The 129569-nt window shown below is 42.9% G+C and overlaps 5 protein-coding genes across 14 annotated transcripts; 1 reads left to right on the top strand and 4 right to left on the bottom strand.

The window, feature by feature from the left end:
• Positions 1-11289: 11289 nt before the first annotated feature.
• KCNN4 (potassium calcium-activated channel subfamily N member 4) lies at positions 11290-26157 on the bottom strand. Of its 2 annotated transcripts, XM_032614194.1 has the most exons (9): positions 25830-26157; positions 22777-22872; positions 21099-21529; positions 18950-19085; positions 16265-16375; positions 13903-14021; positions 13535-13604; positions 12172-12339; positions 11290-11860 (listed from the first exon to the last, which is right to left on the bottom strand). In XM_032614194.1, the coding sequence occupies exons 1-8, from the start codon at positions 25986-25988 to the stop codon at positions 12175-12177; spliced, it is 1287 nt and encodes a 428-aa protein (XP_032470085.1). In that variant the 5' UTR covers positions 25989-26157; the 3' UTR covers positions 11290-11860; positions 12172-12174. The 2 variants fall into 2 exon arrangements, with proteins under 2 accessions (XP_032470085.1, XP_032470086.1); XM_032614195.1 differs by lacking the exon at positions 12172-12339.
• Positions 26158-36768: 10611 nt separating this feature from the next.
• On the bottom strand, positions 36769-38433 carry LYPD5 (LY6/PLAUR domain containing 5). The gene is given in 7 exon segments (XM_032614238.1): positions 36769-36855; positions 36857-36887; positions 36889-37009; positions 37257-37403; positions 37602-37652; positions 37655-37777; positions 38305-38433. Coding segments are annotated over 7 exon segments (624 nt in total). The 5' UTR covers positions 38369-38433.
• Positions 38434-57612: 19179 nt separating this feature from the next.
• On the bottom strand, positions 57613-58255 carry LOC116744451 (proteasome maturation protein-like). Its single transcript, XM_032614236.1, has 2 exons — positions 57910-58255; positions 57613-57692 (listed from the first exon to the last, which is right to left on the bottom strand). Exons 1-2 carry the CDS (start codon positions 58253-58255, stop codon positions 57613-57615), a joined length of 426 nt encoding a protein of 141 aa, XP_032470127.1.
• Positions 58256-60597: 2342 nt separating this feature from the next.
• Positions 60598-108010, top strand: ZNF283 (zinc finger protein 283). 8 transcript variants are annotated; one of them, XM_032614168.1, is made up of 8 exons: positions 60613-60673; positions 63980-64046; positions 64356-64443; positions 66597-66723; positions 77114-77548; positions 84729-84795; positions 86624-86679; positions 88676-88717. In XM_032614168.1, the coding sequence occupies exons 2-7, from the start codon at positions 64015-64017 to the stop codon at positions 86652-86654; spliced, it is 780 nt and encodes a 259-aa protein (XP_032470059.1). In that variant the 5' UTR covers positions 60613-60673; positions 63980-64014; the 3' UTR covers positions 86655-86679; positions 88676-88717. The 8 variants fall into 8 exon arrangements, 6 of the variants coding, with proteins under 6 accessions (XP_032470062.1, XP_032470059.1, XP_032470060.1 ...); XM_032614171.1 differs by lacking the exon at positions 77114-77548 and having other exon boundaries at positions 60598-62494; positions 88676-89081; XM_032614169.1 differs by lacking the exon at positions 77114-77548.
• ZNF404 (zinc finger protein 404) lies at positions 100321-122065 on the bottom strand. 2 transcript variants are annotated; one of them, XM_032614188.1, is made up of 5 exons: positions 122036-122065; positions 121095-121171; positions 107193-107252; positions 106120-106246; positions 100321-101948 (listed from the first exon to the last, which is right to left on the bottom strand). In XM_032614188.1, the coding sequence occupies exons 3-5, from the start codon at positions 107220-107222 to the stop codon at positions 100426-100428; spliced, it is 1680 nt and encodes a 559-aa protein (XP_032470079.1). In that variant the 5' UTR covers positions 107223-107252; positions 121095-121171; positions 122036-122065; the 3' UTR covers positions 100321-100425. The 2 variants fall into 2 exon arrangements, with proteins under 2 accessions (XP_032470079.1, XP_032470078.1); XM_032614187.1 differs by having other exon boundaries at positions 121856-122045.
• Positions 122066-129569: the final 7504 nt, after the last annotated feature.

Here is a 129569-nt window from a genome sequence, read left to right as displayed (position 1 = left end):
CCAACACCCCAGAAATTTCTCTTGGACCCTTTCCCTGTCAGCTCCCCCACTCCAGAAGCAGCCACTAATCTAATTCTGGTTACTATACGTGAGTTGTGCCTGCTGTTTTGAACTTGATATAAATGAAATCTTACAGCAGGTCTTCTGTGTTGTCTTCCTTCTTTAGCTCTTTGGTCTGTGAGAGTCTTTGCTGCTGTTGAATGTATCAGGAGTTTGTTCTATAAGAACTTACTTTTAAAGGATTTCCACATACAGGTTATTTTACAATGTGTAAAATAAAGACTCTGAATTTGAATTCCAGATGTTTTACAGTTTGGTGAATACATAGTGGAGGATGTAAAGTGCTTAAAGTCCCTGTGGGCCGTTTTTGAGATGGGAAGAACGACAGCATGTTTGTATGCTGCTGGGAGTGATAGGGAAACCATGCAACTCAAATTGGAACTTGAACCCACGTGCCAGGACTTGAACCGGGCCAAACCCAGACTGGGAATTGAACCCACGTCCTTTTATTTTTTTTTTATATTTTTGAATTTTATTTTCTTTATTTTTTATACAGCAGGTTCTTATTAGTTATCAATTTAATACATATTAGTGTATATATATCAGTCCCAATCTCCCAATTCATCCCACCACCACCACCACCACCCCGTTGGTGTCCATCTGTTTGTTCTCTACATCTGTGTCTCTATTTCTGCCCTGCAAAACGGTTCATCTCTACCATTTTTCTAGGTTCCACATATATGCGTTAATATACAATATTTGTTTTTCTCTTTCTAACTTACTTCACTCTGTATGACAGTCTCTAGGTCCATGCACGACTCTACAAATGACCCAATTTTGTTCCTTTTTATGGCTGAGTAATATTCCATTGTATATATGTACCACATCTTCTTTATCCATTCGTCTGTCAATGGGCATTTAGGTTGCTTCCATGTCCTGGCTATTGTAAATAGTGTTGCAATGAACATTGGGGTGCATGTGTCTTTTTGAATTATGGTTTTCTCTGGGTATATGCCAAGTAATGGGATTGCTGGGTCATATGGTAATTCTATTTTTAGTTTTTTAAGGAACCTCCATGCTGTTCTCCATAGTAGCTGTATCAATTTACATTCACACCAACAGTGCAAGAGGGTTCCCTTTTCTCCACACCCTCTCCAGCATTTGTTTGTAGATTTTCTGATGATGCCCATTTTAACTGGTGTGACACCTCATTGTAGCTTTGATTTGCATTTCTCTAATAATTAGTGATGTTGAGCAGCTTTTCATGTGCTTCTTGGCCACCTGTATGTCTTCTTTGGAGAAATGTCTATTTAGGTCTTCTGCCCATTTTTTTTGGGTTGTTTGTTTTTTTTAATGTTGAGCTGCATGAACTGTTTATATATTTTCGAGGTTAATCCTTTGTCCGTTGATTTGTTTGCAAATATTTTCTCCATTCTTAGGGTTTTCTTTTCATCTTGATTGTAGTTTCCTTTGCTTTGCAAAAGCTTTTAAGTTTCATTAGGTCCCATTTGTTTACTTTTGTTTTTATTTCCATTACTCTAGGAGGTGGATCAAAAAAGATCTTGCTGTGATTTATGTAAAAGAGTGTTCTTCCTGTGTTTTCCTCTAAGAGTTTTATAGTGTCCAGTCTTACATTTAGGTCTCTAATGCATTTTGAGTTTATTTTTGTTTATGGTGTTAGGGAGTATTCTAATTTCATTCTTTTACATTTAGCTGTCCAGTTTTCCCAGCACCACTTATTGAAGAGACTGTCTTTTCTCCATTGTGTATCCTTGCCTCCTTTGTCATAGATTAGTTGACCATGGGTGTGTGAGTTTATCTCTGGGCTTTCTATCCTGTCCCATTATTTCTGTTTTTATGCCAGTACCATATTGTCTTGATTACTGTAGCTTTGTAGTATAGTCTGAAGTCAGGGAGCCTGATTCCTTCAGCTCCATTTTTTTCCCTCAGGACTGCTTTGGCTATTCAGGGTCTTTTGTGTCTCCATAAAAATTTTAAGATTTTTTTGTTCTAGTTCTATAAAAAAAATGCCATTGGTAATTTGATAGGGATTGCATTGAATCTGTAGATTGTGTTGGGTAGTATAGTCATTTTCACAATATTGATTCTTCCAATCCAAGAACATGGTATATCTCTCCATCTGTTTGTATCATCTTTGATTTCTTTCATCAGTGTCTTATAGTTTTCTGAGTACAGGTCTTTTACCTTCTTAGGTAGGTTTATTCCTAGGTATTTTATTCTTTTTGTTGCAGTGGTGAATGGTATTTTTTCCTTAATTTCTCTTTCTGATCTTTCGTTGTTAGTGTATAGGAATGCAAGAGATTTCTGTGCATTAATTTTGTATCCTGCAACTTTACCAGATTCATTGATTAGCTCTAGTAGTTTTCTGGTGGCATATTTACGATTCTCTATGTATAGTATCATGTCATCTGCAAACAGTGACAGTTTTACTTCTTTTCCAATTTGTATACCTTTTCTTTTTCTTCTCTGATTGCAATGGCTAGGACTTCCAAAACTATGTTGAATAATAGTGGCGAGAGTGGACATCCTTGTCTTGTTCCTGATCTTAGAGGAAATGCTTTCAGTTTTTCACCATTGAGTATGATGTTTGCTATGGGTTTGTCGTATATGGCCTTTATTATATTGAGGTAGGTTCCCTCTGTGCCCACTTTCTGGAGAGTTTTTATCATAAATGGGTGTTGAATTTTGTGTAAAGCTTTTTCTGCATCTATTGAGATGATCATATGGTTTTTATTCTTCAATTTGTTAATATGGTGTATCACATTGATTGATTTGTGTATATTTAAGAATCCTTACATCCCTGGCATAAATCCCACTTGATCATGGTATATGATTCTTTTAATGTGTTGTTGGATTCTGTTTGCTAGTATTTTGTTGAGGATTTTTGCATCTATATTCATCAGTGATACTGGTCTGTAATTTTCTTTTTTTGTAGTGTCTTTGTCTGGTTTTGGTAACAGGGTGGTGGTGGCCTCATAGTATGAGTTTGGGAGTGTTCCTTCCTCTGCAATTTTTTGGAAGAGTTTGAGAAGGATGGGTGTTAGCTCTTCTCTAAATGTTTGATAGAATTCACCTGTGAAGCCATCTGGTCTTGGACTTTTTGTTTGTTGGAAGATTTTTAATCACAGTTTCAATTTCATTACTTGTGATTGGTCTATTCATATTTTTTAGTTCTTCCTGGTTCAGTCTTGGAAGGTTATACCTTTCTAAGAATTTGTCCATTTCTTCCAGGTTGTTCATTTTTTTGGGCATAGAGTTGCTTGTTGTAGTCTCTTATGATGCTTTGTATTTTTGCAGTGTCTGTTGTAACTTCTCCTTTTTCATTTCTAATTTTATTGATTTGAGTCCTCTCCCTCTTTTTCTTGATGCGTCTGGCTAAAGTTTTATCAATTTTGTTTATCTTCTCAAAGAACCAGCTTTTAGTTTTATTGATCTTTGCTATTGTTTTCTTTGTTTCTATTTCATTTATTTGTGCTCTGATCTTTATGATTTCTTTCCTTCTACTAACTTTGGGTTTTGCTTGTTCTTCTTTCTCTAGTTCCTTTAGGTGTAAGGTTAGATTGTTTATTTGAGATTTTTCTTGTTTCTTGAGGTAGGCTTGTATTGCTATAAACTTCCCTCTTAGAAATGCTTTTGCTGCATCCCATAGGTTTTGGATCATCATGTTTTCGTTGTAATTTGTCTCTAGGTATTTTTTGATTTCCTCTTTGATTTCTTCAGTGATCTCTTAGTTATTTAGTAACGTATTGTTTAGCCTCCATGTGTTTATGTTTTTAATGTTTTTTTGCCTGTAATTGATTTCTAATCTCATAATGTTGTGGTCGGAAAAGATGCTTGATATGATTTCAATTTTCTTAAATTTACCAAGGCTTTATTTGCGACCCAAGATGTGATCTATCCTGGAAAATGTTCCGTATGCACTTGAGAAGAAAGTGTAATCTGCTGTTTTTGGATGGAGTGTCCTATAAATATCAATTAAATCTATCTGGTCTATTATGTCATTTAAAGCTTGTGTTTCCTTATTAATTTTCTGTCTGGATGATCTGTCCATTGGTGTAAGTGAGGTGTTAAAGTCCCCACTGTTATTGTGTTACTGTCAATATCCTCTTTTATAGCTGTTAGCTATATGCCTTATGTATTGAGGTGCTCCTATGTTGGGTGCATATATATTTATAATTGTCATATCTTCTTCTTGGATTGACCCCTTGATCATTATTTAGTGTCCTTACTTGTCTCTGGTAACATTCTTTATTTTAAAGTCTATTTTATCTGATATGAGTATTGCTACTCCAGCTTTCTTTTGATTTCCATTTGTATGGAATATCTTTTTCCATCCCCTCACTTTTAGTCTGTATGTGTCCCTAGGTGGGTCTTCAGAGTGGGTCTCTTGTAGACAGCATATATATGGGTCTTGTTTTTGTTTTTTTTGTTTTTTGGGGGGTTTTATTTTGCAGTATGCAGGCCTCTCACTGTTGTGGCCTCTCCCGTTGCGGAGCACAGACTCCGGATGCGCAGGCTCAGCGGCCATGGCTCACGGGCCTAGCCGCTCCGCGGCATGTGAGATCTTCCTGGACTGGGACACGAACCCATGTCCCCTGCATCGGCAGGTGGACTCTCAATCACTGCGCCACCAAGGAAGCCCTGGGTCTTGTTTTTGTATACATTCAGCGAGCCTGTGTCTTTTGGTTGGAGCATTTAATCCATTCACGTTTAAGGTAATTATCGATATGTATGTTCCTGTTACCGTTTTCTTAATTGTTATGGGTTTGTTTCTGTGTGTCCTTTTCTTCTCTTGTGTTTCCCACTTAGAGAAGTTCCTTTAGCATTTGTTGTAGAGCTGGTTTGGTGGTGCAGAATTCTCTTAGCTTTTGCTTGTCTGTAAAGCTTTTGATTTCTCCGTCGAATCTAAATGAGATCCTTGCTGGGTAGAGTAATCTTGGTTGTAAGTTCTTCCCTTTCATCACTTCAGATATATTGTTCCACTCCCTTCTGGCTAGTAGAGTTTCTGCTGGGAAATCAGATGTTAACCTTACGGGAGTTCCCTTGTATGTTATTTGTTGTTTTTCCTTTGCTGCTTTCAATAATTTTTCTTTTTCTTTAATTTTTGTCAGTTTGATTACTATGTGTCTTGGCATATTTCTCCTTGGGTTTATCCTGCCTGGGACTCTCTGTGCTTCCTGGACTTGGGTAGCTATTTCCTTTCCCGTGTTAGGGAAGTTTTTGACCATAATCTCTTCAAATATTTTCTCAGGTCCTTCCTTTCTCTCTTCTCCTTCTGGGACCGCTATAATGAGAATGTTGGTATGTTTAATGTTGTCCCAGAGGTCTCTTAGGCTGTCTTCATTTCTTTTCATTCTTTTTTCTTTATTCTGTTCTGTGGCAGTGATTTCCACCATTCTGTCTTCCAGGTCACTTATCCGTTCTTCTGCCTCAGTTATTCTGCTTTTGATTCCTTCTAGTGTATTTTTCACTTCAGTTATTGTATTGTTCATCTCTGTTTGTTTTTTCTTTTTTTGTTTGTTTGTTCTTTAATTCTTCTAGATGTTTATTCTTTCATTCTTATAGGTCTTTGTTAAACATTTCTTGCATCTTCTCGATCTTTGCCTCCATTCTTTTCCCCAGGTCCTGGATCATCTTCACTATCATTATTCTGAATTCTTTTTCTGGAAGGTTGCCTATCTCCACTTCATTTAGTTGTTTTTCTAGGGTGTTATCTTGTTCCTTCATCTGGTACAAAGTCCTCTGCCTTTTCATCTTGTCTGTCTTTCTGTGAATGTGGTTTTCCTTCCACAGGCTGCAGAATTGTAGTTCCTCTTGCTTCTGCTGTCTGCCCTCTGGTAGATGAAGCTCTCAAAGAGGCTTGTGAAAGCTTCTTGATGGGAGCAACCGGTGGTGGGTAGAGCTGGGTGTTGCTGTGGTGGGCCTAACTTAGTAAAACTTTAATTGGCTTGTCTGCTGATGGGTGGGGCTGGGTTCCCTCCCTGTTGGTTGTTTGGCCTGAGGTGACCCAGCACTGGAGCCTACCCAGCTCTTTGGTGGGGATAATGGCGGACTCTGGGAGGGCTTGTGCCAAGGAGTACTTCTGAGAACTTGTGCTGCCAGTGTCCTTGTCCCCATGGTGAGCCACAGCCACCCCCCACCTCTGCAGGAGACCCTCCGACACCAGCAGGTAGGTCTGGTTCAGTCTCCTATGGGGTCACTGCTCCTTCCCCTGGGTCCTGATGCACACACTACTTTGTGTGTGCCCTCCAAGAGTGGAGTCTCTGTTTCCCCCAGTCCTGTCGAAGTCCTGCAATCAAATCCCACTAGCCTTCAGAGTCTGATTCTCTAGGAATTCCTCCTCCTGTTGCCGGACCCCCAGGTTGGGAAGCCTGACGTGGGGCTCAGAACCTTCACTCCAGCGAGTGTACTTCTGTGGTATAAGTGTTCTCCAGTTTGTGAGTCACCCACCCATCGGTTATGGGATTTGATTTTATTGGGATTGCGCCCCTTGTACCATCTCATTGCGGCTTCTCCTTTGTCTTTGGATGTGGGGTATCTTTTTTGGTGCGTTACAGTGTCTTCCTGTCGATGATTGTTCAGCAGTTAGTTGTGATTTCAGTGTTCTCACAACAGGGAGTGAGCTCACATCCTTCTACTCCGCCGTCTTCCCCATGGCCTTTTAATTGAGATGACACACCTGGTCTCAAGACTAAATGAAGCTCAGGTTCTTGATGTCTCCTTGCAGAAAAAATTCAGTGAGAGACAAAGTGTTATGTAAGAAGTGGATTTATTTAGAGAGAAACACACTCCACAGACAGAGCGTGGGCCATCTCAGAAGGCGAGAGGCCCTGAAATATGGGGTGGTTAATTTTTATGGACTCGGTAATTTCATAGGCTAATGAGTGGAAGGATTATGCCATCTATTTCAGGGGAATGGGCGTGGATTTCCAGGAATTGCACCACAGCACACTTTTTGACCTTTTATGCTTGTCCTCAGACCTGTCATGGCGCTGGTAGGTGTTTCATTTAACTAATGTATTACAATGAGCAGATAATGAGGCTCAAGTTCCACTGGAAGTTGAATCTTCCGCCATCTTGGACTTAGTTGTTTCTAACCAGTTTTTGTCATGTCCTTTGGCTATGTCATTCTTTTAAAGGTTGTGCCCTGCCCCTTGCCTCCTGTTTCAATGCAGGGAAAATGGATGAGGCAGGAGACTTAGGACCCAGGCCCTCAAGGAGGCGAGAGAGGGTGCAGCCTGGTTACAGGTGGAGACAGGGCTTGGACTTGAATTGAAGAAGGGCCAGCTCATCCTGGTAGAAGAAAGGAAAGTGTTACCATTTGACATTGCCTCCAAATAGTGAAAAGCACTCTCCTAGTTTTTATGTGTTAGCAGTAATCCCACACAGCAGAAAAGCTCAAAACAGGCCCTTGGACTGCAGTCTGGTGTTGATGTAGATGATACAGCTTCCTTTACCAACCATCATAAAGAACTGGACAGATACTGGCCATGTTTGTTCTACATGGATGGGGCAAAAGGGCCAGGAGAGTGATGGGCAATTACGACAGAGAATCTTTGGGAGGGAAGAGCCCTGTGGCTGGAGCAGCTGTGATACTGTGATTTATAATAAATATGTATTTGGTCTTTGTCCCCTGAGTCTGGAACAGAGCTCCTAAACCCTTTGGAACGGGGTAATAAGGGTGTGTTTTGTTATGTTAATGAGGTGGCTTTGGAAAGCACCTAGGTAACCTAAGGATAGGGGCTGGGTGCCAAGGGACCCAACTAGATGATTAGAGGGTCAGAAGTTCCAGGTCTCCAGGGAGGGGAGAGGGGTTGGAGGTTGAATTAGTCACGGAAGTTCAATGATTTAATCAGTCATGACTGTGCAGTGAAGCTTCCGTAGAAAACCTCAAAGGACAGGGTTTGGAGAGCTTCCAGGTTGGTGAACACATGGAGATTTGGGGAGAGTGGTGCCCAGAGAGGTCATGGAAGCTCCCTGCCCCTTCCCCATACCTTGCCCTATGCATCTCTTCCACGTGGCTATTCCTGAGTTATATCCTTTTATAAGAAACCAGTAATCTAGTAAATCAAGCATGTCTCTGAGTTCTGTGAGCCACTCATCGAACCCAAGGAAGGGGGTTGTTGGATCTGTAGCCAGTTGGTCAGAAGCATGGGTGACAGCCTGGACTTGAAACTGGCATCTGAAGGGGTGAGGGTAGGGGGCAGTCTTGTAGGACTGAACCCTTAACCTGTGGAATCTGACGCTGTCTCCAAGTAGACAGCGTCAGGATTGAGTCGACTCTGGTGTCTGAGAATTGCTTGGCATGGGGGAAAAAGACCCTCACACACTGGAATTGGGTGCAGAATCATTAGCAGCCATGACAGGGAGGGGATGGGGAGGCTAGAGGCAGGGGCAGGGGGGTGCAGAGCCTGAAGAGCCCCCCCAGGTGAGGCCTGTGCGTGTAGTAACACCATTGTGTAGTAAAAACGAATGTGCACCTGGCTGGTACCAAGAAGCAGGTACACACCGGGATGTGCAGCAGGGCTCCTTTCAGAGTTCAAAATTGGGCAAAAGGAATCAAGATGGGAAGGGCGTGAGAGTTTTTAGGGGCCCAGAAACTTCAAGCTTGAGCCGAGTGGTAGTTGCTCAGGTAAATTCTTTTGTAAAAAATCTATTGAGGGGCTTCCCTGGTGGCGCAGGGGTTGGGAGTCCGCCTGCCGATGCAGGGGACACGGGTTCGTGCCCCGGTCCGGGAGGATCCCACATGCTGTGGAGCAGCTGGGCGCGTGAGCCATGGCCGCTGAGCCTGCGCATCTGGAGCCTGTGCTCTGCAGCGGGAGAGGCCACAGTAGTGACAGACCCGCATAACGCAAAAAAAAAAAAAAAAAAATCTATTGAGGCCACATTTAAAATTTGTGGTGTTTATGTAAAATAAATCTCAATGAAAGAAAATTGAGTGGGGACTTCCTTGGCGGTCCAGTGGTTAAGACTCTGCGCTTCCATTGCAGGGGGTGCGGGTTCAATCCCTGGTCAGGGAGCTAAGATCCTGCAAGAAGAGAAAAAATGAGCTAGGACTAGGAGCCAGACTTTGAGAGAAGGGCAGGTGGGAACCATGGAAGGGTTTTGAGCAGAGGAAGGGCATGTCTGGGGCATGGTTGGGGTGGGGGATGGGGTGGCCCCAGCTCCTGACTGGATTTCTAACCCTGGTAAGCCCTCTAGCCCTCTCTGGACCCACTTTTCCCCACCCAGTCCTCTCGTGGGCATGGAGGCAAAACAGAAGTAGGAGGGGGAAGTTGCCAAAATCACCATGAGACTGAGCCCCTGGGGGCAGAGCCCTCTGCCTTATGCCTGCAGCCCTGCCCCTGGTGCAGGGCCTTCAGAAAGTGCTGATTGTGTGAGGGGGAGAGCAGAGACTGCTGGAGGGAGAGGTCAGGACCTGAGCTCCACAGTGGAGAGTGGGGGCAGGGTGGCGGGGGCAGATCTGAGATAGCTCAGAACAGGAGCGCTCTCATGTGTGCTCTTAGTTTCTTAGTCAAAAGCCCCTTAAAACCAGTTCGTCCCTTGTCCCAGAAGAAACCAACATGTGGTAGAGGGTGAGAAGCTTCCAGCCATCCCAGGTAGTGTGTTCATTCAGTGATATTCACTGAGGCCTGGTATATGCCAGGCCCTTGACATTGAAGACGCAACAGAGTAAAAATTAAAATAGGGTGTAGGGATCCCTGAGCGAATGAATGGGCTGGTTGGCTAAGTGCTGGGGCTCCAGAGCCTGGCCACCTGGGTCAAATCCCAGCTCCCCCATCTCTTTGCTGTGGCTTTGGGCAGGGTTCTTAATCTCTGTGCCTCAGTTTCCTCATCTGTAAAATGGGACCAGTAATACCACCTTGTCTCCTTTTGTAGAGATTTTGTGAGATCATTTATATAAAGGACTTAACTTGGGGCTTTGCCCAATAAATATTATTATCGTAATAGAGACAGGTTCGTGGGGCTATGGGAGCTTCAGAGAGGGCTTCCTGGAGGAGGGGGCATCTAAGCAGGGGCCCAAAGGAGGAGTAAGAAAGAGTTTGCCGGCTGAAGCCAAGTACAACTAGGAAAGGGTGGTCCTGGAGGAATGAGTTCGGCAGGGTATCTGGCGTCACTAAGGAGGGCTTACTGCAGGGGTAGGGTGTTGGAAATGTTCCTGTTTCCTCTTCCCCGCAGATGGGCTGGCGTCCAGAGGAAGGGCTGTCTGCGGCAGTGGGCGGTGCAAACCGCAGTTTAGCTCTTGGGGCTGAGGGGGAGGCTGGCTGTGGACTTGCAGGGATATCCAAAGATAGCTCAGCAGAGAAGTATGACTCGCAGCCTGGGCTTCCCCTCAAATCAAGGGAAGCGAGGATGAATCAGCCTCTGCAAGTGGAACGAAGCGGCTGTGGGAAACGAGACCTAGGTTCAGGGTCCAAGGCTGCTCTGTCTTTGGCTCACCTCAAGCAGGGCAGAGAGGGAGGGCTCTGCAGTGGGATGAGCTGGGTGTGAATCCAGGCCCGCTAGGCCCTGCTCCTCTTGAAACCTCAGTTTCTGTATCTGTACAATGGGGTGGAGTGGGGCGGGCAGTGGTGGCGGTGACTTACAAAACAGGAGCGCAGAGCTGGGCGTACAGGAGGACCTCTGTAAGTGCCAGCCCCCTTTCCTTTTTCTGTCTTAGTCCTAGCAGGTACGAAACAAGTACGTAGGATGGTTTGGAATTCCTGTTAGTCTCCTGATAGGTGAGTTTTCATCTAGGTTCTGGTGGAATATGAGTAGAGAGGGTTAAAGGGCAGTAGAAAAAAGAAAAAGGGCAGCCCCGTATTCATTGTGTCTGAAAATCAGTAGCACTAATAAAAATGATTAAGTTCTTGCCTGTATTTGTTCTTACTAAATACCTGACCCTCTGTGCAATGCCAGTTTTAATCTTCACAGCTGACCCATGGGAAGGTGGCCCTATCTTACAGGTGAAGTGAAATGTTCAGAGGTGAAGCCACTTGTCCAAAGTCACACAGCCAGTGGTTGGCAGAGCCAGGATTTGGACCCTGATCCAAATCTGAGGGAGGAGGGCTGGGGGCCTGGACTCCTCGGTCTGAGGGAGGAGGGGCTGGGGGGCTGGGCTCCTGGGCCTGAATTGAAAGCCCTTGCTCTTCACCGCAGATCTGGGCTGGGGCCAGGTGGGAGCTGAGGACTCCCCAGCCTACAGACCTGGGAGGATACTTCTTAGAGGCCTCTGTTTTATAGATGGGAAAACAGGTTCAGACAGGGCAAGGGCGTTCCACTGGCTGACCTGCCTGTTTGGAGTGTGGATATGTTTCGAAAGAAACAGCAACTCCTTCTGACTTTGTTTAACATTTATTACAAAGTATAAGAGCAGAGACTGGTGAGCTTCACCCTTCCCCCCAGGTCCCACCTTCTCCCCCACCAGATAATTCTCTGCAGCTCTGGAGAATTGGTGTCCTCCTCGATCTCCCGCCAGGGGGCTCTGCCTTCTGCCTCGGGCCTCGTTCCTTCATCTGTGCTGGTCAGCGGGTAACTGATGCAGTCCAGGATCTTGGACTCTGGGCCCCTGCTCCCCTCCTCCTCTGGGACTCAGGAGTCCCAGTCCCCAGGCACAGGGTATGTGGGACAGGGGTGACCATTTTCCCGTTTGGGGCCTCGGTGGGGATGGGCCACGGCCTCCCTCCTTCAGCTAGTGTCCCCGCCAGCAGCCATCAGGGAGTCAACCCACCCCAAGGTGTGGCCCCCCTCCGTCCTTACGCTTAACTGGCTTTATGCATGGGGCTGGGTTAGAAGTAGCAGAGAGAATGTCCTTGACCTCAATCCTGGGGAAAGTAGCCTGGTTCTTCCTGGCTGGGTCCTGGGGAGACAAACAGAGAGATGGATAGACAAGCAGGCCAGACACCAGAGGAAGAGACAGAGACAGAGACCAAGCAAAGAAAGAGAGAGCGGGTACTGAGAGTCTGTGAAGGGGGGATGGAACGTCTGTTTCCTTCGCTGCTGGTCCAGCCCCAAACTTGGAGTCCCTCCCTCCAGACAGAGCCAAAGCGGAAGAGAAAGGGTGGCCTCACCTCCAGGCCACCCATCCCCCACCCCCTTAGTCACATGGAGTGCTGGCCACAGGCACCCTTCCTCCAGGATGTTCTCCTGCCCAAGTCCCAGCTCCCTTACCAGCTACGTGGCCTCCTGGCTTGGTTCTGGAAGCTGCCGTGGACCCAGGGCAGCGCTAAGCAGCTCGGTCAGGGTGTCTAGCCTCCCTGCCAGCGCATCAATCTGCTTCTCCAGGGCCTGGTGTGAGGTGCTCAGACCCAGCTGCAGGTCACAGAGGATCATGTGCATCTGGGCAGAGAGAGGTCAGAGGGATCGGTGGCTGGGGGAGACTCTCCCTGCCCCGTGGAGTAAGGCAGCGGAACCAGCATTTACTAAGTCCTCACAGGCCTTGGAGGATTATCCTCAATAATATCAGGTACCTTATCAACCACCTGACACCGCCCAGCAACTTGGCCTGGTGCTTTTTATAGTTTAAAATCCTCCTAAAAGTGTGGGCAGTGGGAATCCTGTTTCTATTTTTAAGAGCTGAGGAAACAGGCCTGGAGCAGTTAAATGACACGCCCAAGGCAGCACCTGGATCAGGGAGGCCCTAGAACTTAGTAGGTGCTCACTTAAATCTTTGTGTAATTGATGACTGCCTGACTTCACAATCCACAGAGCCCTTTCTCTGCCTTGTCAAACTAGGATTCACAGCTTCGTCCTTGAGAGTGTGTGAGCTTTCTATGAGAACTCTTGACTTCCGTGTTTTGGGCTGGATGGATAATCTTGGAAATCATGACCTGCCAATTCCGGCAGATTTAGGCCACCACCATGCAGTTTAGGGGCCGGCATCTGTGGCTGTGTTTACCATGGTATTGGGGCCAAGGGCCACTGTTTGAATTGTCGTGGACTAATGAGAAAAAAGCAGAGGCTACCGGCTAAGCAAGAGGTGCTGTGAGCCAAGCCGGGGTACATGATGTCACCTACTCGAGCACTTCAGAATCAAGGGGACCCAGGAGGAGGGCAAGCTGAGTCACCCGTTGGCCAGGCAAGGCTGCCCAGTGCTCCTGGGCCCCCTCTTCACAATAGCAACACAGATTGATTTTCCACCTGTCCGTGTGTCAGTGCTGTTAGTTCGCCTTTTATTGCTTTGCCCTTTGTGTCTGAACTTGGTTTGTCAATTTGCTTTGGTTTTATTGTTGTATAAGAGTCATAGTTGAAAGGAATTTTATATCCGTCCACATGTAAGTAACTTGACAATGGAGATAATTTCACATCGAACACTGGAGTTCTTTGTACAAGTTATTTAAGTTTCAAAGGAAACCGCACCTTACATGAGAAACGCTATTGCATCATTCACTTATTCATTCATTTGTTCGTTCAGCCACAAACCTTTAGTGAGTGCCTGTGTGTGCCAGCGTTCCCTGTTCCAGGGCCAGATCTCCTTACCAGCTGCCCCCAACCTCCCTCTTCTCCCAGACCCCCTCTCATGGGATCCCAGTACCTTGGAGATGTCCACCATAGAGTTCACTTTTTCCCGGAGCTTTCTGTGTTTCAGCCGCACCTGGCGGAACCTGGGGGTAAAAAAATGCGGGGGTCAAAGTGGCCCTAGCTCAGAGGTGGGATGAGAAGGGGTGGCTGCACCCATGAGCCCGCCTCCCACGTAGAGACCCGGGCATCCAGGCCCACAGACACTCTGGGACATGTAAACGAAACCATCACGCGGTGGGCATCCGTTCAGTGAGACAACACATGGGCATCCTGACCTGGGCACGCGTTCATGCTTGGTCACACACACACACGCGCATGCGCGTGCACCCTGCAGAGAGGAAGAGACTTGGACATGGCGTGCGCACGCACAGCGGTCCTCACCTGTTGATGGCGGCCAGCAGCCTGCGCTGGTGCCTGCGGGCGGCTCCAGAGTCCTTCCTGCGTGTATGTTTGTAGAACATCCAGGACTCTTGCAGCACTCGGGCGGCCGACTCCTTCATCTGGGGGTGGGTTTCACAGTGTCAAGCGAGATAGTCCTCCTAGGGTTCTGGGAGGAGGGTCCCGGGGTCTGGATCCTGGGTCTGAGGGAGGAGGGGCCGGGGAACTGGATCCTGAGTCTGAGGGAGGAGGGGCCGGGGGCCTGGATCCTGGGTCTGAGGGGGGAGGGGCCGGGGGCCTGGATCCTGGGTCTGAGCCGGGAGGGGCCGGGGGCCTGGATCCTGGGTCTGAGGGGGGAGGGGCCGGGGGCCTGGATCCTGGGGCTGAGGGGGGAGGGCCCGGGGGTCTGGATCCTGGGTCTGAGCGGGGAGGGGCCGGGGGCCTGGATCCTGGGTCTGAGGGGGGAGGGGCCGGGGGCCTGGATCCTGGGGCTGAGGGGGGAGGGCCCGGGGGTCTGGATCCTGGGTCTGAGCGGGGAGGGGCCGGGGGCCTGGATCCTGGGTCTGAGGGGGGAGGGGCCGGGGGCCTGGATCCTGGGTCTGAGGGGGGAGGGGCCGGGGGCCTGGATCCTGGGGCTGAGGGGGGAGGGCCCGGGGGTCTGGATCCTGGGTCTGAGCGGGGAGGGGCCGGGGGCCTGGATCCTGGGTCTGAGGGGGGAGGGGCCGGGGGCCTGGATCCTGGGTCTGAGGGGGGAGGGGCCGGGGGCCTGGATCCTGGGGCTGAAGGGGGAGGGCCCGGGGGTCTGGATCCTGGGTCTGAGCGGGGAGGGGCCGGGGGCCTGGATCCTGGGTCTGAGGGGGGAGGGGCCGGGGGCCTGGATCCTGGGTCTGAGGGGGGAGGGGCCGGGGGCCTGGATCCTGGGTCTGAGGGGGGAGGGCCCGGGGGCCTGGATCCTGGGGCTGAGGGGGGAGGGCCCGGGGGTCTGGATCCTGGGTCTGAGCGGGGAGGGGCCGGGGGCCTGGATCCTGGGTCTGAGGGGGGAGGGGCCGGGGGCCTGGATCCTGGGTCTGAGGGGGGAGGGCCCGGGGGCCTGGATCCTGGGGCTGAGGGGGGAGGGCCCGGGGGTCTGGATCCTGGGTCTGAGCGGGGAGGGGCCGGGGGCCTGGATCCTGGGTCTGAGCCGGGAGGGGCCGGGGGCCTGGATCCTGGGTCTGAGGGGGGAGGGGCCGGGGGCCTGGATCCTGGGGCTGAGGGGGGAGGGCCCGGGGGTCTGGATCCTGGGTCTGAGCGGGGAGGGGCCGGGGGCCTGGATCCTGGGTCTGAGGGGGGAGGGGCCGGGGGCCTGGATCCTGGGGCTGAGGGGGGAGGGCCCGGGGGTCTGGATCCTGGGTCTGAGCGGGGAGGGGCCGGGGGCCTGGATCCTGGGTCTGAGGGGGGAGGGGCCGGGGGCCTGGATCCTGGGTCTGAGGGGGGAGGGGCCGGGGGCCTGGATCCTGGGGCTGAGGGGGGAGGGCCCGGGGGTCTGGATCCTGGGTCTGAGCGGGGAGGGGCCGGGGGCCTGGATCCTGGGTCTGAGGGGGGAGGGGCCGGGGGCCTGGATCCTGGGTCTGAGGGGGGAGGGGCCGGGGGCCTGGATCCTGGGGCTGAAGGGGGAGGGCCCGGGGGTCTGGATCCTGGGTCTGAGCGGGGAGGGGCCGGGGGCCTGGATCCTGGGTCTGAGGGGGGAGGGGCCGGGGGCCTGGATCCTGGGTCTGAGGGGGGAGGGGCCGGGGGCCTGGATCCTGGGTCTGAGGGGGGAGGGGCCGGGGGACTGGATCCTGGGGCTGAGGGGGGAGGGCCCGGGGGTCTGGATCCTGGGTCTGAGCGGGGAGGGGCCGGGGGCCTGGATCCTGGGTCTGAGGGGGGAGGGGCCGGGGGCCTGGATCCTGGGGCTGAGGGGGGAGGGGCCGGGGGCCTGGATCCTGGGTCTGAGGGGGGAGGGCCCGGGGGACTGGATCCTGGGTCTGAGCGGGGAGGGGCCGGGGGCCTGGATCCTGGGTCTGAGGGGGGAGGGGCCGGGGTCTGGATCCTGGGTCTGAGGGGGGAGGGGCCGGGGGCCTGGATCCTGGGTCTGAGGGGGGAGGGGCCGGGGTCTGGATCCTGGGTCTGAGGGGGGAGGGGCCGGGGGCCTGGATCCTGGGTCTGAGGGGGGAGGGGCCGGGGGCCTGGATCCTGGGTCTGAGGGGGGAGGGGCCGGGGTCTGGATCCTGGGTCTGAGGGGGGAGGGGCCGGGGGCCTGGATCCTGGGGCTGAGGGGGGAGGGGCCGGGGGCCTGGATCCTGGGGCTGTGGAAGGGGTGTGCTCTGGGTGCTGGAGGCCCCCTCACCTCTTTGGTATACTGAATATCCATCATGAAGTTGTGCACGTGCTTCTCTGCCTTATTAAACTCCAGCTTCCGGGCCACCACGGCCACCAGCAGGGCTGTGCAGCAGACCCCCTGTGGGCACAGCAGGCACTATGACACAAGGCCCGTGGGGATCTGAGGACCAGCCGTGTGCCACCAACTCTCTCTCTCCTTGAGCCCTCCCAACAGCCACAGACAGCAGGCAGCACCACCGCTAGTTGACAGACAAGCAAACCGGCCCAGAGAGAACCAGGGTCCCACAGCTCCCAGTGGTGGAGCTGGGATCATAAAATCATGCGTCCGAGTCCAACTCCTAGGTGCGGTATTTACACCATCACAATGTTCTCTCTCTTTTTTTAAAAAAATTAATTAATTTATTTTTGGCTGCATTGGGTCTTCGTCGCTGCACACGGGCTTTCTCTAGCTGTGGCGAGTGGGGACTACTCTGTCGTGGTGCGCGGGCTTCTCATTGCTGTGGCTTCTCTTGTTGCAGAGCACGGGCTCTAGGTGCGCGGACTTCAGTAGTTGTGGCGCATGGGCTCAGTAGTTGTGGCTCGGGGGCTCTAGAGCGCAGGCTCAGTAGTTGTGGCTCACGGGCTTAGTTGCTCTGTGGCATGTGGGATCTTCCCGGACCAGGGCTCGAACCCATGTTCCCTGCATTGGCAAGTGGATTCTTAACCACTGCGCCACCAGGGAAGCTCATGTTCTCTTTGGTTAAGTGTGATTGGAGATTGGGGAGAAGGGCTGGTTCTGGGCAAGGAGCAGACCTCGGGCTCCTGCGGGACCCTTTCCTCCCCACGGTCCAGTGGGCCGTCAGGTCAGCGAGGGTGTCCTCCCCCTCCTCCCCACCCCTACAGCCTCTGCCCAGCTCTGGCCACATCCTGCCCCTTCTGGACAGTCTCCAGCCTTTCCCTCACTCCAGCCTGACCCCAGGGAGATCAAACATCCAGTTATGTCCCTGATGCCCTCACCCTAATCTCCTTCTAGGCTCCCACTGCCCCAGACTTAGTGCAGCTCTCAAGGCCTTCCAAGGTCCAGGCCGCTCTTCTTCCTCTGCCCAGCTTCCGTCCCAGGCAACTCGGCCCTCACCTGCCTGAGCACCTTGGTCTCACTCTTCTCCCTTCCTTCTCGAGGCCTCTGATCCTTCAAGGCCCCAACAAATCCCAACTGCTCTGTAGCGCCTGGAGTTAGAATGAATCTCCTGAAGTCTTCCCCCACCCCATATGTTTCAGCTCTTGACCCTCAGAATAATTACTAGCTGTAAACCTTGGCTCTGGGACTGCTTGGGTTTCAAGCCCAGCTTCAGAGCAGGTTATCTAATCTCTTAGTGTCTGAGTTTCTTATCTGTAAAATGTGCACACCCTCACAGTATTACTCCGAGGATTCCATAAGTTGACACCTTTAGAGCAGAGACTGGCACAGAGTATGTGCCCAATAAAAGTTAGCTGTTATAATTTCATTGTACCTTGGAACCTCTCAGCTAGGAGTTGGCTGTGAGCTCGACTGCAAATCGCCTTATCTCTGTTTCTCCTTTTGTCAAATGAGGGAGGAGGTCCCAGGCAGCCCTGAGGGTCCCTGACCCTTTGGGAGTGTGTCCTTGGCTGAGTCCCTGCCCCTCTTTCCTAGTCACAAAGACTCACTGCTGGAGGGAAGGGGGCTGTCACATTTCCCCCCATGCATCACCTGTGGACCCAGGACTGGGGGATTCACCATGTCCTTCCTGGGACAAATCAGGGCTGGGGGCTTGAATTCCTGCGGGTAAAGGGAGCCAGATCTCACAGGGAGGTGAAGGCCAAGGCATTGGGTGCTGGGTCTATGAGGGGAAGGGGGCAGATGTCTAGATTTAGGAGGAGGCCGACTCTGGGGAGGAGGCTGGAGTCTGGCGCTTGGGGAGCCTCTGTCTCATCCTTGAGGGCACAAGAGCTGGGGTAGGGGCAGCCGGACGCCTGGAACCAGTTACAACAACAGCTTCCACATCGCCACCCCCTGACCCAGTTACTGAACATTTTCTGTGTTTGAGACCCTTTACGTGGTTTAATTCATTTCGTCTTCTCAGGAACCCCGTGAGGAGTACACTGGTATCAGCATCCCCATTTTATAGATGAGGAAATTGAGACCCAGAAAGATTGTGTGGCTGACTCCCAGCTAGGAAGTGGGCAGAAGCAGGATTTGAACCCAGGCAGCCTGAGTCCACAGGCATGCTCTTGATGTCTAAACGCAATAAATAACTTCAATGGAGGCTGGGAGGCTGGATTCCTGGGTCCTGGAAGAGCCTAGAGCTGGGAAACCAGGTACCTGAGTCCTGGATGATTGAGAGGGTAAAGCGGGGGAGAGGGCAAGATACCTGAGTCTTGGTGGGGCTTGGGACTGGACTCCTGGAATCTGGGAGGAAATGGGGCTGGGAGGTCAGGGGCCTGTGTTCCCGAGGAGGATGAGGGCTGGGTCCTAGGTTCTGGAGAGAGCGAGGACTCAGGGCATGGATTCCTGGATTTTCAAAGGAAATGAGGCTAGTGTTTGTGTCCTAGACAGGCAATGGGGCTGTGGGGGACCAGACACCCGAGTTTCTTGGGGGTGTCCCTGAGTGCCTTAGTTGGCTCTGTGGTTTCCTGGGGCCCAGGGGATGAGCACTGTGGGATAAAGGCAGGGTCCCTGAGTGGGTGTACTCACCATGACCCCGGTGCAGAGGCAGACAATCTTGCCCCATGTGGTACCCGGCACCACGTCCCCGTAGCCGATGGTCAGGAATGTGATGGGGATGAGCCACAGTGTGTCTGAAAGGTGCCCGGTGGCATTAACGGTCTGTCTGTGGGGAAGAGTGGGTTAATTCTGGGGTTCCTGTGATGTTTGATACCCTCTTTCTTAACATACACCCACAGTTGCAAGAAGGACTCAGAAAAAGCCAGTTAAGTTCTGGGCTTTGGAGAGCCTGCCTGGCCTCCTCCTTGCTGTGTGACCTGGGCAAGATGCTTAACCACTCTGGGCTGTGGCATTTGAACCTGGATCCGACCAATTCCAAAGCCTTTTTGGTTTCAGCTAGGCTACCAGGGCTGCTACATTCAGAGCGTGTGGTTGAGGGGTTGAGAGGGGGGCAGACACCCAGCCTGAAGTCCACTTGTCAGACCCGGCAGGGGGCTGCATCCACTCAAAGGAAGGGGCACCTTTTTCTAATTTCCGCAAAGATGCTCTATGGCCTAGAGGTGGCCCTATCAGGACTAAAAAGGTGGGACTCTAAAAAGGCTTGACGGGGGACTTCCCTGGTGGTCCGGTGGTAAGGAACCCACCTTACAGTGCAGGGGACACCAATCCCTGGTCAGGGAGCTAAGATCCCACAGGCCGCAGGGCAACTAAGCCTGCACACCACAACTACTGAGCTTGCGCACCTCAACCAGAGCCTGCGTGCCGCAAACCACAGAGCCCACGCGCCCAGGAGCCTGCATGCCACAAATAGAGAGAAGCCCACGCGCTGCAACAAAATATCCCGCGTGCCGCAACCAAGACCCGACACAGCCAAAAGTAAATAAAATAAAATAGATAATAAATCTTTAAAATAAGGAAATAAATGCACTTTAAAAAAATAAATAAAAAGGCTTGGCAGACTCTGCCTCTTTCCCCCTCACTTCATAGGAGGGGACATTTAGGTCCAGCAATGGAAAGGATGGATAGTCAGGATTTGTCTAACTTTGACCCACAGTTAGGCCAAAGCAGGGAAAGCATCACTCACCAGGGCCCCAGACGCCTCAAACCCACTCAATTAGCGTCTGGAGGTGGCGACTGAATCTGCCCTGTTAAGCTCCAACCCCTTCATCCCAAAATACATTCAAGTTTGAGGACTTCGGCCTCAAACAGATTTAGAAATTTGGCTCCCTGCCCATCCTCCCATTTTTCAGGTGAGAAAATCGGTGGGAGGATCATTTACTGATCCTGACCAATTTCCCAACTGAGAAAACTGAGATCCTGTGAGATGAATGAGTTTAAAATCATGAAAGGTTAGAATTGCCAGGGAGACCTTAAAGGTGGTGGATCGTGATACCCATTTTATAGGTGCGGAAACAGAGGCTCAGAGAGGAGAGATCTAAGGCCAGTTCTTCCCATTCTCCATCTCCCCTCAAGAATCCTTTGCCAGATGTACGAAACCAGAGGTTCTCAAATTTGAGCCAGCATCAGCGTGAACTGTTAAAAAAGACTGCTGGGCCCAACCCACCAGAGTTTTGGATTCCACAGATCCGGGTGGGGCCTGCGAGTTTGGATTTGCAACCAGTTCCCAGGAGATGCTGCTGGTCCAGAACCACACTTTGAGAACCACTGGCTAAGATTACCCCCAATTTGTTTATCTGTAAGGTAAGTGGAGGCCCAGAGGGGTACAGTTCCAGCATCAGGTCAAAGTCCAGCAGGGGGTCTCGAATTCCCGTACCAATTCTCTGCACGGAATTCCCTTCTGGCGCAGCCCCGGGGTCACTGGGAGCACCTACAGTGCATCTGTGCTAATTTGGAAAAGACGTCCCCTTCCTCCAAAGCAGGTGCAACCCTTGGCCAGGGCCCGGAGCCTGCGTGTTGAGACTGAACAGATGCCTGGAAACCTGAGGCAGGAGAGATTTGGAAGCAGGAAGGGCAGGGCTTCCTGTGGTGTGTGTGTGTGTCTGGGGAGACTGGAGACTGCAGGTGGAGGAAAGGCTTTGGGGCGATAGGCTTTCTCCACTTCTTGGTCCCAGGGAGTCCCAACCTGCACCACGGTACAGAGCGATGGTGGTTGTAAGCGGCTCCTCCAGAGGCTCCAGGTACCGTCCCTTCCCGCCCTCCCCTCCCCCCGCACCCTCACCTCTCGGCCACCGACAGCACCCAGGCGGTGGTGAGCCAGAGGCCAAGCGTGAGGCAGAGCAGCAGGCGGCCGGGGTGCGTGTTCATGTACAGCTTGGCCACGAACCAGTGGCGGAAGCGGACCTGGTTGAGCGCGCCGATGCTGCGGTAGGAGGCGTTGAGCAGGACGCCGCTGCGCAGGAGCAGGGCGCGGGGCACCAGGTATAGGCGCAGCAGCATGGCCAGCGACAGCAGCGCCTCCGCCTGGCCCAGGAAGCTCGGCCAGGACTGCGTGACCGCCGTCTGCGGGGACCCCGAGATCTGCGCGCATGGCGGGCGCCACACCGGCGCCGGGTGCAGCGCGCACACAGCCAGCTCCAGCACGATCTGCGCCGCCTGCCGCCCGGTCAGCGCCACGCGCCAGTCCCGGAGCCCGTTGTCCGTCATGAACAGCTGCAGGGAGGGGAACGGATGGAGAAGGAGGGGGGTCACACGAAGGTCAGGCGCCCGCTCCCCAGCCTGCGCGGGGAGATAAGGGGGGCGCGCCCGCGGGGCCGGAGAGGGAGGCAGATAGCGCAGGGCATGGGGCCCGGGAGGGTGGGAAGGGGCAGGGCAGGACCCGAGGAAGACAGCTCTCCACCTTCTCCCCCTAGTTTCAGCCCACTTCCAGAACTTCCAGCCCAGAAACACTTATTGAGTGCCTATTGTATGCCCGACATTGTTCCATATATTGTGATATATTGAGGATATGGGTGGACAAAACAAAACAAAACCCCTGCCTCTCCAAGAACTTACATTCCACATCCATAGAGCTATGTCCTAACTCCAGTTTCTGGGGACGCAGTAGTAATTGACATCATCCCATTAGCAATGATAATAGCCAACATTTACAGGGCACTTTGGAGGTGCCAGGCATTGCGCTGTCCTCTTTATGTGTGTGACTCAGTGAATGCTCACGAGACAGTGAGATTGAAAGTATTCTTACCCCCATTTTATAGATGCAGAAACTGAGGCCCAGGGCTCTCAGGCCACTTAACTATTTGAATGACTGCTTTAATGATAATGTGTACTTCTTACTGAGCACATCTTGTGTGCCAGGCACTGCAAGGGGCGTCACCACACTCAACCAATAACCCTCATTTTATACTGCAGAGGTGTGGGGGGAAGGAAGCAGGATCTGGGGATGTGGGGGATGGGATGAGAGGGGAAGGGGTGGAGAGTCCAGTGTGGGTTGAGACATATGATGGGAGGGGGGGATACGGGTGGGAAGGGCTTCTGGGTCTGTGGAGTCGTTGGCACAGAGGTGGGGAGCTCAGCAGTGGGGAAGGACCTGCGGGCACAGGGCTAGGATCTTGGGTTGTTGGGACAGGAACAGGTAGGGACTCAGGGGTGGAGAAGTGAGATCTGGGAGGCTGTGTCTTGTGTGAGGCAACCTGGGACAGAGTGGACAGAGGCCTGGGGGCGGGAACTCTCAGCATCTACCGGTGTGCAAGGTGAGACAGGGCAGCAGGTGGAGGAAGGTCAGGGCTGCTGGGGGGGGGGCTGTCTGTCTGTCCGTGGTTCATCCCCTCTGGGTGGATGAGGGTGTGGATGTATCTCAGGGTGGAGGAAGCTCATTACTCAGCCCAGGAAGTGGGAAGTGTGAGCTGACAGGGCGTGGGGGTGGGCTGAGGGGAGCTAGGGAGGGGCTGGGGGCCTACCTGGACCTCTTTGGCATGAAAGGCCACAATAAGGGAAAGGAGTGAGAACGTGGAGATGCTGATCATGCATTTAACCAGGAACAGGTGGATCGCCCACTGTTGGGAGGGAGAGAGAAAGGGGTGAGATCCTAGGTCTCCCTCAGTCCCCGCTGCACTCTTCCCAAACCGCCATCCCTTCTCCAGTCCCAATTCTCTAGCCTCCTAACTCCCAGCCCCCAGCCCAGTTCCTCCTGATGCCTCAGGTCTGGGGAAGTCTCAAAACCATCATCTGGTCCCCAGGGAGAGTGCCCTCTTCCTTCCCAAGGGGACAGCCCTGGCCCAGGTGCCAGTGTTCACCCTCCTCCTCAGCTCTTCTGCTAGGACCACACCCCTGAGGGAAGACCTTGAAACTCACATTCCTTCCTAATTCCCCTGTACTGGTCCCCATCAATAATAGTTCCTCAGTTTTGTGTGTGTGGGAAGACCTTGAAACTCACATTCCTTCCTAATTCCCCTGTACTGGTCCCCATCAATAATAGTTCCTCAGTTTTGTGTGTGTGTGTGTGTGTGTGTGTATGGGGGGGTGTCTAGAAACAGACATTTAGCTTCTAAAAAGTGGTCCCTCCCCTTCCCTTCCCACCCAGCTGGTCTCTGCCCTAGAAAGCAACTTCAGGTCCCTCCCCTCCCCCCGCAGTTCCTGAGGAGCCTAGAAACTATCACTCAGGCCCCAAGGAATGAGTGACACCCTCCCCTGCCCTCATCCAGGGGGCTGGGTTCCTAAGACCCCAGCCCCAGCTCTGAGAAAGGCCCCCCAGTCCTGCTGCCCCGTGTGTCTCCTCTGCCCCCCTCCCCACCTCCTGCGCTCTCTCCTGGCTCTAAGCCCAGGGCAGAGCTGCCCAGAAGCACATGGCCTCCAGAAACCACAGGAAGTTTTTTCCCCTGTCTTTGTGTGGCAATACCTTGGAGGAATCTAGAATTCTTGAGGGAGGGATTTAGAGGGGACTGGGACTGCTGGATTCCCTAGGAGGGGGTGTGTGTGTGGATCTCTGCCTGGGAGGTGGTGTCAGGGGGAAGGGGCCACCTGGGCTCCCACTCTGAGCTCAGCACCTGTTTCTCCTAAAACACTGCCAGCTCCCCTGACCCGGCCAGGGCCCCCCTCTGTGCAGGGGAAGAGGGCCAGTTTCCTGTCCCCCTTCCCCGAACAATGGTGCTGTTGTCCCTAGCCCTCCCCACCCCTTCATCCTTCTGTGGCTCCCCAGTTCCCTGTCCCCCTCTTTAGTTTGTCCCAAAGAACATCCCACTAGACCCAACCTCCTCCCCGCTCTGCAATCCACTTCTCTGGTGGTCCTCTCTCCTTTCCAATTCCTCTTGCCCCGAATCCCCGACCCCCTTCTCTGTCTGTACCACTCTGTCTCTTACTGCATCTTTGTCTTGGTCTCTCTCTGGCTCGGTGTCTCTGTGTATCTCTGCCTCTCGGTACCTCTCACCATCCTCCCTCTCCCGCCCCACTATCTCTATCACGTTCCCCTGCATCGGTGGGGTCTGGCACCTGCCTCTCCTCCAGCCCTTCCCTCCTGGCGAGCAGGTGTCTGGATCCCTGCAAAATGAGTTTATTAGATTACGATGGAGGTGGGGAGGGGACACGGGTGTTGTCAAGGCAGTCATAGAAAGGGGGCTGAGGAGGACCCTTCGGATCATGTATTTCAACCCTCACCGCCGGTTTCCAGTTGGGGAAACTGAGGCTCAGAGAGCTGCAGCAGATTCCAGAGTCCCCGTGCTGGAGGCAGCAGCCTGGCAGGTGGTAGAGGGAAGCAATTGGAGGTGAGGCAGCGGAGGGATGGGGTGGCGTAGGAAAGACCCCCTGTCCCTTCCCATCTGCCAGGGCTCCCTTGTCCTCACCTCGCCTGCTGGGCGGGGTGCTGAAGTGTGGGAGCGGCGGGTCGGCCTGACCATGTTTCCTGTTGGCATGGGCTTCGGCGGCCCCACCCCCTCAGTGCCCGCTGCCCTTGCCTGGCCACCCGGCCAGAGGAAGCCAGCCTGCCCTGACAGTCCGTGTGGCTCCTGGTCACTTCAAAGCTGTCTGCCTCTCCCACCCCCAAATCCAAGCCTGAGTGTTGTCCCCCAGAAATCCCCCCAACTCAATCCTCAAATCAGTGCCCTCCAACCAGCCCAATTCCACGTCCCTTACCCTAGACAGATCTCCACCCCCTCCTTTCCTGTTGAGCAATTCTGTCCCGTCCTCAAGCCGCCAGTTCTGACCCGTGTCCTTCATCTGCCCCCATCACTGCCCGGACCAGGGCTGGAATGTGCTGGGAACCTGCTCCGACCTGTCCTAGCCCCACTTGTTCTTTCCTTCCCCACTCACACTATCCTCAAAGTCAGCCCCTCTTCCCCTAAAAACGCTCTAAGTCACCTCTAAGGAACCCGGGCCCCAGCCTCTCCTCTCCTGGGACCCAGGAGTCCAGGCTACCATAAACCTACCTCTCCCTTATTTCCCAGACTAAATAGCCCATAGATTCTGGGGAAGCTGAGCTTCTTAATGATGGAGATGGAGGGGGGAGGGGGGCGGTGCTTGTTTTCTTTTCCCACCCCCACCACCCAGCCAGTTCTTTTGGTCTCTGCCCTTTGCCTCTGAGATACTGCGCAAACATTAGAGTTTAGATAAGGACCAAGGAGCTGCTGCCTACTGGAAGAAACCAGCCTTTCTCCCCACTCTCCCTTCACTGAACCTGGGGTTACCTCTCCCCTAATCTGCTCAAGTATCTGACCAGCCACCTCCTGGCCTCCAGGGCTCCTGGGCCTCCAACTGTCTAATTGCAATACCTTCAAACTGACACTCTGTGACCCCTCTTCCCTTCCTTTTGCAGAGAGGGCCCCCAGCATTTACCTCCCTAGGTCCCAGGAGTCCAGCCCTCAGCCCCCTCCACTCTCAGACCCAGGGGTCTCCAGCCTCTACTCACTCAGGACCCGAGAGTCCTGGCCCCCAGGCCCCTCCTCCCTCAGACCCAGCAGTTTCAGCTTCCAGCCCCTCCTCCCTCAAGACTCTAGAGTCTCAGCCTCCAGCCTCCACTCACCAGGCACCCCCCGAACCATAGCATCTCCGCGTGCAGGACCATGAGTCCGATTCCAATTCCTGCCAGTGCCAGTGCCCAGCCTGCCAGACTCCTCTCCTGCTCCAGCAGGTGCTTTCTCCGCCGCAGGGCCCCCAGGCCCGGCACCAGCTCCCCGCCCATGGCCCCCGGGGTCTTGGGGCTCAGCCAGCTTCCTGCCCAGATTCCCCCACCTCGCAGCACACAAAGAGCAGCCACTCTGGCTTGCAGGTCCCCGGCCTGCTCTGCTCCCTCGCTCTGGGCTCTTGCTTTGAGGCACAGCAGAGCCTGTGCCCTCTGGGGGGTGGTGACTGCTGGGCAGGGCGGGGAGGTGCTGGGGAGGCCCCTGGGCAGAGGGGAGGCTCCCCAACCCCCCTTCTCAGACTAAGGAGGGGCTGGGTGTGTCTTGGGGCAGAGCAAGGAAGAGGCGTGTGTCCACATGGATTAAGACACACACCAACACACAATGGGCTTTGTCATACACAACGGTCTGCAGCGTGTAATACACACCTACACTCAGCCACACCCGGACACCATGCAACACAGGGTGATAACACCCTCAAACATGGCATGGCCGGAGACAGAACCTATAACACCCATGGGCATACAACACAACCTACACCGAGTGACTCACAACTCCCGACAAGCTCTGAAACTCACAGCCACACCCTGACACCACACACATGATGCGACACACACCGGCACTTAGTGAGGCAGGCAGCGCCCCGTGGCACACACGGCCACTTAAATATTGTCCACACGCAGGCACAAACACTGCAATCAAAGTTGGCACGACACCTTCTGACACAAACAGCCACACCCAGACACCTCACACAGGATGATGCCCATTCGTAGCTACACAAACACAACATATACGGGTGTTCCACAAACACACAATCTGTATTGACCTCGCAATCCCCAAATGCCACACACAACATATCTGTGTGAACAAAGCACTCAGCCATCACACACCTGTGGAACAAAACACGACATGTGCAGACACACAGCACTTAGGGACACACCCATGGCAGTCTCCAATCACCCAGCACGTAGAGAAATGCACACTGACGTACGTCACGGCACGTGGTGACTCAAGCACATATGCTCATAGAATGATTCACAACACACATGGATTCACCCTGACAGACAATATACCCCGCTGCACAATGCCATTCACATATGCAGTCAGAGAACAATACGAACGGATGCGTGTAGGAACGGACCTATAGGCACAGTGACACACACAGAAACCCGAGTGGCACATGCCCCGTGTAAGACATTTTGATCTATTTTGGTGCATCACACAGGACACAACCAAGAATGGTGCCCCCGGGGGAGGGGGGCTGGCCACAGGCTACATGGTCCCTGATGCCCAAGAGCAACGTGAGCAGAGTAAAACGTGCACCATCGCCTGGGACCGACGCCATAAGCCACACCCACACACAGCCTGGCACAGGATACACTCCAACACAGGTGGCCACACAAACACAACATATACAGTGGAATACACAAAGACACAATGACACAAAACACATGCTACACTATTTCCCAGCACAAACACTGTGTCTCATGAACCAGTAGATGTGACCCACTGACACAGCCATCACTTAGGCCTGCGATGACACCACACACAGCACCGGGGGACGCCCTCTGGTACAATGTAATAACACAGCCGTGCAAACACAACACTCTGCGTGTGGGTCCCCAGTCTGTGTTCTTGGCAGGGAAAAGAGAGGCCCCAACATGGACACACACCTGGAAGGAGACACAGGGTCACATCACTGAGTGATACACAGCTTTACACACACAACACCCATAAGGAAGAGAACAGCAAATGCGATGCAGACTGATGCATGGTGACCCCCAGAGTGGCAACCATGCGGCATGTGACCACATGCAGCAGCGCAGAAGTTATGCATGGGTCTGTACACCGTACATCTAGACACAGATCAAAACCCTCCACCAGCAACACACCAGGACTCACTGGCGAGGTGACACAAAACCCCTCTCACCGTGTAGTGGGTGGCCCTATGGACACCACTCTCTGGGGAAACACACAGACATAACCCCTCTCCCCTCCTGAGTTGTATGCCATGTAGGAACATGGTCCCTCCAGCCACAGGGCAATGAGACACACACAGACATGCTTGGCGTCACACCAACACAACCCACATGGACACACCCAGAGACACCAAACCGCACACACAGACACACCCGGTGACAAAAACACAACCTATGCTGGAGCCCGGCCCCATGGTGCGCATGTGATTCCCACTCCGGATGAGATGCGGTGGGGGGAGTGATGGAGACACATGCCTGTCTGCTTGGAGGAGATGCTGCAGCTGGGGAATTGCCAGGCTGCAGCCTGACCAGCCACCCCCCCCACCTCCCCTCCCTCTTGGCTTCCCCAGGCCTTGCCTCAGACTGCTGTCTCGGTCTCTCCCGCTCTGGAAGCCTTTTGGTTCGTCTTTATCTCTTTCTCTGACTGTCTTTCTCTGTCTCTGTTTTCCTCTCCTTTATGCCTTTATCTCCGTTCTAAGTATCTTCTGGCTCTGGCTCTCTCTGTCCCTTTCTCTGGCTCCATTTCTCGCTCTGGCTCTGCCTCTCTCTCAGCATCTCTGTCTCTGTGCCTATCCCTGCATCCCACTGCTTTTAACATTTTTTTAATTGAAGCATAGTTGATTTACAATTGATTCGGATGTACAGCAAAGTAATTCAGTTATATATAGGTATATATAATATATATATTCTCTTTCAGACTCTTTTCCATTATGGTTATTACAAGATATTGAATGTAGTCCCCTGTGCTATTCGGTAGGTCCTTGTTGTTTATTTTATATACAGTAGTGTGTATCCGTTAATCCCAAATTCCCAATTTATCCCTCCCACCCTTTCCCCTTTGATAACCATAAGTTTATTTTCTGTGTCTCTGAGTCTCTTTCTGTTTTGTAAATAAGTTCATTTGCACCCTTTTTTTTTAGATTCCACATAGAAGTGAGATCCTATGATCCCACTGCTTTTCTATTTCACTCTCGCTACCTGTCCCTGTCCCTCTCTGTGTTCGTCGCTATCTGTGTCTCTCTGACTCTGTCTCCATCTCTGCCTGTGCTCTCTTTTCTGTCTCATCCTCTCTCTGCCTCTAGTGCTCTGTGTCTCTGGGCCTCTCTAAGCTCAGGGGCCAAAGGCCAGGGACACACAAACTGCGGCTGCCTGAGAGGGTCAGTGGCCACGGATCAGAGACCTCCAGCCCCAGGCCTTCTACAGCCTCTGTGCTCCAGTGCAGGCAACTGTGAAAAACTGAGGGGAGAGAGACAACCAGAGAGACCGTGAATGCTGGAGCCAGAGGAGAGGGAGGGACAGAGACAGACAGAGAAGGAGGGGGAGAGAGGGGAGGGAGGAGGTTCGGGGGGAGAAGTTTTTACAAACTCAAAGAGCTGGAGACAGAAGAGACCTAGTGGTGAAGAGAAAGCAGGAGTCAGAATCAAGACAGGGAAGTTGGAGCAGAGGGAAATTTTGCCTCCAAAGAGACCACGACTAAAAGAGAAAAGTGGAGACTAGGCAGGGTGTGGGAGATGCCAGGGTGGGAAGGGCACCTGCCTCCAAACGGAAGTTCTGGGCTATGGGGGTCAGCTGGTAACACACTGCGCCAGAGGCATCTCCCTGCAGCCCAGAGAGGGGGTTGGTGACTCAGGGCCCCAGCGCTTCCTGTGACTCACCTTTAGTCTCAACCCTGGAAGGGGGGCGTGGAGGGGGAGAGGGGTCTCTGTAAAAGACAGGGAGGGGGAGCACTAGAGGACCTCTCTGCCCAGAGGAGGGAGCAGGGCAGCTGCAAGGGACTTGGAGGGGAGGAGGGCTGGGGACCAGGATCCTGGGTCTGAAGGGGGGAGGGGCCGGGGACCAGGATCCTGGGTCTGAGGGAGGAGGGGCCGGGGGCCCGGATCCTGGGTCTGAGGGAGGAGGGGCCGGGGGCCTGGATCCTGGGTCTGAGGGAGGAGGGGGCTAGACCCATACTCCTGGTCCAGGAAGACTAGGAAGACTGATTCCAAAATCCTTAGGACTTTTCCTTGGCCTCGTTCCAGCTGCCCCACCTTCATCCCAGCCCCATCTCCGGGCCTGGAATGGACCCAGATGCCTTGGAGCCCAGCCGGAAGGGGCCAAGGACAAAGAAAGAGCTGTTTAACTCGGCCTGGTGTTGGAGCGGGTGAAGAGGTAGTCTCATATGGAAAGGTCACTCATCACCCAGGGCTTGTGCAGGGAAAGGCGGGGCTCAGCCCAGGGGAAGACGTCCAGAAAGTCTGAGGCCTGTGGCGGCAAATCCTCCAACTGCTGTCTTTTGGATTTAGACATTTGGAGGCTTCGGGGCATTGGGATACTGCCACCTGGTGCTGTTTGAGGGAACTGCAGGCTCTCTGCTTTTCCAGCCTAGTATCCATCCATTGCGCACCTGCTGAGAGTCAGGTACTGCTCTACACGTTGGGGATACAGTAATAACAAAACAGACAAAATCCCTGCCCCCATGGAGCTTCCTGGCTAAAGGAGGGAGACCCTGTGGTTCTGTCAATCTCTCTCTTGCTTTTGCTTTGTCTCTGTGAGTCTGCTTCTCTCTGTATCTCACTGGCCTTGCTTCTGAGTTTCTGTCTCCTGGTCCCCAGGTGCATGCCTCTCCACTTTCATTTTTTTAATTTTTAATTTAATTTTTAATTTTTTTTGGTACGCGGGCCTCTCATTGTTGTGGCCTCTCCCGCTGCGGAGCACAGGCTCCGGACATGCAGGCTCAGAGGCCATGGCTCACGGGCCCAGCTGCTCCGTGGCATGTGGGATCTTCCCGGACCGGGGCACGAACCCGCGTCCCCTGCATCGGCAGGCGGACTCTCAACCACTGCGCTACCAGGGAAGCCCCGATTTTATTTTTAAAATAAATTTATTTATTTACTTTTGGCTGCATTGGGTCTTTGTTGCTGTGCGTGGGCTTTCTCTAGTTGCAGTGAGCAGGGGCTACTCTTTGTTGCAGTGTGTGGGCTTCTCATTGCAGTGGCTTCTCTTGTTGCAGAGCACGGGCTCTAGGCATGCAGGCTTCAGTAGCTGTGGCACGCGGGCTCAGTAGTTTTGGCTTACGGGCTCTAGAGGGCAGGCTCAGTAGTTGTGGTGCAGGGGCTTAGTTGCTCCACGGCATGTAGGATCTTCCTGGACCAGGGCTCAAACCCGCATCCCCTGCACTGGCAGGCGGACTCCCAACCACTGTGCCACAAGGGAAGCCCTCTGCTTTTAGTTTATCCTTTGTATCTCTGTGTTCCCAACCAATTGAATATTATGTATTATGTTAAGCTATTTATCTATCTATCTATCTATATAGATATATATCTCACAATCTGGGTATCTAGAGACTTTGGGTCAATTGGGTTAAGCCTTTTTTTTTTTAATTTAAAATTTATTTATTTATTTTTGGCTGCGTTGGCTGCGTTGGGTCTTTGTTGCTGTGTGCAGGCTTTCTCTAGTTGCGACGAGCGGGGGCTACTCTTCGTTGCGGTGCATGGGCTTCTCACTGCGGTGGCTTCTCTTGTTGTTGAGCACGGGCTCTAGGACTGCAGACTTCAGTAGTGTGGCACATGGGCTCTAGAGCGCAGGCTCAGTAGTTGTGGCACACGGGCTTAGTTGCTCCGCAGCACGTGGGATCTTCCTGGACCAGGGCTCGAACCCGTGTCCCCTGCATTGGCAGGCGGATTCTTAACCGCTGAGCCACCAGGGAAGCCCTGGGTTAAGCCTTGACATGGCCATGGTCACTGACTTTATTTTTGGGTGGAACATAATAACATAACACACATACAGCCTGGTTTAGAGACAGACCAGTGTTCATATCTAGCTCTGCTATCCCTAGCTGTGTGTCCTATGAGACCTGTAAAATGGGGGGATGATTATACCCTGTGTCACAGGGTTGCTTGAGGATTAGGTGAGGTAGAATATCTGGGGCCCTCAGCACGGGACCTGGCATACATTAAGCCCTCGTGGCACATTGTTTCCCAAGCTGGCTCCAGTAATTCCTCCTCCCCTGTGCTGGTATGTGGCTTCTCCCACCAACAGGTAGAGTCTTTGTCTCTTCTCCTTCAATCTGGCTGGCTTGTGACTTGCTTTAACTAATAGAATGTGGCAGAAATGATGCTGGGCCAGTTCCAGGTCCAGTTCTTAAGAGAACTAGAAGCTTTTGCTTTTGTTCTCTTAGAACTCTAAGACTGCCATGTTGTGAGGAAGCCCAGGCTAGTCACATGGAGAGGCCATGCAGAGGAGAATCAAAGCACTCTGGCCAAAAGCCCCAGTCCAGCCCCATCTGAATGCAGCTGCATGAGACCAGCAGAAGTGCCCCGTCAACCCTCAGAATCATGAGAAATAATACACTTCTTGTTTTAAGACACTAAATTTTGGAGTGGTTTGTTATATAATAATAACAATAAATATTACACTTTTCTGTTTGAAGTTTTCCATAATAAAAAGTATGTAGGGCTTTGCTGGTGGCGCAGTAGTTGAGAGTCCGCCTGCCGGAGCAGGGAACGCGGGTTCGTGCCCCGATCCGGGAAGGTCCCACATGCCATGGAGCGGCTGGGCCCGTAAGCCATGGCCTCTGAGCCTGCGCGTCCAGAGCCTGTGCTCCGCAATGGGAGAGGCCACAACAGTGAGAGGCCCGCATACCGCAAAAAAAAAAAAAAAGGATGTATATATTAATATATATGAGTACGTATATATGAATAGGTAATAGAATAGTTAATGAAAATTGCACTTTATAAATTACAGCTAGTGTTATTTTGCTTCTCTCTTTCTGCCTCTGGGTCTTTCTTGACTCTTTCAGTCTCTGCTTGTCTTTGATATTTTCCTGTCTCTCTTTCTCTATCTCTTTCTCTCTGTGTGTCTACTCCTATCTTACCAAAAGCCCTCCTGCCACTTTCCCGTCCACTTACTTTGCTCCACCACATTGGCCTTCTTGCTGATCCTCAAACATGCCATGCTCTTTCCTGCCTCAGCATCTTGGTGCTTGCTTCTTCCTCTGCCTGAATGCTTTTACTTCCAGTCTCCTCTTGGATCATTTCCTTACTTCATCCAGTTCTCTTCAATAGAGTCTCTTCCTTGACCATCTCCTCAGAAATGCTCCTCTCCCACTCCATAAATAACTCTGCATCATATTTCATTGCTATGTCTTTATCGTGGCGCATGGCATTTATCTAAATGATCCTGTTTTCTTATTTTTCTACTTGTTCAGGACAGGGATTTTGCCATCTCCAGTGTTTAGAACTGTGCCTGGCACAGAGGAGATGCTCAATGGCTATTTGTTGAAGGAATGCTCTTATTCAGTAGTACTGATTGACTCTTCTTCGACTCCACCCTCCTGCCCTGTTCCACACTGTTCTGGAAATCGGAAGGATGTCATTTCCTCATTTCCGTGTCCTTTGTCTCACCTATCAGTTGAGTTGCTGTCTGTGGTTCTGAGACCCAATGCTGTGGATCTGTCCTTGGTGCTGACCTAGGCTCCCACCTGCATTAACCTGGGGAGGGCAACAGAATCTTAGGAGAGGGGCGCTGTGAGCGTGATCCAAGCACTGGACCACCTGGGTCACTGAGAGCAGCAGGCATCTGAGTTCTGAAGGGGGGAAGTGCCTGGGTCACTGGGTTCAACAGGTATTTGTTTTATCTATCGCCTATCTGTCTATCTATCCATGTATACGTATACGTATATATATTATTATTATGCAAAACTTCAAACAAGCAGAAGTGAACAGAAGAGTATAATAAACCTCACGTACCCATCTAACAAAAGCAACTCATTGTTAATTGCATTTCATCTGTGCCTCCACCTGCTTCCTCACTTCCTATATTATTTTCATGAAATCCCAGACATGATATCATTTAATTGTATGTCGTATTTTAATTTTGTTTCTTTCTGTGGAGTTATGGCTTACACGTTGGAAAGGTCACAAATCTTTTTTTAAAATTAATTAGTTAATTAATTTATTTTTGGCTGCGTTGGGTCTTCGTTGCTGCGCGCGGGCTTTCTCTAGTTGCGGCGAGCGGGGGCTACTCTTCGTTGCGGTGCGCGGGGTTTTCATTGCGGTGGCTTCTCTTGTTGTGGAGCATGGGCTCTAGGCACGCGGGCTTCAGTAGTTGTAGCACGTGGGCTCAGGAGTTGTGGCTCGCGGGCTCTAGAGCCCAGGCTCAGTAGTTGTGGCGACGGGCTTAGTTGCTCCACGGCATGTGGGATCTAGTTCCCCGACCAGGGCTCGAACCCATGTCCTCTGCATTGGCAGGCGGATTCTTAACCACTGCACCACCAGGAAAGTCCCCCACAAGTCTTAAGTGTACAAATTGATGCAGTTCTACCTGTGTATAGACACGTGTGACCATCACCTCAGGCAAGTCATAGAGCATCTCCATTGCCACAGGAGGTTCTCCTGAACCGTCTCCCACCTGATACACCAGAGATAGCCAGCATCCTGACCTCTGTCACCAAAGATTAGAAAGCCACAATATGGGAGTCCAAAAACCTAGGCTCTTGCCTTAACTTTGCTGTTGGCATTAGTATTTTTTTTTGTATGCAATATACCATACGTGCAGAAAGTGCATACCATATAGAGATTTATATTGGACAAATGATTACATTTGTGTATCCCCATGAAATTACCACACACCCAGAGATAATACTGCCACTCCCCAGAATCTTCCTGTGTGCTTCTTTATGACCACCGCCTTCTTCCCAATCTCCAGAGGAAGCCACAATCCTCATGCATAAGGGACTTTACTCCTCAGCCCTGACACACTGTTTTCTCACTCCTTCCTTCTCCCTCCAAGCCCCTCAACACTAAGTGGCCCCTGACCCTGGAGACCATGAATGAGAGACCCCATCACCAGCCTCTCCTTGGTGTCCCTACCTTCAGTCTCACTCCCCCAGTCTGTCCCCTGTGTGCTCACAGGGAGAGCTTCCCATCCCCTGGCTTCGACCATACCTCTCCCCTGCTCGAAGCCCTTCCATGGATCCCCATTGGCTGCAGAATAAGTTCAGGAAACTTTAGCTTCATCTGACATTTTAAGCCCCTCAGGAGCGCTGCCATCACTTCATCCTCATCTTTTCTCTCATTTTGTACACAGACCAAGCCTTTCTGCACTCCGCCCTTCCTCCTTCTCCTTTGCCAATTCCTACTTGTCACTTAAGTGTCTTCTCAGAGATTCATTCCTATCAGAAGCCTTCCCTGGTCTTCCTCTTTGGAGCTCCCCTAGACCCCCCATACTTTATGATTTACCAACCATCAGCCTCCGGGTTTGTGACTGACTCTTTCCAGACCAGGAGGACAGGGTTGGGTCTGACTCATTGCTGGGTCCCTGGCGTCACTGGCTCAGAAGAATAGGTTATAAATGTTTGCTGACTGTCCCTCCCTTCAGCTCCCTCTGTCTCTTACTTGTTCCTGCTTCTGTCCTGCTGTCCCTCTACCATTTAACAAGTGTTTCCTAGAATCAAGGACATGGAGAACAGGCTGGTGGTTGCCAAGGGGGAGGGGGTTGGGGGAGGGATGGATTGGGAGGTTGGGGTTAGCAGATGTAAGCTTTTATATATAGGATGGATAACAAGTCCTACTCTTCAGCACAGAGAACTATATTCAATATCCTATGTTAAACCATAATAGAAAAAAATATTTAAAAAGGAATGTATATATATGTATAACTGAATCACTTTGCTGTACAGCAGTAATTAACATAACATTGTAAATCAACTATACTTCAATAATAATAATGATAAAAAGCAAACAAACCAAGTGTTTCCTTTCATGAGCTGTGTGGGCTGGCCCTTCTGTCTGGAATGCTCTTCCTCATTCTGTCCACCTGGTGACCTCCCTCATCATTCACGACCCAGCACAGGCTCCGTTCTCTATGAAATCACTCCTGATGCCCTAACCCCCAGTCAGAGGTTTTTTTCTCTACCTGCCAGCCCTTCCAGCCCAAGTACTTCCTTTTTTTTTTTTTTTTTTTTTTTTTTTTGCGGTACGCGGGCCTCTCACCGTTGTGGCCTCTCCCGTTGCGGAGCACAGGTTCCGGATGCGCAGGCTCAGCGGCCATGGCTCACGGGCCCAGCCGCTCCGCGGCATGTGGGATCTTCCCGGACCGGGGCACGAACCTGTGTCCCCTGCATCGGCAGGCGGACTCTCAACCACTGCGCCACCAGGGAAGCCCCCATTCTACTTTTTTACTGCCTTTTCCCTCTTACCCAAACCAGATATTTCTCGTGCACTGCAGTTAGCAGACAGCAATAAGTAGGTGTTGAATGAGTATTTTTAAATGACTAAATATTCAAACAGATGATCACAGATCAAGCTGACAAAGAGAGGGAGTTCATTAAATCCCGCCCACAACCACTGTGAAGTAGGACCTTGTCATTATTGTAGGTTTTATTTTCACCTCTGCCTGGCAAGTTAGGAAACATAGTCTCAGTGAGATTAAGTAACTTGCCCAAGGTCACCCACAGGCAAAATGCTGAAGCTGGAATTCGAACCCATGCAGCCTGGCTCCAGGCTCTGGAGGGAGAGCCTAGGACCAGGAAACCCACAACCAGGAAATGGGGTTGTGGGGAGCCTGGGCCTGGTTGGTGCTCAGCAAGCAGGATCTATGATCAGGTTTGCTCTGCATGCGGGGTGGGATGTGGCTGTTTCTCCCCACCCTGGGATGCTAGGGACCTTGCCCAATTTCTCCCAGGCCTGCTGACCAGGTAAGGGCTGGGCGTCAGTAGGGAAGCAGGAGGGAGGGAGGGAGAGACAGAGAGAGAGAGAGAGAGAGAGAGAGAGAGAGGAGAGACAGGAGTGCAGCTCTTATTTTCCACATTCCAGGAACTGAAGCAGTGAGAAGGGGGTGCGTGTGCCCTGCCCCCAGCATCCTGCTCAGGAAGGGGCTGGAGGGGCTATGAGGAGAGCCCGAGGGGTCCTCCCAGAGTGCTAGCCAGCAGGGTAGCCATGAGGAGAAGGACTATGACGGTGGGGGGGCGCCCCAGGAGGGACGGTGCCCGAGGCACTGGTGAAGGCAGAGGTGCCCCACACAGCAGGAGCCCTGAAGGTCGATGTTTGTCCACGGGCTGGTGGTGCCCCGGGTGGTGCAGGAGGGCCGGTGGCAGGTTCTGATGTACACAGGGACTGAGAAATTGCCTGGGAGGGGGGCAGTGAGGAGGGTCAGAACCGAAGGAGGCACCTGCACCTGAACCTCCACCTCAGAGATCACAGCCATGACTGGGTCCTCAGACTTACTTCCAGTCCCCTCCTTAGACCAGAGCCATGCCTCCTCCCTCAGTCCAGGACCATGCCTCCTTCTTTAGACCAGGGCCGTGTCTCCCTGTCAGCCTTGCCCTGCCTCCACACCCCTTGCCCAGGCCCTCACACCCTCCCAGCCTCTCACCAAAGGTCATGCTGCCATTGCCCTGGAAGCAGATGCTTTGGTCCTGGTGACGCTGGACCCGCCGGAACTTCTCCGGGGTGCAGTCCTCCGGGTGGATCCCCACTCAGGAGTAGCACTTGGCGCCGCTGAGCGTCGGCGGGTTGGGCGCTGGCAAGAGAGCGTGGACGCACACTCAGGTAACGGTCCTCGGTACGGTCGTGCGGGTTGTGCATTGCGCCAGGGCTCCCGTCTGGCCCGACTTGGGCGGTGGAACCCCAGCGCGCCGGGAGGAGGAGCCCAATGGAGACCACACCCCTCCCCGCCCCGTACAGTCCCGCCCCACACCCAGCCCCGCCCCTCGCATACCTCGGCTCAGGTTGGCGAGGGAGTCGTGGGTCTGGAAGTTCGCGTTGCAAGGTCGGTCCCGCAGCCGCGCACCACCGAATAGTTAGGCGGCAGCGCCTTGTCATTCCACTGCATCTGGCCCGTAGCCGGGCCTGTCCAGCAGCCCTTCTGTACCATGGTCATTGAGGCGCGGTACCCTGGGAGCGAGGGGATGGGGACTGGAGCGCTGCCTCCCCCGCAGCCCTTCTCCTCCTCTCCCACGCCCCCTCCTCTCCACCTCTCTCCCTCTAGTCTCAAGTCTCTTGCTCCTCTGTCTTCTCGCTTCTCACTCAACCTGGCTTCTCCCTCCAGCCCTGCCCTTCTCTTTCGTCCCTCGCTCCCTGTCAAACTCTGCTTCCTTCTACACCGCCTCCCCCTCTCCTCTCATCACCAACACTTTCCTCCTCCTCCTTTTCTCTCCTTCCCCTCTTCCGCTTTTCTGCCCCTCTCCCACCTCTTCCTGGCCCCCCACTGTCTCCTCCTCCCACCTCCTGCCCCCCCATTCCCTCCTTCTTTCTCTCCCTTCTCCTCCAACCTCCACCTCCACATCTCTATCCTGACCTTCCCTCCCCTCTTCTTCCCAACCCCTTGTCTCCTCCTCCCCCCCCCTTCCCCCCCCCCCCCCCCCCCCCGTCTAATCCTTGTCCCCCGCTCCCGCCCTTTTTTTATGTTTCCTGCCCCTCACCAGTGTTCAGGGATAAGACAGCCTCGGAGCATCGGAGGAGACAGGAGACATTGAGGAATTTCATGCCACTGAGGTCAAAGGGCCCGAAGTAGATGTGTTGAAAGCTGTAGCATTGCAGGGCTTGGGACCCTGGGGAGAGGAGCGGGGTTGGAGTGAGAGGAACAGGCCAAGGATGAGCCTGTGCAAGGAATCAGGCTCCACCCTGCATATGACAGCCACATGGGCCAGGCTCTTCTGCTCTGAGGGGAGACAGGCCTTGCTGCCTTGAAAGAAGCAGGGGCTGCTGCTGTGGCTGGTCATGACTGTGTCTACCTCTTGGCACAGCAGTGGCATCTGCACCTGCCAGTCCAGGTTTTTTTCCCCAGGCTCTTCCAAATCTCCATCCTCCTCCAGGAAGCCCTCCAAGATTTTGATAAAGGAGGAAGTGATTCACTCCTGTTCTGCCTATCCCTTTCCCAGCTATACTCATGATATCCAGTAGCACTAAAAGGTCACTGATGGAAAACAAACACTCCAGTATAGGCACTGGGATGTACAATCTCATGCTACAAATGCACACAGAGCCAGCCCCTAGCAATACAGATAGACACACGCACAGAACACTTAAACACTGACGTAAACACAAAATAACAAAATTGACACAGGCTCATGCAGATCTCACAAATATACACAGAGTATCCTGAATGCATTCACACTGAGTTCTACATTTACAAGCAAAATGAGTACCACCCAGACAGACCCTCCAATAGAAACCCCCAAAACCAAGGCACAGGATCTCACACATGCAAAATCACACTCACGGACAGAAAACTGTGTGGATATGGAAATAATCGCAACACGCAGACCCAGGAACACAGGAAGTCATACCCAGAGAGAGACAAATACAGACCCAAGGATCACAGACGTACAAATAAAATGAGACCCTGAAATTAGGCGAAGTTAGAGATAGACAAAAAAGAGGCCTACAAAAACAAACAATTTAAAATCATATTCAGATGCAAGATACATAGAGATACACAGAGAGACAGATACACATCAAAATACCCAAACACACATACACAGAGAGAAATACAGGCCCACCAGTCATAGAGATGCACAAACACAAAGAGAAACAGAGATGCAAAATTATACACACATCTCTTTTAAAAAGAAAGTGAGGCCCAGAGATAAACAGACCCATAAAAACATTTGTTCAAACACCCAGACATCAAAACCTGGTACAGATAAACACACACAAGCACAGAGACCCACAGGACACCCTGACACATGGACACACAGAGAAATCGAACTCTCTTCCGTGGATGAGCGTGTGCACGCGCGTGTGCAAACACACACACACACAAAGTTGTTATATGCAGGCATAACCTCCTTCCCACCTCTCAAATTCCCTGCCTTTGTAGCCACTTCAGTCCTGATATGACTGTGTCCCTGTCCTCATCCAAACTAGGGGAAGGGGTTGCCTGAGGATGAGGCCAAGGTTTCCTGCCAGTTCTGGAAAGAGTCCCCATGGCTGCCCAGAGGTACCTTTGAATGGGGACATGGGCAAAGAGGATGAGAAAGGCTGGAGTAGTGGAACAGAGACACTGGAGGAAATGAGTGATATGGAAAGAACAGAGGAGGGGAAGAGAACTGGAGAGGATACAGTCTCCAGGCCTCTCCCATCCAAGACCCAGGAGTCCGGGCCCCCAGCCTCTTCTCCCTCAGACCCAGGAATCAGGGCCCCTAGTTCGCTCCTCCCTGAGTCCCTGGAATCTGCCCCCCACTCTCTGCTCCCTCAGACCCAGGAGAGTCCAGCTATCTCCCACCCAACTGCCCTTTTACCACTGGACTCAAAAGTCTGAATACCTGTGAGACAGAGGACAGCCCCAAAGAGGCACGGCAGGATGGCTCTGGGGCCTCGCATTGCCAAGTTGTGGACCTGAGTGGAGACACCGAGGACAGCTTCTGCTCTGATTTCTGCGTGGCTGGTTCTCCCAGCAAAGCCCCAGCCCGGCAGGCATTCCTCCACCCCCGCCCTCCCTTGCTTGGGCTGGTTTCCTCCTAGAAAATCATGATGGGGCCTGGACTCCTGGATCTGAGGGAGGAGGGAGCTAGGGGCCTGTAACCCTTAACTTTGGGGGGATTTGTGTTTTGCAGGCTCTCGTTCTACCCTGTTCCCCAACACTGTGTTCTAGTCTGAGGTTGGCACTCACGGCCTCTTGATTTCTCTTCTCTTTCTCTATCCCAACACGTACCATCTATATGGGCCCACGTCTCCAGACCCAGAGACACAAACATCACCTCCTCCTTGAAGACTTCTCTGACCTGCCACGCCCCCCTACAATCATCCACCCACCTTCAGCCTCAAATACCTCCGTCTCCCAGCCTTGGTCACCCTGGGTTGGGCTAGTGTCTGTCACTGCATTGGGCTGTGAACTCCTCAGAGGTCTCAGGGGATGTTTGTGATGTTGTAGGAATGAGTGAATCGAGGAACTTATAAACAAACTGACAGGGAGATAGAGACTCCCAGAGAGGCAGTTACACATGGGATGCAAAAAGACAGACACATCCGGTGTGGACAGACACAAATGTAGACACACAGACAAACACAGACTTGATGAACAGGACATGCCCACAGAAGGTGTTTAATACATTTTTTATTAGACTTTTAAATGAATGAATTTTAAAACATCGGAGGAGATAGAGACACAGGCAGACAACAGGAGGGATACACTGTCCCCTGAGGATTCAGCCAAACCCATGTGGACACTCAGACACCAGGCAGATGGGGACTTCCAGATGGATGCTACCGAGGGTAGTGGGAGCTGATGCCAAGTTGGCATCTCCTGATCTGCCTTGCTTCTTGCGCTTGGAGGCACTGCCTGCTGGGATCACACCTACTCACCGTGCCATGCAGGGTGGGTACCAGGCATGTGCAGAGACCTAGGTTCACGAACCCGCAGATGAATGGGCAGAGGGGACACAATAGCGGTGACCAGGACAGCCTTAATGGTCTCCTGAGCTTGACTAAACTCTACACAGACTTCTTCCTGACTTTAGGCCCCCAATCTCCCTTTCCTTAGAGCATTTACTTTAGAAAACTTGTCATTGCCGATTCCTTCTCTGTCCCTTTGAAATGTAGGTAAATTTTCTCCCAGCCTCTTGCTAGTTTTACAGCCCAGGAATGTCTTTCTCAGGGGACCTGGGAGCCACCCCTCCAAAATGTCATCATCAAGGAAGATAGCACCCCTGACCCTCAGGCTCTGTGGGAGGGTAGGAGCCGAACTTGAATAAGTGGCAGTTAGCAAACACAGATGCCTAATTACAGAGAGTTTACATTTGTAAACTCAGGAGTAAGTCAGGGTGCTGGACCATCCCATGCACCAACCTCCCCTCTGTCTCTGGCATTTTCCCACTAGCTCATCCAGCTGAAAACCCCTCCCACCTTTTGTTTCAGTGGAGTTGAGTTCAGTCTCTCTCTCTTATTGCCATAGTCTTGAAAAAAGTCTCCCGTGCCTGTTTAACTTTGTTCGGTGCGATTTTTGTTTGACAGCAAACACCCAGGAACTGTGGATACTCACTAGGGTTCTGGACTCACCCTCGTTTTGCCAAAACCCTGCTCCTCCCAACAGGCCTCACTTCCCTGAACCTGTTTTGTATCCAAAGTATTCTTCCTGTTTCTCCTGTTCCTGCCTCTCTGTCAGGGGCTGGCCCTTCAGGGAGAGGGTGGAGCTAAGGACCCCTGGGGATTAGAGACTGGCCAGGAAAGGAGGCTGGGTTTTCTGAGGCCCCAGTGGAAGGTGGGGGCATTGGAGGTATTCACAGTTTCAGAGACTGAGGCTTGAAGAGTTGGCTGACCAGCCCATTTAGTGTGTGAGCCTGTGTGTGAGCATGTGTGTGTGTGTGTGAGCGTGACTGTGCGAGCGTGCGGCTGTGCCCGTGTGATTTGAACTCTGGTAGCCTTCAGGTACCTTTGGAGGCTGTGAGGTATCAGGTGGGAAGCTCCCCACTGCAGGAGGCTGTCGATGAAAAACAAATCAATGGTCGATCTAAGAAACAAATGGAAAATTTTATTCGAGCCAACCTGAGGATTATAACCTGGGAGACAGTCTTTCAGAAAGCTCTGAGGACTGTTCTGCCCGTTAGAGGTCAAAGCACAGTTATATAAGCTTTTGAGGCAAAGAGTTATCCAACAAATGATGTATTGACAGTTTATACAATCCAGATCTGTATGTACAAAGCAAGTAGTGGGTTACTGTGATCCCTTACAAGATTAAGAAGGAACATTATCTCCTAAGGAAGTCTGTTCAATGCAGATGTACAATACACACTAAAGGGAAAGGCAGAGGCCCAAACTGGTAGAAAATAATTTTATGTTTAAATTTTTCTTGTCTTGCCATAAAATATAAATTTTATTTCATCCAGGTAATCCAATGGAGACCCAGTGATCTAGGTCTAGAGATTTTGGCAGGGCTCTTGCATCCAGCCACAGAGCATGAACTCCAAGCTCCCTATGAACCCAGGAATTCTTTTTTTTTTTTTGTAATCACGTTTTAGTAATTAAGCTTTGTAATTAAGTGATTAATTATTTGAGAGATTGGAGAAAATGGAGGATGCTCTGTGGTAGCCATTAAAGAGCTATTTTTAAAACTTTTTACTGTAGAAATTTTCAAACACACACAAGCATACAGAGAATAGCATACCCACTACCCAGTCTCAACAGTTTTTAACATATCTACTAATCCTATGTTATTCTTACCCCCTTTGGTGCTCTTAAGGGTATTGAATTGGATGCCTTCATTATTTTCTCAAAATATTAATTTTCCTTAAAACAACATTTAAAAGTTGGTGATTTTCAAAGTGTAACTTTGGCTTATGTTCTAAGATGCAATCTTCAGGAACGTAACGTACAATTTCTAAAAGGGTGTTTAACCACTACCTCGAGTTGAATTCTTAGTCCTATGATGTCACCAAATCGACATATTTACATATTGAATAGTTTCAAATTTATTTGCGATACATGTATTTTCAATATATTCCAACATTTATTAGATGCTGAAGAGTAGCTGTAGAGTGCTTGAATGATATCTTAAAATTCAGTGGTATAGAAATTTTTGCTGCATTATTCACTATCCAGTTTAAAGGATGGGCAGCACAAGGATTTGCTCCTTCAAGAAGAGAGAAAGGAGGCAGATCGGGGGTGTTACCTAGAGTCTCTGCCCAGCCCCAACCACCTACAGGAGCATCGTGTGGATGTCCTCAACTGCCCGGTGTTTGAGCGTCTACATGGGTCAGTCCAATTGTTACCAAGTCCAAGCTCGTACTGCTTGCCGCAGGACAGACCAATAAATGGAGAGAAAAGTTGCTGGGGCCAGGAATAGCGACTTTTTTCAGAAAGCCAGCATACTGAGTAGAAGGTGGACTAGTGTCCTAAAGAACCATCTTGCCCAGGGTTGGATGCTAGTTTCTTTTATAGAACAAAGAGGGGGAGGTGAGGAGGTAAAGTGAAAAAGGTGATAAGGTGTTGCAAATAGTTCCTGGTTCTTCTTTCCTGCAGCCATTCACAGGTCAGGGCCTGGTCAGGATGTTTCCTGTGAGCTTAAACAAAGGTATTTTAGCTTAACACTCAGACATGGGAGGCAGGGTTCCAGGAGATGGGCCATTATGTATACTTTAAGCTACAGGCGACATCCCTTTAGTGATTACTTTGAAGAAAAGCAATAGAACACAAAGGTTAAAGGAAAAGAAACACATCCAATATGGAGTCAGATTTGTTCTTCCCTATTACAGAATGCCTTGGAAATTTTTCAAGGATCTTTTGTTGTATTCTGTAAGCTTCCATGCACTCTTCCGTTTCCATGCACATTTACAAATACCTGGCCTCTTAAATAATTTTCCCCCCAGATTTGGTTTGTTTAAGCAGTTTACTAAATGTGTGCATCACCTGTCTTAGTATATATCATCTACTGGACAAAATTCCCGAAAGTGCCCACATGTAAGAATCAGTGCAGTCTGGGACTCTGTCCATCCAGCAATAATTGTTTTCTTTTTAATTAATAATTTAAATTTAATTTATTTTTGGCTGTGTTGGGTGTTCGTTGCTGCATGTGGGTTTTCTCTAGTTGCGGTGAGCGGGGGCTACTATTCATCGTGGTGCGTGGGCTTCTCACTGTGGTGGCTTCTCTTGTTGCGGAGCACAGACTCTAGGCATGAGAGCTTCAGTAGTTGTGGCTTGTGGGCTCTAGAGCACAGGCTCAGTAGTTGTGGCACGTGGGCTTAGTTGCTTTGCAGCATGTGGGATCCTCCCGGACCAGGGATAGAACCTGTGTCCCCTGCATTGGCAGGTGGATTTTAAACCACTGTGCCACCAGGGAAGTCCCTGTGTAGTTTCTAATATATGTTCATAACAAACTATTAAATATTCTCTTTTTTGAGGAACAAAGATCTAAATTAGAGGCAAGAGGTAAATATTTTGAATCAACTTAATATAAGCAATGCTTAGTTGATTAGCTTTGAAATAAAAGATGATATGAAATGGTAGAGAATCATAATATCATGAAAATAAAGAGTAATTTTCCTAAATTTTATTGTGAGAAATTTCAGGTGCAAAAGTATTGAAAATTAGTTCAAATATGATGCATATACCTATCATCTAGATCAAAAGTACAGTTGACCCTTGAACAACATGGATTTGAACTGTGCAGGTCCACTTATACTTGGATTTTTTTCAAAATTTATTGGAAAAAAATTTTGGAGATTTGCAACAGTTTGAAAAAACTAACAGATGAACCATGTAGCCTAGAAATATTGAAAAAAAGTTAAAGTTAGGTATGCCATGAATGCATAAATATATGTAGATACTAGTCTATCCTTACATAGGCATAAGGTGAGTGATATTATAAAATCAATAATGTTAGTTTTCTCACTGTTTTATAACTTTGCTTTCAAAGAATTACAGTATTGTACAGTATGCCTCTCTCTCTTATAACTGGGGAAACTGTGTATCAGCCTATCATCATAGGTGTTTTTTTTTCTAAAGCAACAATGTTCTCAATACTGTATTATGAATATGACTGTAATACTGTATGCCATAAAAATTTTATAATGATTCATTCATTAGTATATAGGCTAGGCTACCATAAAGCAATTGTATCAATTACTCTAGGCTACCATAAAGCAATATTGCTGCTTCTTTGTGATCAATGCATGATAATGTTATACCTGCAAATAAGTATGAATTGCTTTTTCACATTTTTATTTTTGATGCCTAGTGTTAGTAATACATATAACATCTACAGTGCTTTGTATCATATAAGATAATATTGATGTAGGTACTGACAGACCATTCATCTTGTAAACTGACAAGTAAACTTATGGTACCAATAAATAGAGTACAATACTGTATCTTCTCTTCCTTATGATTTTCTTAATAACATTTTCTTTTCTCCAGCGTACTTTATTGTAAGAATACAGTATAATACATATAACATACAAATTGCCTGTTAATTGAATGTTTGTTATTGGTAAGGCATCTGGTCCACAGTAGGTTATTAGTAGTTAAGTTTGGGGGGAGTCAAAAGTTATACATGGATTTTCGACTGTGTGTGGGGTTGGCATCCCAACCCCTGCATCGTTCAAGGGTCAACTATATTAACATTTGCTTATTCTATGTTTCTGCATCAGTTAGCTTCTGCTGCGTAACAAACAACAAACAAAAAGGGTTAACGACAAGCCCTTTATTTATCTCCTGATCCTCTGTGTCTCCTGGGTTGTTCTTCTGGTATGGGCTGACTTGACCAATCTCTGTTGGGCTCTCTTATGTTTCTATGGTCAGCTGATGGGCTGGATGATCTAGGATGGTCTCACTCACAAGACTGGTAGTCGGCCTCAGTTCTCCTCCATATGGCCTCTCATCTTCCAGCAGGCTAGACTGGACATTTTTCACATGGAAATGACATGTTTCCAAAGGGCAGAGAGAAAGGGCAACCTCCAATAAGGAAGTGCTTTTCATGCCTCTGCTCAAGTTATGTTTGCTAATGTCACTGGCCAGCAAGTCACAGGCTTGCCCAGAATCAGTGTGGAAGGGCATTAACCGTGTGGATAGAAGGAGGGGAATAACTTGTGGTTACTTTTGTTCTATTTAACTATCACTATTGAAGCAATAAAAGCAAATGGAAGGTATCATTTTGCTTCACTTATAAATATAAATCATGTAGTAAGCAAAGGATGTTTCCCTAATGTGACTCTCCTCTTCCCTTTCGGCAGGCTATTTTTTTAAAAATTGAAGTAGAGGGCTTCCCTGGTGGCGCAGTGGTTAAGAGTCCGCCTGCCGATGCAGGGGACGCGGGTTCGTGCCCCGGTCCGGGAAGATCCCACATGCCGCGGAGCAGCTAGGCCTGTGAGCCATGGCCGCTGAGCCTGCGCGTCCGGAGCCTGTGCTCCGCAACGGGAGAGGCCACAACAGTGAGAGGCCCGCGTACCACCAAAAAAAAAAAAAAAAAAAAAAAAAAAAAAAATTGAAGTAGAGTTGATTTACAATGTTGTGTTAGTTTCAGGTATACATTAAAGTGATTCAAATATATATATTCTTTTACGGATTCTTTTCCATTATAGGTTATTACAAGATACTGAATATAGTTCCCCATGCTATACAGTAAGTCCTTGCTGTCTATCTATTTTATGCATGGTAGTGTATATCTGTTAATCCCAATCTCCTAATTTATCCCTCCCTCCCCCTGCCTTTTCCCTTTTGGTAACCATAAGTTTGTGTTCTATGTGAGTCTATTTCTGTTTTGTAAATAAGTTCATTTGCACCATTTTTTAGATTCCACATATAAGTGATGTCATATGATATTTGTCTTCCTCTGACTTATTTCATTTAGTATGATAATCTCTAGGTCCATCCATATTGCTACAAATGGCATTATTTCATTCTTTTTTTTATGACTGAGTAATATTGCCTTGTATATATACCACATCTTCTTTATCCATCTTATCTGTTGATGGACACTTAGGTTCTTCAGGCTATTTTTAAAGGGCTAAATGATTTGAAACTTGGTCATTCATCTCCCATTCACACAATAACTGCAACAATAATGAAGAACAAAGGAAGACCCACAGGGCCAACTAAGAGAAATATTTACAAACATGAACTTTTACCCACAAAGAAGTTACAGGTTTGAGCCACAGCATCTATTAAAACCCTTTGGAGAATCTATTTTATTTGTGTGATCAAGATAAAAGCACAACCAGATGGGCCTAGGTGGCTTGAGGCAAGAGGTGCCCAGTGCCGGCATGAGGTCAGGCACTGGGTTGTGCCCATGTGGAATTGGCCAGAGTTCATGCAGGGATGATTGCCGCATCAGTGAATCAAGAGAAACAATTTTCCCAAGGCCCCAGGCACAGCTGAGGCTGAGAGGATATGAATGAGATAGCACGTAAGACGTGTCTGAACCCTTCCCTAATTAAATTCTTCTACACAATTATCTGTGCCTAGTTATGATTAGAGTTTAGAGCCTAAACTACTGATACTATATCATTAATGCTTAATTGCCTATTAAAAGTTTCTATTTCTTCTTCTTATTCTTTTTTAAAATCTTTATTTATTTGGCTGCACCAGGTCTTAGTTGTGGCATGCATGAGGGATCTAGTTCCTTGACCAGGGATCGAACCTGGCCCCCTGCATTGGGAGCGCGGAGTCTTAGCCGCTGGACCACCAGGGAAATCCCTCTATTTCTTCTTGTCAATTCTTTAAGTTGTATCTTTCTAGGAAATTGGTTATGTCATCTATTTTGTTGTTGTTGTTGTTGGCCATGCTGTGCAGCTTGAGGGATCTTAGTTCCCGATCAGGGATGGAACCCTGACTCCTAGCAGTGAGAGTGCTGAGTCCTAACCACTGGACCACCAGGGAATTCCCATCTGTTTTCAAATTTATTCTAATTAAAAAGTCTTCTATTTTTGTGTAGTCTTTTCCCTTCTTAATATTATTTATTTGTGCCTTTTCTCTGTTTTATTAATTAATCACCTCAGAAGTGCATCACTTCAAATACTCACTTTAAATAAGCAGTGGTTGGTGTTTAGCCTCTCTGTTGCATCAGTGTTTTCTACTTCATTAATTTATGCTTATAATTTGCTTTGACCCATTTTCTGTTATTCATTCTGTTATTCTTTGTTTTCTAACTTCCCAAGATAGACAAAGCCTATAATTTTCATCCTTTTTAGTTTCCTCTTCCTTTGAACTTATGTAATAAGTACCCAATAGAGTTCATATCTTTATCTGTACCCAATAAACTTCATACCTTAATTTCTTGGCATTCTATTTATGTTGTTTGCTGTTTTTGCTACTGTAATACATGGTGGCTTGTTTCCTTATGTTAACTTTGGGTTTATCTGTAAAAACTCTTCAATGCATAAATGGAAGTTACAATCCTCCAGAGAATTTCCTTGATGATTTCTCCAAGCACCCTGGTATTCCAAGCCCAGGATCAATCTTATACTCATTTCTCAGCCTGAGTTTCCCAGAACATGCTGGCAGTATAAATCAAGGTACTAACAAAATATTAAAAGAGGTAGACAGCAACTTACAAAAAAAATCTTATGTCATGCCCTAGTTGGTTTCTTCCAAAAATGTAAGGTTGGTTTAACATTTTAAAAAATCTATGTATTCTACCATGTACCAAAAACATGTATTCTACCGTGTTATCAAAATAAAGAGGAAAAATTTTACGGTCATATTTGTAGACACAGAAAAGACATTTGATAAATAATCAACAGAAATTCATAATAATAATGAAAACTCATAGCAAACTAATAATTGAAATGAACTTATTTCTTTGGATTGAGTGTGTGTTTTTTTAAAAAGAAGGAGAAAACATCACACTAAAGAACCCACTCGGGCTTCCCTGGTGGCGCAGTGGTTGAGAGTCCGCCTGCCGATGCAGGGGACACGGGTTCGTGCCCCGGTCCGGGAAGATCCCACATGCCGCGGAGCGGCTAGGCCCGTGAGCCATGGCCGCTAAGCCTGCCCGTCCGGAGCCTGTGCTCCGCAACGGGAGAGGCCACAATAGTGAGAGGCCCGCGTACCGCAAAAAAAAAAAAAGAACCCACTCAAAAAAACAACCCACGCAACAAACATACACAATGCCTGTCACACATAGTGACAGAAATATATGCTGACGCACACGCATAGATGGTCATACATACACACGTATCACACAATCACTGATACACCCCAGACCTGTCACAACCACACAACACATTCATACCCTCGCCCTGTCATGATACACACAAAAACACACTTCCACCACAGTCACAGATTCATCCTGATCCTGTCATACACAAACTGCAATCTCTCTCCTCTCTGGTGCACACACACGTATAGTCTGTCACACGGCCGCGGAGAAACACTCCGACTCCGTCATGGTCACCAGATAAACGCACACAACGTATTTTACATGCAGTCACAGAGACATACACTGGCCATTTCGTGTGCACAGATGCCCACTTACACACACACACACACACACACACCATTCCGTCTGTCACAGGATATCTCAGGCCCGTCATGTGAACAATCATGCAAATGCAATATCACCTTTCACACAGCGTGACGTATCCTTGGCTCTACCACGCGCAGTGTTCACACACAACCCCTACACCACGTCTGTCCCTCACCGTCACTGAAGCACACTCCAGCGCTGTCGCATACTTGACTCTCCATCACACGCAGCCTGGAGACACCCTCACCTGTTTTGACGACCCCTCCCCTCTTGTCTGTCACACCATCACCTCCGTCACAGCTCGCGTTTACCTGGAGCGTTTGCCTCCGTCCATTCCCACTGCCGGCTACTAGGATCGGAGTTCTCAAAGCCCTCCCCTCCACGCCCCGCAATGATTTCTCTTTACACTGAACCTGCTCACACGCGCAGCCCAAGAACCACGAGGAAGCTCTAGGTGGACTTCCGAGACCCACGGTCATTGGGGCCCAGTGGCCTGTGGGAAATGTAGTCCAGAGCCGGAAAAGCAGGAGACATCGGAAACCCAAGGGCCCGGGGGCGTCTTCGCCCCGGAGGTTTCTGGGAGTTGTAGTCGGTGCTCGCAGTGCGCAAGCGCCGGCTCGCGCCTGCCGTGTGTGAGTGACGTCTTGGGCGTGGGATTCTAGGGTGAGTCCCCAGCGGTAGTACTTACCTGACCACGTTTGTGCCTGAACATGTTTGAGCTCCGGAAGGCCCAGTGTAGGCTGATGGTCCCTGAGGTGCGCCAGCTCCTGGACCCGCACTGGGGACACAGCAGGTGGGGTGTGTGTGAGTGTGTGTGTGGCTCTGTGTTACTGTGACAGTCGTGGGACAGACTGAATGGCTGTAGATGGATGTAGCAGTGTTCCGGAGCCGGTCCCTACGGTTAGATTCTCAGAAAAATTGAGACGTGTTAACACAACCATTACAGTAGTCCCCCAGTATCTGCTGGTGTTTGCTTCCAGGACTCACTGTGGATAGTGCTGAGGATGCCGGAGTCCCTTTTATAAAATGCCATAGTACTTGCTTGTGACCTGTGCATATCCTTCTCTATATATTAAGTCATCTGTAGATTACTTGTATTAGGTATTACGTACCTAATACCTAATACTATGTAAATAGTTGCTGTCATGAAGCAAATTCAAGTTTTGCCTTTTGGAACTTTTTGGGATTTTTTAAAAAAATATTTTTGATTAACGGTTGAATCCACGGATGCTGAACCCATGATATGGAGGGCTGATTGTATTTAAAAGTTACAATAAAGGCATTTAGAAAACTAAGGTAATAAATACCCAACACATCACTTCCTAACTATTATCTATGCTATTGAGATTATGTCAATTGTGTCTGTAGGGCGGAAATAATTATATTGTGGTGTATCACTGTACATCTCTTCCCAACTCCACCTTCAGTGATACCACATTGGCAGCTAGAAACTGGCGGTGACAGGACTGTTTACACCATGGGAATTGGCAGTTACTACAAATGAGGGCCTGATTTATTGTTTTGTTGATCTGGGGATGGGGAAGCTTCCCAAAGTCCTACCTCCTCGTCCTGCAGTGTGCCTCCAGCACCGTCTTTTGGTTAAGCTTATCATTGTGAGCTGAGGCAATTAATTGATAATGGAAACTTATGACTTACCATGTTTTCACTTAACAAATATCAAAAACAAATGTTGATGGTATACAGTATTGTTGAGAATGTGGGGGAATGAGAACGCTCATAGGTAGCTGTTAGTAATGACTACAGTCTTTTTACAGTTGAGTTGGGTAGTATCTATCACAATGTCTGAAAGCAAACCCTTAATCAACCAGCATTTTTACATATAAGATTCTAGCTTACAAAAATGCTGACTTGAAAGAAAAAGATGTGGATACAGTAATGCTTACTGAAGCCGTGTCTGTAATACTGAAGAACTGAAATTAACCTCAATGTTTATCCTTTGAGGAATTGTTAGTCTATGCTGAACAACATGGTAGCTACTTGTGGCTATTTACAATCATTACAATTAAATAAAATTTTTAATATGTAGTTCCTTAGTCAAACTAGTCACATTTCAAATGCTTGTTAGCCAGTGTGACTAGTGGACAGTTAGATAATAATTCAACATTAAAAAGGAGTTAAATCTCTATACCTGATATAAAATGAAGTAGAGGAATTGTGTTCAAGTGAAAAGGGGAAATAGCAGAACAATATGTATAGCGTGATCCCATTTCTTTACAAAATAGATGATCTTGGGGCTTCCCTGGTGGCACAGTGGTTAAGAAACTGGCTGCCAATACAGGGGACACGGGTTCAAGCCCTGGTCTGGGAAGATCCCACATGCCATAGAGCAACTAAGCACGTGCGCCACAACTACTGAGCCTGCACTCTAGAGCCCGCGAGCCACAACTACTGAGCCTGTGTACCACAACTACTGAAGTCTGTGTGCCAGAGCCTGTGCTCCGCAACAAGAGAATCCACCACGATGAGAAGCCTGCGCACCGCAATGAAGAGCAGCCCCCGCTCGCTGCAACTAGAGAAAGCCCGTGTGCAGCAACGAAGACCCACTGCAGCCAAGAATAAATAAATAAATTTATTCAAAAAACAACAAAAAACAAAAAAAACATACACACACACCAAAAAAACCAAAAAACAATACTGAGTGAAGCAGGCACATTGTGTTAAAATTATCATCTGTTTGTCAATCATATACATTAAACTTTCTGTCCCAATTCAATTTTTAAAAATATAACTATTGCCATTCAGGCATTTTTTTTTTTGGATATTTACAAATAATTATCGAGTCAAACCTCTCAGTATTTTAGTGTTTTTACCTTTGGTGTTATGCTTAGAAAATCCATGCCTATATCAGAATTTAAGTATATATTTACCTGATTTTCACTGAGTCATTTAATTATTCCATGCATTGTAAATGTGTGTGTGCACACGTGTGTATATATATATATAAAATAAAATTGGTATATAATTACTCCCACACACATACTGTTAGTCCATTTACTTAACTCTGTCTATTGAATAACCCATCTTTCTCCTACTATATTAAATAATGTACTTCCCAGATATTAGTTTTCCATTATATTTGGGCCTTTCACTTAACGGTTTACTTTGATCCTTTGATAGATCTATTAATTTGTTAACCTCTTCAGCTCTATTTTGGTTGCTTTTTGTATGGTATATCTTTTTCTGTCCTCTTAATTTCAACCTATTTGTGTCTTCTTTGCAGCAGTGTTGAATGATAAAGAAGTAGACTGGCCTTTCTGCCTGGTTCCTGGGAGGGAGACTCCAAATCCTTGGAATTTCCTGAGTAATAAGGATGTCTTTGTTATTCATAAGCCCCTTAGATCACACTGGAGTTTATTCTAATAAGGTGATTCACAGGTAACCCCTCAGTAGCTTCAGAATAGGGGCTGGTCATGCTGGAAAGACCAACTGTGTGATTACAGGGTTGGGGATTTGAACCATGTGATATCGGTTCTACCTTGGCGGGGGTGGGGAGGCTACAGATCAAATTCAATCACATGGCCAATAATTAAAGCTAATACAACTCAACAACAACAACAAAAAAACCCTAAACAATCCAACTTAAAAATGGGCAGAGGAGCTGAATAGACATTTTTCCAAAGAAGACATACAGATGGCCAACAGGCACATGAAAAGATGTTCAACATCACTAATTATTAGGGAAATGCAAATGAAAACCACAGTGAGACATCATCTCACATGTGTTAGAAAGGCTATTATCAAAAAGACAAGAAATAACAAGTGTTGGAGAAAAGGGAACCCTCCTACACTGTTGGTGGGAATGTAAATTGGTGCAGCCACTTTGGAAAAAAGGATGGGAGATTCCTCAAAAAATTAAGAATAGAGCTACCATATGATCCAGCTATTCCACTTCTGGGTATTTGTCCAAAGAACATAAAAACACTAATTGAAGATGATATATGCACCCCTATGTTCATCTTAGTATTATTATTAATAGCCAGGATATGGAAACAACCTAAGTGCCCATCAACAGATGAATGGATAAAGAACATGTGGGAGATAACACACACAAACACACAGGAATATTATTCAGCCATAAAAGGTGAAATCCTGCCATTTGCAACAACATGGATGGACCTTGAGGGTATTATGCTAAATGAAATAAATCAGAGAAAAACAAATAATATATGGTTTCGCTCATATGTGAGATATAGAAAAAGAAACAAAAAACAAACGAACAAACCAAATCAAACCAAATGTTTAGATATAGAGAATAGAGTGGTGGTTGCCAGAGGGGAAGGAATAGGGGGTGGGTGCGGGAAGGTGAAATGGTTACAGGGAGTGTGTGGCTTCACCACACTGACTCCATTTTGTCAACTCCATCTCAGGCCCACAATCCTACCCTCTCCCTTTTCTGAGTGACTGAACTTTAGCCTACTCACAAGGAATGCACCCAAGCCAGATAAGTTCCCTATCAGTTTTTACCCTTGCCTTCATCTGATACGAAAACTGGAAGAATGCCTTTGCTGGTGCAGATGGTCAATGGTCAAGAGACCCCCAGAGACAGGAAAAATCCCCAGTTCTTGTCAGTGTGGGTATGCTTCTTACTTGGTAGTCAGATTCTATTTTTAGCTTCGGCCCCTTTCAACTCCCCTGTGCCCTTTTCGATGACATGGAGTGCAGCTGCGAATGCTTCTGGATCATCCATCCAGCGGATCTTTCCCGCCTGTATGTAAGTTACCCATAATAAACTTCATAATTGCACTTTATGGAGTGGCCTGCTTCATATTTCAGCCTCAAAGTTCCTTCTCAGTTCAGAGGATATTACTCGATATCTTGGCTTCTCAACAGGGGGTCAACTGTAGAGTCAGGGATGGAAGCTAAATTTTTGGTGGTAGGCATGCCTTAGTGTATACAGAAGTAGAAATATAATGTTGTACACATGAAACATATAATGTTATAAACCAATGTTACCTCGATTTAAAAAAGAAAGAAAGAAAGGAAATAATGGCCCCAAACTTCCCAAATCTGGGAAAATGTATGCCATCCAGATTCAAGAAGCCATATAGGGGCTTCCCTGGTGGGGCAGTGGTTAAGAATCTGCCTGCCAATGCAGGCGACATGGGTTTGAGCCCTGGTCTGGGAGGATCCCACATGCTGCAGAGCAACTAAGCCCCTGCGCCACAACTACTGAAGCCCGCATGCCTAGAGCCCTGCTCCACAACAAGAGAAACCATTGCAATGAGAAGTCTGCACACTGCAATGAAGACCCAACACAGCCAAAAATAAATAAATAAATTTATATTAAAAAGTGAAGTCATATAGAGTCAAAATAGGATGAATCCAAAGTAATCCACAGTGAGACACATTGTAATCAAATTGTCAAAAGTCAAAGACAAAGAGAGAATTTTGAAAGCAACAAGAGAAAAGCAATTCATCATGTACAAGGGGACCCCTATAAGACTCTCAGCAGATTTCTCAGCAGATGTCTTGCAGGCCAGAGGGAGTGGGATAATATGCTGAGGGAGTTCATCACCACTAGACCTGCCTTACAAGAAATGCTAAAGGGGACTTCCCTGGTGGCGCAGTGGTTCAGAGTCTGCCTGCCAATGCAGGGGACACGTGTTCGAGCCCTGGTCTGGGAAGATCCCACATGCCGCGGAGCAACTAAGCCCGTGCACCACAGCTACTGAGCCTGCGCGACTGGAGCCTGTGCTCTGCAACAAGAGAAGGCCGCGACAGTGAGAGGCCCGCGCACCGCGATGAAGAGTGGCCCCCGCTCTCCGCAACTAGAGAAAGCCCTCGCACAGAAACGAAGACCCAACACAGCCAAAAATAAATAAATAAATAAATAGATAAATTAAAAAAAAAAAAAAAAAAAAAAGAAATGCTAAAGGAAGTTCTTCAAGTGGAAATGATGCCAAACAGCAACATGAAAGAATATGAAAGGAAAAGGCTCACTGGAAAAGGTAAATGTATAGACAAATACAGAATTCTGTGATATTATAATGGTGGTGCATAAATCACATTTAGTTCTGAATAGAGATTAAAATACAGAAGTAAAAATAATAACTACAAAAATATGTTAGTAGATACACAATATGAAGACATAATTTGTGACATCAATAACATAAAATATGTGTGAGGGGAGAAATAAAAGTGTTGAGCATTTGTATATGATGTTATCAGTTAATACAGCTTGTTTTAAGATGTTTTGTTTAAGTCCCATGTTAACCACAAAGAAAATGCCTATAGAAGGTACACAAAAGAAAATGAGAAAGGAATCAAAGCACGTCACCACACACATACACAGAAAAGAAAATCAATGAAACAGAAAGGAAGACAGCAAGGGAAAAGAGTGACAAAAAAGCTATAAGACAAACAGAAAACAATTAACAAATGACAATAGTAAGTCCTTCCCTGTTAATTATTACTTTAGATGTAAATGGATTAAACTTCTCCATCGAAAGAGAGAATGGCTGAAGGAATGAAAAAAGAAACAAAATCCAGCTATATTTTGTCTACAAGAGACTCACTTCAGATTTAAAGACACACAGAGGCTGAAAGTGAAAGTGTGGAAATAGACATACCATGCAAATTGTAAATGAAAGCAAGGGTGGCCATACTTATATTATACAAAATAGACTTTGTCAAAAGTTCAAGCAAGGCATAAAAATACCAAGTGAAAACACCTGAAAGTTTACTACCTTGTTATAATGATTCTTAGTATTTCTTAGTATCTTCTAACACATACACATGTAAATAACAGAGATGTATGTATTTTACACTTTTAACAGGCATTTTTTTTCACATCACTTACCTGTAAGTTTCTCCTCTGCACATACCTTCACAAGCTCCCACACTCCCCTTGTGTAGAGTATTGTTTAAAATCTGGCATATATATCCCATAACTTTCTTCATCTTCATACAGTCATACATACCCAAATACACATGGTTGCCTTCAATTTCTATATAAAAAACTTTAAAATTTCATCACAGATAAATTCTTTATATTTTAAAAGCATACAATTGTGTAAATACATTCCAGTTAAGAAACAGAATACACAAAATAACTTTGAATCCTTTTGCCAACTTCTCTCTTCATCATCCTGCCTTCCTGTAGCTACCACATTCCTGAATTTTATATCCTTTTTTAAAAAATTAATTTTTGGCTGCATTGGGTCTTCGTTGCTGCACTTGGGCTTTCTCTAGTTGCGGCGAGTGGGGGCTACTCTTGTTGCAGTGCGCAGGCTTCTCATTGTGGTGGCTTCTCTTGTTGCAGAGCATGGGCTCTAGGCACACAGGCTTCAGTAGTTGTGGCTCGTGGGCTCTAGAGTGCAGGCTCAGTAGTTGTGGTGCACAGGCTTAGTTGCTCCGCAGCATGTAGGATCTTCCTGGGCCAGGGCTCGAACCTGTGTCCCCTGCAGTGGCAGGCGGATTCTTAACCACTGAACCACCGGGGAAGTCCCCTTGTTTTTTATTATGTACCACTTACACAGAAAATATCATTTGTTTCGCCTCTTTTTAAAGTTTTATGAATGGAATTATACTGTATGTATATATCTATAACTCTTTATCATATTTGTTTAATTCAGTCATTTTCACTGCTGTGCACTATCCCACTGTATAGGTACTCCACACCTAATTAAACATCCTACTTCTGATGGGCATGTTTCATTTCCAGATTTGTTACTGCAATGATATTAGTGAAAGCAATGCTATTGATTTTTCTCATGTGTCAGTACTTCTAATGTTGTGCATGTCAAATTATAGTAAAAAGACAACTCTAAACAAGATGCAACCCATCTATTTCCATGAACAGCACACTGTATTACAGTAAACCGAGTTTATATTCAACCATCAAATGTGGTTCTCCCATTAATTCACTTTTTGATGGGTCATTAAGAACACCTTCAGGGGCTTCCCTGGTGGCGCAGTGGTTGAGGGTCCACCTGCCGATGCAGGGGACACGGGTTCGTGCCCCGGTCCGGGAGGATCCCACATGCCGCGGAGCGGCTGGGCCCGTGAGCCATGGCCGCTGAGCCTGCGTGTCCGGAGCCTGTGCTCCGCAACGGGAGAGGCCACAACAGTGAGAGGCCCGCGTACCGCAAAAAAAAAAAAAGAATACCTTCAAATCCAGTAGTTTCATCATTACCCCTCAAAATATCCAATGAAAGGTTTGAGCTTGGAAGAAATGGAAGATGCTGAACCTGCTGCACTGCCTTGAATTCCATTTGTAGTTTTAGTGGAGCAAATAGACCCTGGATGTTTCTCAGTGTGGAAAAGTTCATTTTATCTTGGTCGAGCTGGAATTTTTTTCCTGATAATTCAAGAGGATGACTGGGCAAAAGTTCAATTTTCACACAAGAAAAACCTTTTTGAAGAAGATCATGACTTTCAAAAGATCCACTTGCTGAAAGTTCAGTAACTGGAATACTGTCCTTTTGCTGAGATCCAAGTCCTCTGACATTCATCTTCAACTAGCTCTGCAAACAGCCTCTCAGCCTGTTACCCAATGCTATTGATTTTGACGACAGAGAAATTGTTTTAAGGATTTTTAGCTGTGATGAAGCCAATTAGGGTGAAGCAAAAGAGAGACTTGGAAAAAAGGTTAGAAAAGAAAATCCTTTTTTGGCACATATACACAATGGAATATTACTCAGCCATAAAAAGAAACGAGATTGAGTTATTTGTAGTGAGGTGGATGGACCTAAGGTTTGTCATACAGAGCGAAGTGAGTCAGAAAGAGAAAAACAAATACCGTATGCTAATGCACATATATGGAATCTAAAAAAGCAGTACTGATGAACCTAGTGGCAGGGCAGGGATAAAGACACAGACGTAGAGAATGGACTTGAGGACACAGTTGGGGGAAGGGGAAGCTGGGATGAAGTGAGACAATAGCATTGACATATATACACTACCAAATGTAAAATGGATGGCTAGTGGGAAGCAGCTGCATAGCACAGGGAGATCAGCTTGGTGCTTTGTGACGACCTAGAGGGGTGGGATAGGGAGGATGGGAGGGAGGCTCGAGAGGGAGGGGATATGGGGATATATGTATCCTTATAGCTGATTCACTTTGTTGTACAACAGAAACTAACACAACATTGTAAAGCAATTATACTCCAATAAAGATATTAAAAAATGCTCTTTTTTCAGGAACACTTGGGACTTTATTCTGAACTTGTAATAGGAATGGAATTTTACCTTCTTCCCTAATACTATATCCATAAACTGTTTTTACCTACCATTTCAGATCAGAAAAAAAGTCTTCCAGAGGAAGCTACAGATATTTTGGTTCAAAACTGCCAACTGCTATAGGCCCTGCCTAGGAAATGGAAACCTGATTTTGTATATTTAGAATATTTTAAAATGCAATGATCACTCTTAAAAATAAAACAAGTAGTTTTCTGATTGACTATAATTATGTAGTCTCAAACAGGTTCCTTGCGTTGTCTGACCTATAAGCTAGGACATCTGATTACCTAATTCTGGGCTTTCCTCTAATCTATCTGCCTCTACCCATGGGAAGTTATTTCTTTAATCCAGGGTTCTCAAAGTTATTTGCTCAAGTTCTCTTAACATCATGAAGATTGGAAGCCTACCTCAGCCACTCCAAGACTGGCTGTTACTTTGATTTCTTCTTTCTTTTTCAAAGTTATGCTGATTTGCAGTCTTTCCCAAAACATCTTTGATTCATCATAAAACGTCCAAATCTTTTGGCAGATAAATTGCAGGTCTTTTTCTGCATATTAAATTTGATTCTCCAAGAAGATGTAATAACAGTATTCTACTTTATAGGTAACAAAACTGGTTTATTGTCACTCACTATCAAAACACACAGTCACAATTTCCAGGCACATATAGTGGTTGGTAGTCAGATAATCAAACTAACATGCCAAGCTAGATAACACTGTACTGTTTTTCAATCCCAGCTGGACAGTGTTCCACTTTCACAATTACCATGGTATGCACACAAAAGAAAAGCCTATCAGAAAAAACATCTTACAAATATTGTCATCTTCGGTTACTAACATTAACAGAAATACATAAAGACACAGACCTCAAGTCTCTCAGTCCTACAGAGACCTTCTCACAGGTCTCCATGGTCACAATATCCATTCACGACCACTCATTGTTGTTTTCCAACAGTAGCATATAACCTCTGATACAAACCGCCTTACACCTAAGGAAACAAAGATTCACATTTGCAGAGACTATCCCATGAAAATAAACAAGTCTACACAGGGTTCCAGACACCGAATCGGACCCACAAGCGCACCCAAAGCAAGACACATTCATCATTTCAACTGCCAGACCCTGCTCCAATCTCTCGTGCCCAGGTAAGCTCGTGACCCCGCTCAGGGTCATTCTCACGGACTTTACCCAGGATGCCCCCGCTCACTGAGGCCTAAGTCCCTGGTCACGCGCCTCCTCCCTCACCCCCCCGCCCCCGCTCTGGACTCCAGAATGCATTCCTCAGCCTTCGCTGGGAACCTCTTGATTCGCCCAGAGCCATGCTAAAGACTACTGAGCCACTAGGCTCGACCAAGACTCAAACTACTCCTCCCACCTAAGACCAGAGATTCGGGTGGGCTTTGGAAAAGGCGTCTCTGATAGGCGGAGCCGAGTTGCATGCTGGGAGCATTCTGAAGGTCCAGGTTCCCAGCTTCTGGGGATTCGTCTGCCGCGGACTACATTTCCCAGAAGTCTCAGGGCACAGGACCTCTCGGGGCAGGGCGAGATTGCCTGCGGAGAGCGCCTGGAAGCGTCGGGCTCCGAGCCTCAGAGGATGTTCCGGCTTTTATTTCCCATGAGCCTCTGGGCCCAAACTAACCTCCGTTTCTGGGTCCCTTTCCGGTGTCTTCGAGATTTTTGGACTCTGCGCCGTGAGTTGGTCGCGTCCGAGGAAGTGATCAGCGCCGGGTGAGGGTGGGAGGGCTTAGCGGACTTCGCCAGAGCCTTGTCGGAACCAGTAGTGCGTGTGGGGGTGACACTGGGAGGCGCTCGAGGTGAGAAGGCCCGGGCAGCGGACAGGGCGAGTCGTGTCCGGAGCCTCAAGCCTGTGTGTGAGCGAGAGGCTGAGAAGGATGGTGTGTGACAGACGGCGTGACAGGGCCGGGGTGTGTCTCCCTAACGGTGTGTGCTATTGGGAATGTGTGACGGGGTCATGAAGTGCGTGGCCTTGTTTGTAGGTGTGGTTTGCTTGGGCGGGATGCTCTAGGTTCCTTCTAGACTCTCTTAGGGGCTGCCAGAGTTAAGTGACCGCAAGAAAAGAATTCCAGGACTAAGCCCTAGAATGTACGTTTCCAGTAAGAAAGTACAGATCTAGTCTTGGGATGAAAATTTGACACCTGGACGTGTCCTCGTGACAGGCTCCTGGAAAGACATGATTGGGGAGGTCCCACAGGTAGGATTCCTAGAAAAATCACCTCCTTGGGGGACCAGCTACCTGTTTCAGCTCCACTACAAACAGACCTCTGTCCCCAAGAACTGCTGTCAACTCAATTCCAGTTTCCCTTTGAATTCCGTTTGTGTATGTGTGGATGAAGGCAGATGTGGCCCTGGGGAGTGTTTTATTTTGGTTTTAGTTAGGTTTGTCTGTGTTCCGAGAAATACTGGTGTCTCGTGATTTCTCCCCACCCCCTCCTGCTGCCCCTAACGCCCACCCCCCCCCAACCCTAGTTGCTGCTGGGTTTCTGAGAAGGACCCTGAAAAGGACAGAATTGTTGCATATTTAGAAATCAAGGTTCAGGTGAATTTGTGTTTCTTTTTTATTCATAGTTACTTTTGTTTTTAGATCATGACGCTATTTGCTTTCCTTAACCAGAAATATCTTGACCATTTTTCAAGACACTTGACTAGTAGTGTCTATCTTGGGTCTTCCTTCTGGTGAATAACCCATCATGCTGGTGCCTCCCTCTTCCCAGAGGCCCCCCATTGTCCTTTTCCTCAGTCAGTAGCCATCCGTTCATATGGCAAATTGTTCACATCCTCCAGTACATTTTCCCTTTCTAAGCAATTTTTTTTTTTTTGGCCCTACCGCGTGGCACGCAGGATCCTAGTTTGCCGACCAGGGATGGAACCCACCCCTACCCCGTGCAGTGGACGAGCGGAGTCTTAACACTGGACCGTCAGGGAAGTCCCTAAGCATTCTGATGGTATAGAAGCACACCACCTCCAGAAGGTGGGCTGGAGGTGGGATGTTAGGGCTTTATTTTAGACTATGATTACTTGAGGAGATTAGCATTTAGGTGGTATTGAATGCAAATTATTTTTTATCTGTTCCACAGTCATGGTTTTCAAAGCAAGGGAAGGTAGGAGGGGATCGGTTATTTCAGGTAGTAAGTTACAATGTTGTGAGGCTTTCAGGGGTGGGAATGTGATTGAGGTTTGAGCATAGTGTTGCTGAGTCCAAGCTCAAGCTGCTTGCCCCAGGACAGGCCGATAAATCGAGAGACGAGTTGTTGGGGCAAGGAATAGCGATTTTATTCAGAAAGCCAGCAGACTGAGAAGACGGTGGGCTCATGTCCCAAAGAAGCATCTGGCCTGAATTAGAATTCAGGCTTCTTTTATACTGAAAGGGGAGGGAGTGGAGTCAAACATTTCCTGGTTCCCATCAGCCTCTGGAGGGGATGTGTTAATTTTTTCCTCCCTGTAGGCATTCGTAGGTGGATCTGGTCAGGATGTTTCCTGTGAGCTAAACAAAGGTATTTTAGCTTAATGCTCATTACCTGGGGGGGTTAGGCAGGGTTCCCAGAGATGGGCCATTATGTATAATTTAAGCTTATAGGCAACATATCTTTAGTGATTAACTTGTAATAGAACATAAAGGTTCTTCCCTATTACAGTAGTGGTTTGCAGTTTGTACCCACAAGGGCAGAGACTTTCAGATAATTTTTAGGTAGAAATCTGTAGCATTGCCAAACATGAGTTATTTCAGGTCCAATTCTGTGCGGGTTCTGAGAGGTAGTACTGTGCTGTGGTTAAGAGTAAGGCTCTGGATCTAGAGCATCTGGATCCAGCTCTACCTGTTACTTGCTGTGTGAGTGTAAATAAATGACTCAGGCTCTCTGTGCCATGTCTACAAAATTGGAACAAAGTAATACCTACCTAATGGAGTTATAATGATGTAAGTTGAGTTCATATGTGTAAAGCTCCATAGAACAGTGCCTGCCCCATGATACAGGCTTAGTAAGTATTAAGATTTGCTGTTATGTGGTGATTCTGGATCATTCCACATCAACTTTTTATAGATCAAAATATGAAGGCTTAGTGAATATTAAGATTTGCTGTTATGTGGTGATTCTGGATCATTCCACATCAACTTTTTATAGATCAAAATATGAAGGCTTAGTAAATATTAAGATTTGCTGTTATGTGGTGATTCTGGATCATTCCACATCAACTTTTTATAGATCAAAATATGAAGGCTTAGTAAATATTAAGATTTGCTGTTATGTGGTGATTCTGGATCATTCCACATCAACTTTTTATAGATCAAAATATGAAGAGAAATAAAATGATTGTGTGGGTGCTTGCAAGTTTGAAAAAGTTACCAGGGGCTCAAATGGTCTAGAACAGGAAGTCTTAACCTGAGGTCTTCTTATTCCATTTATAAGCATCCAGGTGATCACAGATCCCTTGAAATAGAGACAGAATTTTTGTAAATATTTGTAAATTAATTTTCTAAGTGGGCAGAGTGTCCCTAATTTCATGAGATTACCGAGTATGTGTGACCCCAAAAAGATCTAGTTCCGTTTGTCTGGAATAAAATTATAATAGCTTGGAAGGAGCTTTTACAAATTTAGAATCCAATGACATGGAAACAGTTAAGTAAATGCAGTATACCGTTTGATGGAATAATATGCACCTAATACACATTATGTTTATAAAGAATCAAAAGAAGGGAAAATGTAAATGATAAAATATCAAGCAATAGTTATAGTTATGAACAAAAGTACTTAAGAATATTATGAGTTATATATGGATCCCATCCAATAAGAGACAGTTTTGAAAGACATTTTTCAAGGATTGTATCCAAATGTTTTAAATTGACCATTCAGTGAAGAATTAGAGAGGTGTAGCCACACTTGTTAAGTATCTACTCTGTACCAAATATTGTTCTGTTTATATGCATATATTTCCTTGCTGTGACTTTAAGGGGACTTAACATAATTTGTGTTCATTCACAGGAGAATCTTGACAGTGAAAGTGTCTCACTGTAGTGATGAGCTACAGCTACAAGATGTTGAAGAGCTGGTAGGTGTCATTTGTTTCAGACCCACCGATTTTCAGTGTTGGGCCTGTTTGTTCAGTTTTCCTAATGACTGAATTCCCTGTCACTCAGTTTTCTACATTTGGAAATATCTTTATTTTTCTGATTATGGAGTTAATGCAGGTGTGTTGCAAAAAATTCAGCAATCCAGGGAATGTATAGAGAAGGAAGTTAAAATTGTATCCTGTAGAGTTAATCATCTCTAATATTTTGATGTATTTTTATTCAGTTGCTTAAGGCAGGACAGGATCACTTAAGCACACCTGATCTAAAGCTTCTTTTTCCTTCTGCAGCTCTGGCTTTTCTGGACTCTGTGCTTCACCAGTAGAGGAACCCTATGGAGCATTAATTAGTTCCTGCAATTCTAGAACCATGACTGATGTAAGTTGGTATTTCTCTCTCCTTGAAGTGTTGCGATTTTTAGGTCATGTGAATCTTTTCCTGAATTAACCCTAAAGCTTTCTACTTAACAGAACCCCATGCCTGAACCTGCTTCTCGGTTCCTTCTGTTCCAGTAAAGGATGATGCCAAACAGCCCAGCGTCCTCCCTCTGTGCCTTTTCCAATCAGTGCCATCATATTCATTGAGCACATTACTCAACATCTCCTGCGGTTCAGTCTTCCATCAAGAGCAGTGAAGGAATGGAGTCCTTTAAGGGAAATATTTGAGTGTCTATCAAAGAGTAATGTAAAGAAATATAGAGAACAATCAGCTCGCTTTTATTTGTATACAAGGAAAACCAACAGTAGATTGAGTTAATCTTTCAAAGGCACAAAGAGGATTTCATAGAAGAAGGAAAGAGGAGAGAATGAAAGACTGCAGACATTTGGAAAGCAACAGTTTCTCTTTTTCAAGCTAAGATGCTGATTAGTTCATGTCCTATCTAGAAAAAAATGGCTGAAGTTCTCCCAATTGTTTTTCTTTTTCAGGCTAAGATACAGCTAGCAAAGAAGTCGGTCAGGATACTCTGCCCTTAGCCAGCTGGATGGCCACCCACGAGAACAGTTTCAGTAGTCTGTGTATTGTCTGGAAGAGCTTTGGTGTTTAACTGGGACGTATCCATGGCAGGCTGTCTTGGGTCTTGCCTTTTGTTATCACTTCCATCTTTGTTCGGCCAGGGCTGCCCCATTTCCATTATCAGAATTTCTCATTCCCAAGACAGGTCTGCGGTGTGATGAGTTAGTGATGAGGGTCCCTTTGGACCACACAGGAAAACGTGGAACTTCTTCACAGACCTGAGTTTTCCAGAAAGACAAGATGGAATATGGGATTTCTTCGTCATAGCCTCAGTTTGTATGGGATCACATGCTTTGCAAGCTTTTAGGATTAGAGCGGGGAGTGAGTGGTTCTTTCCAGGGACTCCCTTATCAGTAAACACCAGTGTCAAAGTCTCTTTAGTTATTGACCAGGATGTGACACCTGTGTTGTGTCTGATATACTCTATCAATATCCTCCACCTCGGGAACAAGGAATGTGTTAAGCAACAGGTGGTTGAAGTTACCATGTAAAAAGATGATCCAGATTCTTAAGTACTGGCTGATAATAGACTCCTAGAATTAAGAAAATCTTGGAAGTTTTGTTCAGCCTGAATGTATAATAGTCATTAATCTCATATATCCACATGATGAACTGAATTGCAGGTAATAAAAACATTTTACATATTCGATTCATCATAATAAGGAAAAATGCTGATGATATAATCTCACAGCATGGTTCACTTGAGGCTTAATGATAATCCTTAATTGAAATCATTTTTCTAAAATAAGAGATTTTATAGGACATTTGGAAAAAAAGTTTTTATGTGTTTTTGGTATTTCTTAAAGGGAAAAGATGGTGTAGCAGTTCACATTTATAATGAATTTATGAGACTTCCCTGGTGACGCACTGGTTAAGAATCCGCCTGCCAATGCAGGGGACATGGGTTCGAGCCCTGGTCCAGGAAGATCCCACATGCCGCGCAGCAACTAAGCCCATGTGCCACAACTACTGAGCCTGCACTCTAGAGTCCGTGAGCCACAACTGCTGAAGCCCATGCGCCTAGAGCCCGTGCACCACAACGAAGATTAGTCCCCGCTCGCTGCAACTAGAGAAAGCCCGCACAGCAACGAAGACCCAACGCAGCCATAAATAAATAAATAAATAAATAAGAATTTATGAGGCAGGCACTTAGCAAGTTGTTTGTATGTATACACACCCATAAACGCCCCCATCCCCTTCCCCCAACACTATTTTTATTTAATAGAAGAGAAACATTATTTTATGCATTATCAGACAGGTCTGGATAGCTGAGTTACTTCACAGTATCCAGGAAGTTCTGCTGTAATAGGTTTCTTCTAGAACATGTAGACACTCTGCTTTAGTCATACTAATTTCTTTACTTTTCCCTACCCATACGTCTCACAGGCTTCCAGCCGACTGGATCGTTATATTTTCCTCTTCTTATAGTTTATGCTTCATACTCCTCTTTTTTCCTCTTGGAAATAGTTTCTAAATTTCTTTAATTTCACAAGTAATGTGTGGGTTTTTGGTTTTAGGGCTTGGTGACATTCAGGGATGTGGCCATTGACTTCTCTCAGGAGGAGTGGGAATTCCTGGACCCTGCTCAAAGGGACTTGTACGTGGATGTGATGTTGGAGAACTATAGCAACTTGGTCTCACTGGGTAAGTTCATCTGCCTGAAATAGTTTAGAATCTCCTTTCTGGAACATCAGCTTTCTGCACTAGGAATTACAGGGCTATCTTTGAAGAAATCAGGTGAATTTCTCCTCCGTGTTCTCAAAGGAATGTTTTGGTATTTGTTGGCTTAGAAATGGGTTCATTGAGCACCTCGATCGTCCCATCCCTCAGTGAGCTTCAACCTTCCTCTGGCCCTTTCTGTAATGGCCTCTCTTCTTTAATGACCAAAGAGCTGGATTTGCATTATGGGGTGTTTATTTCATAACCACTGTCAAAGAAACCAGATTTCATACTGTGTTTAGCTTCAACATTTCTATAGATGATCTGTGTCCTTGCTACTCAAAGTGTGGTTCTTTTTTTTAAAATAAATTTATTTATTTTCTATTTACTTATCTTTTGGCTGCGTTGGGTCTTCATTGCTGCACATGGGCTTTCTCTAGCTGCCTGCGGCCAGGGAGGGTTACTCTTCATTGAGGTGCAGGGGCTTCTTATTGCGGTGGCTTCTCTTGTTGTGGAGCAGGGGCTCTAGGCACGTGGGCTTCAGTAGTTGTGGCACATGGGTTCAGTAGTTGTGGCTTGCAGGCTTAGTCGCTCCGCGGCATGTGGGATCTTCCTGGACCAGGGATCGAACCCGTGTCCCCTGCATTGGCAGGCGGATCCTTAGCCACTGCGTCACCAGGGAAGTCCCAAAAGTATGGTTCTTTTGTATTAGGAACCATAGAAAGGCCAGAGCAGCGTTAGTGAAGGAGAGGGTACCAAGAAGTGAGTCAGGGAGACAGGCAGGATCCAGGTGACAGGCAGCATTGTTGGTTTTGGGGAAGAATGTGGATTGTTCTCTTAGTGGTTAGAAGCCATGATTTGCTTTATGTGGGGTTTTAATTTTTTTATTGTTAAGTATTACACAAATATCTATCATCAGCTTCTTCCGGGGCTTTTTAGAGTAACTTTTTAAAAAAAATTTATTTATTTATTTATTTATTTTGGCTGCATTGGGTCTTTGTTGCTGCGTGCGGGCTTTCTCTAGTTGTGTCAAGAGGGGGCTACTCTTCATTGTGGTGCTTGGGCTTCTCCTTGCAGTGGCTTCTCTTATTGTGGAGCACGGGCTCTAGGCACATGGGCTTCAGTAGTTGTGGCATGCGGGCTCGGTAGTTGTGGCTTGTGGGCTCTAGAGCACAGGCTCAGTAGTTGTGGCACACGGGCTTAGTTGCTCTGCAGCATGTGGGATCTTCCTGGACCAGAGATTGAACCCGTGCCCCTGCACTGGCAGGCGGATTCTTTTTTTTTTTTCATATCTTTATTGGACTATGATTGCCTTACAATGTCGCGTTAGTTTCTGTTGTACAACAAAGTGAATCAGCTATAAGTATACATATCTCCTCCCTCTAAGGAACCTCCCTCCCATCCTCCCTGTCCCACCCCTCTAGGTCATCACAAAGCATGGAGCTGATCTCCCTGTGCTGTGCAGCAGCTTCCCACTAGTCATCCATTTTACATTTGGAAGTATGTATATGTCAGTGCTACTCTCTCACTTCATCCCAGCCCCCAGCCCCCTACTCCCACCCTGGCCCCATGTCCTCAAGTCTGTTCTCTAAGTCTGCATCTTTATTCAGCAGGTGGATTCTTAACCACTGCACCAGCAGGGAAGTCCCCGGGCCTTGTTAGAAATGCAGCTCGTTGAGTCCTACCCCAGAGCTGCAGAACAGAATCTACATTTACACAAGATCCCCAGGTGATTTTTATGCATACTAAAGAATCGCTGCTCTTTGTTATATTCTGACCCATGTATGGGGAGTACAGCTAGAACCAGGATCCTGACATACTCTGGCTTTCAAAAGAGCCTCTCCAATTTATGTAGCAGTGGATTGAATGAACAGAAATTCATACTAAGTGAATACGTTCCTTTACTTCCAACATATTTGAAGTTGAAAGTTACAATCTGTGAACTTTGCACTTTACAAAGTTAAATCCTACACTAAGTTAAATCCTAGAAATGTCTCACAAAACTTGTTTCCACTTAAGCAAAATAACAACAGTAACAATAATAATGGTAATAGTTAACATTGTGCTTACTACAAACCAGGCCCTGTTCTAAGCAGAGCAAATACATGAACTTATTTAACTTTTACAGGATCCCCATGAGGTAGATACTATTTTTAACCCTTTTTATAGATGAGATTACTGAGGCACATACAGTTTAAGTGCCCTCCCGAGGTCACACAGCTGGTGGGGATGCAGTGGCAACAACTGAACCTAGGAAGTCTGGCTCCAGAATCTGTGTTCTTAACCACTGTGTTCTGTTTGCTCTAAAGAGATAGAACCTGAATGAGTCTAAAACAAGATCATTTTCCTATTTATATGATCTAATGTTCTTAATTCCCACCATCCTTCTCTTCTCTGAAGTCTTCATCAATATTATTTTTACCTTTACTTTATTGCAAATTTAACCAAATGTTTTGCCCTTATAATTAAAAAAAAAACACAGCAAAACCCTTACACCATTTGGCATTTCTTTTCTTGCAAGCACACACTCCATTTCTAAGCCAGATATGATGACATTATTAGAGCAAGGAGAAGAGCCCTGGGTAGTTGAGGGGTGGGTGGGGTACAAGAAGTCAGATTCCAGGAAGGCAAAGGCAGGAGGGAACCATCAGTGCAGGAACAACCTCACAGGTCACAGAGGAGGAGAAGGGGGAACAGCTGGGATGGTATTTGGAAACTCCTTATGAAGGACCAAGGCCTGGGAGGAGATAGAGATCTCAGTTTGAGCTACAAAAGGAACTTCATCTTCATCTCATTTCCCAGGCTTCTTGTTTTTCTTCTTATAATTCCCTCCCATTTCAGTGAGGAAAGTGTTCTTTTTTGTTCCCAATGGAACCATTTTACTTACATGTTGGATGCAGGTGCTTTCCAGCTCTTTTGCATTTGTGTGTGTATGTGAATAAATATACATATTCATTCATAAATTCTTCAAACATTTGGAGTGCCTACTCCTAGCCAGGCATTGTACTGGGCACTATTAATACAATCAGGAACAAGATGGATAACTTGCTTATTCTCATGCACTTTATGTAGTTGAGGAGAAACATAAAATAAGTAAACAAGTAGATAAACAGTATCATGTAATGAAACATGTTCAGGAGAGGCAAACAGCGTAAGAGAATAGAAAATGATGAGAATTGATAGGGCCAATTCAGATAATATGGTCAGGGAAAGCTTTCTTGAATAGAGACATGAAGCCTGGGATCAAGTTACATGAATACCTGGGGGAGGAATATATCAATCACAGTGAATGGCAAAGGCCCTAAGGTTGGTAAGGAACTTTATTGGAGGAACTCTAAGAAGGCCAGGGTAGAGTTAGTAAAGGAGCATGTGCTAAGAATTTGGGTCACGGAGATAGGCAAGGGCTAGACAGTACACAGTTTTGGGGTTTTTGTCTTAAGAATATATATATTTTTAGATTATATTCCATTATAGGTTATTACAAGATATTGAATATAGTTCCTTATGCTGTACAGTAAATCCTTGTTGTTTATTCTGTGTATAGTAGTTTGTATCTGTTAATGCTATATTCCTAATTTATCCCCCCCACCACTTTCCCCTTTGGTAACCATAAGTTTGTTTTCTATGTCTGTGAGTCTGCTTCTGTTTTGTATATAGATGCATTTGTACTATTTCTTAGATTCCACATATAAGTGATATCATATAATATTTGTCTTTCTCTGACTTACTTCACTTAGTATGATATTCTCTAGGTCCATCCATGTTGCTGCAAATGGCAATATTTCTTTCTTTTTTATGGCTGAGTAATATTCTGTTGTGTATATACACCACATCTTTTAAAACGAATTGTGTTTTGATGGGCACTTGGGTTGTTTCCATGCCTTGGCTCTTGTAAATAGTGCCACTATAAACATTGGGGTGCATGTATCTTTCTGAATTGGAGTTTTCATCTTTTTGGAATGTATGCCCGGGAATGGGATTACTGGATCATATGGTAGCTCTATTTTTAGTTGTTTAAGAAACCTCCATACTGTTTTCCATAGTGAGTGCACCAATTTATATTCCTACCAACACTGTATGAGGGTTCCCTTTTCTCCACACCCTCTCCAGCACTTATTATTTGTAGACTTTTTGATGGTGGCCATTCTGATCAGTGTGAGGTGATACCTCATTGCAGTTTTGATTTGCATTTCTCTAGTACTTACTGATGTTGAGCATTCTTTCATGTGCCTGTTGGCCATCTGTATGTCTTCTTTGGAAAAATGTCTATTTAGGTCTTCTGCCTATTTTTTGATTGGGTCATTTGTTTTTTTAATACTGATTTGTTTGAGCTGTTTGTATATTTTGGAAATTAACCCCTGTTGGTCGCATCATTTGCAAATATTTTCTCCCACTCTGTGTGTTGTCTTTTCATTTTGTTGATGATTTCTTTTGTTATGCAAAAGCTTTTAAGTTTGATTAGGTCCCATTTGTTTATTTTTGCTTTTATTTCTCTTGCCTTGGGAGACTGGTCTAAAAAAATATCTCTACGATTTATGTCCAGGAATGTTTTGCCTGTTTCTCTTCTAGGAGTTTTATGATGTCATGTCTTAATATTTACGTCTTTAAATCATTTTGTATATGGTGTGAGGGAGTGTTCTGATTTCATTGATTTACATGTAGCTGTTCAGCTTTCCCAACACCACTGTTGAAGAGACTGTCTTTTTTTCATTGTATGTCTTGTCTACTTTGTCATAGATTAATTGACCATAGATGTATGGGTTTATTTCTGGGCTCTGTATTCTGTTGCATTGATCAACATGTCTGTTTTTGTGCTAATACCATGCTGTTTTGATTATTGTAGCTTTGTAATATTGTCTTAAGTCTGGAAGAGTTATGCCTCCAGCTGTTTTTCCTCTCAGGATTACTTTTTCAATTCTGGGTCTTTTGTGGTTCTGTATAAATTTTAGGTTTATTTGTTCTAGTTCTGTGAAAACTGAGACAAACAACAATGAAAACACAACTTACAAATGAATGGGATGCACCAAAGCAGTTCTAAGAAGTTCACAGTGATACAGGCCTTCCTCAAGATATAAGAAAAATTTCAAATAAACAACGTAACCCACCACCTAAAAGAATTAGAAAAAGAAGAACAAACAAAACCCAAAGTCAGCAGGAGGAAGGACACAATAAAGATCAGAGAGGAAATAAATAAAAAAGATCAAAACAACAATAGAAAAGGTCAATAAAACCAGGAGCTGGTTTTTTGAAAAGATAAACAAAATCAACGAACCTCTAGCCAGGCTCACCAAGAAGAAAAGAGATACAACCCAAATAAACGAAATAAGAAATGAAAGAGGAGAAACAACAACCAATACCATGAAAATACAAAAAATCATAAGAGAACACTATGAACAGTTATATGCCAACAAATTGGACAACCTAGAAGAAATGGACAAATTTCTAGAAACATACAGCCTGCCAAAACTGAATCAAGAAGAAGCAGATAACTTGAAGAGACTGATCACTAGAAATGAAATAGGATCTGTAATTTAAAAAAACTCCACGCAAACAAAAAGTCCAGGACTGCATGGCTTCTCTGGGGGATTATACCAAACATACAAAGAAGAACTTCTACCTATCCTTCTCAAACTACTCCAAAAGATTGAAGAGGGAATGCTTCCAAATTCATTCTATAAAGCCATCATCACCTTGATACCAAAACCAGACAAAGACACTACAAAAAAAGATTACAGGCCAATATCATTGATGAATATAGATGCAAAAATTCTCAACAAAATATTAGCAAACTGAATCCAACAATACATAAAAAGGATCATACTCCATGGTCAGTTGGTTTCGTTCCAGGGTCACAAGGCTGGTTCAACATATGCAAATCAATCACTGTGATACATACACCACATTAACAAAAGAAAAGAGAAAAACCACATGATCATCTCAATAGACACAGGAAAAGCATTTGATAAAATTCAATATCTGTTCTTGATAAAAACTCTCACTAAAGTGGGTATAGAGGGAACATATCTCAACATAATAAAAGCCATTTACAACAGACCCACAGCCAACATATCAATAGTATTCAGTGGTGAAAAGCTGAAAGCCTTCTCACTAACCTCAGGAACCAGACAAGGATGCCCACTCCCACCACTTCTATTCAACAAAGTATTGGAAGTCCTAGCCACAGAATTCAGACAAGAAAAAGAAATAAAAGTTATCCAAATTGGAAGGGAAGAGGTAAAATTGTCACTATTTGCAAATGACACGATACTCCATATAAAGAACCATAAAGACTTCACACAAAAACTATCAGAACTAAAAAATAAATTCAGCAAGGTAGCAGGATGCAAGATTAGTATACAGAAAATGTTGTATTTCTTTACACTAACAGTGGAATACCAGAAAGTAAAAAAAAAAAAAAAATCCATTTAAAATCATGTCCAAAAAGAAGTACCTAGGAATAAACTTAACCAAGGAGGTGAAAGACCTGTATGCTGAAAACTATAAAACATTGATAAAGGAAATTAAAAATGATTCAAAGAAATGGAAAGATATCCCATGCTCTTGGATTACAAGAATTAATATTGTTAACATGACCATACTACCCAAAGCAGTCTAGAGATTTAATGCATCCCCTATCAAAATACCCATTTCTTGTTACTTCTGAAGATTCTAGCCCTGTTATTTTGTACAGTGTTCTTCAGTTTGGGTTTGTCTGCTCTTTCCTCATGATTAGATTTGGATTATGCATCTTTGGCAGGAGTATCACAGAACTGTTGGTGTGTTCTCCTTGCATTCTGTCAGGTGGAGCAAATGATTTGTCATTATTGATGATGCTTACTTTGAGCAGGTAATTATGGTAGTGTCCACGGGCCTCCTCCCTGTAAAGTTAATCTTTTTTCCTTTAATGAGCCTTTTGTGAGGAGGAACTTTGAGACTATTAAGTATTATATTCCTCTTCAAACTTTCAACTTATTCATATGTTGGATTTCTAGTCAGTGGGTTGTAATCTGTTCTTCCCATTTTTTATTTTGAAGCTGGTCCTGGATTTGACCAGTGGGAATTCTCTCAGCAGTGGTTTCTGTGTCCTTTGGCATGTCTCCATCACACTTAGAGCACCTCCTTATTTTCTTCCCCACACCATGTTCCAGGCTCATCTTGCACTTTCCCTGCTCCAGCCCTAAAGTCAGCCATTTCTTCAAGGTGTCCTGGTTCCTTTTAGTTGAGAATGCTATTTAGAAGCCAGAATCTGGGTACTAGATTTGCTCATTGCTGCTGGGGGATGGCTGTCCCTAGGCCCTCTCAGTGGACAGAGGGAATATGTTTATATGCATACATACATATACATGCACACACATTTACATCTATAGATTGAAACCATGAGTTCATACAGTTATCTTCAATTCCATTTCAAAGTACAGGTTTCATTTCAGCTTATTCACTTTCCATATTTCTAACTCCCTTTTCTGACAGTGAAAAACCTGGGTTCCATTATCCTTAATGTATTTATTGTCAACCCTTGAACTACATGGGTTTGAACTATGCAGGTCCACTTATATGCAGATTATTTTTCAATAAATATACAGTTGACCCTTCATTTCTATGTGTTCTGCATCTGTGGAAAAGGAGGGCCGATTATGGGACTTAGCATCCTCAGGTATGGGTTCTGAGGTGGGTTCTGGAGCCAGTCCCCCAAGGATCCCAAGGGACAACTGTACTTATTTGATCAAACTCTCTATATGTAACCAGTCTTCTATTATCAACACCACCACCACCACCTTGATCATGTGATTGCCTGTCTCATCCCACTTGGGCTGTGACAACCCATACCAGGTCACTCACACACAGACACTTGTCCTTACTCTGCTTGCATTCTGACTCCTGACATAGGACAACCCTTTATACTGAAACCCTCCTCATGCTGGTTGACCTTTAGTACCCTGCTCTGGGGCTTCATTTTATTAAATCTTGACCCTTGAGGATACATTTTTAGAATATTCTGTATGATGAAATGGGAAGTCTCCATTAAGTTCTTTTGCTGTATACTAAGGTGCAGTGGTTGCCTTGAGGGAAACCACCTGTGCCGATGTTTGAATTGTGAGTTAAACTAGCTGCTTTTTTCATGGAACACAGTTTTGGTTTTGTTTTTGGTTTTTTTTTTCCCTTGGAAGAATGAGACAAACTATGGTTCTTTAGGCTTGGGTATTTGGAAAACATTTTCTTGTAAATGAGCCTGTCACTTGAAGAACAACTAAAAGTATTTGTTGCCAATGATAAAATTCAAACTTTTAAGTAAAAATTAGAATTGTGTGAAGCTTATATCTATTATTTTGAGATTTACAGCTTCCCAATAAATAAAAAAATTTCTGGTGAGGTGATATTATTAACGTGATATTTTGATATCATGTAATGAAATATGTCAGCATTTCAAAGATCTGCATAACTCAGTGAACCACTGTTTTTCAGATAACCAGTACATAGTACAAAATTATGCATGGATAAAAAATCATCCAAAGTGCAATGGATTTTAATGTAACGTAGTATGAAAAGTTCACCAGTATGGTTGCATATTCCACATTGGAACTAATCTTTAAGAAACCGCCATGTCTCAATTTTTACTATAGTATCAAAGAATAACACCCAAAATTACCTGAACAGGTTCATAGACTATTCTGCCATTCACAATTACACATCTGTGAGAGGCTGGATTTTCTTCATATCCTTCAACCAAAATAGCATTGCTACAGATTGAATGCAAAAGCAGATGTGAGAATCCAGTTGTCGTCTGTTATACCAGATATTAAAGAGATTTGCAGAAGATTAAAACAATAATTCATTAATTCTTTTGTTTGGGAAAATTTAATTATTTAATATTATTTGTTAACATTTAATGATTTATTGTCACTTTAAAATAATTAATAAATCTTTAAATTTCTATTTTAATTTCTAATATGGTAAATATCAAAAGATATAACCCACATAAACAAAACCTCTTTTGGGTTCTCAGTGCTTTTTTTTTTAAACATCTAAAAAGAAGTTAAACCTGTATTCATTTACTAACACTGTTAAGCATTACACTTAACATTCAAGTCCAAGTAATTATAATACAAGCCCAATTCTTTTTTTTTTTTTTCCTGTATGCGGGCCTCTCACTGTTGTGGCCTATCCCGTTGCGGAGCACAGGCTCTGGACGCGCAGGCTTAGTGACCATGGCTCACGGGCCCAGCCGCTCTGCAGCATGTGGGATCCTCCCAGACCGGGGCACGAACCCGTGTCCCCTGCATCGGCAGGCGGACTCTCAACCACTGCGCCACCAGGGAAGCCCCCAATTCAAATTTGTTGAACTATTTGTTGGTGCTAAGTTGTACAAAACTGTACTCCTTTTAGTTGACATTTGGTCATTTCAAAGTAGTTGTAATATTAGGTTGGTCAATTTAAATACTGTGGCTTCCTTTTGGATATACACACAGTCTTTACACCCAAATGTAAATGTATACAAAGCAATAAGACATTGTTACATAAAAGAGTAATAGTTAGTGCAGTTTAAAAATTACTTCCCACAATCACATCCACAGTACTCATCCACCATTTAATAGCTTAACCAAAATATTATACAATCACCAATAGGCAAAAATACTAGATTTGTATATTTTGTATTTCAAATATACTTACGCATGTGCAAGCAAGGGATTTACCAATATTTAAGAGTATAAGAGATACTGAGACCAAAAAATTTGAGCACTACTACTCCAGGGTGTGGTTCTTACTTTCAGTATATGGCCTTTGAGAGGCATCAGATAAATGCTTGAGGGTGTTCACTGAGGTCTTTCCATTCAGGTTGGGTTGGCACTCCAGTGTACAACCTCTAGAATCTCTGAGAGTACCCCAGTCACATTGTGGAGAGGCACCTTGTGGATGCATAACGACATTTGGTTACAGATCCAAGGGAGAATCCCTGTATAGATTCCCGGAACTTCTTTGCATGACTTCTTTCTCTGATAAATCTTGAACCACAAATTCCAGTCACCTGAGCAGCCCTGAACTCAAATCCTAATATCCTTTGCCCAGTGACTTGACTGGTGGAAGGGCACATTTTGGTTTAAGAGATCATTTACACAGGAAGATGAAGGACTCGTTAAAGTGATCTTTGTGGAATCCTCCAGAAAACTGTCATATCAGAGCATTAATATCACAAGAACTGAAAAATCAAAGCTGAGTTTGTTGTTGGACAGGGGAGAGGCTTGTGCTTAGGAATTCAGTAAGTCTCCTGATTGAGTTCACTTATGGGTATTCTTTTCAATTTGTCTTTATTTCTACTATAAAGGGCTTTTTTTCTGGTATAGGCAATAAAATGTGTGGTTTTCTTGTTTTCTTTCAGAGTTGGAGTCAACATATGAGACCAAAAATACATTTGCAAAAAAGGACATTTTTGAAATAAATTTTCCCCAACAGGAGATAAAGGAAAGAAGTAAAACCCTTGGCTTTGAGGCATTCCTTTTCAAAAATAATTGGAAGTGTAAGAGAAGATTTGAGGGCCTCCAGGGACATCAAGAGGGATACTTCAATCAAATGATAATCAGCTATGAAAAAGTGCCTACTTACAGAAAACATAAATCTCTTACTGCACATCAAAAAATTCATAATCAAGAGAAACCCTACGTTTGTAAGGAATGTGGGAAGGCTTGTAGTCATGGCTCAAAACTTGTTCAGCATGAGAGAATTCATATGGCTGAAAAACATTTTGAATGTAAAGAATGTGGGAAAGACTTTTTAAGTGCCTATCAACTCACTGTGCATCAGAGATTTCATACTGGTGAGAAACCTTATGAATGTAAGGAATGTGGGAAGACCTTTAGTTGGGGATCAAGCCTTGTTAAACATGAGAGAATTCATACTGGCGAGAAGCCCTATGAATGTAAAGAATGTGGGAAGGCCTTCAGTCGTGGCTATCACCTTACTCAACATCAGAAAATTCATATTGGTGTGAAATCTTATGAATGTAAAGAATGTGGAAAGGCCTTTTTTTGGGGCTCAAGCCTTGCTAAACATGAGATAATTCATACAGGTGAGAAACCTTATAAATGTAAAGAATGTGGGAAGGCCTTCAGTCGTGGCTATCAACTTACTCAGCATCATAAAATCCACACTGGTAAGAAACCTTATGTATGTAAAATATGTGGAAAGGCTTTTTGTTGGGGCTATCAACTTACTCGACATCAGTTATTTCATACTGGCAAGAAACCCTATGAATGTAAGGAATGTGGGAAGTCTTTTAATTGTGGCTCAAGTCTGGTTCAACATGAGAGAATCCATACTGGTGAGAAACCCTATGAATGTAAAGAATGTGGAAAGGCCTTTAGTCGAGGCTATCACCTTACTCAACATCAGAAAATCCATACTGGTGAGAAACCCTTTGAATGTAAAGATTGTGGGAAGGCCTTTAGTTGGGGTTCAAGCCTTGTTAAACATGAGAGAATCCATACTGGTGAGAAATCCTATGAATGTAAAGAATGTGGAAAGGCCTTTGGTAGTGGCTATCAACTTACTCGACATCAGATATTTCATACTGGCAAGAAACCCTATGAATGTAAGGAATGTGGGAAGACTTTTAATTGTGGCTCAAGTCTGGTTCAACATGAGAGAATCCATACTGGTGAGAAACCCTATGAATGTAAAGAATGTGGAAAGGCCTTTAGTCGAGGCTATCACCTTACTCAACATCAGAAAATCCATACTGGTGAGAAACCTTTTAAATGTAAGGAATGTGGGAAGGCCTTTAGTTGGGGTTCAAGCCTTGTTAAACATGAGAGGGTTCATACTGGTGAGAAATCCTATGAATGTAAAGACTGTGGGAAGGCCTTTGGTAGTGGCTATCAACTTCATGTTCATCAGAGATTTCATACTGGCAAGAAACCTTATCAATGTAAGGAATTTGGAAAGACATTTACTTGTGGCTCAAGCCATGTTCAACATGAAAGAACTAATAATAATGATAAACCCTACAAATATAAAGAATGTGGGGAAGTCTTTATATGGACAGCTTACTCAAATAAGACAGTTGTTGCTGCTGAAACTTTATGATTGAAGAGATGTGAAAACATATTTTTGTGTCCGTACAGACAACTTACTTAACATGAGGAGAAGTCTTACTCTTGAGAAACCTTATTAATGTAGGGAATGTGCAAAAGCCTTACCTGTGTATGGACAATTCACTTGATACCAGAAAATTCATACTAGTGAGAAATATTTTGAACATGAGGAATATGAAAAGTCCTTTAGACTTCTGTATGATTTTATTGAACATTTACACTGATGTGAAGCCATTTAAATGTAGGGAATGTGTAAAGATCTTTATTTAATTCATGGTGCAAAGTCTCATAAACATTGGAAAAATGCTCATTACTCTTTAAGGGAAGGATCTAAATTTAATTTGGTTCTTGCCCTGCATATCAGAGAATTCATACTGCTGTGAAATCCTGTGAATATAAGGAATGTGGGAAGACTTGTAGACATGGTAAACATCTTAGAATACATCAGGGAATTCATCCAAATGAGAAGTCCTTTGAATTAGAATTGTAGGAAGGCTTTTAGACAAGTGCTACTCAAACTATTGGCCAGAGACTTTTTGCCAGTCCACAGAATTGTTACCTGTCAATCATGAGATAAATGCAGAAAGTGAGAGTAAGTGTCTGGAAACTTTTATAGCAGTCTGATATTGCTATAACATCATTATATTTTACAAAAGTATCAGTCGATGAATGATTGGAAATTAAAAGCAAAAAGTTTGTCCTTTCCTAGATAATTTGAGAGACAGCATTCACACTTTTTAAAACATGAGACAAGTCACAGTGTGACTTAATTAGAACAAGAAATCCCTCCCTTGTTACCTCCCTGATTAAAGTAGCAGAATATTCATTCCATAGGAAGATTTGGCTAATGTGGGAATCACAATTTCCTTTTGCCCATAAGAGCATACAGAATTTATACCAGATATGTTGATTTAGTGAATGTATAGAAGCTTTCCAACACTATTCAGTCTTTGTTAAACTTCAGCAAACTCTTCCTAGAGAATAACCCTGTTAATATCACAAATGTAGGAAACACCTTATCCATGGCAGAAACCATACTTTTTAAAATTTTTCGGTACACGGGCCTCTCACTGTCGCGCCCCCACCCCCACCCCCACCTCGTCGCGGAGCACAGGCTCCGGATGCGCAGGCTCAGCAGCCATGGTTCACGGACCTAGCCGCTCTGCGGCATGTGGGATCTTCCCGGACCGGGGCATGAACCCGTGTCCCCTGCATCGGCAGGCGGACTCTCAACCACTGCGCCACCAGGGAAGCCCAACCATACTTATTTTTATCACAATTCTACCTCCTTATTACTTGTAGGATGTTGGGCAAACTGCTTATCCCCTCTGGGCATCATGTTTAAAATGCTGGTGATGGTAGCTCTGTAATAGTGCTGTTGTAGAGATTGGATTGATGTAGTATGGGTCAAATCCTTGGAAGAGTATCTAGTATGTCACCTGTGCTCACTACTTACTATTCTTATTATCATCATCATAAATATTACTACTGGCGAAGTCTTAGGAGAGGAATGCGCATTTCGTATAATTGAGAAAAGTACCCATAACCATTCATCCATTTGAATTTCAGATAGTGCATTCTGGATAAAAGACCTAATAAAATGTAAAGAATTTGAGAGAATTTTTATTCATAATTTATCCCTTAAGCTGCATCAAAAATTAAGACTAAAAAGAAACATTTTGGATTTAGTAAGTGTTAAGATGTTGGGATTATACCTGGAGAAGAATCAGAGAGAAATGTGAAGCAATTTGTTGTAATGAATCCCAACAGACAAGTAGTAATTAAAATTCTCCACTCACTTTTCGAGGTAAATTAGAAATTAAAGAGAACAAAAAGAAAACTATCCATTTTGGAATTCTTTACCAAAAGTTTATTATGATCATTTTTTAGACATTCAGAAAAATGTAAAGGACAGTATAATGAACATCCATCTACTCTCTACATGGAATCAAGAATTCTAAACATTTGGCCATTTTTGCTTTCTGAATATCTATTCACACATGGCATTTGGTTGTCATGTCTCTAGATTTTAGTCTTGAACAGACTTTTTGAAGATTTCAGGAAAGCTGTTTTATAGAATGCCATACATTCTAGATTTTGTTTGTTCTCTCATAGTGAAACTTAATTTGTACCTCTATCCTTCATATCTCTCATAAAATCAAGTTAGAGTTACAGGATTAAACATTTTCCACCAGAACAATTCATAGGAGGTGACATGTAATTTTACTGAAAGACATCATAAGCAATTAATATCCATTTTCTCCACTATCACCAATGCTACGTTTGATCATTAAGATGGTGATTGCTGGACTTCCCTAGTGGCGCAGTGGTTAAGAATCTGCCTGCCAATGCAGGGGACATGGGTTCGATCCCTGATCCAGGAAGATCCCACATGCCACAGAGCAACTAAGCCCATGCACCATAACTACTGAGCCTGCGCTCTAGAGCCCGCAAGCCACAACTACAGAGCCCATGTGCTGCAACTACTGAAGTCCATATGCCTAGAGCCCGTGCTTTGCAACAAGAGAAACCATCGCAATGAGAAGCCTGCACACTGCAACGAAAAGTAGCTCTTGTTCACTGCAACTAAAGAAAGCCTGCATGCAGCAACGAAGACCCAACGCAGCCAAAAATAAAATAAAATAAATAATTAAAAAAAAAAGATGGTGACTGCTAGAGTTCTCCATTATAAAGATCCATTATACAACTAGTAGGATTAGTGAACCTTGGTCAGCTACTTTTGGGAATGTATAATCATATGTATGTATAAGTTCTGAATCAAAGAGAAAATTGAAACAATTAGAGATTTTGCAGAAAACAATGATAATGAAATGATTGTATATCCGAGCTTGTAGGATGTCCCTGAAGCTCTACTCAGTGGAAAAGTAATACCATTGTTAATACGTCTTGGAGGAACCAAGATGCATCTGGCCCAGATGGAGGGCCAGAACTACACCTTGTTTCCCCCAGTATCTACATGGTTCCTGTCACACTGAACTAAGAAGCTAGAAAAATAACAAATCCTAAACCAAAATACAGAAGCAATCAATATAGCTAAAATTTGAGATTAATGATTAGGAATTAAAGCAGTAGTTCTTGATCATTATTCCTCTGTGAAAAGTCCACTAACCTCAACTAGACTTTGATAAATCTGAACAAGGAAAAATCAAGAAAATTGGCAACATTGTAGAATCATGAATAAGAAAGGAGGTATAATTATAGATATGGAGTTTTTTTTTTAATTTAAGGCAGTACAATATATTTAAACCTATTTGGACGAATAAACAAAGGAAAAGGCTGAAAAAATTGGTCCAGGATCTCCCTTTTAGAAACAACACTTGGAAATTGTCATCTCCTTAGGTAAAAATTTCAAGACGAAAATAGCTAAAAATTTTACTAACTCATCTTACCTGGATAACATAAATCCAGTAACAAAACTAAATGGAGATACCCTCTAAAAAGCAAAAGCTAGATTAGCTGAATTTAGGTAAATGTAAAAATTCTCATTAAAATATCAGCAAGCAGAATCCACATGTAAGATTGTGCAATAGAAAATATATGGGATATCCAGACCCCAAATTTTCTGGTTTAAATGGAAATATAAGCTAACTGACAAAAAAATGGCATCAGCACAACTGTAATTCATTCTGATAGTTTCATAGACCTGTATGACTTTTAGAGCAGGAAATCACACACAGCGGCTTAATTATAAGATGAATTTTAATATTTGGAAATCAGAATGCATCTCAAAATTGGTGGCTTCTCACATTCACTTTCATCTGGGTGGTTGTCGTGATTTAGTGCTAGCATCAAAGCATATTAGTTATGATGAAATAGAATTCAACCCTTTAAAAATTACTTATTTCCAAATATCAGTTGCATCAAAACTGCATTGACAAATGTCTGTGGTTCATCTTGGTCATTGTTTTAATCTGCACCCTACCTCTGTGTCCATTTTGTGCAGGTAGGCCATCTGCGATATCACTGTACAGTCATTTACTGGCTAGTGGTTGACAGCCTTATTCCACGTAATTGCAATTTTAATCATCCAGCCTAACACAAAGCAGAATACTTTTGAGTGTTTTAATAGAGTAAAGCGTTACCAGTCAGTATTTTACTCCTCCTGGGTGCCATATTTGCATGTTAACTAGGAGATGTGGAGATCGTGCCTCGTCCCACCAAGCATTTCTGAAATTGTCTCAAAGATCACCAGTACTTAAAAATACTTGAAAAACAAGGGGAATTCTCTGGTTAAAGAAGCTTATGAAGCAGCATCTTCTAAATCCCCCTTAGGGAATGACCAAAAGCACCTTATCAGCTTATCAAAAGACAAAAGAGTAGTGAAGAAAATTGTTCAACTTTGTTTAAATTGGTATATCTCAAACTGTACTATGGAAATACCAATTCTCACGACTTATTAACATCTTAGGGATGTGAAACTGCATTGGGAAATGCTGCCATAACTAAAAGAGAGTTTACAAAGTTGGAAATTTCAGTCACCAAGTCTGATTGTTAGCTGACAGGATGACAGCACCATGCTCTCAAACAGTTGCCTTCTAACGTTTTCTCTTATTTGTGAGTAAAAATCTTTTTGTACCTAAGTAGACATGGCTCCTGAGTTTTATCAAATGCCATTTCATTATCCCCTTCTGCAGTGGTGTAGTATTTAATTTGTTAATGTGATAATTTATACTGACAGACCTTTTGACTTCTTCCCATCCCTGGATATTCCCAGGTTAGCCACTGATGTGTGTGTGTGTGCGCGCGCGCACGTGTCTGTTTTATATGCACTGCTTGATTTCATTTGCTACTATTTTATTTAGAATTTTTACATCTCATGAGTGAGACTGATAATTGTCTTTTAAAATGTATTTTTGTATGTTTTGTATTGTGATTACCTGTTCTTTAAAATTGCAGGACTGTATTGGGTTGTTTTGTTTTGAATTGGAAACCCTTAATCGCTCTTCTAGTTTCATCTGTTGATTTGCTTGTTTTCAAATTTCTACTTAGGACACAACAATTTCTCTGAGTGCCCAGCACAGTTCCTCTAAGGAACCTTCATAGCCAAGATCCACATAAAAGCAGCATTCCAACACTGCCTCTCATTGAAAATCCTTCATTATATGTTCTTGGGTATGCTGTGTTGGGAAGTCAGAGCTCCTTATAGGACTGTTATGACCAAACTTGTCCATGTCTTTCAGAGCATACATGTACACATTTCTTTCTCTATATACTGGAAGTGAAATTGCTTCGGTTTGGTTATGAGTATGCCTGTGTTCAGCTTTAGTAAGTTTAGTTCTCCTAAATAGATTTCCAAACAGATATACCAACTGGCACTCCCACCAGCAGTGTGTGTTTGTATCCTTGACAATACTTGGCATCGTCAGTTTAAGATATATATATTTTTTCTGCTACCCTGGTAGGTATATAGTGGCATCTGATTGTGACGATTGTGGTTCACATTTCCAGTTTTCTTATTGTTTATTGGCTATTTGAATATTTTTGCAATATCTCTTCGCTCCTTGCTCATACATCATTGGATGCATTAGGTTTGTCTAGTTTCACAAAGTATCTGTACAATTTGTAGGACAGCATTTAACACCTAGGCCATTCTGTGTGTGTGTTCATCCCCCACCAGATAGCTGGTTGATGGCTGTGATGGAATCAGCTTTGTCTCTGCATCTCCAGCTCTGAGTATGAACCATATCCTTTAGTTGTTTGTCACAGTTAGGATATACTCATCAGAAATTAAAATACCAACCTGGCTGAAGCAATGAGAAAGTATGTTGAGTCATATAACAGGCTTTAAAAGGGAGAACCAGCTCCAGAGATTTTTGATTCATTAGCAAAATGAAATATTCAGAGACTCAGATTCTCTTTCGTTTTCCACTTTGTATTCCCCAGTGTTGGCTGCTACCATGATGGCTGACAGGTTTTTGGACATTCTACACAGCCATGACAACATCCAGAGGTAAAAATAGGAGAGATCATTTTCTGTTCTCTCTCTTAGGAGCAAGGAAACATTTCCCATTAGCCAACAGTGTATGTCTGCTCTTAATTGCTAAAATGGGTCATGGGTAGATTCAGACATAATCACTAATGTTACTTTAAATTGGTCACAAACTCTTGAATGTTTTATTTAAATAAGAAATCTAGCAGACCCATGCAGTTCATTAACTTTTCATGCATGTATATATAATGAAAGAAAAACCAGAATAAACCAGATCCTTTATTTTAACAAAAATTTTACATATATGTGTACATTTCATAAAATATGACAATTTAAATTAAATGTATGTATGATTAAGACCACCAAACATAATTACAGACTCTTGAGAGGTTAATGTTTATTTCAAAAAGACAGCAAAAAAATCTGAAGTATTAAAGTCTATTTTATTAGTGAGAACATTTACTAGGAGCTTTTTATTATCTGATTTTTTGTAGCTGTTGGGGACAGGGGAAATATTATTGGTCCATCTTTGTAAGGTATTTTTTCTCCCAGAGTCAGAGGAGGCTACTCTTTCAAATTTAACTCCTGGAATTCTGTTAGCTTCAAAACTAAAGAAGGCCAAATTTTATAATGTGAAATAAAACAAAGGTGTAACTAGAATTTGGGGGATATATTTAGCCAGTTCATTTTTATAACACACAGTGCTAAATTCAAAAGAAACAAGTCTTATTCTTTCCCCTTTCCCCAAGCTACACAATGATGCTCTTTAGAGACAATCTCGTTTTTCAGCTTCTATATTCTTGGGGAGATGTTCTATATAAATAGCAGACTATATTGCCTCAGAGTAGACATTCAAGATTTGAAAATATTTCTTTAATACCTCATAATTCAGTGTCAGTCATATACCATTATTATGGATTTCACCAGTCAGATTTTTAATTCAATTTACTTTCGGTATACCTGAGTGTTTCCTGTGGAGGAAAAGGTCTGCATCATCTTTGGCCACAATTTTAAAATAAGATCCACTCTGGGCTGGTTGCCCTCTGGGCCTGGTGCACAAGAGATACTGTAATCTCCTCCACCACCATCACTATAGAGATGCTTTTCACTTCTCTCCTATATTGAATTTCTAGTTTTCTACTCTTTCACCTGGTGGAAAACTTCCAGTTGCTTTCTTGGAAGGGGTGGTTTTTGAAATAACTCATGCGGTTAAAAAGGTTATTCTCCCCTTCTGTTTCTGATGTCTCATTTTGGCCAGCAGGTTCTTAGGCATGTTCTTTTCATGGTGCACGGCAGAAGCACAAAAGGCTGAGCCAAAGCATCTTTAAAGTCTATACACCCATCCTGATCAGCCCACATTCTGTTGATTAGACAAGTCAAATGGACGAGTCCAATATTAACAGCAGGGGTGAGCCATGACACGGGCACCTAGTAAACGAAGAATTGTGGAAAACCGCTATAAGCTACCAGACTCTTAACATAGCTGGCATCCCTGTGCATCAGCACAACCCATTACCGGGTAACTGAGCAGTAGTTAATAATTTCAAAGATGATAATTTACCTCCATGACATCAGTCAATAGAAAAATATAAACCTTTCCTGTAACCATGCTTATAGTTGCTATACGAATTTATATTTATTTCTTTTAAAAATAGTGAAAAATTCAGCAAACTATTTTATATTAATATGGTTTAAAGTGAGTCTTATGATGACATGGCAGAATGATTAAAGTCAACAGTATGCCAGTTTATGAATAATTGTGGAGAAAATTACAGGAGAAAATGTGACAGAACTCTACATTAAGATGCTTTTTAATATCCCAAGTTAAGGAGATTTCTTCTTCATACAGACTTCCTGAAGATGTGACCCCCACCATGTGAGCACAATTTGACAAAGAAATAAAAGGTATGGGCAGGCAAATGGGTATTCTTACTTCGTGGGGTTGTCTCGAAACAGGGAACACCTTTGAATGACTATTATCTGGACCACAATGCTGGACTGGGAGGTGCTCTAACAAAAGGCCGTACAGAATCCCACCAACAGCCTTTTAAAAGATGGAGGCTGTTGGAAGAGGTTATCAGGAGGAAGTGACCGCTGGTTGACCTGCAAACTGGATCCTGGCAATTGGAGACTCCTCCCTACTCCTTTCCTTGGAATGTACATTCCGCCCAATGTTCTCACACTAGGAGTCATTCCAAGCATGCATCCTTGAGGTGCTAATGTGTTGTTGAGACCATCTGGACAGTATATGTGACTGAACCCAGATACAGCCTCTATATAAACTTTTAAGATTCTGGCAGGTGGGTGTAGAGATTTACTCACTTGCAGCTGCTCAAGACAAGCCTCCTATGTAAGTTCCCTTGCTTATTAACACTGCCACCTACCAATCCAGAGTGTTCTGCTTCTTCTATTGGTCTCTCCTTGCCCTCCATGTATGGGGGCCAGTTTTTAATTTAACCTGGGGACTTCTCTGAGTTTTCAAACCAACACCAAGAAGGGAAAGTGCTTGGAGACTTTAAGAGGAACTGCAAGAGGGTCAGAGGTGCAGAAGCATCATTCCTGGGTGTGCACTTCATCTCCCCTTCCCTTAAAGCTTAGTTCTGATTTAAATGTCATTTGCCTGGGTCCCCTCCCTTAAGAGTTCCCTCAGACAACTTCTGTAGGTCACATACAGTGGATGTCTGAGCCCCAGCATAGCTGAGATGTCTTTCTTTTGCTCTATTAGTCTGGGTTCTGCAGAGAAACAGAACCAATAGGTGATATAGATATAGATAATATATACATACATATATGTATCTACCTATATATAGACCATATATAACCATATAGATAGATATATAGATAGATAGTTATTGGGTTGTCCAAAAAGTTTGTTCACTTTTTCCTTACACCTGAATGAACATTTTGGCCAACCCAATGTTATAAGTTATGGAGGCCGAGAAGTCCCAAGTTCTGCAGCTGACAAACTGGAGACCCAGGATAGCATAGTCCCAGTCTAAGTTTGAAGGCCTGAAGACCAGGAGAGCCGATGGTGTATGTTCCAGTTGGAGTGTGAGTGTGAAAGCAGCAGAAGACTGATGTTGCAGCTCAAAGACAGAGAGGAAGAATTCTCTTTGCTCAGTCTTTTTATTCTATTCAGGCCTTCAACGGATTGGGTGAAACCCACATCAGGGAGGACAATCTGCTTTACTCAGTCCACTGATTTCAAATGTTAATCTCATCCAAAACACCCTCAGAGACATACGAGATAGAGTTTAACCGAATATCTGGGCACACATGGCCCAGTCAAGTTGACCATAAAATTACCCATCACAGCTTTCATATAATAGGAGCTAGAGCAGAACATTCTGTTGGTGTCCCACCCAACAATCCCTGCCTGTTTTACTCCAGCGAAAACATGCCAAGGAGGGCGACTGAAAATATTATGTTTATGCTTTTCATGTGTGAGGCACAGAACTAAAAGATTTGTATAATTATCTAATTTAAATCTAGAAACAAAACCCTATGTGTGTGGTAGTAAGTAATATTGCCATTATACCAATAAGGAAAACTAAAGCTTATGCAAGTGAAACAACTTGTCCAAGATTCCCCACCTTCTAAGTAGGATGACATGGATTTGATCTGAGAAGGTTGTGTTTCAGTGCCTTCAGGGCTTAATTACTCTGTATTATATAAATATTGAAGAAGAAATTATTATCTACTTAAGAGCAAAGATGCCTGAATTTCAAAAGTTTTATAAACCAGTTAGAATTAGTGTCTAATATCAAATGTACCTTTACAAATACTGTGTTTATATTAGACATTGGTATTTTAGGGCATATCTATAATTTTTACAAAATTGCAGAGACATTGCATTTTTGTATGTAATCTGTTTATTTTCTCAAAATCTTGTGAATATCAGGAGAAAAGACAGTCTCTTCAATATTGGTGCTGGGAAAATTGGACAGCTACATGTAAAAGAATGAAATCAGAACATTATCTAACACCAGCTACAAAAACTAACTCAAAATGGATTAAAGACCAAAATGCAAGACTGGATACTATAAAACTCCTAGAGGAAAACAGAGGCAGAACACTCTCTGACATAAATTGCTGCATAATCTTTTTTTGGATTCGTCTCCTAAAGCAAAGGAAATGGAAGCAAAAATAAACAAATGGGACCTAATTAAACTTAAAAGCTTTTGCACAGCAAAGGAAACCATTGATAAACGAAAAGACACCTACTGAATGGGTCATATTTGCAAATGATATGACCAATAAAGGGTTCATATGTAACATATATGTAACAGCTCATATAACTCATCATTAAAAAAATGATTAAAAAATAGGCAGAAGAACTGAATAGATATTTTTTCCAAACAGAAAATATAGATGGCAAGCTGGCACATGAGAAGATGCTCATCATCACTAATCATTAGGAAAATGCAAATGAAAACCACAATGTTGGTGGAAATATAAATTGGTGCAGCCACTGTGGAAAACAGTACGGAAATTTCTCAAAAAACTAAAAATAGGACTACCATATGACCCAGCAATTTCATTCCTGGGTATATATGCAAAACAAAAAACAACAAAAACACTAATTCGGAAAGATACATGCACCTCAAAGTTCGTAGCAGCATTATTTACAATTGCCAAGGTATGGAAGCAACCTAAGTGTCCATAAACAGATGAATGGCTAAAGAAGATGTGATACACACACACACACACACACACATATAATGGAATACGACTCAGCCATAGAAAAGAATGAAATTTTGTCATTTGCAGCAATATGGATGGACTTGGAGGGCATTATGCTAAGTGAAATAGTCAAACAGAGAAAGCAAATACTGTATGATGTCACTTATATGGGGAACCTAAAAAACACTAGTGAGCAAAACAAAAATGAAGCAGACTCACAGTAAAGGAGAACAAACTAGTGGTTATCAGTGAGGAGAGGGAAGGGGGGAGGGGCAATATAGGGGTAGGGGAAAAAAGGGTTATTATGGGATTGCATGAAATTATGTCTGTGAAACTTTTGAAAATTGTAAAGCACTATAGAATTTAAAGAACCATTCAATTAAAAAAATCAATTAAAAAAAATCTTGTGACTATCAGTCATTATATCTGTACATAATTATTAATGCCTACCAAGTTTTCCATTTTTTGAAACACAATACTTTATCTGCTATACATAATTGTTATTGTAGATCATTTCCAAACTTTGTTAATATAAATAATCCCATAGAAATGTACTATTTTCTCTCTTAAGTTTAACGATTACCATGAGATATATTCCTATAGATGGATTGCTGGATTTAAAAACATGCTTACTTTTAACAAAAAGAATAAAATACCTAGGAATAAACCTACCCAAGGAGGTAAAAGACCTGTACTCAGAAAACTATAAGACACTGATGAAAGAAATCAAAGATGACACAAACAGATGGAGAGATATACCATGTTCTTGGATTGGAAGAATCAATATTGTGAAAATGACTACACTGCCCAAAGCAATCTACAGATTCATTGCAATCCCTATCAAATTACCAGTGGTATTTTTTACAGAACTAGAACAAAAAAATCTTAAAATTTGTATGGAGACACAAAAGCTCCCAAATAGCCAAAGCAGTCTTGAGGGAAAAGAATGGAGCTGGAGGAATTAGACTCCCTGACTTCAGACTATACTACAAAGCTACAGTTTCAAGACAATGTGAAGGGCTTCCCTGGTGGTGCAGTGGTTGAGAGTCCGCCTGCCGATGCAGGGGACACGGGTTCGTGCCCCGGTCTAGGAAGATCCCACATGCCGCGGAGCGGCTGGGCCCATGAGCCACGGCTGCTGAGCCTGCGCGTCTGGAGCCTGTGCTCCGCAACGGGAGAGGCCACAACAGTGAGAGGCCCGCGTACCGCAAAAAAAAAAAAATGTGGTACTGGCACAAAAACAGAAATATAGATCAATGGAACAGGATAGAAACCCCAGAGATAAACCCACACACCTATGGTCAACTAATCTATGACAAAGGCAAGGATATACAATGGAGAAAAGACAGTCTCTTCAATAAGTGGTGCTGGGAAAACTGGACAGCTACATGTAAAAGAATGAAATTAGAACACTCCCTAACACCATACACAAAAATAAACTCAAAATGGATTAGAGACCTAAATGTAAGATCGAACACTATAAAACTCTGAGAGGAAAACATAGGAAGAACACTTTCATATAAATCACAGCAAGATCTTTTTTGATCCACCTCCTAGAGTAATGGAAATAAAAACAAACAAACGGGATCTAATGAAACTTAAAAGCTTTTGCAAAGCAAAGTACAATCAAGAAGAAAAAACAACCCTCAGAATGGGAGAAAATATCTGCAAACGAATCAACGGACAAAGGATTAATATCCAAAATATATAAACAGCTCATGCAGCTCAATATTAAAAAAACAACCCAATGAAAAAATGGGCAGAAGACCTAAATAGACATTTCTCCAAAGAAGACATACAGATGGCCAAGAAGCACATGAAAAGCTGCTCAACATCACTAATTATTAGAGAAATGCAAATCAAAACTACAATCAGGTATCACCTCACACCAGTTAGAATGGGCATCATCAGAAAATCTAAACAGCAAATACTGGAGAGGGTGTGGAGAAAAGGGAACCCTCTTGCACTGTTGGTGGGAATGTAAATTGATGCAGCCACTATGGAGAACAGTATGGAGGTTCCTTAAAAAACTAAAAATAGAATTACCATATGACCCAGAAATCCCGCTACTGGGCATATACCCAGAGAAAACTATAATTCGAAAAGACACATGCACTCCAGTGTTCACTGCAGCACTATTTACAATAGCCAGGACATTGAAGCAACCTAAATGCCCATCAACAGACAAATGGATAAAGAAGATGTGGTACATATATACAATGGAATATTACTTAGCCATAAAAAGGAACAAAATTGGGTCATTTGTAGAGACATGGATGGATCTAGAGACTGTCATACAGAGTGCAGTAAGTCAGAAAGAGAAAAACAAATATTGTATATATATAACGCATATATGTGGAACCTAGAAAAATGGTAGAGATGAACCGGTTTGCAGGGCAGAAATAGAGACGCAGACGTAGAGAACAAACGTAGACACCAAGACGGGAAAGTGGCAGGGGTGGTGGTGGTGGTGTGATGAAGTGGGAGATTGGGATTGACATATATACACTTATATGTATAAAATAGATAACTAATAAGAATCTGCTGTATAAAAAAATAAAATTCAAAAAGCATGCTTATTTTAAATAAGGATATAAAGTACTCTCCAGAAAAGTTGTATATGAATTATTTACCACCAAAATGAATTAGGAACTAATAGTACATCAAAATTAAGATACAGTGAACATTATTTTTATAAAAACTTGCTAGTTTCAAGGTCAATATGGCATATCTTATAACGTTTCTATTTAGTTGTCATAAGTTACATATGTTTTCATGTACATTTTTAATTCCTCTTTTATTAAATCTCCATTCCTATCCTTGGCTCATTCTTCTTCACATTGGTGTATTCATCTGTATATTGTTATATAAAAACATTATTCAGTCCAATAGTTTGTTTCTCATATTTGGAACAAAAATTTTCCACTTAATTTGCTTTAACTTTGCTCAAGGGGATATTAAAACAGGAGCTTTACTATTTTCGTAGATAAGTTTATTATTTACTTTATATTTTCTGCTTGGATGTTATGCACCCACATCCAGGATTCTGAAAGCTTTCATTTATATTTTATAAATATATTGGTAGTCTATGTTTCTTTCATTATTTTCTCATTGTGGTAAAATATGTATCATAATGTTTACCATTTTAACCATTTTTAAGTGTACAACTCAGTAGCACTAAGCACATTCACACTACCACTGTCCACCCCCAGAACTTTTGCATCATCCCAAACGGAAACTCTGTACCTATTAAACTATAACTCCCCATCACTCCAGCCTCTGTTCCCCCAAACCTCTGGTAACCACTATTCTACTTTCTGTCTCTGAATTTGACGGGTCTAGGTACCTCATGTAAGTGGAATCATACAATATTTGACATTTTGTGTCTGGTTTATTTCACTTAGCCTAATGCTTTCAAGATTTCCATGTTGTAGCATGTATCAAAATGTTACTTCTTTTTTAGGGCTAAATAATATTTCATAATACGTATAAACCACAGTTTGTTTATGCACTCATCTATTGTATACGTTTGGGTTTTTTCCACCTTTGGCTATTGTGATATAATGTTGCTATGAACATTGGAGTACAAACATCTGTTCAAGTCCTTGCTTTCAGTTGTTTTGGGTATATACCTAAAAATGTAATTGTTGGATTACCTGGTAATTTAAAGTTTTGAGGAATCACCATATTGTTTTCCACAGCAGCTGCACCATTTTAACATTCCTATCAGCAATGCACAAGGGTTCTAATTTCTCCACATCCTCACCAATGCTTGTTATTTTCTCATTTATTTTTAAATTATAGTCATCATAATGGGTGTGAAGTGGTATCTAATTGTGATTTTGATTTGAATTTCCCCAGTGATTAATGATGTAGATCATCTTTTCATGTTCTTATTGGCCACTTGTGTGTCTTCGTGGAAGAAATGTCTATTCATTTGATCATTTTAAAATTAGGTTTTTTGTCATTGTTGAAGTGTAGAAATTGTTTTTATATTTTGGATGTTAATCTCTTGCCCGATAACTAATTTGAAAATAATTTGAAAATTTTCTCCCTTTTTGGGGGTTGCCTTTTTACTATACTTATAGTTACCTTTGATGCACAAAGGTATTTAATTTTGAAGTCCAGTTTATCTATTTTTGTCTTTTGTTTCCTATGCTTTTGGTGTCATGTCCAAGAAATCATTGCCAAATCCAACGTCATGAAGCTTTCCCCTTGTGTTCTCTTCTAAGAGTGTTACAGTATTAACTCTTACTTTTAGGTCTTTGACCCATTTTGAGTTAATTTTTGAATATGAGCTGAGGTAAGGGTCCAACTTCATTCTTTTGCATATAGATATCCAGTTTTCCCAGCACTATTAGTTGAAGAGACTCTTCTTTCCCCATTGAGTGGCCTTAGCCCCTTGTCAAAATCAATTGACAATAAATGTGTGAGTTTATTTACGGGCTCTCAGTTCTATTCCATTGACCTGTATGTCTGTCTTTATGTCAGTAACACAGTTTTGATTACGATACCTTTGCAGTATAAGTTTTGAAATCAGAATGTTTAAAAACTTTGTCCGTTAAAAAAAAACCCACGTGAGTTTCAGCTTGTATTCAGTGCATGTTAAGTGCATGGCTTTTACAATATGCTCATTAGATCAATATGTTTAGCTTGCAATTTTTGTCTGCCTGGGCCATCACTTACTGAGAGATAGTTAAATCGTCCACTATGTGTGTGAATTTGTCTCTCCTTGTGCTTCTGGCCTCATTTTCCTCTCCAGGGCCATTCATTTTGTAACATCTCATCAGAGCTGACTTTTCAGTTTCCTTTTTCAGTTTTCCCCAGTGCACATTTCTTTAATATTCTTAGATACTCAGCTATCTAAGCATTTGATAGACTATCAGCATTTGAAATAATAATTTCTCTATTTTACTGAGTGAGCGTTTCTAGGTATTTTGTAAGATTTTTCAGGTTACCTAGTTTGCCTCAAATAGAAGTCTCCATATTATTTCATGAAGTCCTGCTAGACTCTGTTTTGGTGCCTACCTGCCTCAGCCCCCTTTCATTAGCTCTTAGTTGCAATATGTTATGAGTATCTTTTTATTGGTCTACATTTCTAAACCAACAGGCAGACCTTTGAAGGTAGATACATTTCAGATTTGTCTGTGTGACCCCAGAGAAGGGCTATCTGTAGGATAAAAGAAGGTCCTTGGTCCCCACATGCTGATGGGAAGTGAAATCACAGTGTCAGAGGGTGTGATTGGAACTTATGCAAATTTAGTAGATGGTAGGCTGGTGGAGGAAGGAATTTAAATATTTATTTCTGGGCTGGGTGGGAGACGGGCCAATCATATGTCTACAGGGGTTAATTTGGGTCTGGAAGTTCACAGGAGTATTTATCCCAGGCCTTAGAGCAGAAGCCTTCATCCTTACAGTGCCAGGGATATAAGTCTTATATCTGGTTTTTATGTCAGGAATTCAGCTCAAAACTGGTCAAGGATGGACATCTTAGGCTAGACCTCAATCCTCAGACTTCTCTGTCAGTCTAGTTTCAATTCTACCTTTTGTAAGAAAAGCTGTGAACTGAATGAATGAGAATATGGCATCTAATAGGCTAGAGTTCTATCTTCATTCTTGAAAGAACCTAGAGTTCCCAAGATTGGAGGTAGGAGTCCAAACTTAATAAGTCCAAATTTCAGAATGGAATTATTGTAAATTGGTCAGTTAGGAGATACAAAACAAGACTGTTCACTCATGGATGTAACTCCCCTTTCTCTACCTGCCTTAAAGCACTGCTCTATTTCAGTTTCCCAAAGACAGGCATGGGGAAACAATCAGTTACTTTAGTTTTAAAAGCCAAGGATAGTGTGGTTTGATAATTCGACTTCTGCCAATGCTCATTGTTTATGTTTCTCAAGCTTAGGAGCGTTTATCTTACTAAGGCTCTTATCTTACAATGTTCTGTAAATTAACTTGGCTGCTCTTCTTCCCCCAGGGATAATCTCAAATAGCATCCCCTAATACCTTTTTTTCTAAAGTTCATGCTACCTTTCAAAATGTCATTTAGCATTTTTCTCATCCTACCAGAAAAACATGTCCTAGAAGGAAAATATAAGTATCTCCCTCTTGCAGGTACTCTGAATTTTTGATGAGGTGGGGATGAGTACTTAGGGTACATTCACGGGAAATCTTTGCTCTGCTTTTGATTGAGATGAGATAGGGGGATTTGATGACTATTTTAGTGTATAGCAACCTGGGTGCATAAGCAAAGATTATGTTTGGCTGTGAGTAAGACAGATAGACCCAGAAGGACAGTGGTTCAACCAGGAAAAATTTTCTATGTCACATAAAATTCTGGAGGTTGGAAGTTTAACCCTGGCTTTATGGCTCTGCTCCAAAGCCCTCCAGTGCATCTTATTCAAATCCAGGCAGCAGAATGGAGGCATGGAGGAAGAAAGCAAAGGGGATGAACCAGACACATTTAAGGAAGGTTCCCCAAACTGCCACACAATTCCAGTTATCTCCAATTGGCCATAACTGAAAATCCATGGACCAATAAAGTGGAGAAAGACAATCATGATCCTAAGTGGCTCCAAATGAGCAAATAAAAAAGAGATGGTTCTTTTATTATTGGAAGAAAGGGAGATGAATATTGGGAATAATTAGCAGACTTGGCCCCTAATTAAAATACCAATGATGGAGCCCAACTTCCTGGACACCAGTACTGGTACAAAATATCTAGCAGGCTGGAATTAGATAACTGAAATGTGGGCTTACAGGTATACCTTACAGTGTTTAAGATCTTTCTGGAATTTTTGGTCTCTCCCATCCTATTGATCACTATGTCCTGCTGATTCTACTTAACATATGAAAAATATTTGACATTTTTCTACCATCACAGCTGTAGTGGATCTTCCTTATGTCCTATCTGGATTATTGCAATAACTAATAATACTGCAGATACCTTGCATTCAGTATTTTTCTCTCGTTCCCACACTATGTCTAATATATTCTGTATTACCACCAGATTGAACTTTGTAAGACACAACGTTAGTGTGACTAAAGAACTGACTTTTAAATTTTATCTAAATTTAAAAACTGAAGCAGTGCCAAATATTTTCCCATCACTGACAACTTTGTTTTGGTAAGACTGCATTTCACTTTAGTCACTGCACTGCATAGATATTTGTATTATACTGTGCATGTTGTATGTATATGTTGTGTCTAACATCACACATAAACACATCACTGATCTAGTTGGTGTCAAGAAATTGATGTATTTATTTGAATATTTTATGAAGACAACATGAGTTACACTGACATGAAGGAAATAATTTGTAACTAAGTTACTTTAATTATCATTAAATTAGCATTTTAGGTTTAAAAAATAAGTGTGTACATTTAAAAAATTTAAAATGAAAGCACACTACTGATGCAGAATCAAGTGGATTAAGTACTATGGCCAGAATAGTTAAAAATAAGAGACTAGAAGAAGATATACTGTGAATTTCATGATGAATGACAATTGCAATTTGCTGTGACAGAGCAAATCAAAAAAGCTGTTTGATTATGGAAAAAAAGAACATTTAAGTTAATGAAGTGGAAAATATTGTGAGACATTTTCAGCAAATACTAGTAAATTTGATGAGAAATTTCCTCTTGATAAGCAAATAGGAATAGATGAAATTAGTTGCCTAAAATCTGAATTAAATGTGCAATGAAAACTTTAAATAAATTTTAAACATAATCTGAGCTTATAACTCTGTCTAGGTATAAAATGGCTTTGGGTCTTGCCCAAAAAAAGGAATCAAATTTTAGATGGAGAAATAGCAAGATAAATGATTAGTTTAATTGTGGAAATTTTATTATGATTTTATGAGCAAAGACTAAAAATTATATTTTATAAAAAGTGAAGAGAATCTTCAATTAAGCCACCCAACAACTGCCCTTAGAATACAAGGTCTTTCTAACAATATCAAAAATCAATTAACTTAAAATTTGTAAACCTACACATATTCTTCTTTAGTTTCAGATGAGTTGTACAATATGAGATACTGCCCATTTAATACTCTGGGTACATTGTATCACAAAAGGCTTCCAAATCAAAAGGAAATTTTGTCAATTTGCAGCCTAAAAAATCAGATTCATAGCACAGATATTTTTGAATTTTTTATATATGTCAAAAAACAGTTTCCACTAGGTATGAAAAAAATAATTTCTATCACAATGGATAGTGCTCCGACAATGTTACACTAAAAATGTGGATTCCTTGGAATTTTAAGGCAAGAGACTAATGTCTTCCTAATTGCTTTGCTTCACAGTATGAAAAGTAATGGTTTAGAATATACACATGAATATTATGAATCATTATTACTTTATGGAACTGTTGAAAGAGGAAACAATGAATTTATCTTATGTTTTTTGCCAGTGCTCATTGGTTGAATGATGACAGAGTTTTACAAAGATTTACCATACTTTGAACTTTGAGACTTAAGAGGAATACTTGCCAAGTATTTCATAATTAAAATCCCCCCAAATGACAATGTGATTTATGTTTTCTTACCATATCATGCTGCATATGAACAAACAAAACCTGAAACTCCAAGGAAAGGAAAAGCGTTTCTTGTGACCTAGCTAAAAGGGTAGGAACATTTGTTGAAACTGAAACTTTTAATAAGTTAATGAAAATAATTTTACGTATTTTCTAGATGAATCAACATAGAAAAAATTCACTGTAATCAAAAGTACTGTAAAAATATGCTTGCAATGAAGAAGTAGGAAATCTTAGTAAAGAAACAGAAACTATAAAAAAGTACTAAAGAAAAATTCTAGAATTGAAAAATGCAATATCTCGAAATAAACATTTGATAGATAAGCTTAACAGCAGAATTGAGAGGACAGAAAAAAGTCAGTGAGCAATAGAAATTATCCAATCTGAAAAACTGAAAAAAAAAAAAAGGTTGAAGATAAATAACAGAGCCAGTGACCTGTAGGACAATATTAAAAGATTTAACATATGACTACTTGGAACCCCAGAAGGAGAAGTAAGGGCAGAAAAAATATCTGAAGATATAACGGCCAAAGTTTTCTGAAATTTAGTGAAAGGCATGAGCGTACAGATTTCAGAGGCTCAGAGAACCCCAAAAAGGATTAACACAAAGAAAACTATACCAAGGGACATCATGCTCAAGCAGCTGAAAACTAAAGGTATCAAGAAAATCTTGAAAGCACAAAGAGGGAAATGACACATTACACACAGAGGAAACATAATTCAAATGACTTCTCGTAACCTATAGAGGCCAGCAGTCAGTGATATAATATCTTTTTTAAAAATATAAAAAACAAAACCCAGGATTCTATAGCAAGAAAAAAAATCCTTCAGGAACAAAGCATTTCAGTAAAAGAAACAAAGAAAATTCACCACCAGCAGACATATACTCAAAGAAGTGCTACATTAAGTTCTTCAAGCTGAAGGGAAATGATACCAGATAGAAATTTAGATCATTGGGAAGGAATGAAGATCATGTGAAAAGGTAAATATGTGGGTAAATATGAAAGATGATGGTTTTTTTGGTCTTAATTTCTTTAAAAATATTCAAGACTGTTTAAATTTCTAAGTGGAATGGTGATGTGACTTTCTGTGGGCTACTTCTTAATTGCAAAAAACAAAAAAAATCCCCAAAAAACTAGTACTGATACAATGGAGAGAGCTGGTGGTCAATACATGAATCAAGAGATCAAACATAGCTTCACTATGTGCCACCTGTTATTTTACAATATTGAGTACACAATATTATCTATGAAGTTATCATGTCAAAAATGTTTAATCTGAAACCTAATCAAACCTCTAGACATAACATCCAGTTCAGAATAAATGCGAGGGATAGAGAAACAACTTAAGCCCACTCAGAGAAAAATTAGTGCAAATAAAGAATGTGCAACATTATATGGTTACTTCTCCTGAGTCTTCAAAAAGTTTGTCACAAAACAGGTAGAGGATAAGTGTTTGACCAAAAGAGACTCAATAGCCATAATCATATAAAATATGTGACCTTAGTTTGGTTTTAGGCTTAAAAAAAAAGCCAGCACTTTCAAAAGATTCTTTTAAAAATTGGAGAAGTCTGTAAATGGGATGAATATTACAGAATATTATAGGTCTACTGTTGTTTTTTAGGTGACAATGGCTTAGTGGTCATGTAGAAGATAATCTTTAAATCTAGCAGTTGTATTTTTGAGTTGTATGTTGACTTTTTTTAGAGGTGAAGTGATACCTAAAACATTCACTCAGAAGGCACAGCAAAATTATATATATATAAAATGTATGATATATGTGAATCTATATATACATTTTCATGAGAGAGAGATACTAAATATAGGTGGAGGGTAAATAAACCTTCATTGTACCATTGTTGTACCTTTTGTGTAAATTTGACATTTTTCAAATACTTGAGGAAACCTTCTCCAAGTCAACATCTGTCTTTTGGCTACCCATTGTTAATCTCTAATTTCCATGAATCGTAGGGAATGTGGATTGTATGTTATCTGTATTATAGAAATTATTATAAAAAAATTTCTTCAAACCACTTTCCAATTTTTCAACAGCTATACTCTCAATATTCAGCAAAAGCATAGGGTTTCTTACCATTATTAATCTTCAGGGGGATGAGCTTTGAATAAAAAAGTTTCTTGTTTAAAACATTCTATGGGATTTTGTCCAGAATTAATTATCTGAAATGAAATATGGATGAATGATTATAGATTTTTAAAATATGCTCACAGGGTCTTCCTTCCACATGAATTTATTTATAGTAATACTAGTAATTATTAAAGAATGATACAATATTTAGTAAGCAAATACTCTGTGCCAGATGCCCTTCCAAACAATCATATTTTATGTTAAATAATTTAATCTTTACCATATCGTTAGGTGGTAGAATAGTGATAATGTTAAAGGATGTGTCATGGCTAAAGATTTTCTGACTCTCATTACATTAAGACTTTCTCGCCAATGTGAAATCTTTGATGTTGAGTTAGTTGATAGCAACGAGTAAAGGTTTTCCCACATTCCTTACATTTATGTGGCTTCACACCAGTATGAATTCTCTGATGTTGAGCAAGTCGATCGCTACGATTAAAGGCCTTACCACATTCTTTACACTCATAAGGTTTTTCACCAGTATGAATTCTCTTATGTTGAGAAAGACCTGAGATAGAACGGAAGGCCTTCTTACATTCTTTACATATATATGGTTTCAAACCAGTATGGATTGTCTGATGATAAATTAGTTGAGAATTAAGTCTAAAGGTTTTTCCACATTCCTTACATTCATAAGGTTTCTCCCCGGCATGAATTGACTGATGTGTTTTAAGGTCTCCAACACGACTGAAGGCTTTCCCACATTGTTTACATTCATATGGTTTCAAATCACTGTGAATGATCTGATGTTGAATAAGGTAAGAATGGAGCTTAAAAGTCTTCCCACATTCTTTGCATTCATGGGGCTTCTCGCCAGTATGAATTCTCTGATGTTGTGTAAGTTGAGAGCCTCTACAGAAGGCCTTTCCACATTCCTTACAATCATAGAGTTTCTCGCTACTATGAATTCTTTTATGTTTAAGAAGGCTTGAGCCCCTACTAAAGGCTTTTCCACATTCCTTACATTCATGAGGCTTCTCACCAGTATGACTTCTCTGATGTTCAATAAGTAGATAACTGCGAACAAAGGCCTTTCCACATTGTTTACATTTATATGGTTTCTCACCAGAATGAATTTTCTTATGCTGATAGAGACTTGAACGATGACCAAAGGCCCTTCCACATTCCTTACAAATATAGGGTTTCACACCATGATGAATTTTCTGATGGAGACACATATGTCGGTACAACCTAAAAGTTTCCCCACATTCCTTACATTTGTAGGGTTTCAAACCAATATGAATTTTCTGATGTTCAGTAAGGTGAGAATGACGTCTAAAGGCCTTCCCACATTGCTTACATTCATAGGGTTTCACACCAGTATGAATTATCTGATGTTGAATAAGCTGTGAATAAAACCTAAAGGCCTTCTCACATCCATTACATTCAAAGGGTTTCAAATCAGTGTGACTTTTTTTATGTCTAATAAAATGCTGGAGAACTATAAAGACCTTTCCACATTCCTTACATTCATAGGGTCTTACACCACTATGGTCTCTCAGATGTTCAATAAGGTGTGAATATTTCCTAAAGCCCTTTCTACATTCCTTACATTCATATGACTTCTCTTTAGTGTGAAGTCTTTGATGTAGAGGAAGGGATATATGTTTCCTGAATATCATGTGATTAAAATATCCCATTTTAGGTTTCTGTTGTCTTTCAAATTTAGTTCTGTTCTGTGAGTCATTTCTGAAAATAAACGCCATAAAGTTGAAGGTTTTACTTCTATTCATTGTCTCCCGATGGTATGAATTTACTTCATAACTGCTTTTTTCTGAAGATAATTTGTTGCTCTCACTTGTGAAATCAACGTCTGAAAGAAAATGAGAGAACAAACAAATGCTATTTTTCTTGTACAAGGGGAAATATAGTAAGAAGAATAATAAATTGACAAGTATAACCATTAGAAGTAAAAGGGTCATAAAATTCTAAAAAAATGTGATGAAATTTTTTAAAGGCAAGAAGGGCTCAGAAAATTATTAAAGCTAACATGAGAATGTAAAGTTTGTGAATAGGCAAAGAGAAAAATCAGTAGTTCTCATATTTAGTTGTGGATCAGTATTTCCACAGGAATTTCTTACATATACAACCCTTCTTTTTTGAGGGAGGTGAAGCAGAAAATAATAGCTTTATTTGCTTTGCCAGGCAAAGGGGGCAACAGCAGGCTAATGTCCTCAAAACTGTGTGTGCTAACCTGGAGGGGGGTAGTGAGAAGTTTTATAATAATGGTTCAAAGAGGGCGTGATGTATGTATATACTACCCTTTAGATGTCAACTGAGACTGAGTGAATCAGAATCTGTGAGTAGGTCCTGGCCATCTACATTTTTAATATTCTCTACCAGATGGCTCTCTATGTAATTTTTTCAATGGTCTGTCTTTATCTTAGAATGAAACCCAAGCACATAACCATAAATAAGAAGACTCTGTCTTACTTCTAAAAATTCATTTCAAGCCCTTGACATCTTTTCCCCTATATCTGACCACACTGCATCTTTTCAGCTACTAGAACATACTGCAACTTTTCCCATTGCCTGTGGCTTCACACGGATGCTTTACCTTGCAGGAATCCTCTTAGGTGGCTTCTCTAAATGACTATCTCCAGGTGTTACAAATCACTTCCTCAGAAAGGCTGGCTCTGCTAACTGTAAGTAAATTCATATCCTTTATTCTATATTCCAACATCTAATTCTTTGCCTTCATGATGCTTTTCTCTCATACATATTTATTGTCTCATTTGTCTTACTATTTATTTTCTTATTCTAAAGCTCAAGTACGAATTCAAAACTTCTTTCAACTACCACTGAAAAACAAGTTCTACCACAAGGTAAGTGTTAAATAATGAACTGTAGAATAAAATAGTGAATTAAAAATGTAACTTGGATGAAAATCAAGGTAAGTAAGGATAAAAATCAAGGTCAGTGGAGAAGGAAACTGAGTAAAATAACGATCTAGTTTCTGAAAATTATGCAACAGTTACCAACTATCTCTCTCTGACTCTAATCTCTCACACTTTATTGCCTCAGTAGCGGGGCCAAATTAGCCCTAGACTAAAAGCTGTTCTGGACCCAGCTTAATAGAGTTTAAAAGCAAACCATGAAAGGATCAACAAGTCCCATTTACTGAATCCCAGAACAAAGTCCCCCAATCCAGCATTCCAACACAGTAAACGTTGCAATGTCTGGCACCTAATACAAAAATTATCAGGCATGCAAAATAGTAGGAAAATATAACCCTTCCTAGGAGAAAAATCAAGAAAAAGAAACAGAGCAAGGAGTGACACAGATAATAGAATTAGTAGACAAGGATATTTAGAGAGCTATTATAAATATACTCTGTATTTTCAAGTAGCTATTTTCTAGTCATCTCTTACTTTTCTGTAGCTTATCCTTTGTCAAAATCCACATATAAGAGGTCATGGGAAAAATTTCCCCCAAATTCTTACATGTTCAAACTTTTGCACTTTAATGACAAACCATCCAGGCTTGAATCTTCCAATTTGTGGGAAGGCTCTTGATGACTGATGCAGTTTCTTTAGTGCTTGTGAGAGTTTTCATATTTTCAATTTTTTTTCCTGAGTGTTTGTTTTGTAGATTAAAATTTTCTAATAATTTATTTCATTCGATTTTTCAGTTTCTGGCATAATGTTTATCAAAATTAGCATCACATTTTCAAGGTTTCAGGATTTGTAATGAGGCCCCCTTTTTTCTTACATAGATTCATGTTGAGAGAGTTGCACCAATTTTATTAATTCTTTGAAATAACCAAATTTATAGTTTTGACTTGCTCTTTTATATGTTCAGTTTTTATTTCATTAATTTCTGTTCTTTCCTTTATTATTTCCTTTCTTCCACTTTCTTTAAGTCTGTTGTGCTCTTCCTAACTTACCAAATGGATGGTTAGCTTATTAATTGTCAGCATTTCTTCTGGAAATAAAAGATCCATTGGGAGAGTAAATTTAAAATCCAAACAGATAAGACCCATTAAAGGAGTGGTGAATTAGCCCTGAAGATCTACCACCGCTTTTCCCCTAGAGAAACTCACTGATTCTGAGCACAGTGATAAAAAAGAGGTAGTTGAGTATTACCAAACTGAAAACCAGCACTGACCCAGCTTAATATCTGCTATTCTATCAGACCCAGAGAGGAAAATGTTAAGTTCTCTCTGGTGGAAGATACCACTATCTAGAATCTCTTCAGTTCTTTTGTACACAATGTCCAGCACACGATCACTATTACTAGTAACTTGGAGAGGCATTACCATATGGCAAATAACAAGAGGAAAAAACAGAAACAATAGAAGTAGGCCCACAGATGATACCAAACAATGAAGGCATACAAGAATTCCAAAATAACTACTGATGGAAGAGTTTAAAAAACAGATGAGGGACTTCCCTGGTGGGCCAATGGTAAAGAATCCGCCTTCCAATGCAGAGGATGCGGATTCGATACCTGGTTGCGGAACTAAGATTCCACATGCCGCGGGGCAACTAATCCTGCACACCACAACTACTGAGCTCACGTGCCTCAATGAGAGAGCCCACGTGCCACAAACTACAGAGCCCATGCGCCCTGGAGCCCACGTGACACAACTAGAGAAGAGAAAACTTGCACACCACAACTAGAGAGAAGCCCGCACGCCATAACGAAGAGCCTGCATGCAACTAAGACCCGACGCAGTCAACAAAAGAAAAATAAAATAAATTAAGTTAAATTAAAAAAAAACAGGGACTTCTCTGGTGGTCCAGTGGTTAAGAATCTGCCTTCCAATGCAGAGGACGTGGGTTTGATCCCTGGTCGGGGATCTAAGATCCCACATGCCAAGGGGCAACTAAGCCCACATGCTGCAACTACTGAGCCTGCTCACTCTGGAGCCCACACACCACAACTAGAGTGAAGCCTGCTCGCCTCAATGAAGAGCCCGCATGCTGCAATGAAAGATCCCACATGCCGAAACTAAGACCTAACACAGGCAAAAATAAATAAGAATAAATAAATTAATTAAGACATAAAAAATAGTAATAAAAAGACAGTAAATAAAAGAATTGCAACAGGTAACTGGAAGTTATAAAAGACAATCAAAGTGAATTTCTAGAGATAAGTTCTCAAAAGATCTAACGTAGATATAACTGGAATCCCAGAGGAGAGGAGAGAACGGTCAAGTATTGTCCAAAACCTGAACAAAGACACTTCTGAGTAGAATCTATCAAATTACTGAAAGCCAACATTTTCACTGCTATAACAGAAAATACTCAAAAAGATAATGATCTTGACTCATTCTACCACTGTAAAAATTACAAAGTCTCATCTGTAATAAAGAGAAAACCAGGACTCTATGTTACCTGTTCTCCATGTAGGTGGATTGGCAATTAAAATAGAATATTTGTTGACATTATGAAAATACACATAATTTGACATTTGTTTTCTTTGCCAGTAGTTATGCAGAAAATTCCCAGAATTCAATCCTTTGGTCATTTAGAAAAAGCAACTGCAGGATGGATCAGAAGGAGGTAGGAAGGTAAATGAAGGACAGAGAAGATTTAGGTGCTGTCATGCTGCAGAGCAGCTAAGCCCATGCGTCACAACTACTGAGCCTGCACTCTAGAGCCTGTGAGCCACAACTACTGAGCCCGCGTGCCACAACTACTGAAGCCCGTGCACCTAGAGCTCATGCTCCACAAGAGAAGCCACCGCAATGAGAAGCCTGCGTACTGCAACGAAGAGTAGCCCCCGCTCGCCACAACTAGAAAAAGCCCGCGTGCAGCAATGAAGACGCAATGCAGCCATAAATAAATAAATAAAAATTTAAAAAAGATTTAGGTGCTGAATGAAGGTGCTTATTTCAATCTAACAAAGCCCAAAATAGTCCTTTGAGAATATGGAGCAGAAATTTCGCTAGTTTCTTAGCACAGTGCATAAAATATACAGTAGAAAAAGTGGATATTCCAGGTAGCAGATTCTACATTACTTCAGACAGATGTCCTTACCCAGTGATATCAAGTTAGTATAATTCTCCAACATCACATCTCTGTACAAGTTCCTCTGATCTGAGTTTAGGCATTCCCACTCCTCCTGAGAGAAGTCTATGGCAACATCACTGAATGTCAGTGGCACCTGAAATGATGAATTCATGTATTATTTGTAAAAGTAGAAAAAAAATTTCAAGATGGAATATTGAGTTGCAGTAGGGGGTGATATATAAAAACAAGTAGGCTGAAGTTAAAGATCATGACATGGGTAGATGAGAATAAATAATAAATAAATTAGCATATCTGAAGTAGATTCCTTACCCAATCTTGAAGAATCCTGTTGGAGCACAAAAAATTTCTTTAATTTTAATTTTCAAAATTTTCTTTAACCTCTTCCCCACAGTTCAGTATTATCCACCAGATGTGGTTCTCATCTTCCCTTTCTACAATCCCTTACTGAACTTCTGGTTCTTGAGTTAGAACACACTAATGTAGAATGATCCAGAACAACATTGAATGACTCAAGCCAAGCAATCTCTCTTCCCCTACAAAATGGGCCTCAGAACCCTATTCACTTCTCAGTGATTCCTCAGCCAGAACCCTCCTCTCTGTAGGCAGGCACCAATCCCATTTCAACCCAAACCTAAAAGCTTTTCAAAGCTGAGATCTCATCTAACACTGAGACTGAGACCATTCGAAACCAAATTCTCCCTTATCTACCTGGAAAACTATGGAGAAAGTTCTCCCTCTTCTGGTCAAAGAGGGCCACCATTTCTATACAATGAAACTACAAACCTAACAAGGGAAGCTAAAATACTTCCTTCAAGGTACTTCACCCCTTTACTGCTCCAACACTGCTCCCGAGAGAAGACTGAACATATAGAAGAGGAATAACTCATTTGATGAAAAACTGAAAAATCAGTTTGAAAAAAGGGAGCAAATAGGGAGGACACCATCCTTCTCTGTAAAGGCAGCAACTGTGAAACAGCCTGAGATACAGCTTTCCTAGGAAGGAGGTTTTGGGATAAAGAATGAAAATATTATCTGGATTAAAAATTGTAATATTTCAGGAAGGAGAGAAACCCACTTACCCGGCCCATGGTTTTAGAACTGCCAATCATCCTCAGAAGCTGAGTCCAGAGAAGCCAGAGCTGAGGGAGGAAAAAGAAGCCTTGAAACACAATGTAGCTCAGAACTCCCAAAATTAAGGTAAGAGAGCCTTTCTTTTTTCTTCTTTATTCCTGTTTCTTGCCATCCTTGCCCACTCTCTGCCCTCCCAAACACATAAACACATGTCAGGGGATATGAGACAGAGTCCAGACAAACTCAAACCCTTTCCTGTGTCTGGGAAACAAGCCTCACAAGCGTGGATACAGAGCAGAGGCTCTCTTGAACCAAAGCCAGATCCAGACACGCCCCTCTGGCCTATTTCTCATTCTGATCATGCCAGATGTACCCAGCTTGGGTTGTCCAGTCACATTAAGCAGATCCTCCTCCCCAATTCAGCCCTACCTTCCAGGGTTGAGACCAGGCCATACAACACAAACTTCAACAACCTTCATGTCCTCAAGGTGGACCTGGACTCTGCCAGACAAAAGGCAGAAAACAGGGACTTCCCTGGTGGTGCAGTGGTTAAGAATCCACCTGCCAGTGCAGGGGACATGGATTCGAGCCCTGGTTTGGGAAGATCCCACATGCCGTGGAGTAACTAAGCCCGTGAGCCACAACTACTGAGCCTGTGTTCTAGAGCCCTCGAGCCACAACTACTGAGCCCACGTGCCACGACTACTGAAGCCCATGTGCCTAAAGCCCGTGCTCTGCAACAAGAGAAGCCACCACAATGAAGAGTAGCCCGCACTCGGTGCAACTAGAGAAAGCCTGCGCGCAGCAAAGAAGACCCAATGCAGCCAAAAATAAAAATAAATAAAAATTTTAAAAAGGCAGAAAAGAGTAGGGACCAACTTGGAAAACTTGACCACCGTAAAACTGTCTGCCCACATGAAGCCTGAACTTGACTCCAAGGTCCTCTGGGCTGACCAACCTGGATTTCCCTATCAGGATCCACTTTGCTTGCTGGCATGAATCACTGCCACCCAGTACCCACAGGAAGATGTGAATTCCTACTCACTAAAGCCATACAGTAATACATAGATATTTGTAACCTATGTGATAGCTGCGCTATACACATTAACATTTAATCCTGAAATGTACTTATTAACTCAGTTCAACAGATGAGGAAATAAAAGCTCAAAGAAGTAAAGGTATTTTCCCATATCACAAACTATAAGTAGAAGTGGTGTTTTCAATCACATTTCTATAATTATAAAGTCAACTTTTTTTTTTTGAACTGTTGTCTCTGACACCCAGATTTTTTGTTTCATTATATGAAACCTGAAAATAAATAATTAAGACAGCACCTGTCAAAAGATTTACTAAAGAGATGTTTTAAAGCAACAAAGATAGTACAATTTTACAGGTATTCAACTGTCAGATTTTAAAAGTTAATGATACACCACATATTAGTAAGGCTGTAGGGAAAAGAGCATTCTCATGCTATCCTATAGACCTGTGAAAACCTAGTGCAATTGAGACATGTACGAAAAATTATGCATAAGAAGAATTTAATGATGAAAGGCCGTTTCTGAGACTTCACCTAAAGGAAATAACTGTAAGATGTGCCTAGAGATGTATAAAGGAATATGATGATAGACACTAGTTAAAATGAAAAAAAAAAAACGCTGGAGAAAAATCTAAATGTACTTAGATGGGTAGTTAATTCAATAAAGTGTATTCATTCATATAATGGAAAATGAAACAGATACTGAAAATGATTGTGCAGATCACTGGTTCTCAATAGGGGGTGATCCTGCCCCCCAGGGCACATTTGGCAATGTCTGGAGACATATTTGTTTGTCAAAATGTGTGGACGGGTGCTACTGTAACTAGTGGGTGGAGATCAGGGATGGTGCTGACCATCCTACAAGGCATAGGAAAGCCCCCCACCACAGCTAAGAATTATCTAGTCAAAAATATCAACAGTGCTAAGGTTGAGAAACCCTGACATAGACTTATTAAAGGAAGATAACGTAATCCAGAGTCTCTATAATATATTATTGACAATGCCAGTATATGATAAAACTTACGAAAAATGCAAAGAAACAGGAAAGTTACTGATAAGAGAAAAATCTCAATAGAAATAAACCCAAAGATGATCCAGACAATGGAGCTAGTAGACAAGGACTTAAAGATATTATGATTAACATGCTAAAGAAAATAGAGGAAAAGATGGACAAAATGGAATGCAAAATGGAGCATATCAATAGAGATTTAGTAGAATCATAAAAAAGAGACCCACATGAACATTTTATAGTTATAAAAATATAGTATCAAAAATTTTAAATGTATTGGATGGATTTAACAGCAGAAAATGGTATTAATTAACATAAAGTCAAATTAACAATAACCTTACGCAGAGAGAAAAAAGAAAGAACAGAGCTGAATGTAAGAGAAATACAAGAAACAGATAAAATGTGGAATTGAACACCTAAAAGAAATAGAACGGAAAATTGATTTGAAGAAATAATGGACAAAATCATTCCAAATCTCATGAAATACCTTGATACATAAATCAAAAAGCTCAGCAAACCTAACCAGATAAAATAAGGAAATTCTTACCCAGGCATATCATAGCCAAATTGTTGAAAAACAAAATTGAAAAACATATCTTGAAAGTATGTAGTTTAAAAAAGACATCAGTTATAAATAAACAACAACAACAAAAATAGTTCTTATCTCAACAGAAACTTTAGCGGCCTGAAAAATGGAATCGTATCTTCAAAGTGCTGAAAGAAAAAACCCTGACAACTCTGAATCTTATGCCTGGAGAATATATCTTTCAGAAATGAAGGTAAAATAAAGATTTTTTTGAACAGAAGCTGAGAGAATTTCTGATCAACAGACCCACAATACAAGAAATAGTAAAGGACAGCAGTCAGGCTAAAGGAAAATAATCCTAGATGGAAGCATGAATGTGCCAAAAAGCAATGAATAGCTGTGGACAAGTCATATGACTAATATGACTAAACAAATGGACTGTTTAAAGGAACCAAAACTAGAATGCTTTGTGAAGACTGTATTACTGGAAGAAGGAATGACAATATCAGCATAAATGGATTTAAACTATTGAAATGTTCTTATGTTATTTGATATGTGGTTAAAAACCCTACTTTTTTTTTTTTTTTTCTCAGCTGTGCCATGCGGCATGCAGGATCTTAGCTCCCCAATCAGGGATCGAACCCGTGCCCCCTGCATTTCGAGTGGAGAGTCTTAACCAGTGGACTGCCAGGGAAGCCCCCTAAAAACCCTATTTTAAAGAAGACTGTATTAAAGATGCACCCTATATGGGGAAATATGTATACATATAGCTGATTCACTTTGTTATACAGCAGAAACTAACACAACATTGTAAAGCGATTACATTCCAATAAAGATGTTAAAAAAAAGATGCATCCTATAATAGCTCAGGTAACTACTAAAAGAATTATACAAAGATGCACAACTAAAAAAGCTAATAGAGGAGATTAAATGGAATAATGAAAACTACCTGATTAATTCAAAAGAAGGCAGGAAAGGAGGAATAAAGAAATGAAGAATAAATGGGATAAACAGAAAACATATAGCAAGATGGCATATTTAAACCAAACTATATCAGTAACTGTAATAAAATGTGAATGGACTAAACATTGCAATTAAAAACTAAGATTTTCAGATTAAATTAAAAACAGGATCAATTACACTGCTTATAAGAAACACACTTTAAAGACACAGATATGTTAAGAGTGGAAAAGTATATTAGACAGTAATTAGAAGCACACTGGTATATTAACAACAGATAAATAGACTTAAATGCAAGAAGTATTATAAGTAATGAAGAGATATTTCCTACAATTCAACAAGAATATAACAGTTATCCTACATTCCTTCTACTCCTAATAAGATAGTTTCAAAAGCAAAAGTCAGCAGAATTAAAGGATAAGTTTATAATTAACTTTAGAGATTTTTTTATACCCTCCATTGGTAACTGATAACAGGAAGAGAAAAAAAAAATCAACAAGGCCATAGCAGGTTGAACAGGAATAACCAAAATGACCCAACTGAACATTATACTCCCAAACTACAGACTACACATTCTTTGCATATTTTTCAGAATATTCTGGGCCATAAAATAAGTATCTATAAACTTCAAAGGATTAATATCAAAGAATGTGTATTTTGGAACTCAAAAACTGGTATTTCTCAAATGTTTCCAAATATAAAAATTCACTTGAAATAATTACAGGTCAAAGAATAAATCATAATGGAAACTAGAACATATTTGGAGCTAAATGATAATAAAAGTATGGCATAACAAAGCTTGTGAGATGCAGTCAAACTAATGCTTACAATGATATTTTTAGTTTTAAATATATATTTTTTGTTTTTGTTTTGTTTTTACAAATGCTGCAGATAAATGCCATTCATTATCTAATCACCACTGGTAATTACTAGGTGTACTAAAGACATTGACATAGTAAATCAATTAGTAGCGAAATTATTATGAAAATCTTTTGTCAAATTACTACAATGCCAAATAAATCCATAATTTATTTTCTCCCAGTAGATAGCATGAGCATTTATAATGATTGCCCACTTATTATTTTCCTTTCTTATTACTCTTTGATCCCCTTCACCCAAACATAAATTTATGTTTTATAAAAGTAGTATGGTTAAAAATCAATGATCTACCTTTGGAAGCTAGAAAAGGGAAAGCAAATTAAGCCTACAGAAAGTAAAACATACTAAAATGAGTGGCATAAAAAACCCAGATCTATAACAGAGGAAAATCAATAAAGCCAAAAGCTATTTCATTGAAGAGATAAGATTAATAAACCTCTAGCTATACTGTTCAAGGAAAAAATTGCCAATATCAGGACTATAAAAGGAGATATCACTACATATATTATAGACATTATTAAATCGATAACAGAATTTTATGAACAACTCTATGACAATAAACTTGAAAATGTAGAAGAAATTTTAAATTTTCTTGAAAACAATTCAATGAAACTGATATAAAAAATGGAAAATCTGGGGGGCTTCCCTGGTGGCGCAGTGGTTGAGCGTCCGCCTGCCGATGCAGGGGACACGAGTTCATGCCCCGGTCTGGGAGGATCCCACATGCCACGGAGTGGCTAAGCCCGTGAGCCATGGCCGCTGGGCCTGTGCATCCGGAGCCTGTGCTCTGCAACGGGAGAGGCCACAACAGTGAGAGGCCCGCGTACCACAAAAAAAATTAAAAAAAAAAAAAAAAAAATGGAAAATCTGAATATTGTTATATTTATTAAAGAAATTAAATCTATATTAATTAAGGACCTTCCCATAAAATGTCAGGCCCAGAGGCTTCAGTGGCAAATCCTCCAAACAGTTAAGGAATTTAAAATGCCAATCAAACTCAGTATCTTCTAGAAAACAAATAAAAATGGACCATGTCTTGAGGCCCTCATAATTGTGATATCAAAACCTGACAATGACATTACAAGAAAGGAAAACTACAATATATCTCTATCACGAACACAGATGCAAGTGTATTAAATAAAATATTAGCAAGGAGAGGCCAGTGATATATATGACCAAGAGATTTATTCTCGAAATGCAGTCACTTTATTTTTAAGAAGCAATCAATATAATCTTCAAACTTTAAATAATAAAGGAGAAAAACCATTCAATCATTTCATTACATGCAGAAAAACCATTTGATAATATTCAACATCAGTTCATGATAAAAATTCTCAGCCAACTAGGAATAGAACTTCTTTAATTTGATAAAGGGGATATACAGAATAAAACTGAGAGGTAAAATATGGACTAATGTCTTGAGTTCAGGAATAAGGCAAGGATCTCCACTTTTACCACTTCCATTTAACTTTGTATTTGAAGACCTATCCAATACCATAAGAGAAAAAAGTGAAATGAAAGGTATGAAGATTGGAAGGAAGGAGGTAAATCCATATTTATTTGCAGATAACATGATTTTGTACATAGAAAAAAAATTTCAATCCTACAGACTATTAGAATACATGAATTTATTAGAAAGTTTGTTGACTAAAAGGTCACAGTATAAAACAAACAATTATAGTAAAGCAAAGCTATTGAAAAATGAGATTTAAAAAATCCCAAGTTCATAAAAAACATGAAAAATATAAAACACTTTGGAATGAATCTAACAAAAGAGGTGCAAGACTTTTAGACTGAAAACAACAAAACATCAAGGAAAGAAGTTAAAGAAGAATTAAATAAATGGAAACATATTTCATGTTCATGAATTGGAGGAATCTATTCTAAGATGACCACTTCTCTCTAAATTGATCTACTGATTCAATGCATCTCTAAACAATATTAGCAGCTTTTTTTTAGAACATTAAGAAAATCATTCTAAAATTATATGGAAATGCTAAGAATCCAGAACAGCCAGGGCAATTTTGTAGAACAAAGTTGTCGAATGTACATTACCAGATATCAAGACATAATATAAAGCTACTGTAATTAAAACAGCAGGACTGACACAGGATTGACAAACAGACCAACAGAATAGACAGTCCAGAAAGAGCCCTGTACATATATAGTCACATTTTTTAAACAATAAAAGTCTGACTTAGAGCAGAAAGGATAGTCTTTTCAACAAATGGTGCCTGAGCAATTGGCAATCTGTGTGGAAAAAATGGTTTTGACCCTGATCCCACCACATATACAGATGTAAATTCAAGATGGATCATAGGCCTAAATGTGAAAGCTAAAGCAATAAATTTTCTGTAAGAAGAAACAGGAAAATATCTTCATGATCTTGGGGTAGGCAAAACTTTCTCTTTTTTTGGTTTAATTTTTATTTCCACTTACTTTAGACTTAGAGAAAAGTTGCAAGAGTAGTACAGTTTCCTATATACCGCTCAAACTAATTTGAACATCTTACGTAGGACAATGGTCAAAACCAGGACATTAACATTGGTACAGTACTACAAATGGCATATCTTATTCAAATATCACCAGTTTTTCCCACTAATATCATTTTTGTTTTCCAGGATCCTATACATGATCCCACACTGCATTGAGCTGTTATTTCTCCTCAGTCTCTTCCAATCTCCACAGTCTTTCTTATGGTAATAGCTTTCAACTGCTACCATAACAAATTACCACAAATTTAGCTTAAAACAACACACATTTATTATCTCACAGTTTCTGTGAACTTGGAGTCTGGACAGTTTCGATGGATGGTCTCCTCATGCTGGTCTTATAAGCTGCAAACAAGGTATCAGCTGGGCTGTGTTCTCATTCAGAGGCTCAAGTGGGGAAGAATCCACTTTCAATTTCATTCAGATTGTTGGCAGAATTCATACGCTTGCGGCTGGATGACTGAGGGCCTCAACTTTTTGCTGGCTGTCAGCTGGAGAATGACCTCAGGTCCTAGAGGCTGCCTGCAGTTTCTTGCAAGGGCTTGTCCAACACTGCCTTACTTCATCAAGCCCACGAGCAGAGTCTCTAGCTCCAGTATGCTATGATGGAGTCTCTTTTTGTTTTGTTTTTGGTTTTTTTTGGCCGTGCCTCGCAGCACATGGGATCTTAGTTCCCTGACCAGGGATCAAACCCACGTCCCCTGCAGTGTAATGCAGAGTCTTAACCACTGGACCACCAGGAAAGTCCCTATGATGGAGTCTTATGTGACATAATGTAACCATAGTAGCGACATCCCATTACTTTTGCCGTAAAAAGTAACCTAATCACAGGACTGACATCCCCTCACCAATTTTCTATTGGTTAGAAACAAGTCACAGGTCCTGCTTGCACTCCAATGGAGGGGGATTATACAATGGCATAGACACCAGCAGGCAGGAATCATGGCTGTCACCCTAAAGTCTATCACACCTAATTCATGACCTCTTCACTTCGGAGGAGTACCAATCATTTAAGTTATCAAACGTCCTTCCACTTGGTTTGTCTGATGTTTCACAATTGGAATGAGGCTCTGCATTTTTGGCAGTACCACAGGGAGGCTCTGTCCTTCTCACTGTATGACATGAAAGGGCTCGTGATGTCAGTACTTTATCACTGATGATGTTAACCTTGATCACTTGGTGAAACTGCTTTCTGATGGGTTTCCCCACTAGAAAGGTACTACCTTTCCCTCTGTTGTTAATAAATATCGTGGGTGATGCGGAATCCTTTGACACTAGGCAAACCCTTTTTCTCTTCAAACTTTCACCCTCTAGTTTTAGCATCTACCAGTGGATCTCATCTGAAACAACGACTACTGTGGTGTTTGCCTAATGGCCATTTTCCATGTCCCTCTTTCCTTCTACATTTAACAACTGGAATTCTACCTTAAGGAAGATCTGTCCCTTCTTCCCCAAGAAAAGATGTTTTAAACAGAACACAAATGCAATAGCCATGAAAGAAAAAGATTGTTAAATGAGCTCAGTTAAAATTAAGAATATCTCTTCATTATAAGATGTCATTAAGAAAGTGAATAAGAAGTTACAGGCTATTAGGAGATATTCCCTTTCTCTGCCTGTCTGTCTCTCTCTCTCTACACACACACACACAGGTTTATATACACACACAAAGGACTTGTATTCAAAATATATCTAAAATTCCTACAACTCAATAGGAAAAGGAACAAAAGCCAGGCTAAAAATTGGACAAAAGATTTGAATAGACAGTTCATCAGAGTATGTCAAAATGGGCACTATCATATGAAAAGATGCTCACATTATTTATCAAAAAAATACAAATTAAAATCACAATGAGGTACTCCTACACATGCAACAGAATGGTTAAATTTAAAATGATTGACGATATCAGGTGTTGGCCCGTTTGAGAAGTAACTAGACCTTGCATACATTGCAGTCGGAGTGTAAATTAAGTTAACCACTTCCACCCCCAGGTATATTCCCAGGAAAAACAAGAACATGTGTCCACAAAAAGACTTGTACAAGAATTTTCATAGAAGGTTTATTCATAATAGTTAAATACTGGAAACAACTCATCATAAGAGTGAATAAACAAATTGTGGTAAGGTCATACAATGGAATACTACACAACACTTGGGTTGGGGGTAACCTACTGATTCACAAAACAACACGTATGAATCTCAAAAGTTCAGTTTTGGACAAAAAGCAGCAGAGACAAGAGATTCCATTTATATGAAGTTCAAGAACAGGCAAATCTCATCTTGAGTGATAGAAGTCAGTATAATGTTTACTTCTTGTGGGGGAGGGTTTGTTCTAACTGGGGCAGGACACAAGCACATCTTCCAGGAGGGGAAAGAAATGCTCTATTTCTTGATTTGGGTGGTGTTTTCAAATGTAAAGATTCATTAAGCTATACGCACAGCTAAGATATGCATACTTTATTATATATATTTCCATGAAAAAATGATAGAGACCTTTATTTGATGATAATGGGTAAAACCATTATATTTCAAAATGTTACCCTGTTATGACAAGTAAAATAACATGTATGAATATATGCATGTGCATTGAGGGATGGATAAAAAAATTTGGAGTAAAATGTTTACAGTAGTCTCTTCATTTTGAGCTTTCCTGTACTTTCTGAATTACTGTATGAGAATGTATTCTATAATAAAAATTATAATAGAGCTAATCACTCTCTTTGAGATTGGAGGGTGAAATAAAAGATGAATATGGTGATATTTGGGGTATGATGATGAGGCCTTTTTTTTTCTCCAAGGGCTTAAAAGTCTCTGAGTTGATTGTCTCATACTGGAATATCAAGGTTCTGTGTCATCAGTCATGAACTTTGATATTCCATAGTTTTCCCTTTTCTGGATTCCCCTGACTCACCTGGACAAATCCTCTTGTCACTACACTCTCCACCTACTAGGCCTGGACTCCTTGTTCCAATTCAGGAATTACACCTGGCTTGGAAACAGAAAAACCTGCACATAAAAGAAATAGAACTTAGGCATGCTGCAGCTCTCAACAAATCCAGACACAGTCCTGTGGTGAAGGGGCAGGGAAGTCCCACATAAGAAAGGCCAAAGGAAAGCCATTCAAGGAACCAGGATGATGATGCCTCAAGGAAGACAGAGTAGAACAGTCATTTAAATCTCAAATCCCTCAGAAATTCAAACACTTCACCCTCCCTAGAGGGTCACATTAAGGGAAGAAAAAAGCCCTAGAGATCACATTTTGAATTTAAAGATTTGATCATAAAGACTCTGCTTCTATGATTTTTCAGTATCACATCCTTATACAAGTTCTTCTGAGACAGTACAGTTACAAGTAGAGGCTGTTGCCACATTCCCAAACGTCACGACCCCTGAAATTACAAAGCCCTAAGTTCCCATATGGCCTGAGAAATTGGAAGAAGTGAAGTTGATCAAGATATAGAATTGGTACAGCATGGAGAGCAGGCGTGTTCAGCATTCTAAACTCAGCAACAGCTGATGTGTCCATGTAATGAAATATTAAAGTCATTAAATGCTAAGCTTGAGAAACTGTTAAGGGAATGAAAATATTCAAAATATCATGTCAGTAAAAAAAATTAGGATACAAAGACCAATGCCTCAATTAAAAAGTGGGCAAAGGGGCTTCCCTGGTGGCGCAGTGGTTGAGAGTCTGCCTGCCGACGCAGAGGACGCGGGTTCGTGCCCCGGTCCGGGAAGATCCCACATGCTGCGGAGCGGCTGGGCCCATGGGCCGTGGCCGGTGGGCCTGCGCATCCGGAGCCTGTGCTCCGCAACAGGAGAGGCCACAACAGTGAGAGGCCCGCGTACCACCAAAAAAAAAAAAAAAAAACTAAAACAAAAAGTGGGCAAAGAATCTGAACTGACGTTTCTCCAAAGAAGACATACAAATGGCCAGTAAGTATGTGAAAAGACCCTCAATATCATAAGTCAACAGGGAAACGCAAATCAAAACCACAAGACCCACTTCATACCCACTAGGATGGCTATAATAAAAAGGAAAGATAATAACAGGCATTGGTGAAAATGTGGAGAAATTGGAACCCTCACATGTGGCTGTTGGGAATGTAAAATGGTACAGACATTTTGGTAAACAATCTGACAGTTCCTCAAACGAGTTACCATATGACCTGGCAGTTCCACTCCTAAATGTATACCTAAGAGAAACAAAAATATATGTCTACACAAAAACCTGTACACAAACGCTCCTGTCAGCATTATTCATAATAGCTAAGAAGCAGAAACAACTCAAATGTCCATCAACTGATGAATGGATAAATAAAACATGGTATATCCATACAATGGAATGTTATTCAGCCTTAAAAAAGAAGAGGGCTTCCCTGGTGGCGCAGTGGTTGAGAGTTCGCCTGCCGATGCAGGGGACATGGGTTCGTGCCCCGGTCCGGGAAGATCCCACATACCACAGAGCGGCTGGGCCCGTGAGCAATGGCCGCTGGGCCTGCGCGTCTGGAGCCTGTGCTCCGCAACGGGAGAGGCCACAACAGTGAGAGGCCCGTGTACTGCAAAAAAAAAAGAAGAAACTTCCGACACATGCTACAATTCAAAGAAGCTGGTCACAGAAGACCACATATTGTGTGATTCTAGTTCTACAAAATGTCCAGAGGGGCAAATTAATAGAGACAGAAGGTAGGTAAGTGGTTGACCATGGCTGGGGCAGTTGCAGGAAATGGAGAGTGACTGCTGATGGGAATAGGGTTTCTCTTTAGGGTGATGAAAATGTTCTAAAGTTGACTGTGGTGATGGTTTCACAAGCCTGTGAATATATTAAATGTATAAAATTGTACACTTCAAGTAGCTGAATGGTGTGGTATGTGAACTGCATCTCAATAACATTGTTAAAAAATCAGGTTACGAATGCACAAAATCATACTAATACAAAATACGATTATATTTATAAAAATATATGTACTTATCTATATATAGAAAAAGTGACAGAAATCAATAAATAGAAAAAAATATATAAATGTATGTACCTATTTATTAACATTGCTTATTTGTGTGTCATAGCCTTGGTTTTCTTCCTTTTCCTAAATGTATATTTCAGAAAATTTTAAACAATAGCCATTCCTTAATTTCACACACATACACACACACACACACACACACACACACACACAGATATGTTTTTTTATTTTTTAAAGGAGCAACCTCTTCTCCAAAGAGGTGGGAAAAAAATCTCACCTCTTCTTCCCCCCTTTAATATCCCTGAACCTGAAGATAAAGCCTAGTACACTCTATAACAAAGGTTCTCAAAATTTTATCTCTGGGAACTTATCAGAAATGTAGATTCTCAGCTCCATCCCAGACCCACTGAATTAGAAATTCTGAGGCTGGGGCCCAGCAAACTGTATTTGAACAAGCCCTGCAGGTGATCCTAATGCAGCTTACATTTGAGAACCAATGCTGTTCTAAAAACAGTTCCTGTGTTTTTACTGAAAAGTTTTACTTCATTTCCATCAGTTCCCAGTACTTGAACCAACCCTAATTTGTTTGTCTATAGAAATGTATGTCTGTGTAAACTGGAGGCTATGATGTTTTGTATACATTAATGGTAGTCTCAATGCTGCTTCCTATTATATATTCCTGATTGATAAATTTATTTTGCTTCTGAACCTGTCCTCCTAGCTAAGATGTTCTGCAAACAGTCGTCGCATTTACTGTCACTATGCATTTAACATCACTAGAATAAAAACGCTAAGGTGTAAAATCCATTTTTCTTCTCAGAGTTCTCATAATTTGATCATATTCTGGCAGTGCTGCTATAAACAAAATGATGTCTCTTCCTGTCAACTCCTGAGGCAGGTCACCTGAATTTCTCCAGTGGCATTTCAGATCCTCTATCTTACTTATTCCTATCCTGATTTCATTTCTTTTTTTTTAAATTTTTTTTTTTTTTTTTTTTTTTTTTTTTTTTTTTTTTTTATATTTGTACTGTTTTTTTTTTTTTTTTTTTTTTTAGATGTTGGGGGTAGGAGTTTATTAATTAATTTATTTTTGCTGGGTTGGGTCTTCGTTTCTGTGCGAGGGCTTTCTTTAGTCGTGGCAAGCGGGGGGCCATTCTTCATCACGGTGCGCAGGCCTCTCACTATCGCGGCCTTTCTTGCTGCGGAGCACAGGCTCCAGACGCGCAGGCTCAGTAGGTGTGGCTCACGGGCCCAGCCGCTCCGCGGCATGTGGGATCCTCCCGGACCGGGGCACGAACCCGTGTCCCCTGCATCGGCAGGCGGACTCCCAACCACTGCGCCACCAGGGAAGCCCCTAAATTTTATTTATTTTTTATACAGCAGGTTCTTATTAGTTATCTGTTTTATACATATTAGTGTATATATGTCAATCCCAATCTCCCAATTCATCCCACCCCCCTTTACCCCCTTGATGTCCATACATTTGTTCTCTACATCTGTGTCTCCATTTCTGCCTTGCAAACCGGTTCATCTGTACCATTTTTCTTGATTCCACATATATGCATTAATATATGATTCTTGTTTTTCCTCTTTCTGAGTTACTTCACTCTGTATGACAGTCTCTAGGTCCACTGATTTCATTTTTTTACTGGATAACAAGTCATTTGAGGATAGCAACTATATCTTCTTGTCATTGTGTTCCAATAAATACAAGCATAAATATCTGGTATTTGACTCAAATTTCAAAACCAGAAATTTATCCTTAGGTTATGACTATAATAGGACATAAAGATCTATGCATAATCATGTTCATTATAGACTAATTTAGTTTTTAGTCAAAAATAGAAATATAATAGCTAACAGTAGGCCACAGGTTAAATAAATTATGGAGAGAAGGGCTTGGGGACCCTGACGGGGTGATTCCTCTGCATGGCCCTATGATTTACAGATATGTCAGTACCAGGCAGGACATTTCAGCTGAAGGAAAAGAAGGATTACATGCCTTTAAAGTTAAAGTGTGTTTTATGAATAATGAGGAAACACCAACTCACCTGAACTTAAACTTTTAGTTGTGTAACAAAAATTCTTTCCTCTCTCAGGATACTTTTTTTTTCCGAGACAGGCAGCACTGGGAACAGAGAAGGCAATCATGAGACATCAGGATTTTCTTGGAGAGCACATTCACTTACAAAATACCCTCCCTTCATGACCATACTCCTTTACCCAGTCCACCACAAACAACCAAATGGGAGTAGGAAGGAGACTGGGACAGCGTTGACCTTTCCCAGTGTGAGAGAGGCCCCGTCACTGATGTCTGCGGTGGAATCTAATTCACAGCAGGTTCCTGGGGCCAGAGTTTTGGAAATGCTGTGGTTGTGAAACATAGCTGGCCCCTCGGAACTTTCTAAGGGGACCCTCCCAGGAGGGAATCCTACTCCTGGGACCTTATCAGGTCTTCCCAGAAGCCTGTCTTGGGGCCGCATCCAGCTTCAGAAAATCTCATCTCATGATCGATTGCTGGGATCCTCCATTCTTCCATTCTAAAGCTCAGAATCTGGCTTCCCTCCTTTATCTGCGCCAGACCCCAAGTGGCTGTGAGAGGAGAGGGCTGAGGAATCAGCGAAGTCTAGAGCCAAGAGTTCCAGTGACAACCCACATGGCCACACAACTCTCGCTCATCCATAAGCCACGCAGTTAAATAAGCACAATCGCCCAGTTAAATAATGACACACAAACGCACACATTGTCACGGAGACACGTCTACACCTACACACACACACACACACACACACAAATATCTCAATAGGCATACAAATCTTCTCTGCTGCTCACGCAGACACGAGCCTGAGACTCGAGGCCCGACAAGCAGCGTCCGCACCCGGAGCGTCCTTGCCTTGAGTGCCTGTCACCCCCACCGCGGGTCCCAGTCCAGCTGCAGTGAGAGACTATGGAAGCTTTTGCCCATTCTTATCTTTGCATACGATCTACTCACCACGTAGGGACCACAGCTGCTCGGCCACCGGAAGAGGACGCAGGGACCGAGGCTGATGCGAGCCCGGTGGCTTCTGGGAAATGCAGTCCACCCGGAACTGTCCTGGCGCGGGGAGTGCGCGGTGTTCCGAGTGCGCAGGCGCAGGCGTGTGGCGGCACGCGGCGGAGGTTGACCCGACCTCGGGAGGACTGTGCCTTCAGGTAGACCTGCGTACGTGGAAAAGGCGAGTGGAATACGAGCCCAGACTGTATCAGTCCGAGCAGGCGCTTGGGGACTTAAGAGCCTCAAACCTGCGTGCAGCAGGAGGAGGAGTCGGTGGTGGGCTCTTGGGTACGGTGGTTACCTACGTGTGAGCTGTGAGGACAGGACTTTAGTTTTCACCCTCCGCCCAGGTAGCAGCATCACCTGGAGTAGCGCCAGGAGCACAGCTGGCATTAAGTATGCATTTGTTTTAAAGAAAGAACGCCTGGGCGTGTGTAGGTGTGTTCGCGTTTTCATGCTGTACGATGTTGTGGGACCCATTGTGTGTCTGTAACCATGTATGGGATTGTTTCTGTTTGGTTTGTTTCGTAGAGTGTGGATGTGAAAATGGTTTGTGTTTCAGATTTTGAGATATTATAAAACTTGTTAAGCACACTTCCTCCCCGCTCCTCCATCCCCACCCCGAAATTCCTCCTGCCCAGTAACTTGCCTTTCTTTCCATAAAAGGCTGAGTCTGGCTGACTTTTGCCGAAGACATATACTAGCAGGGCTGACTCATCCATTAGACACAGAAGGCAAAATGCCTAGGGCCCACAATACTTTTAGGGGCCTACAAAAATGTCTTTTAAAATCAGAAGTAAACAATTTTTGGTCAAAGAAAGTGTTTAATTCAAAGAAACTCAATTTATTATTATTACTATACCTAAACAATCGTAAAATACTATTATTTTTATTTTCTGTTTTTTTGGAAGAAGGGGTGAACAAAGGTCATAATGCAGCCCTGCACCTTAGCCAAATAAAATCAGATTTCAATCCAGCCTTCTTCCTCTCTCAACTCCCCAGTGGGACTTGTGAAAACAGCGCTGTACCCGCTGACCTTAGGTGAAACTGCGGTGAACTCTGACCTTCCCTCATGTGAGCCCTCCATGGCCCCAGTGGAGAGTGGAACATTTCTTTTCCCAGCTCTCTGGGCAGCTTGAAAGGAAGTTTGAACGTATTTTAATCTCCTAATAAAACTTTATTTCCCAGACTCTTCTAGAATAAACATTAAAAAGTTTGAGTACTTTTGTGACTGTGTGTGGAATTATGTAATATGATGCACTATTTGAGGCCTGTGAGATTATGACTTTAGTTATGAGATTGTATGTTTTTATCTGTGAGTATGACTTAAAATTTACTTGACTTCTTTGCTTTTCTTACATGTGCATTCTATGGATATTGTGAATGTGGATCACTGTGAACAGGCTTACTGAGTGAGAAACTACATGACTCCGAGATGGATATGTGGGATTTTGATTATATGAATATAGAACCCTGTGATATTATGACTGTATATGTTTGTGAGTGACTAGGCCGCCTTACTCTTCTCAACAATGAAAGAGAAATGTTGCACCTTTTTGCGGCAATAACTTTAAGATTTGGGTAAAAGGATTTGCTATTTATTTGGCAAATCATTTGGATATTTTATGTTCAGTCAGACAGATTTTTTAAGAAGAATCCAAATCAACATATCTTTTCAAATAAGACAGAATTCAGAGTCATATGCTGTATATGCAAATGGTTGCCACTTTTGTGTCCATGTTAGGCTCCCAGAGGTAAGCTTTCATTCTTCTGTGCTGTGAAGGAATTTTTAGTGTATAAGTTTGGAAAGCCCTGGACTAAAAACCGAATTATTTACACTTGGAGAGTCAGAGAAGAAGGACCAGGGAGTCATGACCTGAATTCTACGTCAAGCAACATTGTTACTTCATTTTCTGAAGAGAAAACTGTGACTCAGAGAAGACACACTTAAGACCATTCAATTTGTCCACCAGAGAGCTACTTGCCAAACTTCAAATTATAGGTAATGAATACATTGTTTTATCAATATATATATTCCAATGAAATACAAAATTATAGTACTATTTCCTACGTAAGACCTTATTGCTGTTAAAATATGGCAACTATGAATGGGAGAGTGGTCATTGTCAGTGATAATAGTTATATCTTTGGTGTTCCCATTCTTCACATTGATTATTTATTTTAAAAATAAATTTATTTATTTTATTTTATTTTTGGCTGTGTTGGGTCTTTGTTGCTGCGCGCAGGCTTTTCTCTGGTTGCGGCGAGTGGGGGCTACTCTTCATTGCAGTGTGCAGGCTTCTCATTGTGGTGGCTTCTCTTGTTGTGGAGCACAGGGTCTATGTGCATGGGCTTCAGTAGTTGTGGCACACAGGCTCAGTAGTTGTGACTCGCAGGCTCTAGAGTGCAGGCTCAGTAGTTGTGGTGCACAGGCTTAGTTCTCCGTGGCATGTGGGATCTTCCCGGACCAGGGCTCAAACCCGTGTCTCCTGCATTGGCAGGCTGATTCTTAACCACTGTGCCACCAAGGGAGCCCCTCATTGATTTTTTAAAATTATATTTCCTTCCACTTTTAATAAAATACTAAATACTTCAGTATGCATCTCCTAAAAATAAGGGTATATGTACTTCTAAATAAATTCCTAATGGAATTCCAGGACAGAGGTTATATACATTTTTTAGAATCCTTCCACAAGAGAACTTTGCAAGAACAGTTAAGTAATATAAGCAGAGAAATGGAGACCCTAGGAAAGATTCCAGAAGAAATACTAGACTCCCATATTCATAGCCACATTATTCACAGTAGCCAAAAACTGGAAGCAACCCAAGTGTTCATTGACGGCTGAACAGGAAAACAAAATGGGACATATACATATGATGGATTATATTATTTAGCCTTAAAAAGATGAAATTCTGACACATGCTATAACTTGGATGAATCTATAGGATATTATACTAAATGAAACAAGCCCATCACAAAAAGATGAATACTGTATGATTCCACTTAATATGGGGTACCTAGAGTAGTCACATATATAGAGACACAAAGTAGAGTGGTGGTTTCCAGGTCTGTGAGAAGGAGGAATGAGAAGTTATTATTTAATGGACATATTCTCAGTTTTGCAACATAAAACGGGTTCTGGAGATGGATGGTGGTGATGGTTGCATAACAGTGTGAATGTACATAACACTACTGAACTGTACACTTAAAAATGGTAAAATTAGGGCTTTCCTGGTGGCATGGTGGTTGAGAATCCGCCTGCCAATGCAGGGGACATGGGTTCAAGCCCTGGTCCGGGAAGATCCCCCATGCCATGGAGCAACTAAGCCTGTGCGCCACAACTACTGAGCCTGTGCTCTAGAGCCCACGTGCCTAGAGCCCATGCTCCACAACAAGAGGAGCCACCGCAGTAAGAAACCCGTGCACCACAACAAAGAGTAGCCCCCACTCACTGCAACTAGAGAAAAGCCCGCGTGCAGCAATGAAGACCCAATGCAGCCAAAAATAAAGAAATAAATTTATTTTAAAAAATAAATAGAAAATAAAAATGGTAAATTTTGTGTAATGTGTATTTTACCACAACTTAGAAAAATAATAATAAAACCAGAAATGCCTGAAATGAAAAACACTGTGACAGAAATGAAGAATGCTTTTGATGGGATCACCAGTAGACTGGACATGGCCAGGGAAAGAATCAATGAGCTTCAAGATAAGTCTAAACTGGAATGTAAAGAAAAAGAGTGAAAAACAGGTAAGTGGAACAGAATATTTTAAAAAAATGAGGATAAATATAAAATGTGTAACATATGTAAATGAGAACACAGGGAGAAGAGACAGAGAAAGGAGAAAAAATATTGAATTAATAGTGGCTAGGAATTTTCCACAATTAATGATAGACACAAAACCACAGATCCAGAAAGCTTAGGATAAATACCAAAAACGACACACAAGCATACCATGTTCAAGCTTCAGAAAACCAAAGACAAGGATAAAATCTTGGAAAAGAAGCTAGAGGGTGGGGATAGCAACTGACCTATGGAGATACAAGGATAAAAATTAAATCTGACTTCAGAAAACATGCAAGAAGAAAATGAAGTATTTAAAGTGTTGAAGGAGGAACTTCCCTGGTGGTCCAGTGGTTAAGACTCTGCACTCCCAGTGCAGGGGGCCTGGGTTCAATCTCTGGTGAGGGAACTAAGATCTCACAGGCCACATGGTGTGGCCAAAATAAATAATAAGGTGTTGAAGGAAAAAAACTACCAACCTAGAATCCTATATCCAGTGAAATTATCCTTCAAAAGTTAAAGAGAAATAAAGACTTCCTCAGACAAGCAAAAACTGAGGGACTTTGTTGCCAGTAAATCTGCCTTCAAGAAATGTTAAAAGAAGTTGTTTATAGAGAAATAGAATGATATAGGTCAGAAATTCAGATCTACATGAAGAAAAGAAGATCACTAGTAAAGGAATAAATGAAGACAAAATAAAATCTTTTATTTTTTCTTATTATTGATCTAATTTATATATAAAAATTATATTTATTCAAAGTAATAATAACAATAATGTGATTATGGCATACCAATAAGTGAAATGAATGACAGCATTGTTATAAGGGATGAGAAGGAGGAATTGGGAATACTCTATTATAAAGTAGCTATACTGCCTGCCATTAGGTATAATATTCAGGCTTCTGGATACAAATGTTCAGCAATATTCATAATAGCCAAAGTGGAGACAACCCAAATATGCATCAACTGATGTGGTATATCCACACAATGGAATATTATTCAATACCAAAAGAGAAATGATGTATTGATACATGCTATAACATGGACAAACCTTGAAAAAATTATGCGAATTGAAAGAAGCCAATCACAGAAAAATCACATATTATGTGATTCCATTTATATGAAACCTCTAGAATGTGTAAATCTATAGAGATAGTACATAGGTTACTGGTTGCTTGGGCCAGGAATTGTGGTTGGGGGGTGGGGTGGGAAGATAGCTAATGAGTTTGGGACTTTGAGGGGGATGAAAATGTTCTAAAGTTAGATTGTGGTGATGGATGCACAGTTCTGTAAATATATTAAAAACTATTGTACACTTTAAATGGGTGAATTGTATGGTATGTTAATAATATTACAATCAAGCTGTTTTAAAATGAAATTTATTAAATAGAAAAACAGAGGGAATCAATGAAACCAAAACCTGGTTCTTTCATAAGATCAATACAGTTGACAAACTTATCATCAGACTAAAAAGGAAAAATAGGAGAAGACACAAATTACCAGTATCAAGAATGATAGGGACTTCCCTGGTGGTGCAGTGGTTAAGACTCCGCCTGCCAGTGCAGAGGACATAGGTTCGAGCCCTGGTCTGGGAAGATCCCACATGCTGAGGAGCAACTAAGCCTGTGTGCCACAACTACTGAGCCTGTGCTCTAGAGCCCGCGAGTCACAACTACTGAGCCGGTGCACCACAACTACTGAAGCCCACATGCCTAGAGCCTGTGCTCCACAATAAGAGAAGCCACTGCAATGAGAAGCCCGTGCACCACGATGAAGAGTAGCCCTGCTTGCCTCAAATAGAGAAAGCCTGCACACAGCAACAAAGACCTGACGCAGCCAAAAATAAATAAAATAAATGAATATATTTTTTAAATGGAGTTATTACAATAGAGAGTTCACCAAATAATATGCAAATGGCTAATAGACACATAAAAGGTGGTCATTAACCACCAGAAAAATACAAATTAGAATTGCAATGAGATACCCTTACACACCCACCAGAATGGCTAAAGTTATAAAGACTGACAACACCAAATGTTGTCTGGAGCACTTATAAATCTCATATGTTTTTGGTGGAGTGTCAAATGTTGCAATTATTTTAGAAAAGGGTCTGGCATGTTCTTATGAAACTAACCCTGTTAACATTTACCATGCAGACATACCCTTACCAAGCAATTCAAGTCAAATATTTGTTTAAGTGAAAAGTAAACATATGTTCTCCCAAAGATCTGTACAAGATCGCTCAATCACTGCTTTATTTCTAATAGCCCAAACCTGGAAACAGCACAGCTGTCCATCCTAAGAGAATGGATAAACAAACTGGTTTATTCATTCAATGGGCTGCTATTCATCAGTAAAAAGGAATGAACTTCGAGTATATATACAACAACATGGATGAATCTAAGATATATTGAGTGAAAGATACATTAATCAAAAGAGTATATGCACTTTGATTCAATTTCTATGATGTTCTAAAACAGGCAGAAGTAATCTGTGGTGGAAAATGAGAGCAGTAGTTGCTTCCTGTGGAGTTGGAGTGAGGATTGATTAGAAGGGCATGAGGGAACTTTGTGGGCTGGTAGTAATGTTCTATATCCTGATAGAGATTTGGCTTATACCAATGAATGCATTAGTCAGAAATTAGTAAATGTAAAAAAAAAAAAAAAAAAAAAGAAATTAGTAAATGTTTACTTTAGATTTGTGCATTTCATTGTATGTTTTACCTCAAAAGAAAATTATTATAAGTAAATATTGAATTCTGGTTAATAATATGAATGTGGACATACACGACATACTTAGAATAGCCAAATACATTGATACAGAAGTAGAACAGCAGTTACCAGAGGTTAGGGGAGGGAAAATGGAAAGTTATTGTTTAATGGGTACAGTTTCAGTATGGGATGATGAAAAAGTTGGAGATGGGTAGTCGTTGTGGTTACACAACAGTGTGAATATACTTAACACTACTGAATGGTACACTTAAAAAGAGTAAATTTTATGTTACGTAAATTTTATCACAATTAAAAAGGGAAAATATAACTGATGTGGTTACATTAATATCAGACAATCTTAGACTTTAGAACAAGGAAAATCACTAGGGATAAAGTGAGATATTACACAATTATAGAGGACCTATTCACTTAGAAGACATATCAGTCCTAAATGTGTATGCACCTAGCAACAGAGCTCCAAGATACATGAAGCAAAAATTGAAAGGAGAAATAAACACACAATCAGAAATTGAAAGTAAAAAACACTGTTTATACTAGCACTAAAATTATGAAATATTCCTAAATAATTTATGTAGCTACTCTGCCCTCAAGGAGGTGGACCATAACTCCCCATTTCCTCAGTGTGGGCTATGTGTAGTAACTTTTTTCCAAAAAGCACAATATGGAAAGGGGGAAAAAGAATAATTTTATGATAGAGAAACCTGACAAACCCTACCTCATCTAGATGGTCAAGGTCAACATCAACAGTGATACATCCTGTTGATTGTGCATCCTTGATATGACGTGATAAAGAGGCACTTTACCTCTGTGAAAGGCTGAGAGAAAAAAGCTGCAAACCAAGGATACTCTGACAATGTTATCTTTCAGAAAGGAAGGAGAAATACAGCACACTTTCAAACAACTGCTGGATCAAAGAAGAAATTAAAAAGGAAATCAAAAAATATCTTGAAATGAATGAAAATGGAAACACAATA

The sequence above is a fragment of the Phocoena sinus genome, chromosome 19 (genome assembly GCF_008692025.1).
Source record: "Phocoena sinus isolate mPhoSin1 chromosome 19, mPhoSin1.pri, whole genome shotgun sequence".
Classification (NCBI taxonomy): domain Eukaryota; kingdom Metazoa; phylum Chordata; class Mammalia; order Artiodactyla; family Phocoenidae; genus Phocoena; species Phocoena sinus.
This window is presented reverse-complemented; position numbering and strand designations above follow the sequence as displayed.

Excerpts from the sequence above, each read along its gene's own strand:
- KCNN4 (XM_032614194.1), bottom strand. The coding sequence starts at position 25,988 with ATGGGCGGGGAGCTGGTGCCGGGCCTGGGGGCCCTGCGGCGGAGAAAG. Across the intron at positions 21,530-22,776 it reads TTCATGCCAAAGAGGTCCAG|CTGTTCATGACGGACAACGG; the intron begins GTAGGCCCCCAG and ends CCCTCCCTGCAG. Across the intron at positions 19,086-21,098 it reads GTGCTGTCGGTGGCCGAGAG|ACAGACCGTTAATGCCACCG; the intron begins GTGAGGGTGCGG and ends TCTTCCCCACAG.
- LOC116744451 (XM_032614236.1), bottom strand. The coding sequence starts at position 58,255 with ATGAATGTCAGAGGACTTGGATCTCAGCAAAAGGACAGTATTCCAGTT. Across the intron at positions 57,693-57,909 it reads TGAAACTACTGGATTTGAAG|GTGTTCTTAATGACCCATCA; the intron begins GTATTCTTTTTT and ends AAGCCCCTGAAG.
- ZNF283 (XM_032614167.1), top strand. The coding sequence starts at position 64,015 with ATGAGCTACAGCTACAAGATGTTGAAGAGCTG. Across the intron at positions 64,444-66,596 it reads ATTCTAGAACCATGACTGAT|GGCTTGGTGACATTCAGGGA; the intron begins GTAAGTTGGTAT and ends TTTTGGTTTTAG. Across the intron at positions 66,724-77,113 it reads TAGCAACTTGGTCTCACTGG|AGTTGGAGTCAACATATGAG; the intron begins GTAAGTTCATCT and ends GTTTTCTTTCAG.
- ZNF404 (XM_032614188.1), bottom strand. The coding sequence starts at position 107,222 with ATGATTGGCAGTTCTAAAACCATGGGCCGG. Across the intron at positions 106,247-107,192 it reads GTTCTAAAACCATGGGCCGG|GTGCCACTGACATTCAGTGA; the intron begins GTAAGTGGGTTT and ends TCATCATTTCAG. Across the intron at positions 101,949-106,119 it reads TACTAACTTGATATCACTGG|ACGTTGATTTCACAAGTGAG; the intron begins GTAAGGACATCT and ends ATTTTCTTTCAG.